The sequence below is a fragment of the Podarcis erhardii genome (assembly GCF_964252035.2).
Source record: "Podarcis erhardii genome assembly, chromosome: 1".
Classification (NCBI taxonomy): Eukaryota; Metazoa; Chordata; class Lepidosauria; order Squamata; family Lacertidae; genus Podarcis; species Podarcis erhardii.
The window spans coordinates 135,517,424-135,639,217 of NC_138497.1; the positions used below are offsets into that span (position 1 = coordinate 135,517,424).

The following is a 121,794-nucleotide window of genomic DNA, read 5'->3' on the forward strand; positions in this document are numbered from 1 at the left end:
CCTGATATGTTGTCTAACCTCCCTGCAAACACATCAAGCAATTGTCTCAAACTTTACAGTGCATTTTCATGTCACTTTCCTTGCTACAAAAGTCTGGGGTTTTGTTTTGTTTTTTGTCGGAAGGTGGTTTGTAGCTCAAGAGCTCCAAATTCAATTGAACTGTGCAACCTGAATTTGCCAGTGGGATTGAATCCCACCCACAAAATAGGAACAGTCTCGAAGTACCATGAGTTACAGGGAGCTTACTCCCAAAGTAAAAACACAATTTACCAAAGCTGTTTTTAACCAAAATGAAAACTAAGGGCCGTGTCAAACATGAAAATAATTTCACTACTTGGAAAGCAGGAAAAGGTGGGCAAACCACATGTACTTCAGCACCTGTGATGATCAAGGCACATCAGTTATGCTGTGTGTACACATGATATACATGTACAGCTTGTATACAGGCAGAAAACAGACACATACCAACATTATGCATGGTGCGTGGTATCTTCATGCTTCTCCCTACACCTAAGGATTTTGAGGAAGCCCTGTTTGTTTTTAAAGCCACATTTTGCAAAACTGGGAAAAGAAGTGTGCAACTGCACAGCTGAATTTTTTTTAAAAAATTACCTCTACCACCACCTACTGGACATAGTAAATAGTGTAGCATTATTCTTCAACGACAAATGTATCCACCAGAGCAACTTTTTCATTTTCCACATAGATTTCTCTCTCTCTCTCTCTCTCTCTCTCTCTCTCTCTCACACACACACACACACACACACACACACACGGTCTTGGTCCGTGGGAGTGATCCGGCTCATGGCCAGTAAACCTTGCTGACCCCTGGTCTAGCTCCTACAATTGAAGGGCAATCAATTCCTTGTCCTTTTCAAGGGACTAGTAGTTAACTGCAGGAAACTCCAGAGAAGCTCTGGAGCCAAGTGAGGATTAGCAATTAAGATCCACCCTCTATTGTGTGGGCAGGTAATCCCTCCCCTTACCTGGCCTGGTTTCCCTGGCAACGCTTCCCCCAGGTGGGATTGGACAACTCACTGGGGTAGGCGGGGACCTCCAGGTATCCCACCTGAGGGAAGGCAAAGCCTATGCTGATGGGGCCACTCCAGATCCAGGGCTGCACGCGTCCACGCAAAAGGCGCCCCCCGTTTTAAGTGGGGAGCGGTCATTCCTTGTCCTTTTCAAGGGACTAGTAGTTAACTGCAGGAAATGGAGAATGACTGTTCATACTGGGGGAAGGGGCTATAATACTGGATCGGGGTGCATAGTATATAACCAAATAAAGAAAGGAAAAGGTAAACTTTAAAAATGTTCTTTTCCCGCAACAGATGAATTAGTGGAAGTAATAGCATTTGTGCTCCCTGCAACAATTGAAAAAGATACACATTCATTATAGAAGCTGTTCCTTTGGCAATCTGTGCTTCTATTGTGTTCTGATTGGATATCAGATCTGTCACTACCTATCCATACATGTCCCCAGTCACCATATTTCAAGCATTCAACATGAATGATCTGTCATGCACGCTTCAACTTAAGGAAAGAAGAACTACACAATATTATTTGAGATTTATTTGCAGAACAGCAGTCACAGAGATCAGCAGAGTTTAATTAATTAGCATGGCACAGTGATTTCAAATGGGGGAGAAACTCTCACTTTGAAGGTATGTTAAATACAGTTAGGAGACTGATTTATCTGAATAATACTTGCATTTGGTCATTTTTCTTCCAGGTGACTGAGCCAAGGTGCAACTGCTGGCCTAATTAGAGTTTCACCTGGCTTGCCAGTAGTATATATGAAAAGGATCTTGGGGTCTTAGAGGACCACAAGCTTAACATGAGTCAACAGTGTGATACAGCAGGGGGAAAAGCTAGTGCCATTCAAGGCTGCATCAACAGAAGTACAGTGTTCAAATCAAGGGAAGTAATAGTCCCACTCTATTCTGCCTTGGTCAGACCACACCTGTGCCACAATTTAAGAAGGATATTGACAAGCTGGAACATGTGCAGAGGAGGACAACCAAGATGATCAAGGGTCTGGAAACCAAGTCTTATGAGAAACGGTTGAAGGAGTTGGGTATGTTCAGCTTAGTAAAGAGGAGACTGAGAGGAGATATGATAGCCATCTTCAAATATCAAGAGCTGTCACATGGAAGATGGAGCAAGCTTGTTTTCTCCTGATCCAGAGAGTAGGACTCAAACCTTCAGGACACAATAAAGGAGATTCCAACTAAACATCATAGATTCTTAGAGTTGGAAGGGACCCCAAAGGGTAATCTAATCTAACCTCCTGCAATGCAAGAATCTCACAAAATTATTGTTCCATGTTTCTGAATATCTGTCTCTGTCTCATAAGACTAGACATAATGGACACCTAACGAAGCCAAATACTGGAAGATTCAGGACAGATAAAGTATTTGTTCACACAGCTCATAGTTAAACTGTGGAATGCCCTCCCCCAAGAGGCAGTGCGGCCACCAACCTGGATGGCTTTAGAAGAGGATCAAACATGTTCATGGAGGAGACTCCCAATGGCCACTAGCCATAATGGCCGTGCTCTGTCTCCATGGGTGGAAGCTGTAATAATTCTGAATACCAGTTGCTGGAACCCACAGGAGGGGAGAGGGCTCTTGGGCTTGGGTCCTGGCTTGCCAGTTTCCCACAGGTATCCAAAGTGACCACCATGAAAACAGGGTGCTGGATTAAACGGACCACTGCCCTTATGTTTCCATGTACAGGATGTACATGGCCCCTTATAGACAGCCAAACCGGCAGTATTAGTATGGCGTTCACAAGGATGTTCAACCAAACCGGCAGTGTTAGTAAGGTGCTCACTGTCTTCTTAATATTACAGGAGATGCTGTCACAACAACATTTCTGAAGTAGGAGGGGAAACAGGAGTTTGTTCTAATGTTCTAATTAACACTTGCAGCCAACAAACACGGCTGTGCTGCCATTTCAAAGGGAGAGGGTCATCTGTGATGGCATTTATGTTTTGAAATTGCTTGGACTTGGATTGACTTTAGACACCAGTAGCCCACTCAACTAACATGGGAATGGCTCATGTATACCATTAATAGCCAACCTTCTCAGGTCCACCAGCAAAGCAGGTTCCAAAAAATATATTGCATATGGCTGTCCTCCTTCTCCTTATATTTATTGGCATTATAAGGCCATACCTCGTTCTTCTCTTTCCAGGCTGAAGGGGCAGGGGGTTCCTATGGAAGGCGGCATTCCCATAAGCAGCTTTTATCAACCCTGTGCAATGGGCTCCACTTGTCAGAGTCCACTCTCTCACTCAATTGTTAAAGGTAGCCCAGCTTCCTTTCTCTGCTATCTGAACATTACCATTGTGTTTTCCATCTCTTTCTTCCTGTTAAAATATACCTCCCTCCAAAACACTGGTGGCACCACTGACCCCATTTGTGGGCCTCGACCCATCAGTTCAAGATAAGTTATGCAAACAATTGATTCCCCAACAGATCAATTGACTACAGAACTGTGGGATCTGTATGGAAGTTCACAAGTCCCTTGGCTATCAGATTGCTTGTTCATTGACTAAAATAGTTTGAATTCATATATAGGCATGGAAGTGACCTTGCAAATCATCATGTATGTGTTTTTAAGAGCTCCTGCAAATTGGGAGGGGTAGACAACATAGTGCCCGCCAGATATTTTGTACCACAGCTCCTGCCATCTCTGACCATGCTAGCTAGGTCTGATGGGAGTTGTAATCCAAAACCTCTGGAGGACTTCATGTTGGCTACCTCTGCCTTCTGAACCCCAAGAGCAGGACCCAGTTTCTTCTGTTCCTCTTCATCTTACATGCCCCACCCCATTTCAGTGTGATTTTGATTTGCTTTTCTTGCTCATCCTTCCACTTTTACAGCAACACTTTCTGCAGCAAAACAGGCAGCACTTCAGTGAGATAAATAGGGCAAGGAGTACAACAGCCAGGAGGAAGGCAATGACGTCAAGAGAGTGATACTGGATCCAGTTGAGGTCATGTGCTGCCGGCCTCAAGTGGGGAGCCCCCTTGTGCTTCATCACAAACTCCACCCAATGCACCGCAAGGTCAAGAGGTTCAATGGGCCTGTCCAGGTGGAGAGCTGAGAGACGCTGGATGTTCTCTTTATACCTAAAAGAAAAGAACCTCTTTAGGAAATAAATAATACAGGGAAATAAAACACACAGCATAGAAGCAGATTTTCAAAGCGTTTGAAATCCAAGTGGAGTTGATACTGTTCTGAGAGACTGTGGACATGGGATGCAAACCCCTCCCCTGTTCCTGTGTGTGCTGATGCACACACTTTGGGATACTCTGTATACAGCTTATACAGGGTGACTGAGGCCAGAGTTCTGGTGCTTTTAGTAGCTGAACCCTAATTTTTCTCTGGTGGATCTTTCACATAGCTGATCTGTCTCCTATGTGACAGCTGCTGCTAATCACAGGTCCTTGGAGATAAAAATGGAGAATGATGCAGTGTCCAGGAACTTCTGTGGGGCAACTGATGATACTGGTGACCACCAGCAGTTGGAGGAGGGATGATCTCAGTCAGTGTCTCTTAAACACAGAATGTGGCCTGCTGAGGGAAGAACAGGGCCACTCCCCAATGTGGAGGGAGATGCCCCCTGCCTTCACTGCTGCTTCCTGACAGTTCCTCCAAGGACGTCCTTTTCCATTCCCTTCAGTTGCCCCGCAGTGACTGCGTAAACTGGAAGTAGGATGTTATGAATCAGCAGAGGGTATAATAACAAACAGCAGATTTGCTGGCTACCCTTGGCAGAAACAGCAGAAACAGGAGCAGAGATGGAATATTGTGCAGGACAGTGGTTTGTGATGGTTATGGAATGCTTTCCAGATCAACCTGTCTGTGAAGGAACCCCTGGAAACATTATGGAGCATTATGGGGGATTTGGGAGAATACTCCAGGGCACTTGGCTCACCTGGAGCACTGGCGCGGCTTCTTGGCCCTCCCCCCTGCCCCCACTTATTGTCCCCTTGGGGGAGCTAGCACTACACATTAGAAGATACTCCAAACTCTCTTGCAGCTGCTCATTGTAGGGAAAGCTTTCTTTTACGGAACGTTGCCATTACTTAACTTTTATTTGATAATGCTCTGATTAGCTTCTGAAAATGCCACGGTCTGATAGAACAGTGTTTCCCAACCGGTGTTCCGCGGCACACTAGTGTGCCGCAAGACGTTGCCTGGTGTGCCGTGGGAGGGAGGCGGGCGAGTCCGGCGGCGAGAGGCGGGGCGGCGGCGAGCACACGCGGGGCGGCGAGCGAGCTCCCTCCCAAATCCCATCGCCGCTCGCTTCGGCCGGCCGCCCCGTGCCGCCGCTCCAAGCCTCGCGCGCCCAGCGGGAGCTCCTGCCGGGCGCGCAAGGCTTGCAGACACTCGCCCGAAGCACGGGGAGCCCTCCGGAGGGCTCCGCGTGCTTCGGGCAACAGGCTGCCGCCCCAAGCCTTGCGCGCCTGGCGGGAGCTCCTGCCGGGTGCGCAAGGCTTGCAAACACTCGCCCGAAGCACGGGGAGCCCTCCGGAGGGCTCTGCGTGCTTCGGGCAACAGGCTGCCGCCCCAAGCCTTGCGCGCCTGGCGGGAGCTCCTGCCGGGCGCGCAAGGCTTGCGGACAGCTTCCTGAAGCCTGGAGAGCAAGAGGGGTCAGTGCGCACCGATGCCTCTTGCTCTCCAGGCTTCAGCGAAAGCCTGCATTCGCCCCATAGGACGCACACACATTTCCCCTTTATTTTTGGAGGGGAATAAGTGCGTCCTATGGGGCAAAAAATACGGTACTTTCTTTGTGTTTATTTGATGCCTATTAAAGAGAGTTACTTTATATATAGTCAATATAGGCACAGAGTTAATTTTTTAAACATTTTCTAATGGTGGTGTGCCTCGAGATTTTTTTCATGAAACAAGTGTGCCTTTGCCCAAAAAAGGTTGGGAAACACTGTGATAGAAGACATTTTTAAAATCACTACTGCAGAGGACCCAGAGTCCCGATAAAGAATCAAAGCAGTAAAAACAGAGGGGTTGTTTAGAAGAGACTTTCTTCTTCACCTGTCACCAGCAGCCATGTAGCAACCCCCGCTGATTTCAATGACAAGCAGTGGCTCTGCCCCCTTGCAGGGCCTGAATCACCAAGCAAACGCCGTGCTGCCCTCAAGCTCCCATCCCACCAGGAAGTCCACCCCCAGCAGCCCCCCTGCCACCCAACAGACCCCCGTGGCACCCTACAACCCCCCCACGCCCAGTGCAGAACACTCCCCCCGCCCCGTATATTTCCATGGTATACTTCCTTGCATATTCTGATTTTAAATGTACCATATTTTTAGCTCCATAAGACACACCTGGCCACAAGATGCACCTAGTTTTTATAGGAGGAAAACAAGAAAAAAAATATATTCTGAACGAAACAGTGGATGTATGATTTTTGTGGTTCATGCTGTGGCCACAGACATGATATGTGAATTGATGGTGAATTTGGGGTGACCCACTGCAAAAATCCTGAAGATCCACGTGGATCCGTGCTTTGTAACCATGTTTTTGTGCCATCGCGGCCCCACGAAACAGTGGATGCGTGATTTTTTGGTGCAGGCTATAACCATGGACACCCTATGTGATCTGATGGTGAATTTGGGGTGACCCAATGCAAAAATCCTGAGGATCCATGTGCTTTTACCTCCCCCTTCCCAGACAGCCTCCTTTATCTCTAGAGCCCTTATCTCCCTCCTGATTGGTTGCCGATCAGCTGCTCAGCGGCTTTGTTTCAACACCCCCTTCCCTTTTGTTTGCCTTGGTGTCTTTTCCTTAGCTGGAGCATTTTTTTGCTCCTCCTTTTCTTCTAATTTCTCTCCTCATTGCTTGTTTTAGTATTCCTGTCTCCTCTCCTTGCAAGTTCACTGTCTTTACCTCCCCCCTCCCAGACAACCTCCTTTATCGCTAGAGTCCCTTATCTCCCTCCCGATTGCTTGCCGATCAGCTGCTCAGCGGCTTTGTTTCAACACCCCCTTCCCTCTTTCTAAAAATAAAAGCACATCTGCTTTTTGCCCCTCAGCAATTTGGCTCCAGGGACCACGCATTCGCTCCACAAGATGCACAGACATTTCCCCTTACTTTTTAGGAGGAAAAAAGTACGTCTTATGGAGTGAAAAATACAGTACTTTGGGCCAACCCTAAAATGAGTTTTGTACCACTCATTTTGTACCACTCATTACTCACTTTTTATCATAAATAACAGCCTTCAGTGCATCAGATAAATCCTTGGAAGTCATTTCAACTACATTCAGAGTCACTCCTGCTCCTCGAGATTCCATCCGCTTTGCATTGTCCATCTGATCTCCAAAAAGTGGCATTAGCACCATTGGTACTGCATTGCAGATTCCCTCATAGACCCCATGGGAGCCAGCATGAGTGATAAAGGCTCTGGCTTTTGGATGAGCTGTTGAGGAAAGAGCAGGAGGTGGAGAAATACCAACAGGTTTATTATTCTGCTAACAACAACGTATCAAGGCCAAGTTTTAAAATTGCATTTTTATGGAAGCAGCCAATTGAAGTTCAAATTAAACAGCTATATGATTAAGCTGATCTCCTTGGACTGTTATGTACAGTCTAGCAAAATGTCTTTCAGAAGGATGGTACAGAACTGTGGGAGGAGAGAAGTGGCCCCCTTCTAGGCCATCTAGGCCAGGGGTGGGGACCCTCTGTCAGCCAAAGGGTCACATTCCTTCATGGACAGCCTTCTAGGACTCCAGACCAGTGGTGGGTCCTGCCACACTCCACCCAGGCAGTTCAAGGTCACAGCCCAGGCAGGTAGGGTGCAGAGTAGGGCCAGTGAAGTATGTGGCCTGGGGGCATGGCCGGTGTTGAGTCCTGAAGGCCAGATAAAGAGGCTTGGGTTCTCCATCCCTGATCCCTCAATTTAATACAAAGGGTGGAGACCCTTTGGCCTGAGAGCCAGATTTGACCCACCAGATTTGGCCTGTGAGGCTGTTTTCTTCAAACCACACCCACCTGCCCCATATTTGATACCACATGTAATGTCAGATGTGGGACACTGAACATCAAGTGATGGGCAGGGAGTCCTATCCTCTTGGGACCAAGCGTGCACCTGTAGAAAGCAGGATATCAGCTGCCTCCAGTATCCTGTCTTGTTTGGTGCTAAATTCCATTAAAGCCAATGGTACTTTGGTCAGTCATTGTTTTCCACAGAACTGAATGCAATTTTCACTCCAGCAAGTAGTTAAGGGTAAGGATGAGCAAATCAGTCAGTTTTGGTTTCTCCCAGTTTCTCATCTTACCAGTCTTATGTTCAGTTCTCCATACCTCTATGCCAGTTTGCAATTATTATTATTATTATTATTAGTTACCATGAAAACTCGCCAAAGTTTTAGTGTGAATTTCTCCTAATATAATGGATTCCAGTAGGTTATTTTTACTACTTTCAGCATTTTTATGCATGCCTCACCATAGTATATACATTTTGTACATTACCTGCATTGCGGAATACAGAGCCATGTGAATTTTGAAGGACGGCTGTGATTCAGTTCACAGATTGTTTTGGATAGTGCGAATGAAGTAAGCTTGCCTTTAAATGGGAACTGAATGAAATTTTCCCCTCACCCCTATTTCATGGCTCACATTTTGGCATCTGTGCCCACTGTCCTTTCAACCATTTCCTTGGTTTTTTATGCACACTATGAGCATAAAGCGCCAGGCAGGGTTTTCTTTTCCTAGTCCAGCTTTTACAGCTACAGGGCTTTGCTCTGAGTGTACATGACCAAGAGCAATGTGGGAGCATGTCCATCCAACATCACATTACTTTACACTTTGCTAAACAGTATTTAGATACACTCTCTCATGGTATTGTTAAGAGGCTGATGGCATTGAAGCAGCATTAAGGGCTGGTTATAGACAACAACATAATTCCTGTCCCAGACATACCAAGCAGATCATTTTGTGGTAGCCACTTCACAAGCTTTGTGTTCTTTGCAAGATTCGGGGGTGTTTCTCCTGTATATCTCCATAGCACCTTCATGAGGAAGGAAATACATAGATTAGGAAATGTATCTTTTCACTTCAAACACTTAAAAAAACTTCAAATTGCACTTGAACAAGCATTCTCTCATATCTCTTACGTAGGGTGCAATGCCTCTTCAAAGAGCCCCATTAGTTGGAAAGGTGGGATATCGGTTAACAACAAATAAATAAGGTACTGCCTGTATATAAAAGAATGAAAGTGCACTTGTATATAAATTCATCAGCTTACCCAAGGTGCTGGAGGGAATGTTCAGAAGTTGGGTCATACATCCACCTATGGTGGGGTTGTGTTAGAGTGCAAGAATTTTCAGCAACAGCATTCAGAGAAATGGATAAGATCTTAAGCCACCACATTATCCTAGCATCTCAATTAGCCCTTTTATTTTTACCCTCATATTTGAGGGTAATAAAAATTTGCACCATTTGCACAAAGTGCTGATAGTACAGCTGCTTATTGCCGCTAGAATGACCATCACAGTTTTGGGGGGAAATAGATGGGGCCAATCTTTCTGTGTGATATTGCCCTGCTAGAAAAAACTAACTAACAAGCTGAGAGTCCTTAGGGGCCAAAGAAAGAAGGAAGATTTTGTATTTGTTTAGTTTGACTTCATTTCAGTTGTAAGCAAAGAGAAACATAGCCCAGGACACCCTCAGCCTACAAATGAATATGGCTCAGTGACTCAGGGCGCTTGAATACTTTAATCACTTTCCCTTGGTATAACAGGCTCTACGTTTTGTCACTTTCTCTTGTTTAACCATTATGTCTGTGCTATAAATAGCTCCAGTCACTACCTCCCACACATTCACTTACCTGCAATCTATTTATTTTGGTTTTATTTTATGTCCGTTTTTGTCCAACAGGGATCTATGATTTTATAAAGAATTTGTATATTTTCACCAGATCCTGTTTGGTACCACTGTATCTTGTAGAATTTTGTAAACCATTTCTTTCCTTTTCTTTTGAAACGTAACAAAAAATTATTTTAAAAATAAATAAATAAATAATAATCCAGGCACTGAGGGAGCCTATTTTTATATTACCACGGCAACATGGTTTCTTCCACACCACCGTGATGCCCTCCAGTTGTTCTGAGCTACAACTCCCATCTTCCCTGACCACTGGCCATGCTGGCTGGGGCAGATGGGATCTGTAGTCAAAGGCATCTGGAAGGCACCAGGTTTAGGAAGTCTGACAAAGGGCAACAGGATGGAGGCCGCTAAAGCAGCTATTTCTTACTCCCAAGAAGGATGAGGCAAGTTTGGGAAATCCATTTATTATTGACTCCTTTCACTTCTTAGCAGCGAAGGAGCTGTATTCTCAGAGTAATGAGGAAAGAAGTCTCATGTTATGGTAGCAAAAAAATGCAGAGAAGGCAAGCTTTCACCAGTTTCTAGACTGGTAATTGATTAGCTGACATGGCTATACTACAATCTATCATCACTAAAACTTCTTCCAATAGATGTCTCTAGCCTCTGGATTTCAGGTGGTGTGCGTGGATAATCTTTTAGCCCACCCTCCCCAACTTAAGGAAACAAGGCCTAGTCCATATGATCTGAAATTTAGTTGCAGAATGTTGGTTATGAAGATCAGCAGGGTTTTCTGCATTGTTCCACTTGTGGTTGCTGTACAATTAGGGGAACCCGCCGAGGGCTCAGCTCTGGCAGCTTTATCTGGAATGCAGCCAAACGTGACAACTGTCAGGGAACTATTCACATCTTGTTCCCCTGTTGTCTTCTTGCAGCAATAGCAGCTGTAGCTGTGCGTAGCTTTTGAGCAGGGTCTGAGCCAGCAGCTGGCATCTAAATTACCATGGCAATATTTCTAAAGAGCTGTATGTGAACAGCTTCCCAGTTCATGCTGTGTCAAGCTGCAAGATTGCTTGTTGGACTGAGGCAAAGGGTTGTGTGTCAACTTCAGCTTCGGAGCCACTTTTAAAGCAGACAGCAAAACATGCATAATGAACCAAAATATTTAACATCCTACGTGAATACCATTTTTCCTTCTTACCGTCTGAGGTATTGTTCCAAACGCTTCAGCAATCTCCATAGCTTTTTTCATTGGAATTTCAGAAACCATTGAACCCAAGGAAAACACCACAATGCCATGTTCGCCAGAACTGTTTACCATGGCTTCAAATTCCTAGGCAAAACAAACAAAGAAACTTTTGGTCAGAATTCTGCATCACGTGGGAATATTTTCATCTCTCCCAAAAAGCTAAAAGAAGAAGTAACCTTTGTTGGGTAAGTGTGTGTGTGTGTGTGTGTGTGTGTGTGTGTGTGTGTGTGTGTGTGTAAACATTAGACCATTTCTAGGACCAGATCTGTTGGGGGGGGGGCAGTGTCGGATCCAGAACAAATCCTTCTGTGTAGGCCCTCCTGTTGCCCCCATCTCTCCTCTGCCCTCCCCAGCAGGGACTCTTCCTCTCCCCTCCACTTACTTTGCTGTTGTTGTTTTGCCACTACTGTAATAGTGGCAGCCTCTCCTCTTCTTCTTCCTCTTCCTCGTCCTCCTCTTCCTCCTCCTCCTCCTCCTCCTCCTCCTCCTCCTCCTCCTCCTCCTCTCTTCCCTGCCCTGGCTTATATTTTTCTTTTGCCCCTGAGAAGAATTGCCCTAGACCAGCCTAATGGTCTACCTGCCCTCACATTCAGTCTTAGACATTGGTCAGGATATTGAATTTCAGGAATCTCTGTTACAACATATCATATGAGTTCATTCATTTAGGATATTTCTAAATTGCTCTTCATCCCAGAAGTCATCACAGAGCAGGTTACAACAGAAAACACAAATGCAATAAGTACAGCAACCAATAAAAATAATAAATAATAATCATACACAATAAATCAGTTACAGATAGGTAGCCGTGTTGGTCTGCCATAGTCAAAACAAAACAAATTCCTTCCAGTAGCACCTTAAAGACCAACTAAGTCAGTTCTTGGTATGAGCTTTCGTGTGCATGCACACTTCAGTGTATCTGAAGAAGTGTGCATGCACACGAAAGCTCATACCAAGAACTGACTTAGTTGGTCTTTAAGGTGCTACTGGAAGGAATTTGTTTTATACACAATAAAGTTTTCCACATCAGCAAAGCAAGTTAGCAGGCTGACATAAATATGATATAATAAGGCGGTTTGCTAAGCTCAGCTAAGGTATTAGGCATTAGGATTTATAAGCCCAGGGCCTCTGTGCATATTATTTTAAATCTGCTCCTTGGTAATTGCATTGTGCCTCTTGATTCCAATATTAAGTCTCCCTTCCAAGTACTAACCAGGTCTGACCCTGCTTAGCTTCCGAGACCAGACAAGATCGGGCATGTTCAGGGTAGTATGGCTGCAGACATTCTGATATTATGTCAAAAGGGAGATGGCACCATGCTATTAACTTTTCCAATCTACTGAAATATCTCAGTCCTAATCCCTTTCTCAGCCTCCATTTTTAAACTGAAGCTTTGAACCGTCTCAGTAAGGGTGAGTGGAGAGGTGGATTCCAACCTGAGTTAGTGGATTTTCCTTTGCACAGTTTATACCCCCAATGAAGACCATGTTGGGCATGATAGGCCTGGGATATTCAAAAACAAAGTCATAGCGCAGAAGCCAAATTGATGCTTGACTATAAAGGTCTGCCACTGTCATATCTTGGTGCAGGAATTCCTTGTTCAGTGTTTCATAGGGTGAATAAAGAAAATAGCATATCATGAATTCCAGCGAGCCGATTAAAAAATTCTTCACTCTCTGTTTAAAGTTCATGTGATCTGTATTGCCCGAGAAAAATTTTGGGACATAAGAATGTGGGTTTGGACACTGTGTTGCCACAAAGTCTAAACCACATGGAATTCCCCGCAAGTAGTAAATAGAAGGAAGGGATAAATACTCAGCCAAGATCTGCCCACATGGAAACACTGGATCCATAACTACAATGTTGAATTTGGTTTCTTTAAGGTAAGAAATCAGCTCTTTGTTGTATAAAAGCTGCTTGCAATTATTATATAGAAGCATTGTAATATTTCTTATTCTTGAAAATGTCCCAGTCATTCTTTCCAGGAAAGGCTGACGTGCAAAAATCCTGTGACCAAGCTTTTGGAATTCTGCTTTCAAGTATTCCTTTGAGTAAGGCACGGCAAATGTTTTCAATGTATAATGTACAGATGACTTTATCCATAAGTTCATCTCAGGAGCAACGACAACTACTTGGTGTCCTCTCTGCTGAAGATGTTCCAAAACTGGACGGATACTGAGCCAGTGACTGCCATCATGGGGTATTACCAACACCTTTCCTCCATCCGTGAGGTTCCAGAAAAAGAGAGTAAGCAAAACACAAATGCCTTGACGCATAGAAATCTTCTTGCTGGTTGCATTGTGGCATAATTCTAACCCAAAATGAAATGAATGTAAAAAAACCATGGCGAACAGCACAGGAAACAAAGCCTCTTGTGAGCCTTTAGCCCTATCTTCTTCTGCAAATATTTATTTTCTGTGACACATTTATTAAGGCAGTGTGGAATGTTTAAATCTTGGTCAAAGGTCGGTTCTGCAAACCAACCTGGATTGGGTGATAAGGAGTCTGCAGGCTAGCCTGTTGCATAAGTGTCTCTACTACCACTTCTGTACTCAGCCAGTGACTTCCATCCTGTAGCTTCACAAACAGCTTCCCACTTCCAGCACAACGCATCAAGATTCTAAGCATCAAGTAAATCTTTAATTTGTTGCCTCTGCTGAACCTCTTGTCAGGACAAATAGCCCATACAGTGGTACCTCGGGTTAAGTACTTAATTTGTTCCAGAGGTGCGTTCTTAACCTGAAACTGTTCTTAACCTGAAGCACCACTTTAGCTAATGAGGCCTCTATTGAAGCACTATTTCTGGGTTAGTGGAGTCTGTAACCTGAAGCATATGTAACCTGAAGCGTATGTAACCTGAGGTACTACTGTATATCCAATTATAAGAGCAATGTCAACTGAGTTAATGTTTTAAATGGTTAAGTGGCTCAGGACCACAGTACCTCAAGGACTGTCTATCTCAGTATGAACCGACTCAGATCCTGCAACCATCCTCTGAGGCCCTTCTTCGTGTGCCTCCTCCACAAGAGACCAGGAGGGTGGCAGCATGAGAATGGGTCTTTTCTGTAGTGGTTCCCTGTTTGTGGAATGTCATCTGGTGTCTTCATTATACATTTTTAGGGGCCAGGCAAAAACATTCTTTATCAATGAGGACTTTGGCTAATTAACAGTCTACGTCCTTTTGTGGAATCAGGGTTATTGGTTTGTTTGGGTTTTGTTCTTGTCTTGTTATGTATTTTGTGGTATTGTTCTGTATTTTTATGCTGTGAACCCCCATGAAGTCTTCAGAAGAAGGGTGGTATACACATTGAATAAATAAAATAAAACAAAATAAACCCCCAAAACCCTTTAGCCAGCAAATAAAACTATTATTTTTAAAAATCAAATACAGTACAGTGGTACCTCGGGTTACACACGCTTCAGGTTACATACGCTTCAGGTTACAGACTCCGCTAACCCAGAAATAGTGCTTCAGGTTAAGAACTTTGCTTCAGGATGAGAACAGAAATTGTGCTCCGGCGGTGCAGCGGCAGCAGGAGGCCCCATTAGCTAAAGTGGTGCTTCAGGTTAAGAACAGTTTCAGGTTAAGAATGGACCTCTGGAATGAATTAAATACTTAACCCGAGGTACCACTGTACTCAAACTAAAAAAATATTAAGAATAAGCAGTACAATCCAGAGATCACTTGGGAAGCTTGGGAAGCTTCACAAATACTCAAACAATGGACTGCTCCACACAGGAGTTTACTGTCAATTTTCTGTTAGTCATGTGTATTAGTAGAGTTTTTCGCAATCTCCATTTGACATCATTCTGAGCAAAAAGCCAGCACCATCCCCCCAATTTCCATTTAATCTAGATTTCCCACTTCCTAAATAATTGGATAAGTAAAAATGACCAAGTACAAAACCACAGTTGCTGACGGTGTGGAAGCTCCTTAGTGACTTGGGGTGGGTGGGTGTGGGTGTGTGTGCCACACATGGGTGGTTTCCTTATCACTGCATCCCCTACATTTTGCTGCTCACCTGAACAATTCTTGGGTTTCAAATAATGGTGACTACGGTTCTTGAAGGTAGATTAGCAAAGATACCATACATATGTTTCTCCTCTTGCAGATTGGATGACCTTCCTCACTATCTGCTCAGTTGCATACAGTAAGCCCACAGTTTACGCAGGGGGAAAGAAAGAAAGAAAGAAAGAAAGAAAGAAAGAAAGAAAGAAAGAAAGAAAGAAAATACCTGCATCACTGTAAGCAATGCTAGGCTAGCATTTCTGCTTCTACCTTTGCATCTAAGCAACAGCTCAAAACTCCTTCTAGCTATGTGGGGGACTGTTTCTCCTATCCAAACTCACTTTCTGTTTTTCTCACAGCAGATTTCATGAACCCTCAGCTTGCTGAATGGCATTTTCAGCAGATAGGTAGGTGATCAGTACAGCAAAGGACAGTACCATAGCTCAGGGCAGAACATTTCCCAGGTGGGGAACATGTCTCCGACTCAGTCCGTGGCGGTTAGGGGGTAGAGCTCAGCCATAAAAGTACCAGCCTAACCAGTTTCTTTCTTGGGCCTTTCAGGCGCAATTCCCTTCCCCTGCAGGTCTGAAGCAACATGGACACTCAAGAAAGCAGTAAAGGTAACAGGCTTTTCAGTTCTGAACAATTAATTGGAACAACAGAGTTTTTGGTGCATGAACGAACCGGAAAGTGCCTTAGCTCTTCTCTAAAATTATTATTGCTGGAATCTACCACTTCATTTGCACTAAAGAGTTGGTGGTAATGAAAAAAAAAGAGGCTTTGTTCCATCAATGGAGCAACTAGGATGTCTATGTGCTAACACTTAAGTAGATGCACAATAGGAAATATCATTCATGAAGGACAAGGCAAGTGCCAGAAGGTCACGAAAGGCGGCAAATAAACAACAATTTCACCATAAAGAATTGCAAACCTTGGATAATGGCTTCTTCTGGCCACAGTTAATCCCTCCACTGAAGACCATGTTGGGCATCACCGGTCTGGGGTAATCAAATGCAAAGTCTTGTCTAATTAGCCAAATAGATGTTTTACCAAAAAGTTCTAAGAGTGAAATTTTCCTTTGCAGAAATTCAGTTGCCAGATGTTCGTATTTTCCATAATATGAGTAACAATATAAAGAAGCTAACATCGACATTAAAACATTCTTCACACGCTCAGTAAATGTCATATGATCCGAGTAAGTTGTAAAACCCTCTGGGATGTAAGAAATGGGGCTTGGACACTGAGCAGCTTGGAAGTCCAAACGACATGGAAGTCCACGCAAGAAGTAGACTGTAGGCAAGGAAAGATATTCAGCAAGGATTGGAGCGCAAGGCAGCACAGGATCAGAAAACACAGCATCAAAGTTGCTCTGCTGGAGGAATGGGATGAGTTCTCTGTCGTATAAAAGATGGTGACAAGCAGAAACAAACATGGTAGTAACTTGAGATATGTTTATATACAACTGTACCATGTTCTCTAGGAAATTCAGATTCTTAAGAGCATGCTCAGTCATCGAACTCAGAAGTTCATTCAGCTTCTCCTGGGTGTAAGGCACGGAATGTGTTCTTACGGTGAAATGCTCAGAAGATGTTTGCATGACCAAAGTGTTTTCTGGCATCACAACCACAACCTCATGTCCTTTTTGCGCAAGCATCTCAACTACCACTTGCATGCTCAGCCAGTGACTTCCATCTTGAGGCAACACCAACAGCTTCCCACTTTTGGCACAATGCCACAAAGAGAACCAAAAGGCAAGTCCAGCAACCAGTTGAGACCTTGAATTCAGCCTTGCCATCGTGGTATCAAGAAGTCCTGACTTCCTTACATGCTCTGTGCGTATTATATGAAAGCAGATGTTGCAAGTATAACGTTGGTGCAACCAATGGACTCACTCATACTAAGCATCAAGTAAATGTTTAATGTGAGCCCTCCACTGACACTACTTTTATCAGGACCAAAGGCTGTGCATGAAATAATATTGAACAGATAAGAACAGGGCCAAGTTCATGTCGTACGTTAACAACAACAAAAAAGAAAACTATTCAGCCACAAGAGTTGTAGAAGATGATTTAGCACAATTATGTGGTGTGCTTCTGTAACCCTCAGATTTTAAAATGTTAACTAGAATAAGCAATGATGATCTACCAATCAAGTTGGAACATGTCCAGACAAATAAAGGGCTTCTCCCCATGTCCGTTTACTGTGCATTTGCTCTTAGTTATGTGAGCAAGGTTTTTCAATGTGTACACATCATCCTTAACAAAATGGCAGCCCCAAATTCCTACACATTTAATCCAGATTTTCCCAATCCATGGATAATCCACTGAGGAAAAATGGCCCAGTACAAAAATGTAGTCACTGCTGACAGGGAAGCTTCTTTGATGGAATCTGCACACATATAAAAACTGTTCTGAAAATGCTTTTTGAAAAGTGTTTTTAAAAAATACGTTGAATTTTCCATAAGGCTCACTATTGCCATCTAGTGTCACATTGTATATTACACTTAAAACACACGTAAACATTTTATTTGCAGCTGTGTAGCTGAGTCTTTGGTGCACTTTATTTTTTGGGGAAGGTAGTTTGTCATGTACCCCTCTGGGTAGGAGGGGCTTTTATTTTCATACCCTTTACCTGTATATGCTGCTCAGCTGAATACAAACTAGCCATTTCATTTCCAGTGACCAAAATGCTGCTGCACACTGAAGGCACAACAAAAACACATCTGAAGGCTGTAACTACTGTAACAATATTCAACAACAACAACAAGAGCACGGAGGTCTTGTGCAGGCCTGCTCTGGCACAGGAAGCCAGTGTTAATTCTGTTTAAAAATATACACCATGTCTCTGCAAAAAGAAAAGAAAAACACCCCACAAGCCTCTATTTTGCCCATCAGAAATTGGCTTGAGCTGGTATTTATCTGCCCCCCCCCCAGTTTAGTCATCTGTCCCCACCCCCCTTTGCAACCACCACAAATCAAGAGCTCTGTCACTTTGCTGCTGCCCCTCCCTGTTCCATCTCCATTCCGCTGAGCAGCAGCACGGCCACTGCTGGGAGGGCACTCCCCCCCCCACAACACAACACATACTGCAAAATAAAAAAATTCCTTCCAGTAGCACCTCAGAGACCAACTAAGTTTGTTATTCGTATTCTGAACCAGGTAACTACATTATCACTAATTTCAAAAGTTATAGCAACCAGTTAGTAGACATGTTTGTTGGAAAAAGTTGGATTTTCAGATTGTCAATTTGATGTAATTGTTTAAGCTGGTCCTTTCTGTGATTTTTTAAAAAATTGCTTTGATTTAAACCAGTCCCCTCTGCATTCAGGTCTGTAGTTCAAGTTTGTGAATAGTTATGTGAGAAGGAAGCAATCCTCCCCATCAAAAATATCCACCTATAAGCAATTGTCCTGAAGCAAAATATTTGGTTGATGAGTTCAAATAAATCTTTAATGCATGTCTTCCTGAGACTTCTGCCCAATTCTGTGGGTTTCCTGCAACATTTGCCTTTTGTATTCAAAAGGGATATTGAATCCTCCACTGATTCCACATCCTAGAGCTCCTGCTCCCTGGCTTCAGGAGCGCCACCTTGCCTCCCACATGGAGGGGGCCCAGTGTTTTGTGATGTCACGTCATGCCCCCCTCTGCGTGTCCCACAAGTGTTCGCCTGGAGGTGAAGCATAGAGGGCGCAGAGGGCAATCTTCACCCTCTGTGCGACTCGCCCCCACCCAGCACTGTTTTGTCTAGAAAAAAAGAACTGCATAGGAATCTTGATTTACTGAGTCAGACCTCAGTTCTGTGTAGTTCAGTATATTCTGCATGGATTGGAAGCTGCTTTCCTGGGCTTTAGAAAGGGGTCTAATCCTGCCCTACCTGGAGATGCTCCAGGGGACCCGGAATCTTCTGATGGAAAGCTGTACCACTGAGCTACAATAAATTGCTATAGTGGACATACAGAAAGACAGAGGGCATAACACTAATAAAATAACTACAAATGTCATGATAAAGTGTTACAAACCTTGGATAATGGCTTCTTCAGGGCACAATTAATCCCTCCAATAAAGACCATGTTGGGCATCACAGGTTTGGGGTACTCAAATGCAAAGTCATACCTCAGCAACCAAAGGGATGTTTTACTAAAAAGTTCCAAGGCTGTAATCTTCCTCTGCAGAAACTGAGTAGCAAGCTGTTCATATTTTTCATAAAATAAGTAGCAAACTAAAGAATTGAACTGAGTCATTAAAACATTCTTCACACGCTCAGTAAATGTCATATGATCCGAGTAAGTTGTAAAACCCTCTGGGATGTAAGAAATGGGGCTTGGACACTGAGCAGCTTGGAAGTCCAAACGACATGGAAGTCCACGCAAGAAGTAGACTCTAGGCAAGGAAAGATATTCAGCAAGGATTGATGCGCAAGGCAGCACAGGATCAGAAAACACAGCATCAAAGTTGCTCTGCTGGAGGAATTGGATGAGTTCTCTGTCGTATAAAAGATGGTGACAAGCAGAAACAAACATGGAAACACTATGAGATAAATTTCTATAGATTTGAACAACCTTCTCCAGGAGGTGAGGATTATTAAAAATATTCTCACCTATTGCCCTGTAAAATTCGTCCAACTGCTCCTGGGTGTAAGGCACGGAATGTGTTCTTACGGTGAAATGCTCAGAAGATGTTTGCATGACCAAAGTGTTTTCTGGCATCACAACCACAACCTCATGTCCTTTTTGCGCAAGCATCTCAACTACCACTTGCATGCTCAGCCAGTGACTTCCATCTAGAGGCAACACCAACAGCTTCCCACTTTCGGCACAATGCCACAAAGAGAACCAAAAGGCAAGTCCAGCAACCAGTTGAGACCTTGAATTCAGCCTTGCCATCGTGGTATCAAGGAGTCCTGACTTCCTTACACGCTTTGTGCGTATTATATGAAAGCAGATGTTGCAAGTATAACGTTGGTGCAGCCAATGGACTCACTCATACTAAGCATCAAGTAAATGTTTAATGTGTGCCCTCCACTGATGCTACTTTTATCAGGACCAAAGGCTGTGCATGAAATAATATTGAACAGATAAGAACAGGGCCAACCAAGTTCATGTCGTACTTTAACAACAACAAAAAAGAAAACTCTTCAGCAGCAAGAGTTGTAAAAGATGATTTAGCACAATTATGTGGTGTGCTTCTGTAACCCTCAGATTTTAAAATGTTAACTAGAACAAGCAACACAGAACAGAAAGGCAAGGCCAGTGGCTTGTTGAGACCTTGAATTCATCGTTCCTGTCATGGTAACAAGAAGCCCTGACTTTGATATACTGTATGCCTAATGCACAAAATCAGATGGTGCTGAGTATAATAATGGTGTAGCCCACAGCATCACTGATTCCAAGCATCAGGTAAATGTTTAATAAATGTCCTCCACTGATCTTATGACCGGGGCTACATTCAAACTTACTAAATAGATAAGAATAGGGCCAAATGAGTTTATGTTGTACATTAACGAAACAATATCAGTAGCAATATTTGCCTGCAGATGATTCAGCATAAGTTTGTAGTTTTATCCTGTAGTTCGCGGAGGTCAGGCAGTATAGTTACCATAATGTCATATATTGTACTCTTTTTTTGTGAGCTTCCTATGGAGCATCAACTTTATTGTTGCTAGAAAGGGGACCTCCCTAAACCCGATAAATTAATAAATGGTAGAATTCTGATTATTTGGGATATGAAGGCTAAATACAAGCTGCAGAAGTATTTCTGGGCTAGCTTATGCAAAATAACCTGGCAATGTAGGGCCATTAAAAACAACACAGGGCCATTGGCAAGGCAAGAGTCCGTTCCTCTGCCCTGAGGTGTAAACAGATATGGGGAGATGGGGTTGGAAGGTTGACAGGGTAACTGGATGTCAAAGGAGCCAGCCTCTGCAGAGGATTGGGGGGCAATGCAACATTGTGCAATGTGCTGATGTCCCATGTGCAACATCATCTGAATATTGAGGGTGGCTGCCCCTCAAAAAAAAATAAAAATATTTAGGGGGCTGAAACTGCCTTGGCCCCTAGAAGTTGGTGCCTATGCTGGGTGTGATGTCACAGAAGAGTTTGGGGCCTTTGGCACAAGGCTTGGAATAGCTGAGAACAAAGGACAGAACCATTTGGGCAGGTTGGCTGAAGGGAGGCTGGGAGAGAGGCCTTGGACTCCAGGGCTGTGCTGCTGTGGGGAACAAGCCTCTTTGGACATGACCATACTATAAGATCTGGACTCCCTCCAGGCAGACTGAAGGTGTAAATAGGTGAATAAACCATATTTCTTAAAGCTACGACAGTGCGTCTTTAATTCCCCAAAGGAGCACAGACCCTGGTTTACGGCCAAGACCTCTGGAATCCTGTGCACGGCTCAGCAGGAATTGGGGTGGCCAGTAACAATATTAAAGAAAACATAATCTCTTGTACATATTTCTATGTAAAAGAGAGGACAAGTGGAGCCGGAATATCTTATTTCTGATATCAAGCATTACAGCTAGCAACTCATTATTGTGAGTTTCCTCATAGAGAGGAAAGGCAGAAATTAAAGGTATTATACAGCCTACCCCCATGACCACCCAGAGCGAGGCAGACTGCAGAGGCGGCAGCAAATAGGCCTAGCATCAGCACCAGGAGTAGCCAGTGCCGACTGCGGCATCATCCTCTCTTGTTACTTAAAAAAAAAAAAATTCTTAGTCAGATGGCAGCAAGCCAGTGTAGCATATGGTAACAGACATTCATTTTAATATTTTTATTTTAAATATATATTGAGATGTATTCAATTCTCCCTCTGTTTGCTTCGTGCAATGAGTGCAATGGGACTCCTCTTTCCTCTGCTTCCCACATCCATCTCCAGAATATGCAACGGAGGGACTTCCAACCACCTGGAGTTGATTTTGAGGGGTTTTTTTGGGGTGGGGGTGGGCTGGAAGGGAATAGGAAAGGACAGAGTTCCACTGCCTGCACAAAGTCAATTGCACTGGTGAAGCTTCAGCACTGGGTATCACCCCCTATCCTTTTTTTACATGAAAATAGTGCTTAGCTCCAGACAAAAATGTTTGGAATCAGTGGAGTAGAAACAAAAGCAAATCAGTTTGTCAACACTAGTCAAGGATCCTTAATAACACTAGTCAAGGCACAGATCATAGCATAATGCAGGTGACGGAGGTCCTGTAAAATTGAAGATATATAGTAATTTCATGAGAAAGTGTTTCAAACCTTGGATAATGCCTTCTCTGTTCAGAGTTTATCTCTCCAATTAAAACCATGTCTGAGGTAATCAAATGCAAATTCATACCTCAGCAACCAAAGGGATGTTTTACCTTTAAAAGAATCCAAGATTGTAATCTTCCTCTGCAGAGATTCAGAAGCAAGATACACATATTTACAAAAAAAATAAAGTGCAAAATAAAGAATTTAAAACCATCATTAAAATGTTTGTTTTTTTAAAAAAATAATATATATTGAGGTTTTAAAGGTTACACATGAAACAGAAAAACACCAAATTAAACAGAAAACAAAACAATGTATCACAATAAAAAAAGAATACAATAAAAATAAAAAAATAAAAATTAAGAAAAAACTAAAAACAAAAGCAAAAAACACATCAAACCTTCACATAATTTATCTTTCATTTGCTTGTTTCCTTGACCTCCTCCCACCTCCTTTTTTTGTATTCTAATTCAGTTAGATATTTCAGCAAATCCTTTCCCTCTTTATTTTGTCCTTATAATCTATCTTAATGTACTGTAATTTTACATTCTCTTCTTTCACGAATTAACAATCCGTTTTTACATTTTTAAATCTTATTTATCATTAAAACTAATATATCTATTTGAACTTAATCTCTTAGAACATTTCCACTAGGGTCATAAAAATTTCATTCCACGATTTTTCTCTCCCTCATTAAATTTTTACAAAATTTCCAAATATAAACTTTAAATTCCCAATCTTCTTCCACCGTCTCCTCTCCCTGGTCTCGGCCTCTGCTGTCCCTTCTGTCAACTCCAGACAGTCCATCAACCTGGAGATCTTATATCTGAGGCTCTTAACTCTTCTTCATGTCCCTTCTGCCGATCTTCTTCATAGTCTTTAGTGCTAAAAAGCAGATCTCGGGGGAGCTCCATCCCAACAATGCCTTTATTCCTTCTTAACAGGACAGCCAGATTTCCATAGTTAAAGCTAGGATCCATAAAGCATTCCAAATCTTGTTTCATAGTTCCTCCAAATCCAAAGGCCCCAAAAGCTCCAATCTCCTCCTGACCCAAATCCATATCCCAGAAGTCAGTTGATCCCTGCATTGGGGAATCTCTCCAACTTTCCTTTTCCAGACCAGACCAGGCCAGGCTCCAATCTTCAAGATCTGGCTTTTTCTAGTTTCAAAGGCCTCAACTTGTAATCCTCAATTTGCATCTGTAAGGTTAAGGCTCCCCCTTGTATTACTTTAGGTTCAACCACAGCAACTTTCTCCTTCTCCTTTTCAACGATTTGTTCAGTCATGATAGATTCCTGTGCCGGATCCTGGACAACTTCTGTGTTGATACCCACTTTTGATCCCAAGATGTCAATTTTAGTAGCCATAGCATCTATCTGTTTATGAAGCTTTTCCAACAAATAGTTTGTCTTATAAAATGCAGACACTAAATCTTCCCTAACCGACATTCTTGGGATGTTCAAGGTCAAACTCTGGTTTCTCACAGTCCTTATCTTACAGCTGGATTCCTCAGCTCCACTCTTGTAACAGTTTCAAAGACTCAGTCCTTTCCAACACAATTCCAAAGATGAAAAATAGTATCAATTTTCAGTTACTTTTTCTTCTTTTAAAACGCAGAAGCGGACAATGGAAACAGTATCTTTCTCTTATAGCTAGTTGTCAAATATGTACTGTTCACCGTCAATGGACTTTTTCCTCTTTTTTTTCTTTTTGCAGCCCGTTCCCAGGTTCAGAGACGTGGTAATTTAGTTTTTCACTCTCTCCTGCAGGCACGCTTGGTCAAAATTTTCCCCCTCTTCCCCTGCTTCCAAGGGGGGTTTAATAGTTTCAATCAATGGAAGTTTGATCCTTTACATGGAGCTTTCCAAAACCTTAGCTTACGACTACTTTGCTTCAGTCTATTTACAAAAAGGGGAGGCGGACTTCCTGTCTTGAGCCTTCCCCGTTCGATGCCGAATTAAGGTATTTAGAAATCCAATTTTCCGTTCTACTCACGGGTTGTTGTTTAAAATCCAATTGTCCACAGGAAAAAGTCAGCGCTCTCTGACAGCAGCAATGCGGCTTCACTCCGTGAAAGAAGCGGTCGATTCAAAGCACCACGCCGCTCACCCCACGTCGCTCCGGATTCCCGATACCAGGTCTCCCTGTGAGTAGGGGGGCGCAAAAGGTGCCAGCCGAATCCCAAGTTCACAGGCTTCTTCCACCTGTGATTTCCAAGGGTCTCCGCCTTCGCCGTGGCGGTTCAGACCCTGCTTTCCACGGAGCAAGTTCCTCCTGATCGGAGGAGCTCCGCCATTGCCGGAGGCGCTAACCCAGAAGTCCATTAAAATGTTTGTTACATGCTCAGTAAATGTCATATGATCTGAATAAGCTGTATAAGTTCCTTGATAAACTAACGGGAAGGATCCGAAACCGGCGGGACCAGAAGTGTGATAGCCTGGGATTCCGATTCAGAGGCTGAACCAGAGGAATCCCAGCCTGCACAGGAGTCCCCGCCTCCAGGGCCGGCTGAACTGGGGCAAGGCCTAGATTCTGAGGAGCCTGCACCTGTGTCAGATCCTCAGGAGCAGGCACCAGGTGAAACCCTTCTGGCCCCAGAGGTGCTTGAGGACTCAGTGGCTACAGGTGAGCCTCCTCCGGGGCCCAGTAACCCTTCGGCCTCTCCTGAACTACAGAGGCTTAGGGCAGAGAGGCGAAGGGAACTGGTTGCTCCCAGGAGGAGTGCTCGCCTTAAGGCCAGAGGAGGTGGGGCTCCTGGGGACCGGGACCGCCCCTGGCCTTAGAAGAAGATAAAGGTCAGTCAGCCCGGTCCCAGGTTGCGGGAGCAACGTCGTTGTTGGCTTCAGATCTTCCAGTGTTCCTGTTCCCTGCCCGGCCTCCTGCTCCTGACCTTCCAGCGTTCCTGTTCCCTGCCCGGCCTGCTGCTTCTGACCTTCCAGCGTTCCTGTTCCCGCCCGGCTCCCAGTTTCGGACCTCGCCTCTCATCTTGTGAACTCTGACTACGATCACGGTACCTTCCCCCCGGGGCCAGCACAAGAAGTTTATCAAGGACTGGAGTAAATTTACGGATTATTTGAAAAGTATTTGTGACAACCAGATGACGTTTGTAGGTTTGCAGGAAGTTCTGTGAGGAATAATATTAGAAATATTGCAAAAATGGAGAAGGAGATGTGATATGTTAAGAGATGTAAAGACAATAGTAAGTTAGGAAATGCATAAGAAGTGATTAAGACAGAGGATTATCAGAGGTGCTGATGGAAGTCCAATAAGAATGTATTTGTGATAAATTGTGTGGTATGTTTTAATTTTGTATGTTAAAAACCAATAAAAATATTTTTTAAAAATAAAATAAATAAAAAAGAATAAGCTGTGTAAGTTCCTGAGATATAAGGCAGGGGGCTTGGATTCTGGGCTGCTTCAGAATTCAAACCATATGGAAGTCTATGCAAGAAGTAGATTATAGTCAAGGAAAGATATTCAGCCCAAGGAGCATGGGATCCTAAGATATGGCATCAAAGTTGCTCTGCTAGCTCTCTGTCATACAAGTAGAAGCAAACATGGAAATAATCTGAGATATGTTTTTAAATACTTGAACAACCTTTTCCAGAAGTGAGAATTATTTAAAACATTCTCACCTACTGCACAGTAAAATTCACCTAAGTAGGCAGGGGCATGGTGTGTGCCCTGGGGGCATGACACGTTGCCTCCAGGGGCATGGCGCGCATCCCGGGGGTGTGGTATGCCGCCCGCGAGGGCATGGTGCACCGCCCGCAGGGGCGTGGCACATGTTCTGGGGGTGTGGCGCGCCACCTGGGGGGCGTGGCACCTGGCGCACACGTGGGGATGTACGGCGCGTGTCCAGGGGGCAGTCTGCTCCCTCTGCACTCCCGTTCCTCTGCCAGTGGCCCTGAACTCATCAAGTAAATGTTTAACGTGTTGACTCTGCTGAACCTGTAGCCACCAGCATTAGACCATTATCTAATCATAAGAATTCCAGTTGAGTTATTTACATTAATGAAATCTTAAGTTACTACAGTTATAGAAGATGATTCATCACAGTTAAACACTTTGGTTTTGTAACAAGCGGAGGTCATAAAAGTTCATAACTACTTGTTGAAGATGTTAGAGGTTACTACATTCCAGCAAGATGAATATTTTGTTCTTTTTTTCTTTAAAGTTTATTAAATTTCTCGTTCCTAAATTTTTCGTCATGTACATGGTGATGTCTAGGTGGTGCTTTTTATCACCACACACCTTCTGTGCGCTGCTCACCTAAATACAATCTAGCAACAACTCAACTCAAATGATCTTAATTCATCTATTGCAGGGGTCAGTAACTATTTTCAGCCGTGGGCCGGTCCACCATCCCTCACAGACCATGTGGTGTGCAGGACTATAATGAACAAATAAAATAATGAACGAATTCCTATGCCCCACAAATAACCCAGAGATGCATTTTAAATAAAAGCACACATTCTACTCATGTAAAAACATGTTGATTCTCGGACTGTCCGCGGGCCGGATTGAGAAGGCGATTGGGCCTCATCCAGCCCACGGGCCTTACGTTGCCTACCCCTTGTCTATTGCCACTGACTGATGCTCACTGAAGGCATGCCCAAAAGATCTTGGGGGACTGTAACTGCAATATATATGTACAACCCTTAAATAATGTTTTTAACACAGAGGTCATCTACAAGACTGTTTTTGCACAAGTCCTTTGTATTATTTTTATTCTAAAAATATAGATGCCATTGCAAAAGTTGCAAGCTTCTGTTTTGCCCATTAGCTATTAGCTTGATTTGGTATTTATTTCATCTTCTTTTTTACCTACAGTTTAGACTTAGTGGAGCACATGCTCCTTTTTCTGTTGCTGTTAAAATAAACAACAAAAACAGAGAGAGGACTGGTCTCCCCATCAAATTGCTTCCTTGCAGAATCAAGAGTTTAAGCTTTTCTATCTGGCTTGCTTGGTTTTTTTGAGAAACAAATATAATGGATTCTGGTAGGTAGTCGTGTATATCTGAAGAAGTGTGCATGCACACAAAAGCTTATACCAAGAACAAACTTAGTTGGTCTCTAAGGTGCTACTTGGGAGGGACGCGGGTGGAGCTGTGGGTAAAACCTCAGCGCCTAAGACTTGCCGATCGCATGGTCAGTCGTTCGAATCCCCGCGGCGGGGTGCGCTCTTGTTGCTCGGTCCCAGCGCCTGCCAACCTAGCAGTTCAAAAGCACCCCCGGGTGCAAGTAGATAAATAGGGACTGCTTACTAGCGGGAAGGTAAATGGCGTTTCCGTGTGCTGCACTGGCTCGCCAGATGCAGCTTGTCACGCTGGCCACGTGACCCGGAAGTGTCTTTGGACAGCGCTGGCCCCCGGCCTCTTAAGCGAGATGGGCGCGCAACCCTAGAGTCTGGCAAGACTGGCCCGTACGGACAGGGGTACCTTTACCTTTAAGGTGCTACTTGACAATATAATTGAATGCTGTAAGGTTTTTTGTTCTTTTAATGCTTTAGTTTTAGTGACATGCATTGCAGGTTGGGAGCTCCAAAGCTTTTGTGTGGCCAAGTGCCCAGCGTCAGCACCATGGCCTCCACATACTGTAGCGCTAATTTTCAAACCATCTTCAAGGATAGCTTCCCACAGAGCACATTACATTCACCCGAGCCCATGTACACATTTGATCAGAAAGGGAATGTACGGTAATCACCTGGTGCCCATTACCGGATTTATATAAAGTCACTCAGATTCAGGAAGAGGTAGACTCCACCATGGGAGCAGGGCCAGGGCAGGAGAGTGCTAGAGTCCTGTCTAGTCAAGTTGCACGGGATCAATTTCAATCTGTTACCTCTGAGGATGTGGACAGGCTGCTTGGACGAGTGAAACCAACCACCTTGATCCTTGTCCATCCTGGGCGATGGGCTTTGCGGGGTGGTGAATGCTTCTCTCTGTGAGGGAGCCTTCCCAGACCCACTAAAAGAGGCGGTTATCAAACTGCTTCTTAAAAAAACAACTCTAGACCCGGCCAATATGGCCAACTATCGCCCATTCTCAAATCTTCCATTCTTGGGCAAGGTGATTGAGCGAGTGGTTGCTGAACAACTCCAGGCACGCCTGGAAGAAGCAGACCATTTGGATCCCTTCCAGTCAGGATTCAGACCTCATCATGGGACTGAAACTGCCTTGGTCGCGCTGGCCAACGATCTCCGGCGGGCTAGGGACAAAGGTGAGAGCTGTTTCCTAGTTCTGCTGGATCTCTCCGCGGCTTTTGATACCATCAACCATAACATTCTTCTGGACCGTCTAGAGGGCTGGGAGCTGGGGGCACTGTTATACAGTGGTTCCACTCCTTTCTCCTGGGCCGTGTTCAGAAAGTGGTGTTGGGGGGTGAGTGTTCAGACCCCTGGGCTCTCACTTGTGGGGTGCCTCACGGTTCTGTCCTCTCCTCCATGCTTTTCAACAACTATATGCAGCCACTGGGAGAGATCATCAGGGGGTTTGGGCTGGGTGTTCATCAATATGCGGATGATACCCAGCTCTACCTCTCTTTCAAATCAGAACCAGTGAAAGCTGTGAAGGTCCTATGTGAGTGCCTGGAGGCGGTTGGAGGCTGGATGGCGGCTAACAGATTGAGGTTGAATCCTGATAAGACAGAAGCACTGTTTTGGGGGGACAGGAGGCAGGCAGATGTGGAGGACTCCCTGGTCCTGAATGGGGTAACTGTGCCCCTGAAGGACCAGGTGCACAGCCTGGGAGTCATTCTGGACTCACAGCTGTCCATGGAGGCGCAGGTCAATTCTTTGTCCAGGGCAGCTGTTTACCATGTATACTTGGCTTCAGACACATGCTGAGCGCATGCTAGATGTCATACAGTCTATACACTCTATATAGACCCCGATCTTTCCACAAGTGGAATTGCTCATACCTCTTCCTCTCTGAAGGCTGGATGATTCCAATATGGAAAGAGCAGAGAGGTGCCCTGGGCCAGAGAACCTCTACACTTCCTCCACATTATCAATGCTCTCTTCAGAAAAAGATGAGATACATCCCTTAATATAGGTCTAGATATACTAAGAAACAGCAGCACACATATTGAAGGACTAGAGGGAATTAATTCATAGGGTCTCTTTGGCTATTTTAATTAGCTACTTTAGATGAAAAGCCTCATGATAGTGCTTGAGATCAGGCATTCTCAGTCCTTCCTTCATCCAAGGTTAGAGGGTCTTACTGGTCACATGACCACGCTTCCCCAAGCGATAAATCCATTAAGCAACAGTTGCCATTTAACAAAGATATTTGAGGAGATAGTTACAGGGAGGGTTGGAAACAAAAATGGGAATCTTAATTGCCAGAGGTCTTAATTGCCAGAGGTCTTAATTGCTGCAATCCAGTCCAGGCAACTAAGCCATAGGTGTTTCCAAGACTTCAGCTCGGCATCAATTGAATTATGCCATTTCCCCAAATTCCTTGGCCAAAGTTGCTTGAGATCGTTCATGATAATCATTGTTGCAATCTGGCTCATGGAGAAAATTGGAACATAATTTTTGAGCCATTCATGACTTGATTGAGAATGAGAATACCGATATTTGCTCATGTTCCTGAAACCTGGGTGGATGAGCTGGGATGAGCTGTTCTGACTCAGCTGTGGCTGCCCAGAAACTAGACACAGCATCAGCACACGCTGCAGGCATGGATGGGGAAAGGGGGCTTGCCGTTGGCCTCATCAAGAAGCGCTGCCTGGTGCCATTGTTCTCCTTTAGGCACCAGGGGAAATCTCATTCAGGCAAGCATTTTCAGTTCAGTAATGAGGTGTTATTAGGAGAGTTCTTACCACTTATAGATATTTTGTATATATTTTATAGACTATTTATAGATTAGGTATTTAGTGAACTCATTGCATGTTTTCTATTGAGTTTTTGTTTTGTTTTTGTTGTTGTTTTTTTTGCTGGGGTGGTTGGAATTAATATCAAACTGTACCACAAAAGAAAAAATAGCACTGGTTGCACCAAACTGGTGATTGACTAGAAAGTCTAAAAATCATGCTTCTACTCATAAAAGAAATTCTACAGAATTCAGAATCCTGTCATAATAAATTTAACAACAACGAAAATAAAATAATCATAATAATAAGCAGCAGCAGCATTACCAACCTGAGATAACGGCTTCTTCCAGGCACAGTTTACCCCTCCAATTATAATCATATTTGGCATTAGTGGCCTTGGATATTCAGCCACAAAGTCCATTCTCATCAGCCAAATGGATCCATGACTTAGAAGTTCTGTGAGACTCAGATCTCTCTGCAGAAACTCTGAAGCAAGACTTGCATAAGGAGAGTAGACAAAACTGCAGAGGAAGTATTCTGCCAGGTGGAACAGCATATTTTTCACACGCTGGGCAAACGTCATATGATCTGAGTTTCCTGTCATACCTCTTGGGACATAAGAAGGAGGCCTCGGACACTGCGCAGCTTCAAAGTCAAAACCACATGGTATTCCTCGTAAGAAAAAGACAGAAGGGATGCCAAAGTAGTCAGCAACTATCTGGCCACAAGGCATCATAGGATCTGTAAAGAGAGCATCAAATTTGCTCTCCTTTATATAGCTCATCAGTTCTTGGTTGTATAGTAAATGTGTGCAAGCAGCTAAGAACATAGCATTTGTCTGTTTCATTCTCTCAATTGCTCTAAAAAACCTGACCAAAAAAGGAAGCTCTTGAAAATTGTCATTTCCAAATTCTTTAATAGAGATATTCATTTCTTCTTGGGTGAAGGGCACTGGATAACTTTTCAAAGTATAAACATCATCTGACGCTTTTATGTGCATATTGATTTCAGGTGCAACGACGACTATCTCGTGTCCATTCTTCTTGAGTTGGTTCAGGATAGATTGCATGCTGAGCCAGTGGCTTCCATCCATGGGTACCACCAGGAGTTTCCCACCAGAAACAAAACTCAAAGAATATAGAAGCAGCATGAGGATGGAAACGTATGCCTGGGAGCAGGCCATGGGAGCCATTTTTTGGTCTGTCTGCTTGCTTCTCTCTCAGAAAGTATCAGCTGTATGCTCCAAACCAGCCCCTTATATACTAGAGTGCAAAGTCTGACCTTGTGTGCTCTCTTGAAGTAAACATTTAACTAAAAGCCAAGGCTTCTAGTTAAACATTTACTTTGGGAGGTGCTAAAGCTTATAAAAGGTACTACTGGAATTATACAAAATGTTTAGCCATCCTTCATTTTCTTGTTATTGCTTGCATTGTTACAGAGAATACTTTTGCAGTTGTTATGTTTGAAAACAATAAAAACTTTCCATTGTAATTATAATAAAAGAAGTGAGCGAATGAGTAGTGGTTAGAGCCTGCTCAGCTAAGGAACAGGCACAGAGTCAATGCAGTATTTAATCCCATCCTTGCATCCATCAGATGCCATTGTCATAAATGATGTCAGCCAATGGGCAAGTACAGCTGGTGGGCATCTGAGAGATTCAGGAAGGGGTTGCACTGAAATCCATGCTAAAATGAAGGGGGAATACTTGTTTTACCAGCTTCTTGCAAGGTGTTTTTAAGTCTCAACTTCAGGACTTCAAAGCACCTTGCCCACAGGGTCAACCCTGAGAAGGATCAGGCCAGTGGAAGCAAGATATTTCTCCAACCCTGCTAGGAATTTATCAGTGTGGACTTGATAGTTCTTGTTTTTACATAATGAATCCTATTTATTCTTCAACTGAAAACATCATTGCTCTATAGGATTGTATTTGTGTGACACGTTATTTAATTTAAATGTTCATATTAAATAAACTTCTTACACAATTTCATCACCACCTAATATAACACTGTGCTCTGCAGGAGTCTTTCAGCTTCTGAGCTGACTCATCATTATCTGAGCAGTGATAATGTGAGATTTTATCACCAATAGCCTCAGATTTACCCATAATTCCCCTTCCTACTCCTCACAAAGTCTGATACATTTCTTTTAATTGTGTGGTGCCAGGGGAGCATGTTTGGGATGCAGTTATGACAGCGACACCGCCATTGCCAGCCTTATCATGAGCCATGCTGAGCTACATCTCTCTTCTCCACATTTGCTCCTATCACTCCCTGCTCTTGCTTTCCTAGCCAGCTGCCAGCCTGACACCAGGGATGTGGGAGCTCCTGTTTTCACCCAGAGGAAGGGAATGCTGGACTTTTTAAAAGAACCCATTTATCTTAGCCAAATGGAGCTGTAACACAAACATCGGAGATATGTTAGGTGTGAGTTTGTGTGCTAGTAAGGAAAACAAGTAATAATTCAGGTTCTGTTGAATCAAAGTCAGGCAACACAGAGGTCAGATAAGGCAAAATTCAAAGAAAACATAGTATCAGCATCAAATTTTATTTCAGTCACAGACCAGCAAAGACAGCACCTTGGATAGCTCCATGTGACTCTCAGGCTGAGAGAGCAAAATCTCGGGCAGCAAGATCCACAGGGGGAGCAGATTCAGCCTCCAAGAAATGCATTGCTGGCTGCTACTTGGGGGCAGACCTACCGCCTCCTTGGCAGCCCACCCCCAGGCCACCTCTACAGAGGTCTCTCTGCAAAAAGGAGGCACTGCTCGTCTCCCACCCATAGCAAGAAAATGGTGAGGGCTGCCTTCTGGGGTCTCCTGGGTTCTGCACCCACCCAACGTGATGCAGAACAGCCCCCCCCCCAACACAAAATAGTCTTTGACTATTTTCAAACATTGGGTAAGGTTGATTTGATTCCCCCCACCCCGCTCTTGATGTAGATCTTTACTTCCTCCTTGTTCTCTATGAGGATCTTTATTACCCCTCTGTTCTTGATTTTCACTGGTGGATTGGGGGGGGGAGCCATTTTGTGGTTCACCTCGGGTGACAAAATGTCTTGGGCCAGCCCTGGCTCTAACTTACTTCAGGAGCAGCTGAGTGATGGTGCTGGGAAGACCACTGTTTGGCTGGGGCTTCCAGACTGGAGTCCAAGGATGGCAAGGTGGTCTGCTGGGGTTTCAAAGGTGCTGGCAAAAAGGCTCCTCCTGTACTGGAGTCTCCAGGACACAGGAAGTGCTTGCAGCCAGTTCAGATCCTCAAGCAGTGAGAGTGATGTTCTCACCTGATGAGGTTTTGCCTTTCCACCCCTCCCAATGAGACAAGAGGATCTGAAACCAAGCTTATTGTACAAAACACCAAAGAGAAATGTGCATGTAATTGCAAATGCAAACAGCCAATACTGTAACTTCGAGCTTTGGCAATGTTAACATAAATATGGGGTATATTGTAAATAAATGTATAGATTCTGAGGGAGGATGAGAATGGCTAAGACCATCATTTGTTCCACAGAGACCCCTGACACTGAAGTGGAAGACTTTTTCCCAAGCAAAAGCTCCACTTTAACAAAAAGAGGATACTACACAAATATGCCTCCATAAGAACAGAACAATGGGAAGCCCTATATATTTACAAAACCACTGCCAAGATCTGTAGCCAGACTCTGCTGCCAGAATCTAGAGCATGGGCAGAGAACATTTTTTAAGTCACAGGTCACAATCCTTTCACAGGCAACTGCCTCATGCCAGTGGTGGGCAAGGCCAAAATCAAAATAAGTTCCAATTAACACACATTTATCCACACATACATGCTACTTTCAGAAAACTTTTACCCACCAGCATCCTCCATGCCTCCCTTCCAATCACAGCAATTTAAAACTCCCTTCCACCTCACTTATTCTTTGTTTATTTCTCTTTTCTTTCCCTTTCTCCCCCTGCAGTTAGTCTTTAAAAAAGGTCACATTTCCCCATTAGTCTAATTGTTCTGCAAGAAGGGTGTGATTTTGGAGGTAGCTGCCACTGTCTCATAATCCTGTGCCTCATCCTGGCGCAGCAATTTGGGGGAAATTCCTATGTACTGAGACTAATTGCCAAGTGGGGTGCAGTTAGGGGGAGATGGCAACAAATGGGGAGAAAGTTAATGCTTTTCTCCCCAGCTGCAGAAGACGGGGCCAGTAGACTAGGAGAAAATGTCCCATCCACACTTCTTTGGCTTTTGTGTTTCACTTTACACTTGCTTACATTGAATGCAATCTCTTTTTGTTTTCATCACACTGAAGATTTTGTATCATCAGCTAACTTGCCTATTTCACTGCTCCTTCAGTGACCCTCAAAGCACATGTTCTCCCACCTTGTGGGCTCTAAGTATGCACAGCATAAGTCAAGGGATATAGCCCCATTTGATTCTCCTGTATAGTAAGCCCACAACTTACTCACATTTAACTTGTGCGCATTCAGCTTTATGCACTTGGCAATGAATGAATAAATAGGGGGCAGAGGGAGGGAATAAAAAGGGGAGGGAAAAAGTACTTTGGCAATACCACCTGCCATTGTATATTGACTATTCATGGTTTTAGCTTTAGGCACAATCCCTGAAATGTACCCCTGTGTAAGTTGCAGGCCTACTGTATACTGGTGCGCTGTGACTGGGTGTCAAGTTGCACAATATCCTATCATCCATCATAGTAACACATGCAGGAATGTACTGGCAGGTAAGTGAGGGCTGTCACTCCTTATCAGGGCATTAAGTACTTGCTACCACAACTCTTTAAACCAGAGCGTTCCTTATCGGGTATTGCGACACGTTAGAGTCCACCTGATTCCTGAGTGATGTAACATGACTGGCTGACCCATAGTGGGGGCTGCAGGTCTGCAGTTAGGCTGCCAAAGTCTAAAATAAAAATTTGCCCCCATTTTCTGTTCCTTCTCACACTATCCCCTTGGTTCACAATTCTCTGTTTTATCTGGAAATGATCCCCGGCAAGAGCTAACAGGATGCATTTCTCAGTTCCAGCCAACACGCCCCCCCCCCCCACTGAAATGCAGAGGAGAATGCCCCAGACTTTTTCTGCTGACTTGACAGCTGAACTTGGAAGAGCTAAAGTCATGTGTTTCCTGTTTGATAATTCAATCAAAAACACACTGTATCACTTATCAGTTGGCTACTGAAACCTCTGTGACCTTCCAATAATTAAAGCTCCCCTCACAAAGAATCCTGGGAACTGTAGTTTGTTAATCACAGAGCTACAGCTCCCAGCACACTTAATCAATCACAGTTTCCAGGTTTATTTTTCCGGGGGGGGGGGGGTGCTTGAAATGTACGCATCCATCTAGAGTCAAGCATTCCCTGTTGTCAAGAACATCTCATTAATTCTTTCCTTTTCTGCACCTTGATACTTCATTGCAAATGCATTTAGTTCATTTGTTTTTTCTTTCTAAGACTATAACTGAGCTTAGACTTCTGAAACCAGTGTAATTTTAGGGGAGCAGTTAGTGGCATAAACCCAGGCAGGCTGACTCTCTTGAGTCTCCTTGCTTTGAGCCCCCATCCCTGTAGCTGCTCATCATGGGATCCTTGCCCAGTAAAACATTGTGCTCAAGGAATGAACTCTTGTTCCCCCTCCATTTTGACATGTTTTTCATATAGTTTGTAAAGAAGGCCAGGGATATAAATGCACACATACCCATTTCTTCTATTTCTCTCTCCTCCTTCTCCCCAGCTTCTACTACACTGCTCTTTTTAATCTGATCCAGTTCTCTGTGGGGGTGTTGGTTTGTATCGTACTCAAATAACACCTTTTTCATTCCCCCCCACCCTTAACCATCCCTCCTGAATAACAGTGTAGCTTGCATGGGGCCTATTAAAGAGGTTGCAACTAACTTGTGACATAAAAATATAATAACAGTTAAAAGTCACAAATGAAATGGAAAACAGTAGATATAGTTTATACACTATCCCTCAATATCAACAAGCACCAGAAATGCAATTTTGACAAACCCCTGCTGTAACAAGTCAATACGGCCATGTTTCTCAGATCAAATAATCACAGGATCAGGCAGTTTTCTTTAAGTAAAGGTTTATCTCCACAACTGCTGAGCTACAGCCACAAATGTCCCATCCCATGCCCCTACCGACCTTGTTTTCAAACAGGAGTACAGAAATCAACATCTCACTATGATAATTCATTCAAGTGTGGCTGTGTTCGTAGCAAAGAGCATGGTAGCAACACAGATCTAAGCTCAAAACCATTGATACATAGCACCTACCTGTGGCAGGATTTTGCCTTCTTCACAGTTAATTCCTCCAATGAAGACCATATTTGGCATCACAGGTCTGGGATACTCAAATACAAAGTCATATCGTAAAAGCCAGACAGAGCCATTTCTGTAAAGTGTTGGTAAGTGAACGTCTCTCTGAAAGAGTTCTGAAGCAAGCTCTTGGTAAGAAATGTACAGTCTCTTAAAAAGTGGTGTCTCTAAGAAGCTAATGAGCTGGTTCAACACTCGCTGGGCAAATGTCATGTGATCAGTGTGGCTGCTATAGCATCTTGGGACATAAGAAACTGGGTCTGGACATTTGCTGATAGCATTCTCTAAACCGCATGGGAATCCACGAAAGAAGTACACGGAAGGGATGGAGAGATGTTCAGCGAGGATGACTCCACATGGCAAAGCTGGATCTGTGAAAAGTGCATCAAACTGAGTCTCTTCCAGGTACTTCATGACTTCTCTGTTCCTCAGAAGGCTTTTGCAATTAATGAAAAACATCTCAACGAGATGCATTAAGCTCCTATATGCTCCTAAAATCATGGCAGGAAAAGAGACTTCATCAAAGGGCTGGTTGCCAAACGAACGGAAACGCTGGGAAAGATCATCTGCTGTATACGGCACAGCAAATGTTTTCCTTGTGTAATACTTGGATTCTTTCATGAGCAGATTAACTTCTGGAGCCACCACAACTATCTCATGCCCTCTTTCACTGAGCTTCTCCACTACAGCACGCATGCTGAGCCAGTGGCTTCCATCCTGCGGTATCACTAGCAGCCTCTTTGCCTCTCCAAAGCAGATGAGAACAAAGACAAAACAGACAGCGCTGCCATGAAAGCGAGGCATGGCGGAATCCATCTTCAATGACAGCCTATATTTGTTATGTAACCATGTAATGCTACCTTTTAAATCCTGAGCAGCGTGCCGTTAACCTTGGATTTACCTGCCCATATTGTTAATGATTGGTATAAAGCACAAGGTTGCTGATTAATGAGAGTCCCTTTCCCCAGTGACACTGGTGAAATACTTGCACTGGATCAGTTAGAAATTTGGCCTGATTTTGTAGCTCGCACAAAATCTTCTTCAGACATGGGTGCCCAAAAATAATGTACCAGACATCTTGTCTGGAAGTGACCTCCTTAATACAGCATGCACTTCTTCACATGTTTGTGGCGTGATCTGCTTGCTGTTCCAAATCAATCCCTGAGGGTCAAACTGCAGGCAGCACTACTCATACATATGCTTGCATCAGCTTGCTTTGTTTACCAAGTGATATTTGACAAGCGGTATGCCACATGATGTCAGTTACATGAATGATCAAACAGGAGTAATATGAACCAACTTTATTCAAACAAACTTGCTTTCAACTCCCCAACTCTCTCTATCCCTGGTCTGTTTCTGCTAACTCACTTCCTGGTAGCTGTTCCCTTACGTTTATCTCCCTGACTGCTGCCCTAAACCCTCTTTACTTAGTTCCATTATGCACTTGGAAGCTTTAAATCTGGAGCAGGAAGCTGCTCTCTCTACCCATCAAGAAGGAGCTCTTTTTTCTCTCCATGGAGTGAAAAGAAAGTTGTGGGTCATTTTGACTGGGAAAATGGCATTTTAGTATGGCCATGTTTTAACTCCAAGTAGCTGCATATCTATGGCTGCTTTGCACAAAAATCAAAAACCATTATGGAATTCTAACTGTCAGGTAATTTAACCTTAAAGCTGTACATTTCACTGTACTGGGCAGGGGTGGGAGAAAAGTGAGAATGAAAATTTACCGTCAGGACCTTGGAGCCTTTGCAAAGGAGCAGCTGTCGGAGGAACTGGCCATTCAAAACAGTTTCTTGTTTTCCCCCAAACTTAATTTCATCTAATTCTGGAAAAAAAAGTCATAGCCTTAAAAAAGAAGACCATAGAAAAGAGGGAAGTGTGATGCTCCAGTTTTCCCAAATCAAGAATCAGAATCTGACCCAAGCTGAACTCAGAACTTCTGAATTGGGCCAGGTCAAATTGGGCTATTTCAGAAGTGCTGAATCAATCAGGGTCAAACTGAATAATAAACTCCTAATTTATTTATAAATTCATCAAAACTGGCTTAGGATATATTTCATCCATCGGCAGTAAAATACCAACAATCCTCTATTATTTTTTAATTTATTAAATTTGTATACTGCTCTCAATCAGGGCGGTTCACAGCATTTACAAATGCAATAGTCATCTTTTGATGTCAGACTATGGATTACATCAGTTTTTAACCTGAATATGAAATACAGTGGTACCTCAGGTTACATACACTTCAGGTTACATACGCTTCAGGTTACACACTCCACTAACCTAGAAATAGTGCTTCAGGTTAAGAACTTTGCTTCAGGATAAGAACAGAAATTGGGCTCTGGCGGCAGGGTGGCATCAGGAGGCCCCATTAGCTAAAGTGGTGCTTCAGGTTAAGAACAGTTTCAAGTTAAGAACGGACCTCCGGAACGAATTAAGTACTTAACCCAAGGTACCACTGTAAAGGTTGTCTTCTTCAGTTAAAAATGCTGAAGTATGTGGTTTTCTTTTTTGTGCCCACAACTCCAGCCTAGGTAGAATAAGAAATCCATGTAGAATGAGAACGAAGCCCACTGAGTCATCAAGTCCAACTGTGAACGCCTGACCTACAGTAGGAATCCAACCTATACCTTATCAAAGGAATAAGTACCACAAAGGAATACAGGGCATACAACTGGAATCATTTTAGCATTTTTAAGTCAATCATATTTATTTATTTCACGTTTATTAGTTCAGAATGTCACTGCTGTTTAAATAGGCTGTATTTCCCCTGGGGCCAAAAACCCAGTTTGCACCCCCCCCCACCCAAGCATTTGTGTACACACACACACAGGCTGGGAGCCTCAGTGGTGCCCCTCTGGAGGCTTCACCTGGGGCAAAACACCTGTCTAACCCTGCTGCCCCCGCCATAGCTATGGCTTTAGGTACCTTTAGCATTACCATGCTTATCACAAGAGATCAGGATTGGCGTGCTCCACCTAAAAAACCCTCAAGCCCCATTAGCTAATTTAATTAAGATATTTATATTTGATCACTTTGACTGTAATTGGAGAAAGGGAGCCAGAGGTAACTGCAAAGTGGATAGATCAAGAAGTATTAGATCCTCTGTCCGTAACAAAGGAAATTGGTCCTTTAAAATGTGTGTTTGCAATGGAATTTGTATGTCAGTATAACTTGTATCTTCTTCATGGGAACCCTGTAGATGTATCTAATGGACATTAGACCTGCAGTTTATTAGGAATTCCAGAATGGGCACAGATTGTGCACAAATTTTAACTGTGCAAATGCATTTCTGGCCACCACAGAAACCTGGGTATGCAGACCCAGGGCTGAATCTACTCATACATCTGGGTCCACATGCTCAAGTCCAACCAGCTGCAACACATCCAACAAAACATACTCCAACAGCACAATATGTCTATTCAGAAGTAAGTCCCATTGACCTCTCCCAGCAAATACGCAACAATCTCCTAGCAGCTCTGATATAGTTTCTATGCAGCCAATCACCCATGCAACTATAAACCAGACTTTTACCTAGTTCACAAAGTGTAATCAGAACATTCTTTTATATAATGTGGTTAAGGGGTACATAAAAATGGATTGTTAACATGTAAAAATGTAAAGTTATAATATATTACGATAAAGTATCAAGATAAATGCAAAAAGGGTAAGGACTTGCTGAAACAACTATTGAACTAGAATACAAAAGAGGGAGGTGTGAGGAGGTCAGGGAAATAAGTAAATGAAAGACAAGACATGGAAAGATTGAAATGTTTTTAATCGCTTTTTTACTTTTTCTGTATTTTGTATTTTTTGTTTTCTTTTTCTTTTTTCATTTTTGTAGTTTTTTTTTTGAAGCTTTAATAAATATTATTATATAAAAAAAGAACATTCTTTTATAATATACCCCTAGCATCCTATGTGTGTTTACTTGGAAGTAAGTTTCACTGAATTAAATGTAACTTGCTCTTGAGTAGGTGTGCATAAGACTGCAACATTAGTTTTGGAGCCATGTCTTAAATTCTATCACTTGGTGTATTCTAAACGGTTTGATTTCATTTGCAATGTTATCTGGATGATGTTCCATTCATTATGGAAATAACGCAAATGTAACCCTCATGATTGACGTTCACAATGTGCAGTTCATATCCTTTACGTGTACTATTACATGCACAAGTACTTCTGACTTAAATGCAATTTTTATCCTTAAAGAATTTGTGAATAAAAGGTAATGGACGTACCTGTGGCAGGATTTTGCCTTCTTCACAATTTATCCCTCCAATGAAGACCATACCTGGCATCACAGGTCTGGGATACTCAAATACAAAGTCGTACCGTAAAAGCCAGATAGAGCTATTTCTGTAAAGTGTTGGCAAGTGAACATCTCTTTGTAGAAATTCTGAAGCAATATCTTCATACTTATTATACAGAGTTTTAAAAAGTGATGTTTCTACAGAATTGACAAACAGATTAATCACACGTTGGATGAAAGTCATTTGGTCTGTGTACCTGGTATAGCATCTTGGGATATAGGAAGTAGGGTTTGGAGATTTACAAATTGCATGCTCTAAACTGCATGGGAATCCACGAAAGAAGTACACGGAAGGGATGGAGAGATGTTCAGCGAGGATGACTCCACATGGCAAAGCTGGATCTGTGAAAAGTGCATCAAACTGAGTCTCTTCCAGGTACTTGATGATTTCTTTGTTCCTCAGAAGGCTGTCACAGTTGTAGAAAAACATATTTATTATATACATGTTGTTCTGATATTCTTGAAGAATTGTGTAAGGAAAAGAAACCTTACGGAAAAGGTTGGAAGCAAACTTTCGAAATCCAGCATCAAGATCTGCCTTTTTGTACGGCACTGGGTATGTTTTTTGTTTATAATGCTTCGATTCCTTTAAGAGCAAATTAATTTCTGGTGCCACCACTGTTACCTCATGACCCTTTTCACTGAGCTTCTTGACAACAGCATTCATGCTGAGCCAGTGGCTTCCATCTTGAGGTATCACCAGCAGCTTCCCAGTTTCAGTAAAGTTAATGATAGCAATCAAAAACAGAAGCCATGCAGTCAAGTGGATAGGCCGATGAAAAAGATAAGCCATCTCTTCACCCAGAAAAAGTCTGTCAATAAGAGGAAACCCTTGTGTATTTCTATATTGTGTACTTGTTTAGCACAGGAATAAAAAACTAATCTTGCTTTAGTCTATAAGCCAGATATTCTACCCGTCTGCATTAATCATTAGTCCAACATGATCTGCTGAAAGTTCATGGCCATGAAAGCCCTCCTGTTTGCCCTGAAAATGAAGTACCATAAGCAATGGTGCAATGCTACAGCTCATTTATGAAGTAACAAAAGGCCCTGACTAGGAAGGATCAGGAATGGAAGTGATAGGCTAATCTGAAGTGCAAAGTAGTAAAAACAGGTTTTGTAACAGCTAGAGAAAGCTGCTGATAAGAGACATGACAGTTCAGAGACCAGATCAAAATGTGATTATAAACTGTGGTTTCGTGAGAAGTCTGTAAAGGAAGGGGGGCTGGATGAGAGCCAACAACCTGAAGCTCAGTCTGGATAAGATTGAGGCGCTGTTAGTGGGTGATTCCCTAAACCAGATGGATAGGAGGCTGCCTGCTATAGATGGGCCGCCTTCCATCAGCTTCAGCTGGTAGCCCAGCTGTGCCCCTGTCTGGACAGAGACAGCCGAACTCCTGTCGTCTGTACTCTAGTTAGTGTCTTCTTCATTAGATTATTACATGTTATACGTAGGGCTGCCTCTGAAGACGGTTCAGAAACTTCAGAATTTGGCGGCTAGATTGCTCACCAGGGCAAGATGGCTTGAGCATATTACGCCAATCCTGGTCCGACTGCACTGCCTGCCACTTAGTTTCCAGGCCTAATTCAAAGCGCAGCTTTTGGCCTATAAAGCCTTAAACGGCTCAGGACTCCAATTCCTCAAGGACCACGTCTCCCCATATGAACCAACCCAGACCCTGAAATCCTCATTTGAGGCCCATTTTTGTGTGCCCCCTCCATGAGATTTGTGGAATCTTTAGGCACCAGCCAAAAACGCTACTCATTAACCAGGCCTTTGGCTGCTTAACATTCTATGCCCTTTTAAGTGTGGGATGGGAGTTATTGGTTTGTTTTTCTTATGTATTTTATGCTCTCATTTTGTATTTCTATGTTCTGAATCGCCCTGTGATCTTCCGATAAAGGACGGTATACAAATTTAATAAATAATAATTAAAACATAGCTTATGATCATCAGTAGCAGAAACAGTGATTTTGAATGCGGGTTTAAACCATGTTTTGTGCTTACTTTGGTCGGGTGAAATATCAGAGTCATAGCTGTCAACTTTCAGATTTGAAAATAAGGGATCAGCAGCCTCACCTGTCCCAGAGACAGTGTACAGGATTTCTAACAATCCGGGATAGCAGCGGAAAACGACGCTGAAATAAGGGAATTTCCCGCAAAAAAGGGGAACGTTGACAGCTATGATCAGAGTTGATAAGCCATAGTTTCGTCTGTTGGTCTGCCTCTATGCTAAGAAACTGGAGTGCTTCACAGACCAAAAGCTGTTAACTATGGACACGCTCAGAGGTTAGCTTAAACTAAATTCTGCTGCAAAATCAGCTCAGCCCAAGAGCTAAACTACACATGACAATGGGAGATTTGACACACTGGAGATGAGGTGTGTGTGTAAAACCTAAGCTATACTTCTCAAAGTTTGGTAATCTAAACTGGATTTTGAGGGCTCAGGCCTCACTTCAGAGTAGTTGACTGGGCTTGGTGTGCTTATGTAAAAGGAAGTAGCTCCCCAGAATAAATTAGATTACCAGTATGGAGCACCTATACACATACAGCTAACTTGTCACTGAATGTGTATGTGTTATATATGAGCAGTGGAGGCAGCAGGGCACATAATCTCAGGGGCTATATCTTTTTTCATGTGTAGTAAACACGTGGAAGCAAAGCTTAAAAAGATCTATATAAAAGTTAAGCAGTCTTCAATTTGAGTTAATGAAATTTCATGGAGTCTAGTGTGTTTTGCGTGCCATGAAAGTAGAGAGATTTCTGACTCCTGCCTTTTCGCTCTTAAAATGGATCTTCTGCATGATATTAAAGGGGAACTACCTACCAATTATACTAGCTAATAGGGCTGTGCATAAATAATAAAATAAAGATATTCACCTTCGAACTCACTTTTGTTTGCTCAGATAACAGGTTGCTGAGATGACAGGTTGCCTCAGCATGATTTGACATTATGTGGTTTGCATCTGAGGTGAAATGTCACCTCATTTTCTGAAGCTCCTGATTACTTCCTCCTGGACTATAATTGGAAAATTAATAAATATCTATAAACTTACATTTCTGATAGAATTGGATGAAATTTGGAGCCTGTCAAATTTCATATTAATAGGTAGGTTTTTGTTGCTGTCCAGGGCATCTTTAACATTTGTGTGTTACTTAAAGGGAAAAAGCAATTAATTCCTATAACATTTTTATTTCTTGACAAAATTATTAGAAATAAATAGAAGTTTTTGTGGTGGGTTAGGTGCCTTTAACATTTTTAAAGGGAAGTGACTTCCCCCCCTGTGGTCAATGTTATGTGACTGCTACATCAACATGCAGTGTTTTAGGGTACACAATAAAAATTAAAAATAACCCTCCTCACTTCTAAGCCTGAAAGCCCCATCTACCTACTCTTCATGATAAAGGTGTTTTGGTCTTCATTTCTTAGCCAAGATGGCTGGCTCATCACTTTGGCTTTATTTCAAAAGCAGGTTATTTTGAGCTATTTCTAGTACGCTAGCAGGTGTCTCTCTCTCTTATGATCCCACTTTCTGCCCTTACCTGCCTGATAGGTCCAGAGGTACTGAACACAGGATTAATGCATTCAAGCTTACCTCTGGAACGTCATAGTGCATCAGTTACTACAGGACAGTATTTTGTTTTTCCCATTACCATCATCTACTCCCTCTTTTCTGCATTTACTGTCCATGCACACAAGTAGTACAAGGGATACTTCCCAGTATAATTGCAATCCTAGTCATTGCTTTCCAATGTCTTCTTTCCAAGTAAATATGCACAGGATTGGGCTACCATGTTTTAAATACTGTCAAGCAGATAAAGAACAATACAACTTTTAGAAAACATCTGAAGGCAGCCCTGTGTTGGGAAGTTTTTAATGTTTGATGTTTTATTTTGTTTTATATATTCTGTAAGCCTCCCAGAGTGGGGAAACCACTCTTGGGCAGGATATTGTTGTTGTTGTTGTTGTTGTTGTTGTTGTTGTTGTTGTCTTTCTAATCCTGCCTGTCTTCTGCTGGCCAGCAATGATGAAGAGGACAAGTCTTAAAAATAAAGCAACTTAAAACAAACTGTGCATTAGGTAAGACTAAATTCTTGAAGTGACTATTTTGCAAAAGAAGAAAAAGTTTCTGTATCTGATTAATTAATATCAATTGTTCATACAAATGGGAGCACATGGCTGGTCCAGAACATTTTGCTGCCTGAATCAAAGGGCAAAATGGCACTCTCTTCATTCATGCTGCAGAATAGGCACAAAAGTTATAGTTCCTTTAAGGTGAGCATATTTCAAAGGAACGGATTAAGATAAAAGGTACAAGAGTCCTGTCCTCTATTTACCTCTGACTGTACTAATATCTGACTAGCAATTAAACATTGGTTAGATATCACACTGTTGCCTTGCATCAGGACTTTAGTACATATATCCCTGAAATTGGATCAAATGTTAAAACAACAGACTTTGAACTGATTACCTCCCTATGGATAGGAAGAAATGCATTTAAAATTCAAGCTGATTGTGTTGATTCACGCTAGGTTAATCTGTTAACTCAATTTTAAAGTGGCTATTGTCAAGCTATATTAACTAGAACTTGTTCTTTCATCATCCTGTTCTTTATTGTTTTAAACAGCTTTTGTAAAATGTGCTAAAGTACCTTCACCTCTAAACTGGGTAAACAAGCTAGCTCCAGAGCTATATTTTATATCCAACGCCCCCCTAACTGGAGATTGTTAAGCAGTAAGAAACTGTACCAGAGTTCTGAGAAAATTTTTAAAAAAGTTGCTGAATGTTTTATATACTGTATAGAAAAAGAGATGTCCAAGTCTCAATGCTATCTAGAAACAATGTGTTCTGATCTGAAAGTCCTGGATGACTTCACTGCCATGCAATAAGTACAGCCAAGAGCACCAAGTAGGGTGCCTCCCCCCCATATTTTCAATGAAGGGGCTAGGCCCTCTCAAATTTATGCGGTGACAGAGCAAGGCAGCATGCATGGGTACAGCCAGGGCTTTGGGGACGGGGCATAACTTGCCAGATCTCAGTTCCAGCACTTCTCAGCTGAGTGCCATTGCCATTCTAATTACTTTACAGTAATTACTTTTTACATTTTTTAATATTAAAGATTTCTGGGTTTACAAAGGTATGCCTAATGTCTCTTTTTTCAAGTTACATTTAGAACAAGGGTGAATCCATGGTGAGTTCTGGCACCTCTCTTTCTAGAAAAATTGTTATGTACTGTACTGAAGTTCTCACCCTGGGCCAGCAGGGGGATACTGTAGATAGTTTTCACTCAGGTCCACATATGCAAATAAGGGATTGAAAGTGACGTTCAGTGATTGGATAGTTACAGAAAGTGGTTACTGTTGCGTTGTAGTGGAGCTCTATATAAGCAGGCTGGCTGAACCCTTCAGTTCAGTTCTGTTCTGGCCTGTGAATAAACAAGAGCTGTTTGAAGAATCGCTGTGTCGTCTGATATGTTCACCCACAACTTAACAAAAATAGCACTGGATACAGCTATATGATCTAGTGTGTGTCTGAACAGCTTCAAACGGAGTTTTTCACTTGTGCTCTAGCTTTAAATCAAGCATCACTCAAGCAGAATGTAAAATGCTGGTTCTATCCCGTGTCTTTTTGCACATGAAAAATGTGTTTGTTTTTTAATTTGAAAGGGAAGAAACAGTATCCTACTATGACAACCTTGTAATGTAATCCACTACTAATACTGCGGGTAGGAGGTGGTCTGGGGTTAAGAGGGAGAGGTTTTCATCTACCCTGTAATGTGTTTCAGGGTGATTTTGTACCTTCAAACACACAGCTACACTTTCCCACAACAGAGTTGTCCTCCATTTACCCACTCATGGGAAACATGTGTGTGAGGGGCGGAGTAAGGTAACATGCAGTCTTGTACTGGCCAATTCAAGGTAGCCTCTTCATGGATATTGAAGTGTCAGCCCCAGACCCATCTCCAACCGGCAGTATTTACATTACAAGGTAGTCAGTCTCTCTTTCAAAATAAAAGTACATTTTTTTCATGTGCAAAAAGACATTAATTAGAAACAGCATTTTAAATACTGCTTCTTAGTCGAAACGCTACCCCAAACTCTTTCTATAATGTTACAAGTTTGTGGGTTCTAGACTCCCCATAGAAGTTAATCAATGCTTGGAGTGTTAAAAACTGGCTGCTAGACACTGGATTTAGCAGTGTTCAAAGACAGCCCAAACCAGCTTCCCATGTGCAGAAAATCTCCTGAGGTGATGGGTCATTAGATAGAAGACAAAGAAAGGTGAGGAGCCCTTAGGAAAGACAAAAAGAAGGGACTCTGGGCCAGATGACAAATGGGAACTAACTCCGAGTTAGTTTGAAAGACAAAGAGCAGAGTTTGAAGCAGAATTGAGTTTAGGATTGGAGTTTGCAGGGTGTGTGACGTAGGGAAAAAATGCCACAAGCTGGAGAGAGGGTCAGAGTCCTGTTTTTGGAGCATGTTTGATTTCTGTTTGAACCCAGGGCTGCAGCTATAGGAGAATCAAGATCCTCTTGGAGTTTTCATGCTGTGAACCTCTCCATCATAGGCTCAGGTTGCATATACAGTGGTACCTCGGGTTACATACGCTTCAGGTTACATACTCTGCTAACCCAGAAATAGTGCTTCAGGTTAAGAACTTTGCTTCAGGATGAGAACAGAAATCGTGCTCCGGTGGCGCGGCAGAAGCAGGAGGCCCCATTAGCTAAAGTGGTGCTTCAGGTTAAGAACAGATTCAGGTTAAGAACGGACCTCCGGAATGCATTCTGGGAAATGATTTATAATGAAATTAAGAAAGTCCTTAAATGGACATTTACTAAGAAACCAGAGGCTTTTCTCCTGGGCATGGTTGGCCAATTGGTGCCAAAGAAGGATAGGATTTTCTTTATGTATGCTACTACTGCAGCAAGAATTCTTCTGGCAAAGTATTGGAAGATGCAAGAACTACCTACTCTGGAAGAATGGCAGACAAAGGTGATTGACTTCATGGGACTGGCAGAGATGACCGGCAGAATTCGTGACCAGGGGAAAGAGGCAGTGGAAGAAGACTGGAAGAAATTTAAAATATATCTTAAAAACTGTTGTAAAATTGAGGAGTGTTAAGATGTCAAGGGGTAAGAAGCAGAGAATTACAGCTGTAACCAACAAATTTATGGGAATTTAATGAAGGGAACTAAATGGATAAATTGACTAAAGGGTTGCTAAAAAAATTCTTTCTAAAATAAGGATGCAGCGAAAGGGAGGTATGGGGAAGTCGATTGAAAGAAGTTACAAGAAAATAAGATTATGAATTTATTTATGTTTGATTTGTTTATGTTTGTTTGTATTTTGTGATGTGTTTGTTTTTTTAATTATGTGTTTTAAAAATTGAATAAAAATTATTATTAAAAACAAAACAAAAAAAAACGGACCTCCGGAATGAATTAAGTACTTACCCAAGGTACCACTGTATGTGTAAATAAACCATGAATCATGAAGACAACACATTTTCCGCTGTTTCATTCCCCCCAAAGAAACCTGGACTCTGGGTAAGCATGCCTGGAATCTTGCACCACTTGGAAATTTGGGTTCTGTATAACAATATGATATGACATTTCTTTATTATTTACACAAGCAACCTCAACATTCTCAAGAATAGTGTGTGTGTGTGTGTGTGTGTGTGTGTTTGTACACACACACACACACACACAAACACTTATTTTTCTGAATCTGGACTCTGACACTCAATCCATGGACAAATGTACTTATTTTAAATACCTAGATATTTGTTTTGTTTTTCTGTTCTGTTTTTGATAGTCTGTTCCAGCTGTTTCTCTAATTTTTAGATCCACTAATTTTTGCAAACCAATAACATGCAAGTCTTGATAACCAATGCAGTAACCAAAATTGTTCAGCAATAAAAGTAAAATATATCAGAGACAGCTAGTATCAATATAACATCCTTTGTCAAGTGAACACCATACATCCATTACAAATTTGCTCTCCCCGCCCCCCCACTTTATTTGCACCTCTACACACAAACACACACCATGTTTAGCTATACCTGGAATAGCTGGAGAAAAGAAAAATAAGGAGCGAAACTTGGGGGGGGGGGGAGGAGGGAAGAAAGCATCCTTACCCCACCAGAAACCTGAACTAGCTTCGTGCCACTTACTAATTTTTTTGCTTCTAGAAATGTATACACCGCTTGATTGTAAAAATAAAACCCTCAGAGCGGCTTGCAAAAAAGCAAAGCAAGGAAATCGAGAAAAAATCACAGCCATACTTTGAAACACACAAAAGTTAAAATACTGAACCAGATAGAATTCCAGTACGTGAACCGGCTAAGCACTTGAAAGAACTACAACTCCCACAAGCCATTGCGGCCGGCTCGGCGGCGCTCGGGCTAGAAGCCCGGTGGAGACTACAGTTCCCAGCAACCTCTGCTGCAGGTTAGAGGAAGCCCAGCGGCCTTGCGGCGGCTTTCGGGCTTCTTCCTCAAGGCGCCGTCGGCTCAAGGCGCCGCGAGAGGGAGGCGGCCGGGCTGGGCCGGTGGCGCTGCCGCCGCCGCTGCTGCTGCTGAGGTGCGCGGCTGCCGCCCCCCCCCTCAAGCGCCCCTGGGCTGCGGGCGGGGGGTGGGCCGGGGGGAGCAGTGCCTTTCGGCCTTTGGGAGGCTGGCCTTGCAGGCCTCGCCACGGGCCTAGTCCTCAGTGAGGTGCTTGCGCCGGGGGCCTGGGCCCCACTTCTTCGGGCGGTGTCTTGTTTGCTTGTCGCTTTTCACGTGACCGAGCATTCGCACGGAGAGGAAACGCGTCCGGGAGCAGAAGAGTCCCGGCCGGGTCCTCCTCCTCCTCCTCCTCCTCCTCCCGGCCCCTTTGCCAACGGGACTAGCTCGCTCCCACAGGCAGCCGGGAATCGGGGCCCTGGCGTCGCCTCTTGCCTTGCCCGGGGAGAGGAGGCGCCTCGGTTTCGCGCAGGGCGGGATGGGGACAGCCCAGCAGGGCAGGGGCGCCAGGGGCGAGGGGGTCAGAGGCAGCTTTCTTCCCCAGTGTTTTGGGGCCTGATACTTGCACGGGGGCCAAAACTGACTCGCGCATGTTGCGCGTGTGAGTAACCCACCTCCAGGCCGCAGAGGGCAGCTGGGCTGGGCGTTAGGCGGGTCCCGATGTGGGGCCTGGAGTGTTTTCACAGGCAGGTGCTGCCCTGGCTTTTCCTTCCCTTCCACCTATGCTGCCTCCCCCCTGCTTCTGTTTCCTGATGGAAAGCTCCAAAACATGTCTTCTCCCACGGAAATCTCCAAAACATGTCTTCTCCCACGGAAATCTCCAAAACATGTCTTCTCCCACTTGGAGCTGCTTGAGTAATAGTGCCACTGTATTCTGCTCTGGTCAGACCTCACCTGGAGTACTGTGTCCAGTTCTGGGCACCACAGTTCAAGAAGGACACGGACAAACTGGAACGTGTCCAGAGGAGGGCAACCAAAATGGTCCAAGGCCTGGAAACGATGCCTTATGAGGAACGGCTAAGGGAGCTGGGCATGTTTAGCCTGGAGAAGAGGAGGTTAAGGGGTGATATGATAGCCATGTTCAAATATATAAAAGGATGTCACATAGAGGAAGGAGAAAGGTTGTTTTCTGCTGCTCCAGAGAAGCGGACACGGAGCAATGGATCCAAACTACAAGAAAGAAGATTCCACCTAAACATTAGGAAGAACTTCCTGACAGTAAGAGCTGTTTGACAGTGGAATTTGCTGCCAAGGAGTGTGGTGGAGTCTCCTTCTTTGGAGGTCTTTAAGCAGAGGCTTGACAACCATATGTCAGGAGTGCTCTGATGGTGTTTCCTGCTTGGCAGGGGGTTGGACTCAATGGCCCTTGTGGTCTCTTCCAACTCTATGATTCTATGAGTTGCTTCACAGTGTGGGTATAAAGGTCTTTCCAGGTACAGTGGACGCTCGGGTTGCGAACGTGATCCAGGCGGGAGGCATGTTCGCAACCCACAGTGTTCACAACCCGCCGTGCCGCGTCTGTGCACTCGCGAGTCATGATTCAGTGTTTCTGCGCATGCGCAAAGCATGATTTAGCACATCTGCACATGTGTGCGCACCGAAACCCAGAAGTAACCCGTTTTGGTACTTCTGGGTTCGGCACGGTGTGCAACTCGAAAACGCGCAACCTGAAGCGTCTGTAACCCGAGGTAGTCCTAAATGGCATATGTAATGTCCTGACAATATATATGCTGGAGGAACCATAGCCAGCTCCCATAGTGGTTCCTCTCTCCTCCCCACAACTGCCACCGAGGGGGCAAATCTAAATAGCCACCATGTCCTGAGGGGGAATGAAAAAGATGCAGTAACAGCTTTTTCTAAACAAGTTAATCCCACCCTGCCATTTCTGTTATAACCTTTTAAAGCAATGCTTATCATTGTAATCACTTTTTGAGGTCTGCCTGAAAAGTACATGAAATAAGTAAATAAAATAAATGGATTTGGATAAATCTGCACTTTAAGTAAAAATAGGTTGGTTAGTGGAGCAGTAAACTTCCTCTTGCCATATGTCAAGATATTACAGATCATCAGTTTACCAGGTATTTCCATATATGCCTTGATAAGTTACTGCTTAGTAAAAATACCAATACATTTATTTCCATATGGGGTGGGCCCATCATATGTAACAAGAGATATGTTGTGTAAACTGGACTAACCACTTTCCTTGACCAGTCATTCTGTCCACTGTTTCTTGATTTTCATTCCATACTTATATCTTTGAAATCTATGCATAATTGTAATTTATCCCCCCCCCCCCATGTTGTGAATGGAGTCATGTCAGAAGGATAGGAGTCTGAAGACTTCCAGCCATGTAAATGGCAATAATTTCCTCCAGTCATTAGCAAACCTCAACAACCTCAACCTCAACCTCAACAAAGACATTCATTCAGTGCTATCGTTGGCTATTTTCAAAGGACAAATATTATCTAAGCATCTTTCTCATGGTTTTAATTGTACTTTAAAATATGGATATTTTTTCAGATAACACCAGTGTAACATAATTGATGAAAATAGAAAGTTCTGTAGTAAAAGATTATTTTATCTTCTTCTTTAAAGGTCTGTGTTATAATTTCACAATGTTTGGAAATTTATTTGATGAAGACTTCTCCTTTTTGTCAAACAATCAATGTGGGAAGCAAAAATCAAAACACAAAGATGCTGAGCTGCTTGTTCCTAGAGAAAGCACCAATTTAAGTGGAATAAAAAATCAGGGTGGAACCTGTTACCTTAATTCACTTCTTCAGACTCTACTATTCACACCAGAATTTAGAGGTACTGTACAGTATTTTTACATTTTAAAATAGCTTTTTCTGAATGCCGTATTTTGTGTTATTTCACACAAAGTAGTTTACCTTACTTTTCTTACTATATAACCTAGGAATGAATGAATAAAAAACTTCCTAAATGTATTTCTAAATGTTGTATTGGATTATAGACCAGAGTATCTAAGGATTGAGTAAAATTCACAATGAAAGATACAAAGGTTGAAAGTAACAAAACAGGCTTGTGTGGCATAATGAAAGTTAACAAATGTATACTCTGAAAAAGTATACAGTAGTTCCTTGGGTTACATACGCTTCAGGTTACAGACTCCGCTAACCCAGAAATAGTGCTTCAGGTTAAGAACTTTGCTTCAGGATAAGAACAGAAATCGGTCAGCAGCAGGAGGCCCCATTAGCTAGAGTGGTGCTTCAGGTTAAGAACAGTTTCAGGTTAAGAATGGCCCTCCGGAATGAATTATGTAAGTACTTAACCCGAGGTACCACTGTATTTGGGTAAGACTGTTGATATTTTTCCAGCATCAAATATTAGGCTAGATGGCTAATTGTTGATCCAGAGCTGTAGCATAGACTTATTTTATTCAGAATTGATTTGAGGTTTTGCCTGTTATTGTAAGTTGGTCATCACCACAGTGCCTGATCCTGAATCCGAATAATATTTCTGTTTCATGCCTGTGTGCCTCAGACTTAGCTTTTCCTTATTAGATCATCTCATCTTTCTGTGGATGAATGGGCAGGGCTCGCTTGCTTCCCACTGTATTAAAATGGTCCTTTTTGTCTGCTTTCTTTGAACAGACATTAAACTCTGCAAGCTCACTATTTTTTTGAAAAGCCAAATTGTGCAAGGACCAACACTGACAACTTCCTCAGAATAAATAAACCTTTTGTCCCATGGGGAATGGACAAAAGCAAAATGGTCATGCTAGCTGGTGCCTATGGAAATTGTGATACAAACCCATTTGGAGGGCAAAGGAGCAAAATGAAGTCTGATTTCTATTTGCACACTTCTTTATAATTGTGGTGTTGGTAGGAGATTTGTTCTCATATTGGTATTTTTCATTTTTGTTGTAGAAGCACTGTTTTCTATAGGCCCTGAAGAACTTGGTTCTTTGGAAGACAACAGTAAGCCTGAATCAAAGGTATTCAATTCTATACTTCAATCAGCTCAAAGGTTTATGACGTTCACTATGTTAGCTTGGGCCACTCATTCGCAGCCTAAACTACATCACAGGATCATCATGAGGATAAAATGGGGAGAAGTCTGTATGCCACCTTGATCTCTTTGGAGGAAAAATGGGGTATAAACGCAATCAATAAATAAAATATTTATGAAGATGACGGATAATGTATTTATAATGCAAAACTGGGGATGCACGCATTACTTCATGTGCTCATTTAATCTGCAAAGCAGGGATTTTCCTGCATAGGTTCTGGTGCAGTGCTTTCAGAATACACGCAGGTCCTGTTGTGCAAACACTCATTACACAAACCTTTAGTTATTTGCACATGAAGAATTTCTACACTAACATCACTACATGAACACCTACTTTAGATATCTGAGCATGTTAAACAGTGAGCAGTTCAGTGTCTAAAAAGATTCTCTGACCAAGTGCATTCTCTGTAGTTGGAGTGACTAATCAATATAAATAATATCAAATCTGTCTTAGCTCTGTGCACTTAAAAGCTGTGAGGCATTATTACCATGCACAGGGGAAAGCCTGGACTGTCCCTTGATATATTCTTAAGAAAAGTAGTTAGGTGAAATTGGGTTTAAGCAAAATTATTTTTATATAGGTGTTTCACATGGAAGAGAGAGCAAGTTTGTTTTCTCCTGCTCTGGAGGGTAGGACTCAAACCAAGGCTTCAAGTTACAAGAAAGGAAGTTACATTAGGAAGAACTTTCTGGTGGTAATAGCTGATCAACAGTGGAACAGAGTCCCTCATGAGGACTCTCCTTCCTTTTAAAGCAGAGGTTGGTTGGATGGCTGTCTGTCATGGGTGCTTTGGTTGAGATTCCTGCATTGCAGGGGGTGGACTAGATGACTCTTGGGGTCCCTTCCAACTCTACAATTCTGTAGTAATGACTTGTAATTGGATACCTCATTTATATTTGTTTGGTTATGTTTGTTACAGGTTATAACAAGTTCTTTACTGATTAGCCAAACCTTTTCTTCATTGAAATGAAAACATTTAAAAAACACTTTGGGGCTAAAAGTTTTCATATGGCTATTGAATAGAGATGGGGAATCTGTGGCGCTCCATATGTTAGGCTTCAACTCCCGTCATACCTGATCACTGGCCAGACTGATGGAAGTTGTAATCCTAACATCTGGAGGACTACAGGTTTCTCACCCTACTATATAATATTCAACTAAACAGATGTAGTAGTTTGCTAAATGCATGATCCAGCCAAAGCTAAGCAGACTTCAGCCTAATTGATATAAATGGAAGAACTGAACTGTACTTAATTCTTTCCCACTGAAATCAGTGTAAGTTAGAAATCTGGTTGAATCATGCCCTAATATTTCTTGAGGGAGCACAGTTAGTTATACCGTAGCCTGCAGAGGTTCATCTTGAAGCAACTTGGAGGAGGGCATTCTTTGTTGTGGCTTCCAGGCTGTGGAGTGAGCTTTCCACTGAAATAGCGCAGGTATCTACTGTGGTGAGCTTCTAATGGGCTGCTTAAAATATATCCATTTACTCAATTTTTGCCTCATCTTTGATTACAGCTGGAAGATTTCTAGCTACTGTAAATGTGATGTTTTGTTTTTATTAGACTTTTTTATTGTACATTGAATTGTTTGGATTGAATTGTGTTTTTGTATACTGACTTGGTATTTAATGAAAGGCAGTACAGTGGTACCTTGGGTTACAAACACTTCGGGTTACAGACTCCGCTAACCCAGAAGTTGTACCTCAGGTTAAGAACTTTGCTTCAGGATGAGAACAAAAATCGCGCACTGGCAGCAGCGGGAGGCCCCATTAGCCAAAATGGCACCTCAGGTTAAGAACGGACCTCCGGAATGAATTAAGTTCATAACCAGAGGTACCACTGTATGTAATTTTTTTAATTTAATAAATATGTTCCTTGAAGGTTAATGGAAAGTCAGCTTCTTAAAGTTTATGATCATTTCTGTTTAGGTTCGAATAATCCCATTACAGCTCCAACGGTTGTTTGCACAACTTCTGCTCCTAGATCAACATGCTGCATCTACAACAGACCTCACTGACAGCTTTGGATGGAATAGTAATGAGGTACAATATAGTATTCATTGATAGCATCACTCGCCCTGAAGGTGGTTTTCCCCGTGTTTCCTTTTCCTTCCAGAAAAAATGGAAATAAAAACGGTATATTTTGTCAAACTACTTTTGTTCAGAGCTTCACTGAAGGTAAATATCAGTTTCCTTCATAAAGGAAGGGAATATGAATATTTATATGGTATCACTACATTTGCCAAATAATTTATTAATAATGTTGACAATTTTTAAAACCTTTAACATTTGCATGAAATCCCTCCGAAGTATTTTACTAGCCTGGCTGACTATATTGTCAGCCATATATTAGCCTACGGTAGGGATGGTCCACAGCTCTGCTTCTCAACCCACACCCCTATAAATCCACCCCGTTCATTATAGTCTCCTGACCCTCAGGAGAGGCTCGGGGTGGCAAGATACTGGGAAGGATCCAACCCTTTGAGGTGGTTCCTCCCTCCTTCCTGGTTAATATTTCATAGGTCTTCAAACTTTAATTTCATTGGTACAGTGGTGCCTCGCAAGACGAAATTAATCCGTTCCGTGAGGCTCTTCGTATAGCGTTTTTTTCGTCTTGCGAAGCCCATTGACAGCTTAGCGGATTAGCGCTATTAGCGACTTTTAGCGGATCAGCTGATAAGCGGCTCAGGGCTTAGGAAAAGGGGGGGGGAAGGGGACAAACCCCGCAGGAACTCGCAAGACATTTTCGTCTTGCGAAGCAAGCCCATAGGGAAATTCGTTTTGCGAAGCGCCTCGAAACAGAAAACCCTTTCGTCTAGCGGGTTTTCCGTCTTGCGAGGCGTTCGTCTTGCGGGGCACCACTGTAGTTTATTAATTTTAATTGGTAGGCATACAAGTTAAGGGCATAATTATTTTTGAAGATTCTTTTGTTTCGGGTATGTTTTTGTAATAGGAAATGAAAGGCAAAATATTAAAATTGTATAATTTCCCAACAATTAGTGGTAGTTCATGACATGTTTGCGCTTTTAAAATGCTTTCATATGTTGCTTTCAATATAGCTTCATCTCGCCTTTGGAACGCATGAAAGGTGCTCAGACAGTTAAAATGGGAATTGTGCTTTAGGCCACAGTTCCATTGCAGACCATACTCTAAGCATAGGAATGGCTAATGTGATGTTCTCCAAATGTTACTAGATTTCACCTCTCATCAGCCCCAACCAGCAAGGCTAATGGCCAAAAGCCAGTGGGAATTGTAGTCCAGCAACACCTGCAAGTCACCACATTGGCTGTCCCTCCTCTAGTAGATATGAGGACATCCCATAATGGGAGTTCATGTTATATAGCTATCAGTTGGAAAGACCACAAAGATTCCAATTTAGTGGGTGTCCCTGACACCAGAAGAACAAACTAAAATGACAGATAAGCAACCACAAAAAAGACACTGCTGGGTTAACATGACATCTGTTGAGCACTGCTGTGGCAAGAGCTTTAGGGACGTTGTAAATTAGGTTAATTTGCATAATTGGATCTTAATTGAAATGAAGAGGAAAACTCTTTTCAAGCAATGTCAATTCTTTTTTAAAAATAATCTCTTATCTTGCAGGAAATGAGACAACATGATGTGCAGGAGTTAAATCGGATTCTATTCAGTGCTTTAGAAACCTCCCTTGTTGGGACCTCTGGTCATAATCTAATAAACCAGCTATACCATGGGACTGTTGTTAATCACATTGTCTGTAAAGAGTGCAAGAATGTCAGTGAGAGACAGGTAATTCCATGGGCAAGTTTCAGAACAGTATTCTGTGCGCTCTCTTGTGTTTACAGTGACAAATTTTTAACCGGGAGTCCTCTGCAGCTTCACATTTAGCAATGCACTCCTGTTAGAAATGTGCAGGTCAAATTTTAGTCAAGTTAAAATTTCTCAATACAGCTATCTATTGTTCAGAACTCAATGTGATTATTAGAATTAGTAATGTTTTTAAAATAAACGTTATGGTACAAATGTAATCTTAGAAACTAGTCCAGTTCTCAACCTTTGCCCAAAATTTCAAAGATCTTTGGGATTGCAATGCAAATCGCAATTGTATATTTTTAACTTTTGCTATGCATAATTGACACAGCTTTTGAGCCAAAATAACCTTACAATAAGCCAAGGTATGAACAAGTCTTTCACCCCACACAGCCCTAGCAAGCAGAAAAACAGGAAAATTTCCATTTAATAGTAGTTTCCCATTTTATCGACACCAGGAAACTGGTTGCCATATTCAGAACAGGCCAGGATAGTAAATCAAGGTTTGAAGTTAGCTTGACTTGTTCTGAACCTGTTAACCATTGTTTCCTGGCATTGGTGGACTCAGGTTGTAGTTTTCTTATGAGCTATACAAATAAGTCCATAATGTCTTTAAAATACATTTTTAAAGGAGGGCTTTCCTCTCTGCTCGGTTCGTAGGAGGATTTCTTGGACCTAACAGTTGCTGTCAAAGATGTATCTGGCTTGGAGGAAGCCTTGTGGAATATGTATGTGGAAGAAGAACATTTTGAGAAAGATAACTTGTATCGATGTGGAGCATGCAATAAATTAGTTGAAGCCACAAAGGTAGTATTTTACAAGTATTGTTTACTCAGATGTTGAGTATATAACATCCTAAAATAAGGCTAATTATCTTCTGCGCAAAATTCATTTAAATGTAAAATCTATTCATTGTGTCATGTGCTTGGATGGTTGCACTCTAGATGATGGAAACTTACTCTTGTTGTAATTGGGAGAAATGGCCAGTGAAATGTTTTGTAATCATGTGCAGAGCTATGGTAATTCTTCCAAGATGCTCAAGTCACCCCTCTTCAAAATGGTGCCCTGGATATGTTTTGGAGGGCTTCAGGTTGGGGAAGGCTGACATAGATCGTGGGAAGGGCAAGTATTCTATTGCATTTCTGAAAGTCCTACTTCCCTTGAAATTTAAAGGAGCTTCATGAAATAAATATATTGCAGAACTATGATCCTCCTGCAAATGTAGGGACTTGGTGCAGACCTGCTTTCAGTTCTTATTGTCGAATATGGATTACTAGAGTGTGAAAATATGAGATGATTTTAACTTTTCCAGAATGTTTAAAATATATTCTCTTGTTAAGTACTTTTAATGATTATGAATAAAATCTGTATGTTTTAATTTATATATATTTGCTTGTATAATTTTACCTTGCAAAATTAGGCTAAGCTGTCTTCTCTTTGGATCCCCCCTGTGTATTTTGTCTTATTCATGGACTATCATTATATTTGTAAAATTTACATTCCACCTTTCCACCCAATTGTACTAGTAGCAATAAGATACAAATAAAAAATGCATTAAAATGGGAATAAAATAAAATAAAAAATAGTAAAACATAGCTTTGGTCACCAAAATATGATCACTTTCCTAAAAACGTTTTACTTATTTTACAGTCTGCTAAACTACGCAAGTTGCCTCCGTTTCTCACAATCTCCCTCTTGAGATTTAACTTCAATTTCGAGAAGTGTGAACGATACAAGGAAATAAGCAGCTATGCATTTCCAATCCGGATAAACCTCAAGCCTTTTTGTGAGCAGGTTGAACTATTTTTATGTGTCTAAATTTTCATCACTTTGAATCATTAATGTTTTATGCTGGGTGATTTGGAGATAATTGCAGAAGCTGTGCTCTTGTTTACTGGTACAATCTTCACTTTATTCTATGTCCAGTTTCTTACTGTAAAGGTTAGAAGAGGTAAATATCTTACTATTGTATCCCTTAGGGCTGCTTGGTCAAACATTTATTTATTGCACTTACACCCCACTCTTTTCTTTAAGGAGCTCAGGGTGTCATACGTGGTTCTCTGTATTTAATCCCTACCACAACTGTCTGAGGTAAAGGTAAAGGGACCCCTGACCATTAGGTCCAGTTGCGGACGACTCTGGGGTTGCAGCGCTCATCTCGCTTTATTGGCCGAGGGAGCTGACGTCATGTGGCCAGCATGACTAAGCCGCTTCTGGCGAACCAGAGCAGCGCACGGAAAAGCCTTTTACCTTCCCACCAGAGTGGTACCTATTTATCTACTTGCACTTCGTGCTTATGAACTGCTAGGTGGGCAGGAGCAGGGACGGAGGAGCAGGAGCTCACCCCGTCGCGGGGATTCAAACCGCCGACCTTTTGATCGGCAAGCCCTAGGCTCTGTGGTTTAACTCACAGTGCCACCCGCATCCCTGTCTGAGATATGTTAGGCAAAAAGACAGTGACTGTGCACAACCGTGCAGGAGTCTAACCTGGAGTAAGTAGGTTGTCCACACCATGGAGGAATGGATGAAAAGAGTTCCTGATGGTGGCTATTTATATTATAAATGTTCAAGTGCCCCAAAACACTCAGCTGTATTGGAATATCCATGTAATGGCCTGTACTTTGATATTTCCAGTTCAATGCATTCTGTTTTTCTTGCTCTGTCTTTGATTGTTTTTACCTCAGTTGTGGAAATAGCTTTTGATTATTGTTGTCTTTTTTTTTAAGACTGAAGTGGATGATTTCAAATACATGTATGAGCTCTTTTCTGTTATAATACACAAAGGTGGCTGTTATGGAGGACATTATCATGTTTACATCAGAGATATTGATGAACTAGGAAACTGGCAGGTGCTAGTAAGTTGATTTCTATATGTGTATACTTTGCAAATAAAGAATTAAGGCATTTTTATATGAACACATACTGGAGTAAATCATCATTCCTCCAAGGAGCTGATGACCACATATATGGGAGTTATCCCATTGTATCTTCATGCCTAAGACTGTTAAATGCAGTTCCTGTCGCAGTGTATAGATGAGTTTCCCCTTTGTTATTTTCTCAGTTACTCTATATAAAGAGACGAGATCATATAAGTTTAGATTTGATTATTTACTTCCCTCCTAAAGCATCTTATGTAATTATTTAGATAAGTATAAATGATTTCTAGTATTTAAAGGTTCTGAGTTCTCTGTATCAGATTTTACATGATTTCAGGACCGAAACTTCATCTCTGAGGCCAGGAATCACATATATGTTGCATTGTAGAGCACAATTTTACATGAAGGTTCAATAGTGAGAATTGGTATTGATATACATTAATAATACATTTAATAAAAAGCATGAAATAATGACAGTTGAGTACTACATGATAATCAGTGGAAGGCAGATAGACTTTTTAAAAATGCTAGCCTTCCTTTGGCATAACAGAATGCACAGCTCTGTCTTTCTAGTTCTTTTTTCTTTTTTGAAGTTATTTTTGATCTCTTGGAGGAGGAAAGCAACATGAATGATGAAGATAAGGATTTGAAAGATATTGAAAATGCAAAAGAGAAGGAAAATCCATTACGAATTTTAAGAAACATCTTATTGGAGGTAGGGTACGCCAGAATACCTTTCATGCTCCTTAATTATATTTAAGCTGATATGTATTTAAACTGTACATTTCAACACTGCTGTTTTAAGTTCAGCTCTGAGACTGAACATTTCAGATTTTTCTTTTTAAATACTGAAGTTCAAGATCTGCTGGAACTTTATGTGTGTTAAAATAATTTTCTTTTTGTGTGTAAAAAAAATATTCTGTGTTACACAAGTTAGCAAAACTGAGAAGCAAACACAAGATTTGTCTTTGAAACAATTTCCCACTTATGTCCTTCAGCCGCTGACTCTTATACATGAACCAAGACAGTCATGGAGTCAGTAGTTGGTACATAAAGAGGAACTTTTTAAAAAGCCACTTTGGTGCTCACAGTTCAGAGGGTGTGTTAAAGGATCTGTTTGTGTTTGGGAGTGATTAGGTGAGCTGTATTATAATGGGGGAAGGGACCATGTCTGGGACCCGATTTGGCCCCTCTGCTAGCACTTGCCTGTCCCATTTTGAGTAATAATTAATTTTAGTGTTTGCAGATCAGTCAACAGTTATCTAATCTTGTAGGAAGAGTCTAAGGAAATTGCTGTGGATCGGTTGGCACAGAAACTTTTGGAGAAAAAAAGTGTGTCCTGGAACAAGAAATACCGTAAACAGCATGGACCAATACGGAAGGTATTTGAAGATAATTCTGTTTTATCTCTGTTGGCTTTAATCCTTTTGCACTTTACAATATGTCTTACACAGTTCAACATAGAAAGTGATACTACCTGAGTTAGTGGTGATTTTCCTGTGGCATGAGTGGCCATCCTGTTGTTTTCCACTTCCCAGCAGGTCTTGCTCCTACGGAGCAGTTGCCAGGACTGAAGGTCCCTGCCTCCCACCCTTTCTCAGGCTCCTCCTCTCCCAGATGTTTCCCAAGCAGACTCAAATTGTGTCTGCACACCTCTGGTTTCTGTTCTGCTCTCCTCATTATTCTCTGTGTTCTTGAAGATCAGGGAGGAGGGGAGTTTGTTGCAGCGGGAAAGTCCCTGGATTCTTCAGCAGCCTCTTGACCCCGCAGCCTCGGTGTCAGCCTCAGTGTCTGAACTGCTCCCTGTCGCCGGCTCTTCCTGCTCACTGAACCCTGTTGCTCCTTCAGCATCCAGCCCCTCCTCCCAATCCTCTCCCTCTGTGTCCCACTACCAATCCTCTGGCTCTGAGCTTTTGTACTTTGGGCTTTCCCTTGGTTCCCCAGCTGGTGCTTCCCACCACCCCTCTGTCTAGCCATTCCCTGACAAATAGGTATGCCAGAAGCATTGATTTTGATTTTTATATAGGGTGGTGTGGTCAAACCAGGAGCATATGCTGCAACACTGAACAAAGATTGTTAGCTCTTAACTTTGCTACCTTTGTTCCTGTGAAGCTGTGATCTATTTTTATATTTTGTTTTTTCTTTAATGGTTGGTTGACCATATTGAGTATTTGATTGACTGATTCTATCAAAGCCTTTCCTCAGATTATGGAAAAGAGACTAAGTACAAACTAATATAACAATGAAGTATACAGAAAATCTCCAAGTTTCCAATGGATCTTACATATGCTTCCCTACATATAAAGAGAAAAAATATATTAAACACATTATCTTCCATTAGTAATGATAGGTAAATAAAAGTTGGGGAAGGCCAATATATGTTAACAGCCCTTTTCTTTGCACCTCATAAATCTTAGGAATTGTTGGGAGATGGAAACTTTGCCTTTGGTTTTGACTAACTAAAAGTTAGCATTAACATCCAAACATGAACAAACTAGGCATAACTATGATTTTTTAAAAAAATTTTTAAAGCCAGCTTCAAATTTGGCTTATGATACTGACTTGTTTTAGTTACTTTAAGCTGCAGCTAATTTTAGATATGGTTAAGGGTGTAACACCAAATACAGTAGCAGAAAACAGAAGAGTGAACTTCTGAAGATACAATGTGAGAGAATAGGTGGGAGCAGCTCATGCAGCCAAATTCAGAAAAATACAGTTCATATCTGAAGGATGTTAATTGATAGTAAGTATAATTAATTGATAGTTGTAACATTTTAAACTGGATTTTAATAAGACCTTTTGTCACCCCCTTTCTCTTTTACCCTTTAGTTTTTGCAGAGTCATTATCCAACATTTCTTCTAAGTTCTGATGAAAGCAAAGTTAAGCTGAATGATCGTCAACTCCATTTTGGATCAGCATCCCAAAGCATCCCTCAGAACCATGAGGTAAAGATGTCATCAGAAAAAGCAACAACAGGTTTACGGGAATATTCATCCGAATCCCATTGGTTTGATTTGAATGACTCCAAAGTCCAGCCAATCAGAGAGCAAGAGATTGAGAAACAGTTTCAGGGGAATGAGAGTGCCTACATGTTGTTCTATCGACAATCCCAAATGACAAGACCATCTGAAGGTACAAAAAGTATAGTGTGTGCTTTGTGTCTTCATATTGCTTTTGGTTATTTCCTCTTTATTAAACAGTCATGAAGTACCAGTTTGTACAAGGCTTAAAAAGACAAAATTTTAGAGACAAATGTTGAAATAACATAGATCAGAATGTTTCACTGACTTCAGTAGCAAAACTTGTTATTAAGTGTTGTGAGGATTGTAGTCTTACCAAAACAGTTGTTGTGTTCTGAACACAACATATCTGAAGAATCTGAAGAAGTGTGCATGCACACGAAAGCTCATACCTAGAACTAACTCAGTTGGTCTTTAAGGTGCTACTGGAAGGAATTTTTTTATTGTGTTCTGAACAGTTAGCTTTAGGGATTTCCATGATCCTTCAGCATCTTTTTTGAGGAATGGAAGTTTTTGAGTGACTTTCTCTTAGTTTGTAGTTTAATAAACTGTAAGCCAGAGGAAGAGTACCCTAGTGATGTAAAAAGGATATGCATGAAAATCTGAATTTCAGCACTTCCTAGCCCTTTTAATATGTGTTTTCAGTTATTCAATTAATCAGTTTATTTTGACACAGCTCGAGGAAACCCAAGATACCGGGTCCCCATCCATCTCTTGAATGAAATGGATGCCGCTAATATCAAACTGCAGAAGAAGAGGTAAGTCAGCTCTGATGACAAACGTGTGGTGTGTAAACAAAATAAAAAATTCCTTCCAGTAGCACCTTAAAGACCAACTAAGTTAGTTCTTGGTATGAGCTTTCGTGTGCATGCGCACTTTCGTGTGCATGCACACGAAAGCTCATACCAAGAACTAACTTAGTTGGTCTTTAAGGTGCTACTGGAAGGAATTTTTTTATTTTGTTTTGACTATGGCAGACCAACACGGCTACCTATCTGTGTGGTGTGTAGTTCATGCAGGGCTTCTGATCAGGATTGCAAAGATCATACAATCATCTTGCAGTCTTGGAAGCTTTTTGTTCCGGTGCTGGCTTCTATGAACAGAACGGGAAGGGAAGGGAGGTGATAGTTGCAAAAACAAGCCACCCACAGCTTTCTTCTTCAAGCCCCCCACATCCCTTGCCACTTTCCATGTTGTTCCAGAATCTCCCCCAATGTTCTTGAGCAATTGGATATCTGTGCAGGGGTGCAGAAGGAATGGGGAATCAACCAACTTACCTTTCTCCATTGTAATCACAGAAGTCTTCACTGGATCGGAGAGCCTTCTCTGATCAGAGAATCAATTACACTTTTTGAAAATATTAAATTCCTTATAAAATTCCAGCACAGTGCAACATGCATAATTAGTAAAAAATACATGAGACTTTTAGAATGACATTTTATGAAGTAAGATACAAATTAAAGAACTTGTCTTTACTGTGGGAAGTTTCTGAAGGTATGATTGGTAAGAAAATTAAGTTTTTTGTTCAATTTTGCTCAGATTTTTCACTGAACATACTTTTCTGTTAATATTTCTTAAAGGGCAGAATATGACCTGGCAAACAACAATATTGATTTACATCTCCATATATTTTCTCACTATAAATTTTACAATGGAGCTCTGCACCCAGCAGTTTCTCAGAAGGAAAGTGTTCTAGATCTTACGATTGATAAGAGAAAAACACTGGGAGAACTTCAGCAATTGGTATTTCAGGTATTTGCTGTTATTCTATTTCCCCAAACTTTCACCGAGTTTAAGTTTCTTTAGTAATAATAGGCTTGTAGAACAAACAAGATTGTTTGCCTACATACTTTGATATGTACTTTAGTAACTTGTAGAGTGGATTACTATAAGATGACCCTTATGTATTATAAATTATTTAGTACTATGGCATCCTTCAGGAGATCCACAGCTACTTGTGTGAATTGTTTATAAACAACATGATTTACATAGCCATATCTGCATTTCTGAAATATATTCACTTTTTGTGAATAGTTGTTGGAATTTTGGGAAGGAAACCTTGTTCTCAGCCTTGCAAAGCCTCTTCCAGCTGGACTGCATATATACCAAACACTTGAAGGTAAGATATCTTTAAAATTACATACATGTAATTGTAAAAACAATCCCCCACTCCAAATACTTTTAAGGAGATTATATGTATTTATTGGATTATGCTGGAGTGACCAGTTAATCCTTTCTTCAAAGATACGTATGCATCTAAAAGCATCTTGATTGCTATGGTAGACATCTTCACTAATATCAGTTACCATAGAATTAAAATTTTATGTATGCCACATTTCTAATATGCACGATTACCTTCCTCTTTTAAACATGTCATTGACACAGCATTGAGTCAATGAGGCATAGCAATAGTGGGGAACCTTTCTCAGCCCAGGTGGCAGTAGTGGGTATTTGTGCAAGAAGCCAAAAGTGGGTGGTGCAATGGACACGACTTGCCTTTGATAGAGTAGATTACATCCAAAAGTCAGAAGGTTTCTACACACACACAATCTCTTTTCCCCATCTGCAGAACAAGGATGCATTCCAGCTACGGAAAAACAGCTTGAGGAAGGCATGGAGCAGCAGGGCTGATGAGTGGTTTGGCCTGCCCTGGGGAGAGAGGGGGTGACCTATGAAGAGTCCCAAGGGCTGGAAAGAAAACTGAAGGGCAATAGCAACTGGTCCATCAGGGCAAATGGGGCACTACCCAACCAAACTCAGCCTGTCCTTAGTCAGCCCCCTCTTGCCTTCCTCCCATAGCTGTCAACGTTTCCCTTTTTAAAAGGGAAATTCCCTTATTCTGAATAGAAGAAGAAGAGGAGGAGTTTGGATTTGATATCCCGCCTTTCACTCCCTTTAAGGAGTCTCAAAGCGGCTAACATTCTCCTTTCCCTTCCTCCCCCACAATAAACCCTCTGTGAGGTGAGTGGGGCTGAGAGACTTCAGAGAAGTGAGCCTAGCCCAAGGTCACCCAGCAGCTGCAGGTGGAGGAGCGGGGAAGCGAACCCGGTTCCCAAGATTATGAGACTACCGCTCTTAACCACTACACCACACTGGCTCAATAGGATTCCTCGCAAGAAAAGGGAAAAGTTGACAGCTATGCTTCCTCCTTACTTAGAACCAGCCCAAAGGATGGCACTGGCTCCTCCTTAGTCTCAGTGCTGCCTTCATAGAATTCAGCAGGGTATAAGAGGGGAATAAAGCCAGAAGTGGTTGGCTCTGGCTTAGCCTACTGCCTCCTTGCCTTCCACCCTACCCTGTGGCACCATGCTCCACAAAAGGCTGCATCTGGCCCCTGGGCTTGAGGCATAGGCATGTTGCCTTGTTGACATAAATTGTGGTTCCTGACCACATGGTTGGATGTTTTTCTTTAAAATTCTTTGGTGTTCCAAACGTCGTATCATAATGGGAGGGAGGGTGAGCTAAACTTACTCTCTCTGACTATTTTTCTATGTGCAATTATTGATCTGGAGGAGCATTCAGTCATACGATTCCCTCACTTAGAATGGGATTGCTTAGAATGGGATTGGGAGAACTGAGTGACAGAAGAAGAGCCCCCAGATGGAGATGCACTCATTTCATTGCATGGAGCCACATGATCTACATAAGGCTAAATTCATCCTGCTGCATCTAGTAATCGAGTTTGTGCAAAGATACAATGTGAGGATACCCTTGTGATGCAGCTTTGCCCCTATATGGTACGAGTAGATAAATGCTCACAAATCTGTTTCCTCAAACTTCTTATGCTTGGCAGATTGGGGCTCCTATCTGCAGTGATTTCTGTGCACATGAAGTAGAAGTCTCTGGAGAGGGGAAATTAGCTGATGAGCAAAGATCTGTTAGTAGTAATAATAATAATAATAATAATAATAATAATAATAATAATTTTTTATTTATACCCCGCCCTCCCCAGGCAAGGCTGGGCTCAGAGCGGCTTACAAGCAATAATAAAAACAAGATGAATGATTACAACTTAAAAACAAAAATAAAATACAACATTAAAATAATGGAACATTAAAATATTAAAATGTAGCCTCTTCGCAGGAGGAGAAGGAAAAGAAAAAAGAAAAAAGAAAAAGAAAGAGAGGGAGGGAGGGAATCAAATTGGCTCCAAGCCAAAGGCCAGGCGGAACAACTCTGTCTTACAGGCCCTGCGGAAAGAAATCAGATCCTGCAGGGCCCTGGTCTCATGAGGCAGAGCGTTCCACCAGGCCGGAGCCAGAGTTGAAAAGGCCCTGGCTCTGCTTGAGGCTAATCTAACTTCCTTAGGGCCCGGGACCTCTAGGGTGTTGTTATTTATGGACCTTGAGGCTCTCTGTGGGGCATACCAGGAGAGGCGGTCCCATAGGTACGAGGGACCTAGGCCGTGAAGGGCTTTAAAGGGCTTTTTTAATAGAAGAGAGGTGGTAGCTTTTATTAGTTTGTTGAGCCATGGGAGAAAGGTGGCATTCCTACTATTCAGACTTGTAAAATAATAAATTTTAACACGAGACATTTCAGAAGCAAATTTAAATAATTGTTATAGCACTGTACTTGACATTGGCAAATACTTCTGGGCGTAATGTTTCCTGGGCAGGTTAAGTGGTTACACTTGACGTAAGTGTTGCCACAAAGCTCTCTTACCCCATTGCTGCATCTGTTGGGCTGGATGAGGATCAGCTACATAGTTGCAGCTGGAAAGGCATACAAGCAGTAGGTTTTTTTATATATGTGATCCTGTTGCAACCTTCCAACAGTTTGACTTCATCCCCAAAGGCGCAGTTCTCCGTACTGTCTCCTGAGACAGACGTATGTCAACAACAACATACACATACATGAAACACATCAAGGAAATACATTTTCAAATATTCTTGTGTGGTGCTGATGAAAAATACCGTAGATTTGTCCTGCCTATGTGGCAGAAGTATTAGACTGGCAAAAAGATACAAATTCTTTCACAATAAATAACTTAGAACAAGCCTAACTAAAGAATACAGATTAATTAACTTAATGCTGTAAATTGGCTTTTGGGCTGCATAGTTTGAGGGTTTCCTCCGTTTCAGAAGGAGAAAGCATTTAGCTAATAAAGTTACACTTTACAGTGAAACGAAGTCAAATGTTGGAGATTCTTTAGACATAATTGGCTTATATAATTTTAAAGGGCCTTTTTACTTTTCAGTGTGTCTTTTTGGAGTTAAAAAACTATTTTGTTTGTTAGGGGATGATTCTACGTTGAGTGGCATTGGACTTTCTGATGGAGCCAATATATTCGTGTGGAATGGAAAAGAGGTACAAAACTATCTACCTTGTGAATGGGACAAACACATTTTGTTGTTTTTAAAGTTTATTTTCACTTTAAAGCTTATTATTTGTTGAATTGCATGCCATATCTTAATTAATGGCTAGAGTCTGTTTATGCCTAGAAGAAACATTGGTTTCATTTCCTTGTGTCAGGATCTTGTTGTTCTGCTATCATTCTTATGTCATTTGCTTTTCTTGTTAGGAGTTTGCTTACCTGTGCCAACTGTGTGCATATTATTTCAATTTTCACAAAGCTCAAAAATTAAATGATAGCCACAATAGTTTCCTACACAAGGGCGCAAGCACACACAACTGGATATCCCTATCAACCCTGTTGTCCCCCCCCCCCCGGCAATTTTACTATTGTATAACTAACACTCTTTCTCATCTAGTGGCCAAATGCATTTTTTATGAGCGTTCTGTGTGGTTTTTTTTATTTGTGGTTGAAATGGGCTTTGTTGTTGGGTGTTCATGCTATGCATTTTAAACATTTGTGGTGTGATAATGTATTATGTTTTTACCTGTCAGTTACCTAGAGGCATTTCACCCCCTTCTGAATAGTTGCATATGAATGGATACTAACATCTATTTGGATGCTTTAGTTAAGATTCCTGCTTTGCAGGGGGTTGGACTAAATGACTCTTGGGCTCCTTTCCAACTCTACAATTTTATGATTCTAAGATCTGGCTTGAATGATTTACTACTTTGTATGTTCTATGAACGTATAGTGATTTAATAAGAATACAGTAAAATTACCTGCCTTTGAAATCAATTAAATATTTCAACACAGAAGCTTGCCAACTCCCTGATTGAAGCCTTCACATTTTATTACACCTTAACAAATTTTTGTATTAATTAAGGATATTGCTCAAAGTATACTGCTTGTGGCATACAAGGAAGATCATGGTTTTACAGAAACCTGCACTTGCAGCATTAACTAAATGTTCTCTCAGCTCATTATCTGTGCTCAAATAATTCTGCTTTGTTTCTATAGGTTGATGGAGTGGAAGTTCTGACTGGCATTGACCATGAACCTGTTCTTATAAACGTTCTTCGTTTAGCTGGACATAACGAAGGACGAGTGGGACAGCAATTTATGGAATCCCAGCATGTATTTCCATGTAGTTCAAACCTGAGAGCTATTTGTGATGCTTTAATGTCCCCCGAAGGGATTGTCTTAAAGAACCATTCAGGGTCTGAGAAAGACTCTGAAAACTGGAAAATCATTCCTGAAGAAGATATGAAACAGACGCTCAGAAATATTGGGCTCAAGAATGGAAGCTCAATCCTAGTTTTAGACAGCCATGACCAAAGGTAAATCCTGTGAATTGAATTGAGATTAAGTGTTTATTCTCCTTTTATGTTTCATTGTGTAATTCAGTTGTGGAAAGCTATATGACAAGCCAGTTACGTGTTTGGTGATTTAAAAAAGACCTCTAGGACCCATGCAGTATTGAGGGCAGTTTATGAGGAAAGAATGGGAAATGGCCATCTCACGGCCCACTCATACAGGTGTCTCTTGAGTGTGATCCAAGTGAGACTCAGCAGAGGTCCTAATTTTCCTGTGAGGCAGTTTTCCCTAAGCCACACCCACCTGCCCTATATTTTACCTAATATGTAACATTAAGTGTGGGACAGGTGTTGATGTGACGGCAAAGAAACTTCCTATAGTTTCTTGGCAAACTGGGTTTGTTATTGGTGCGTTTTAAATTTGGCACCAAATGCAAGCCGTACTGGGACTGGTTCCACTTGGGAGCTCCTGATCAAAATTCCCAAGTGCAGCCAATCCCTGCCAGAAGCAAGGTTTGTAGGGATTTGTTGGTGATACCTGCAATCCCCATTTTGATAGGGATGTTCCTTTGCAGCCTGACTGGAGTTTAAGTCAGACTGCAAAGGAAGAAAGGAAAAAATTAGGGTGCACATAAAATGCCATCCCAATTCTTTCCTTTGAAGATTGGCCACCTGAAGCCATGGTGGCACCAGGTGATTGACAGGTAGGCACCCCACCCACCTGTCAAAATGGCCCACAAGGGGTGGAGGAGCCTTACTTAATCCTGTTTAGCCCTGAAGAGGCTGTTAGGGTTGGGGGCTGTGCCTTGCATTGTACCCTGCATTGCACAAGGAGGCTTCAGCAGTGGGAGAGGACACTTTTTTCCTTTCTTGTTCTCTAGAAATGTCTCGCTCCATCCTGCTAAGGCTTTCAGGTTCAAGCTGACAGTGACAGGTTGTCTCAGAAGAGTGAGAAATGAAATATTTCAACCCAGTTTTTTCTCGCCTCCCCCTCACCCCATGTGCCCTGAACAGTGCTGCAAGGCACCTAATCCAGGTTACCAGGGACCATGAACAGGAATTCTGTAATGCTTTTTTTTTTTTTTTTTGCACATGCTACCACTTTATAAACATCTTTGATATAATTCAAGTGGGATTCTGCTGTCCTACTTCTACCGCCACCTCTTTCCACCATCTCAAGGACTCACAGCTGGTAACAATGTTTTTGCAACCAGAAGCATAAATATATTGAGCAAGGTCCATCAGTCTGTAGCTGCAGCCTGGTGTAAAGCTCAGTGGAGCCCCCTTTCTTTCCTTCCTATTTTACACGATTTAGGGCAAAGAACATGTAGGCAAGAGATTTGTTCTCTATTTAAGAGTATTTGCTAAAAGTCATGCCAGCTGAGAAGTTTTGTATGAAAAAGATTTATCACGGTAAATAATTCTGAATGTGACTGGGATGTGTATTTCAGAATCTGCTTTCCTTTTCAACATTTCCTTCTAATCCTTTTGTGCTAGAGCTCTTTTTCAAGATGCCTAAATTACACCGCCGCCTTCTTTTCTGTCTCTTTCCATAGATCCACTTCTGTGAGAGACCCTAAATTTAATTAGTTTCATTCCCACATTTATTACCTAAACCCACCAATATAGAGAGTTCGTGTGTCTTTTTGTATAGTTTCATTTCTGTTGATGTGGGAATGCATATTTCCAGTGTACTTTGTTAGAGATTCTGTGTTGGCCCCATTCACAGTAGTACCCATATACATGATGTCAGCAGGCTTTGACTCGATCTAGGTCCTGGATTATGTACAGTCAAACTGGAATTTTAAGGCACCTGAAGGATTTCTGTGGGAATAGGATTCATAGGGCATACTTTAAGAAATATTTGGGTGGATGTTCCAGTATAGGAAATTAACATATAGACAACGTTGAAGTGTTTTATCAGCTGTGGTCTGAGCTGGCCATAAAAATGCCAGCATTGCATCCTGAGGTATAGCAATCCATCAGATTATCCAAAACTAGTGTTGTTGTTAGTTACGCAGTTGGCTCAATCAGCAGCAATATGGCTAAAAATCCCCACCAGCAGATTTAAACCACAGCTACCATGGATGGGCTCCAAAGCTTCTGCAGGTTCACTATGCCGTATCAAAAACTGCTTTTGAAAGTCTCGCTGATTTCAAAAGATGATTGCTCTGCACCATACTTTTCAAGCAGTCAGAAGCCCCCAAACCCTTTGGACCCAGAATTCTAAGGGATCTGTAGCCCATGGGTTGAAAGGTTTGAACGGATTTGCACTAAGTATATGTATGTGCAACTGCATTCATCTTGATATGCAGCTGGTTATATTTTTTCTTTGGGCTAAACTCTAGGTTGAAATCTGCTTGGAGCAGACATTAAGGCACTAAGATTACTTAACTTAGAAGATTACTTAACTTAGAAGTGTGCCATACGTATTCATTGCAGTGTTTGAATAATTAATAAATAACCAAAAGAGGAGAAGGATAAAGAACAAGAAATCTAGTAGGCACATGATACTGACTAAAATCAAATTTACCACCTGGTGTTGTGACTTCTGACACTTGCATGTCTAGTACTGCCCACCACAGTGTCTCCTTGATGACAATGGGGGATTGGGGTTGTGCTGTGACTGATATTTGCAATATTAGTTTATTACATAAGAACGAGACCCTACCTTGCTGGGTCATTTAGTTGCTTAGATTAGTACCATTGTTTAGAATTCATTTCCCTGCATTTTGTCTTACATGTGGTGCACAATTATGCATTCTAAGCATGTGTTGTTTGCAGCATGGTGAATGTGGCAGGCGGCAATTTGACTGCTTTTACGCATGATATCAGCTGGTTACAAGTAAAAAATTTCTGTAGATTGGAGGCTGAAGAGATACAAGTTAAAATTACTGCAACTATTGAAACAGTAAGTAAAGCAACTGTGATTGCACGGCTCTGAGAGATTTCATCTCCACTGATTCATTTCCTTCCATTCAATTCAGCTCATCTACTTTGTTTTGCTTTTCAAATTGTCCAAGTCCAGAAAGCTGTTTACCTTGTTACTTTTGCCTGCTTGTGTTTTAGATGCTTATAGGAAAGTAGGAAGATGTGCATATATTTGTAACACCCCTAGTGTCAGCTGAGAATGTGAGGACTGATTCACACATTGCTTTTTAAACTAGGGCACAGAAACACACGTTGAAAGTGCTAAACACATATGGTAGATATACATTTAAATAGCTTTGCTTGTCTTCAATAAATGGGTTGTACTCAGTACAGTGTTAAGCAGATAGTACATCAGCACAAGAATTTCTCCTTGCACGGCGGAGCAGTCACCCCCTCTCCTCCCTGTGCACCCCCTAAATCTGCTGTGGGGTTTCCTCCACCCTCTGGAGCAGTTCAGGGGATCATGCAGGGGCATACGCAAGGGAAGGAAGGGGGAAACCGCATTGTGCTAGCACTTTGTGCTGCTTAGTTTCATACAACCTGAAGTATTTATGTATTTACTGTTTGTACTTGGGCACATATGTTTGGTATTTGCAGCTGACTCCTTGCATAATTCCAATACATGTGTTACTGGACATCTTGTCCTTTACCTGCATGCATCTTAAGAACACAAGTTGGGAAATGTGATGTAGGAAGTAGTCTATTACAAAAAAAAAGACTGAAATTCAATTAAAATAAACAAGTTACATATTATACACTTTTTGTGTCAAGGAAGTTAAAAATGTTTTAGTAATAGCTCATTAGGTTATGGAGAAACATAATTGTTGCAAGTTGGGGAGATTCTTTTAAAATGCAAATAGCTGCATTTTATGGCTCAATAATACATTTAAGTGTATATTCATAGTCAACATATCTTATTGACTTTTCTATATAAGGTTTTTCCTCTTCAGCTTATTCATCTGAAAATATACAAGGTTTTATAGGAGTAAAAGAAATGCAGTAAAATGAAATTTTTGGTTGCTAATAAAAATGTTTCAGCCATCAGCTGTTAAGGGGGCTAAGTACTAAAACATAAACATTTATGAAATCTGCATTCCTTTGCTGAATCACATTTGCATTTAATTAATGGTTTTTATTTTAGGTGATGGCAGACATCAGGATTAAAGCAATAGAAGAAATGCAGTTGGACAAGGAGCTAGGTAAAATAGTTTTACAAAATTTAATTTTGTTCACTTGGTTATTTCAGAGTTGGTGTTGAAGATATCAAGTGGTATCAGATCCAACAAAAGCTGCTACTGGAGGAATTTTCCTCCATTTCTTCCTTACCTCTGTGGCAGCTTTTAAGAGGATATAGGCGGCTGCAGGAGGAAGGATGACTAGGTGAAAACAGCCTCCATTCACCCTGAACTGCACTTCCTCCAGCAGGAGCAACCTTGGGAGCAGAATTATATGCATGGGACATGCTAATCCAACCCATATATTCTTTTGTTTAAATCGTAGATAAAATAATAGGCATGTGGGTTTCTATCAGTTCTAACAGAAACTGCTAACAAAATGTATTTGTGTACATACAAAAGCTATTAAGGGAAGATGTTTGGTATGGACAGAAGAAATAGTAATTGCATATAATAGTAAATAGTAATATTTAAAAATAGAAATAGTAAATGCATACAGGCATGAGAGCACCTGTGTGATTAAGGTAGAGGGATCAAACACTTTCTACTACAGTAAGTCCACAACATACACGGGTTACATTCTGAGGATCACATCTAAAGCCAAAATCACAGAGAGACAAAACTCATTAGATTCAGTGGCAGGTGGGATTGCCAAAGTCATCTTTCCCAGAACCCTGCCCACTTTCCATTTATATTTTTGCCACAAACATAAAGCTGAATGCGCATGAGTTAAATGCACATAAGTTGTGTTTCAAAGACTGAACATTATAATCATTCTAAAAATAAGACAATTTGCCCCAACCACACAGTTCATTTTCTGGAAATTTTTACACATGTCCTTGAACATCACATGTATCTATTTTTGTAAATGTTTCTAATCTCAAATTAATTTAATCTCATTGTGTGAAATTTGTTTCTCTATTTTGATATGCATATAAATGAGCAGAAACTCTGGCTTGGAAGGGATAGCTCAGTCAGTAGAGCATGAGATTCTTAATCTCTAGGTTGTGGGTTTGAGCCCCACACTGGGCAAAAAGATTCCTACATTGCAGGTGGTTGGACTAGATAACCCTTGTGGTCCTTTCCAACTGCATTCCAACCTGGAGGAGCAATTGTCCATTCAATTAAATTGTCTTTCTATTAATGAGGTGAAGAAAAATTCAGGCAAATGAAACTTCATAGATTTGTATTGATTCCATCTTTATTCTCTTTTTTCATGCTGCAGTTAACAATAGCTGTCTCAGGCCCATTAGCAGAAATGGAAAACTTCTTTGTCCAGGTAAGCTCACATATCAATCCTCCAAATACAGCTTAATGCAGCTGTATGTTTGTGGTTGTGCTATCGTTTTTTTAAACAGAAGAAGTAGGGTTTATGATCAGGCAACCATTTGTTTTGTCTTTGTTATTTGCAGCTTTTTAAAATTAGACATCAGATTCAGCTATACAGCAGCAAATAAAAAGTTTAAAGCAGGGGTCAGCAGACTTTTTCAGCTGGGGGCCGGTCCACTGTCCCTCAGACCTTGTGGGGGGCTTTACTATATTTTTTGGGGGGGAATGAACGAATTCCTATGCCCCACAAATAACACAGAGATGCATTTTAAATAAAAGGACACATTCTACTCATGTAAAAACACGCTGATTCCCAGTCTGTCTGCAGGCCGGATTTAGAAGGCAATTGGGCCGGATCCGGCCCCCGGGCCTTAGTTTGCCTACCCATGGTTTAAAGTGTGTTTTGGGTACAATATACAGTGTGACACTAGATGATGATGGTGAGCCTTATGGAAAATTCAATGTATTTTTTTTAAAATGCTGTTAAAAAAAGCATTTTCAGAACAGTTTATATGTGTGTAGATTCCCCCTTATGGTTGCATTGCATATTATATCATAGAATTGTATAGTTGGAAGGGACCCCAGAGGCCATCTAAGCCGACCCCTTGCACTTCCCTTCCCTTTGTCAAGCTACATAGACATTAGTTTATTCTTGTTGGTAAATAGGAGAAAGGGTGTTTTGATTTTTAAACTTTTAACATTTGCAAAGGAATAACGACTACCCCCCCCCACATGGCACTGGGTAAGAAAGAGGGGATTAGTGTTGTTTTTTACTGAAGCCAGGAGACTAAGCATAAGAACAGGAGCCGGGGGGGGGGGGAGAGAAGCAAGAACTGCAGAATGTTTTAGCTGGAGGATCAGCATAAAAGGAATCTTTGAACTGTTGTGAACTGCTTTCACAGAAAGAGGAAATGAATTAAATCTGGAGAAAAGGATCAAAGGATTTGCCAACAACAATAAAACACAGTGGTGCCCCGCAAGACGAATGCCTTGCAAGACGAAAAACCCGCTAGACGAAAGGGTTTTCCGTTTTGGAGGCGCTTCGCAAAACAAATTTCCCTATGGGCTTGCTTCGCAAGACGAAAATGTCTTGCGAGTTTTTCCGACTTTTCTTCCCTCCCCCCCCTTTTTCTAAGCCGCTTATCCGTTAAGCCGCTAAAAGCTGCTAAACCGCTAATAGCGCTAATCCGCTAAGCCGTCAATGGGCTTGCTTCGCAAGATGAAAAAACCGCTAGACGAAGAGAATCGCGGAACGGATTCTTTTCGTCTTGCGAGGCACCACTGCAATTGGAACTTTGCATTTGCATATTACCAGGGGATGAAGTTCTTTGAAAGAATAATTATTTTAAACTAACATCTATGTAGGTTGGCAAAGTGAAGAGTAGTTATATTGGATTTATCAAAAATACCTTATAATTAAATAATAGTACAAGCACTAACTGAAATATGAACAGCCAATGGAAAAGAATAAAGGAAAAAATAATTAATGATAAAATGTTAAACTATTTTGAGTAAAGGACTGGGAAGCAGAGGTTCCTGGGTGTATCAGTGCCAACTTCCATGGTGTTATTAGGTATCATCTATAGCAGGCATGTCCAACAGGTAGATCGTGGTCTACTGGTATATCACTGGACGTCTGCGGTAGGTCACTGGCAGATCATTGGCTCCCCCCAAAGAAGCTGAACAATTGTGACTCCCCTAAAAACAGCTCAACATTTTACCTCCTCCCTGAAAAAAGCTCAACAACTTTGACTGCCAGTTTTTAACTCTGTGAGTAGATCGCAGTCTCTTGGGGGTTGCCCCCCCCCCAACTATAGATAGCTTTCAAGGTGAGTTCCCTTCTTTTGGCTGAGATGGATTTAAAGGGAGGTTTAGACTACAGTTTGGCCGTTGGGTAGGGTCATGCTAAACTCAGCGCCTTGCACCCCTGCCTTCGGTGAAGTTTTCCACCTCCATTGACGGCAGAAGCTGGCTGCAGACGGCATCCAGGCTCACATCGTCCCTCCCCTCCAAATTCCGGGGGGGGGGGGAGGGGGACCGGATAAGCCTCCTCTGGCCCCCCTCCCTCCCTCAGGCTTTGGAGAGCCTATGGGGAACTACTTCCACGTTTGTGGCCAGAAACAGAAGTCTAAACCCAGTCTTTCTAACTTGTATGAGGTGCAGTGCGTTTTGGAGTTTCCTGATTAATTTTTACATTACCGCTTTAAAAAACAAAACATGATTCTTTGTTCCTGTTTTGGGCTACTTAAGTGCCTGAGGATTATACTGTTAAAGAAGCAGAGCTGAAAATGGGAACCCTTCTAGGACTGTGCTCTGGGAAAGCTCCAACAGCCACTGAGGTAAGACAAACTGTAAAAGAAGGTTTTACAAGGGCTTTTGGAAACATTTGTCACTATTTTGATTCTTGTCATTTTGTTGTTGGCACTGTTAGTGGCAGAATGAGGTAAGTGTACCTTTGGGTGAAACCTACACCTTGCTGAAGTTTAATCCAATGGCTTGTTCCCATTGATTCCTCCACTAAAGCTGAGTGGAGGCAATTTTCTTTCATTTCCCCCTCCCAGATTCAGTTTCTTTACCACCTTCCATTTTGTTGTAGAGGGTCTCCAGCTCTCTGGAGCAGTTTTGCAGAGGGCTGCAGTGGGTAGGGTGAAAACCACCTAGCTTCCTCTTACGTAAGCAGAAGCTTGTGTTGGATGAAAAGCAGTCATGCAAGCAGAATGGTAGTGTTAGATTCCACCCACAGTGTGTTTAAGGCATGTCACTGCATTGTTCACAGCTAGTGTACTGGATATTAGTAGTTTCCTTTGAAATTCCACATAACAGTGTCTTGTTTATAAATTGTTTCCTTAAATCCCAGTGCTGGGTCAATATTTTATTAGCAATCAACATAACCTTTGGTTTGTTTGGGTTCAGAAAAACTGTGATCTTATAAGAGGTAACAGTAATGTATTGAACCATTGCTCCCTAGTTATTGAACATAGAACTAAATGAAACTTATACTGTCAGGGTTCAAAATAGTAGCCTGAATAACTAGCATCAGCTCCCAATAATGTCTGGAGGGGGAAAAGTAACTCTTAACCTTCTGCTTTAGATCCTTTAACTGAAGATACCAGAGAATGAACCATAATCTTTTGTATATGTGCTCTGCCATTAACTTATGCCCCTCCCAAACAAAAAATACAGTTGAAAAAAGGAGTTTACAGAGCAATCCTATTGACTTCGGGAGAGGGAGGATCAATGGTGGATGAGCAGTCATACACTAAGCTTTGGTGGGCTCAGGCTGGCAGGGTGGAAGGTAAGGGGAAGGCATATTTTCTTTTTGGTCCAGTGGGAGTGAAAATAAATGTACCGTATTTTTTGTTCTATAAGACTCACTTTTTCCCTCCTAAAAAGTAAGGGGAAATGTGTGTGCGTCTTATGGAGTGAATGCAGGCTGTGCAGCTATCCCAGAAGCCAGAACAGCAAGAGGGATTGCTGCTTTCGCTACGCAGCGATCCCTCTTGCTGTTCTGGCTTCTGAGATTTAGAATATAATTTTTCTTGTCTTCCTCCTCCAAAAACTAGGTGCGTCTTGTGGTCTGGTGCGTCTTATAGAGCGAAAAATACGGGTACTTTCTTCCAGCAGTGTGTTTGGCGTATGTGAGAGCTTTGGATCTAGTGGATTTGATCTAACCCTTGGGAATGCCTCCATTGTGCCCTCTGTGCTATTGGAGCATTAATGGCAGGGAAATACAGATGGTGGTTCCCTCCCTCTCCCATACTGTATGAGAAAGGGCTTACAAGGGCAGATCATCCAGTCTGCAAGTGGATCTCCTCCTCCACCTCCACCACCTGTGGAGAGAGAGATCCACTAAATTCTGTAGCCCCTGGGACGCCATCCCAAGGAACATAGGATTGTGCACTTACTCTTGTTTTCAGCCACATACTTTCATTTTAAATTCAGAACACATTATGGATGCTTACATTCAGATATTCATATTTCAGACATAGAAATATTTCCCCAATCTCCTGTGATAAGCAACATTCTTCCCCAGAGGATTAAACAGGGGAGCTTTTGTTAATTGAAAGACTGTTTTGTTACTGTTTTAGGTCATTGATATGTCACTAAATGCCAAACTTTACAAAAATTACAAACTGATTTGATGACTTATTTTCATGGCTGCCATATTCCATATTGGATTATGTGTCCATAAAATGCCTTAATCTTAAAATGTGAAGTATGCTAAGCTTAACTGTATATGAAGCAAGAAACCTGATTAATCATCTTTCTTCTAGCTTTTTCTGTATTATATTGTGGGCCATGAGCTTCAGTCTAGTCCAGAGATGGAGATAGTGGTGGAGGAGACTACAACTGTAAGAGAGGTAAATACAGGAGCTATAAATTCTGTGTAAACACATTGCTGTAGAGATATTTCAAAATTCTGGTATGGCCACTTTGTACTCTAGTACTACCACTATAGCACTGTAGTGCTGTTGTAGACAGTGGTTCAGAATTGAATGTTCCTCTGGAGAAACTAATCAATCTTAAAATGCAAAAATGAATTGGCTTTTTAGGTTTACATAATTTGATCAGTCTAATCAAAGATTAGCAAACAACAATAATAAATAAATAAATAAAATGAGGCTATGAGCAAATGACATATCTATTTTGTTCTGTGTGGTGTAATAGGGAATGAAAAACAAAATCTTAAACATGGCCTTTTTAAGGTTGAAGTGGTAGTTTTTAATTTAAATTGTATGTTTGCTGTTAGATTTATGCAGACAATTAAGAATACATCTTCCCACAATACTGACCTAATTCCTGGTTTTAACATTTTATGTGTGTGTGTTTTTGTATGGTTCTATGTTCTGTTTCCTAGTTCTTCTGGATCTCTCAGTGGCGTTTGATACCATCGACCCTGACATCCTTCTGGACTGTCTAAAGGGGCTGGGAGCTGGGGGCACTGTTATACAATGGTTCCGCTTCTTCCTCCTGGGCCGTGTCCAGAAAGTGGTGTTGGGGGATGAGTGTTCGGACCTCTGGGCTCTCACTTGTGGGGTGCCTCAGGGTTCCGTCCTCTCCCCAATGCTTTTTAATATCTATATGAAGCCGCTGGGAGAGATCATCAGGGGTTTGGGCTGGGTGTTCATCAGTATGCAGATGACACCCAGCTCTACCTCTCTTTTAAATGAGAACCAGTGAAGGTGGTGAATGTCCTGTGTGAGTGTCTGGAGGCGGTTGGAGGATGGATGGCGGCTAACAGATTGAGGTTGAATCCTGACAAGACAAGTACTTGTCCATGGTGGCACAGGTCAATTCTTTGTCCAGGACAGCTGTCTACCCTTTCCATCTTGTACACAGGCTGAGACCCTACCTGCCCACGGACTGTCTTGCTTGGACTACTGCAATGCGCTCTATGTGGGGCTACCTTTGAAGGTGACCCGGAAACTACAATTAATGCAGAATGCGGCAACTAGACTGGTGACGGGGTGTGGACGCTGAGACTATTTAACACTGGTCCTGAAAGACCTACAGTGGCTCCCAGTACGTTTCCGAGCACAATTCAAAGTGTTGGTGCTGGCCTTTAAACACCCTAAACGGTCTCAGCCCAGTATACCTGAAGGAGCGCCTCCACCCCCATCGTTCTGCCCAGACACTGAGGTCCAGCTCTGAGGGCCTTCTGGCAGTTCCCTCATTACAAGAAGTGAGGTTACAGGGAAGCAGGCAGAGGGCCTTCTCGGTAGTGGGACCCACCCTGTGGAACACCCTCCCATCAGATGTCAAGGAAATAGACAACTCTCTGACTTTTAGAAGTCATCTGAAGACAGCCCTGTTTAGAGAAGTTTTTAATGTTTGAGGTTTTATCAGGGGTTTTTAATAGTTGGGAGCTGCCCAGAGTGGCCGTGGAAATACTTAGTTTAGAAATATTTTTATAAATAAAATAAATTGTCATGATGTACCAGAGTGAGTGCTGTTCATCAGTATTTAAATTTTACTAACTTTGGTTATGGTGTATTTTTCTTTCAGTGTTTAAATTTAATGCTGAAGAAGTCTGGCTTAACTGGTTAGTATAAATTTATTATAAAAGTTATTATCTTTGTTTTAGTTCTTTATTGGTATTAAATATTACTGCTGTGAAAATTTTGAAGCCAACAACAAGAATTGTGCCATAAAGCGGTCTTTACAGTGGCAAAATATTGTTTGTGATTTTAGTGCGCTTTGGCAGGAATCTAAAAGTCACCTAGTCTAAGGAAAAATCTCCCACATCTAATTATTTGCTAAGTTGGTATAATTGAAATACAATATTCTCAAAATGGCATCTCTCTTGCTACACCACCTCAGACCTCTATATTGAGTGATAACCCCACGTTAGTCATACTCTGAGTAGATTAATTACATTCGATAGACTTAAGTAACTTAAGTGTTGATTATCAACAGCTGCTCTCTTGAGTGTGGCTTATGAGGCAGTGCAAGCCCAGCTGGTGGGGTTTCACATAGCAGCAGCAGGGCCACCCCTACACCTGCAGCCCTGCTCTGTACAGCAACCAGGGATGAAAGAGGCGGGCAGGATTACCCAAGCTGGAATAGTGAGGAGGTCTCCAGATGCCAGCTCAGACCTTCCCTGCCTCTGGAACACTGTTTTTATTCAGTGGGCAGAAGGGGAAGCTCTGCACATGTGACTCTGGAGCTACTCTGGTGGTGGCAGCCTGCAAGATGCCAGCTGAACAGAGTGAAAGGACATCTGCTCAATCTCAGTGCCCCCCAGCCCACACAAGGAGGATATGGATGGCTCTGCCCATTGTATATGGCCCGCTGTATTTAATAAAATGATAAATATGCAGGAACAATATTCGTGATGTGACTCTTGTAATTTTTTATGTTTCACTTTCATGATTTCCTGGTTTCTTTTGCAGGGGACAACTGGCACTTGAGAAAGATTGACTGGTGCTATGAAGCTGGGGATGCGTTAAGTGAGGAAGTAAAAAAGCTAATTTTATACCTTCATTTTTTACATTCATTTACATAAGTATTCCTTTTGATATTACTTCTATAAGACTTTGTAAATACTGTATAAAGGTTATAGCTCCTGTGAACATACTTGTTAGTCCAAAATACATGTGCAACTGTAGCACCATTATTTAACCCATTACTACTTCAGTACTTTTAGTGCCCTTTACAAATTGGAAATCAGTTATTTAAAAATGGCACTGAGATTCTGCTCTAGGCAGATGGGGTATACTGCTTACATTCCCCTCCATTTTTATTTATTTTTTCTTGTGTGAGCTTTGGTTAGGTGCCCTCCTTTCTTTTGTACACAGCTGGGTAACACCGTTACTAGGACAACCAGAGGGTCACCAAAAATGTGGCAAACGTTCAGGCTTTCTAGAGCTCTATGTCAGGCAAAATATTACATAGAGCAGGATGTAGTGCAAGAAGGAAAACTGAAATGAAAATTAAAGTCGGAAATGTAAGTCACCGTGTATCTTGTAACCATGAAATCAGCATGTAGACTTGGTTCCAAGATGGAAATTGCAGGTTAAGTTAGCCCCTCTCAAAAGTAATGAGTAGTATTAACCATTAAGTAATACTACCATAGGGACGCGGGTGGCGCTGTGGGTTAAACCACAGAGCCTAGGACTTGCCAATCAGAAGGTTGGCAGTTCGAATCCCGCGACAGGGTGAGCTCCCGTTGCTCGGTCCCTGCTCCTGCCAACCTAGAAGTTCGAAAGTACTTCAAAGTGCAAGTAGATAAATAGGTACCACTCCGGTGGGAAGGTAAACGGCGTTTCCGTGCGCTGCTCTGGTTCGCCAGAAGCAGCTTAGTCATGCTGGCCACATAACCCGGAAGCTGTACGCCGGCTCCCTCGGCCAATAAAGCGAGATGAGCGCCGCAACCCCAGAGTCAGCCACGACTCGACCTAATAGTCAGGGGTCCCTTTACCTTTACCTAATACTACCATATATGACTTCAATTGACTATTTTACCTAATACAGCAGACTTCCTCAACCTCAGCCCTCCAGATGTTTTTGGCCTACAACTCCCATGATCCCTAGCTAGCAGGACCAGTGGTCAGGGATGATGGGAATTGTAGCCTCACAACACCTGGAGGGCCGAGGTTGAGGAAGCCTGTAATACAGCATCCAAAATCAACCCCTGGCTTTGCCAAGATAAAGTCTACAATCTTTCTCATTACTTCTGAAATCTTACCCAGGAATCTGTGTATTTTCTTTAAGATGTGGGTCAGATCTGGACTACAAATCAGACTGTGTTTTCTCAGACCGTGGGAAAGGGTTTATTCCAGAACCATAGGATGGCTGTGTGGGACCTAGCCTGCAATTTCCATCGTGGAACTGAGTACATGTTGACCTCACAGCAACAGCATCTAGTCAGTGGGTGGGGAACAGAACCTGGCAGTGACCTGGATTCTCAGCTTTCTCACCTCCAGCAGGCCCACCTGTTAATCACCTAACACCACCCTGAGTCAGGTGGCCCAGTCTACCTTCGCAAGGCAGCTTGAGTTGAAGCCACTCTGTAAAGAGAAATCCTAGCCAATCCAAGCAGGACTTGAAGTCCCTGATAATCAGCTGGTTGGCACTGACTTTGAAACCTCACTTTTGACAAGAATCAGCTCCACTCAGGATCTCGGATTGGAATTTCCTGAGTGGAACTAATCCCAGAGGGGTTTGCATTTGGTGCCCTTTTTTCTCATAGGTGTATTGTTCTAACCAAAGACTTGTAGCAATAGTATTAATAAAATAATACAGAACTTACACCTGTAATATAAGCCAACATCTATTTTGGAAGAGAGAGAAGATACCAGACACCCCAACAAGCACTATAAATCAGGAACACATTTTAGGGTTCCCAGTTGTTCCTTTGCAGCCATGTTGGTACCCACTCCACACCTGAGTCGTCAGGGGGGTGGGGGGCAAGCTTGGGGCAGAGGATTTCCCATTGCTGAAACAAACTTTGGAGGGTTTTCCCCGTTATGGATAAAACATTGCTATCTTTTGCGTTTTCTGTATTCTCTTACATGTTTACTTTTGTTTCCTCAGGCTGCCACACTAAAAGAACTAAATATCTGCAGTGGGGATATACTGAATGTTGCTGAGGGGAAGCTTCCGCCAAAGGTGAAATAACATTTTTTGTATTAAAAGTGTAGTATTTAGGAAGCTGGCCTTTCAGTTTCAGCATAGCAGTGACAACAGCAAGCTGAAGTAATGTAATCAGTTTTCCCAGAGAAAACCTGGTAGTTAAATCTGAAAAAATATGCTTATTTTCAATAAAGGCTGGGGGAGAGACGACTCTGTGGCATCCTAACACTCCATCCTTCAACCTGGGGCAGGGCATTGGGATTTATCTGCAAATCATAGACTACTGAGCACTCTGCATTGTTTTTGTTTAATCCTTTATTCAGAAGTATTACAATTAGTATCTGTTCTAAAGCCCACATAGAACGTTTTTCATTAATTCCCAAAGGGGTTCCTGAAAGTGTCTGTCTGGTGGTACAAAGCCTTCTCTCAGTCAAGGCACAAAAGGAACAGGCAAGACCAAGGAAACTCTGTCTGCAAAAAAATGGAAGCTCTGGAACTGTCCACATCTGGAGGTAAGTTATAAGTCTCCAAGCAATACACAGAAACAAACAAAAACAAAAACTAAATATATTTTCATCCCTGGAAGTAGCTATTTAGCCATCCCCGTATCACCATGTCAGCAAGAGTTTGTATTTGAATTATTATTATTATTAATAATAATAATAAAATTTTGAAGTTCAATGTAAATAATTATTTCTTGGACCAGACACTTGCTTAAAAAGAAACAGGGGAAGCCCTTGTAAGGCACTGAGGGCTATTTATTTCTCTTTTAATTAGGTTAGGGAGAGCACAGAGCTTGGAGCTCCATTTTAGTTTAGTTATTGTTAACACAATTCATGTTTTACTAATTTTGTAACTGAAGAACTCTAAATTTCATTAAACTCTGACTCTTGATGTTCTTTAAAGATACACCAACATTTCTACAAAGTGAAGTTGACCTATGTTATGTGGGTGATATAGAAATCTCAGGAGACGCTTTCCTGGAAGACCTAAAGATGCAGGTTAGATATTACATTTTGTTAAGCGAAGACAAATCTACTCATTAAGTAAGATCTATTAATATATATTTTTTATTTCCTTTCCTCTGTCTCCAGTATGTTCTGATATGGCATTTGCTTAGATGCCATTTTCAGTGGTAAGTACAACCAGGGACTTTTGAGACACTTCCTAATATCCACTCCTAGCAGTTTGTCATCTGTTTCATGTGTCCTTAGCTGCAAGACTCATGTTAGACTTTCATCAGAATTACAATTTCTGTATGTGAATGCAGAACATGCAGTATCACAAGAACCACTCTGCATTTTGAGACAAGTTCCTTTATTAATGGTTTTTGTGTATGTGTCCTTCCTGTGTAGGGTGTAAGAGGTTGGGGGTAATATTTGTGAAATAGTCAGTTTTAATTAACGGGAAACTTTTAGGTGAGGTGAAATATGAGCATAAATAGTTGCTTCATAATGAATCAGGCCATTGCTCCATCTAGTCCAGAACTGCCTTCTGCAACTGACAGCAGCTTTCTAAGATCTCAGACAGTGCTTTTTCTCAGTTTTGCTATCTGAAACCCTTTTTAATAGGTTTAATCCTGGACACCTTCCCAAGGTCTTTTGCGTGCTCTACCACTAAGTTCCTGAACAGTAATTGAATTTTTAAGGGGGAAAAACCCAAGACATAGAACTTTCATTGAGATTTCACTGCATTGACATGGAAAATTGGCTGTAGTCCAGTTAAGACATAGTTTAATACAAACTATGTTTTAATATGAATGAGTTTTTCTCCAATCAAATCATAAATGTTAAAAAGTTCTGATCTTGGCTTATCACTATAAATTGTTTGGAGAACAGAAACCATAAGGCCCGTTTGGATAACAGATTCTGGCTTGTGGCATGGCAGGAGGGGGGTTGCCCATACCCCAGTTTGTGATTAGTTTCATCCAAACAAACAAAGCCATGTTTGGATGAAACAAGCCATGAGCCAGTTTTAGGCAACACAACAAGTCAAGACTCCGGTTTCTTTTTCTGCAGTGTAGCAGGAGCAGGGGGGAAATGCTGTAGAAACTTTTGAGCAGCCTGCAATGGCCTGCTACTCATTTACATTAAACTACAGTATCATGTAATGTGATGGGTGAACCAGGCCTATGTTACATCCCAGAGACAAGAGTTCTTTGGGGAGACTAGTGTGGATAGTAAAGGAGCCTCGATGAGCCTCTACACACTGAGATGATTGGAGGAGAGTTTTGGACTAGTACACCTTCCTCTGCCTTTCCTTGTAACTAGAATGTAACATGAAAGCCAGTTGTGTACCAAAGTTTCCGTGCTCAAATAAGCATTGTTCCACCTGATTCTGGTGTTAAGCTTTATGCATAAAAATAGAGTGGGTATAAGTCTGAGATCTGCTCCCAGTAGCACTGCATATAGAGGTTGCAGTGTGGGGAATTATCCTTTGAAGATTTTATGTGATGTAGATTTTAACAGAAAATTTAAAAATCCCTAGGACCCTCCGCAACATTGCATTTCAATAATATTGGGGAAAATAGTAAAGTTCTTAAAAGAAATGTGATGTGGTGGTTAAAAATTATGCTTACATTTGTAGTCCTGCAAGTTAGAAAATTACTAGTTTTCTGAGCTTAAACTAACATTTTATTCTAAAATTGCTAGCAAAGTACTTTTCTTTTCAGGTGATGACTTTGCAGTTCTCTGAAGAGCTTAGTATTCCACTACCTGAGTTTCTCCGAGTTTGGACAATGGAAAATAAGTGCCCTTGCAGGCTTTTACGAAACAATAAGCAGCAACTCCAGTATGTTTCTATGTATAACATTCAGTTAAATAAACGTTAATGCAATATATTTTTACCATTATTTTTAAGTAACACTGCAATCCTACACACTTAACTAAGAGTAAGTCGCTTTGAATTTGGTGGGATTGTGGTTCACGTACTTTGAGGCTGAAATCCAGTTTCATAAAAGAAAGTTTTCAGTGGGTTTTGCTTTTCAGTAGGCATGTGTATGGTTGTCCTGCAAGCATTCTTTCAGTTGTTCTTTACTATCGTAAGCAATTAAAACAAACTAAGCATCATCGATTGTGGCCTAGACCTCTTTTTGATTAATTCTTTTCAGGAAGGTAATCTGTTCTGTCTGTATAAATTAGGCGGAGGATTTCTAACTACCTTGTGTAGTTCTGGCAACAGTTAAATTGACAGTCTATGATATTTCAAAATCCAACTTCTAAATGTGGAACTTGTATTTTTAAAAAATTATTTATATCCTGCCTTTCCTATTCTGAATTTAAAATATTTACTATGTTTCTTTTTCAGTAAATTCAAACTAGGAAACAGAGTGGAAATTTGTATAGAGCCTTTACACAAGGAAGAGAATCTTGGGTAAGATATTCAGCCACAATTCATCAAAACAGGTTTTAGAAAACCTTGTAAAATATTTATTTCAAATCCCAATTATTCTGAATTTTCCTTCTATAGTACCTTTTTTTTTAAAGAGTAGGGAATCTATGGAGTCTCTGTGACATTAATGTAGACATATATTTTGAGAATAATAATAATAATAATAATAATAATAATAATAATAATAATAATAATAATAATAATTTATTATTTATACCCCGCCCATCTGGCTGAGTTTCCCCAGCCACTCTGGGCGGCTCCCAATCAGTATTAAAAACAATACAGCATGTATTGTTAATTGCATTGTTAATGTTAATTGCATTGTGTATGTTTCTTACTACAGACCAAAGGATTTGCTTCTGCGAGTGCAGATGGGCATACCAGGGGAAAGAGATTATTACCATCCTGTGGATTTGGTATGGGATATCTCCAAAGAGTGTACAGCATGTGCATTGAGACAAAGAATTGCTTCATACTATTCATTACCAGCGGAGCAAATTGAAATTGCTAAATATTCTCCTGAGAAGTTTGAATGGATACCAATATGTAGTTGGGTAAGCTAAGAGATGCCAGAGACATGGAACAATATTGTCAACAATTCTTTGAATTGACATTTCACATTATCTAAATAAACGATGCCTGTGTAACAATGACATTTAACACAGGAAGGGTTGAAAGAGAGAGAAACGGGATAAATTCTTTTAATATTGTTCTTACCTGTTCTTTTTGCTGACTGACACTACTGTACTTACTTAAATGTAATGTTCCATTGAATTTAATGTGCACCCTAAATTTCTCAACGTAATTTGTCAAAAACAGGTGCACATTATATTCTTTCTTCCATCTGATTAGGTGATGGGAACAGCCAAGGAAAATTAACCTACTGTATTTATTCGAATGTAATGTGCCATTGATTCTAATGTGCACCCTAATTTTCATAACGTAATTTGGCAAAAAAAGGGCACCTTACATTCAAGTAAATATGGTAATTCACTGCCTTTTCTCTTTCCCTGGTTTACAGCTGTGGCACCACTTCTTTAAAAAAAAAAAACAACCAAAAAAGCCCTGGCTTTCTTCTTGAGGTAGTCTCATCCCGTCAGTCATAAGTGGTGGTGCTGTGGTCTAAACCACAGTGGTGCTGTGGTCTAAACCACTGAGCCTCTTGGGCTTGCCGATCAGAAGGTTGGCGGTTCAAATCCCCGCAACGGGGTGAGCTCCTGCAGTTCGAAAGCACGTCAAAGTGCAAGTACAGTGGTACCTTGGGTTAAGAACTTAATTTGTTCTGGAGGTCTGTTCTTAACCTGAAACTGTTCTTAACCTGAGGTACCACTTTAGCTAATGTGGCCTCCCGCTGCTTCCGCACCGCCACCACATGATTTCTGTTCTCATCCTGAAGCAAAGTTCTTTACCCAAGGTACTATTTCTGGGTTAGCGGAGTCTGTAACCTGAAGCATCTGTAACCTGAAGCGTCTGTAACCCGAGGTACCACTGTAGATAAATAGGTACCACTGCAGCAGGAAGGCAACCGGCGTTTTCATGCGCTCTGGTTTCTATCAAGGTGTTCCGTTGCACCAGAACTGGTTTAGTCATGCTGGCCACATGACCTGGAAAGCTGTCTGTTGACAAACGCTGGCTCCCTCGGCCTGAAAAGTGAGATGAGCACCACACCCCATAGTCCCCTTTGTCTGGACTTAATTGTCCAGGGGTCGTTTACCTTTTACCTTATATTTTATTACATTTATGTTCTGCCCTTTTTCCAAGGAGCTTGAGGCGGAGAACGTGTTTTCTTCTCAAAAGAAAACTGTGTGGCAGGATAAAGACAGTGACTAGCCCAGTGTCCCCCTGTGAGCTTCAAGGCTAAATGGTATCTCCCTGAGTCTCATCAGTCCTAGTCTTAACAATCTAACTGCTACACTACACTGGCTTTTAATGTGATGCTGTCATCATCATCCTCAGGCAGCCAATCATATTTGTGTATGTGATAAGATTACAAGCCAAATGGGAAAACCCTGAAAAACCCCACTAAAATGGGAAGTGGCACATTTTACATGGGGGCAAAATGTATCTCCTCTCCCCCATTTATATGTGTTAAAAAATACCTCTCTCTCTCTCTCTCTCTCTCTCCCTCTCCCTCTCCCTCTCCCCCCTCCCTCCCCCCCCTCTCTCTCTCTCACACACACACACACAAACACATACACGAACCTGTTCTGGAGGGTTGGGCACCCCTCTGAAGCAGATTTTGGGGTGCCCAGTGGGCTGGAGATGTGGAATAGAGAAACAAAATCCCATTGCACAAGCATTTTTGTTTTGCAAAAGCTCAAGATGGAGAACGTAATCTATTTCTAGTGCTCCTAAGCAGGGAAGCATTTTCACTTAGCAATAAATATTAATATTTATCCTCAGAAGTTTATTGAGGACTTTTTTTTTTTTTAGCAAATCCATATATCTTCACCCCTAATCAGTTTTTGTTTTTAAAATTTTAAATTACCTTTCAGTTGTAAAAACATGTTTTATTTTTTACCTGGAAATATAGGGAATATAAAATATTCGCACTCTCTGCACCAAAATCACAAGTAACCTCTGTTAGTTTATGATGCTTTTTTCATGTTAGTTCTCATTTGCATTCAGACACAGCAAGTTTCAAAGCGAAAAAAGAAGAAGAAAGGTGACAGTTTACAATTAAGCCCCTACAACCTGAAGGATGGAGATATTATTGGTGTGAAGGTAAATAAACTGATTTATCAACAAAATTCCTCTGCTTAATTCCAAGTGATTTCTCCACCACTGCATCCCCAGATAACAGAGCCCACAAGTTTTAGCAGGTTTTCATGAACCACTGAAAGAGGCTTTTCAGGGAGTACAAGTTGCTGCAGGCAAAGTTGGAAAAGAGAAATCTTCACAATGTTGAATCTCAATACAACCCAGATTTAATAAGCTGTGAATTACAAAATCTAGGTTGTGTGCAGAAGTGTACAATGCTTTTGAGGCCCTAAATTATGTGCTTTTAAATTGTGTTTTAGTGTATCTTGCAGCCGTAGATAATGAGGCCAGTTCATTTATGGTAGCCTATCTTTTGTTTTACTTACGATTTGTGATTTTTCTCTTGGGAGATCTGGTTTTCCATCACTCCCCATTTCTGTCAGGGGCATTCCTATTCTGCTTATAACTTCTAGCTGTGTTAAGAGGTTTTGATCTGATAAAGCAGGATAGAAGTTTTATAAATAAGCATTGTGGGGTAGCTTTGTCCTTCTTTCCAACTGAGGAAAGTGCTTTCGCAAGAATTTTTTTGCATGAAGGTCATGTATTTCTACAAACAAAAGAAAAAAGAATAGTGAAGAACTTTAATTCTTAATAACATTACTTAATGCCGTTTAATGTCATTAGTAAAAAATACCACTTGTAAAAATGTATCTGCCTTTATAAGGAGAATACTTTTAGGAATTGTTTTCACAATTATTTCATTAATTTGCACAACAGAATCTCCTACTTGATGACAGTAAAGACTTCAGTACCATGAAAGATGATATTGGAAAACAAATGCAGAAGCAACTTGCTATGGAAAAAACAAGGTATATCTTAGTTTTTTATAGACTTTATACCATGCCTTTCTCTCAGCAAGAAGCCCATATAAATTGTCTAACCATAGAAAGCAGTAAAATGAATCCAGTTGTGTCCTCAAATGTGGTGATTGGATTATTTTATGTAGAAATTGAATTTGAATAGGCAATTGGAAAAGAGGGCTGTTAACAAAACGAAGAAGCCGTTGTTATATAGAAAGGTTTCACATTTCTGTTGACTGCACATACATCTGTTCTAAAACAATGTAACTCTGGTTGTTGTCTCACTCTCTCCAAAACATGTGTTATTCAAGACAACAGCATGGTCTAGAAAAGATGTTAGGGTTACAAATGATTATTGTAAAGCATCTACTTGCTTGCATTGTTGGGCAATGACCAGTTTGGCATCAGGGAATATGCAGGGCTAGAAAACAACTCAGCGCTATTTCCATATGATGTTCAATGAGTCAAATGAAAGATTTAATTACAACAAAGTATTTTCTCAAAAGTTAGTAGGATGAATTATGATTTAGATTTTAATGCCATAAATTCAAGGGCTATTCAGTTGCACTTGTTTGTACGTTTGGTCTGCTGCAAGGTAATAAAATTGATTTTGAAAGAATGTGAATAATTGAAAAATGAAATTTTAAACCACCGTATTATAGGATCTGATCTAGTTAAAGTTAAGCATAGCCAGCATTAACTAACACCACATGAATGTGCTGGTCTGTTTTTGTTTGAACTCTGGGTTTGAAGGAATGCTTCTATGGCATCAACCGAAGAGCAGAACAGGCTGTTTTTATCCCACCCATTGATCTGTAGTGACCTTGCCTTTTTGGAAATGAACTCATTTATCCACTATGATATGCTGGGATTCTGCCCAATTTTCTAATACAGGATTCAAGTTTATGTGTTTTACAGCACATTTTGGACACTAATTATATACACTTCAGGGTTTGCATATTACAAATGTGCAATAAAGAAAAATCCTGCGGAAAGAATTTATTTGCAATGGATTTCTATGATTCACCTCCCAGAGCAGTTCATCAAGATACTATGCCACATTTCTCCTCAGTAGAAATGCCCATCAAAATAGCCTGCAATTGCTGGGAGAGCTCAAGCTGTGGCCTGCCAGCCAGATCCTGTTACTCACCCCTGTTTTAAGGAGCTTTGTGTTCCAGACTCAAGTCTGCCTTGCCTATATTTCTAATACTTGATTGACTAACTTTAATAGTGTATCTGCTTTTTGTTTTCCAGTAGCCAGAAGCCTGACTGTCTGCAGAATGATCATTACTCTGAAAAAAAGATGGCTAAGAATCGTAAACCTGAAGCGTCACTCTCCATCAGTGTAGGGGTTTTCAGCTGACTCCCTGGGTCTAAACAAACCTTGTATCTTACTGAATAGAGTGGAGTTGCGTCAGTTTGGCTAGCCAAGGAACAGTCTTCCTTGAGACAAGCGCTCTATCCTATTGTGGAAAAGTGCTTTAATTCTATTATAGTTCAAGCACTTACTATCAGGGTGGGTATCTGCACTTTAATAATGAGAACATATACAAATATCTTAATCTTTCAGTGGTTGGTTATAATAACCATGTGCTTTAATCTGATCATATGCAGTATTATCACTGCAGTGATTGATTTTCCCCTCGTGGATTTATGTACGTGAAAATATTTATGAAAATGTAGCCTGAAACGTTAACATGCACAGTTAATTCAGAAGGAAACTTTTGTCACCCATGGGAGTGACTCTTCAGACAAAATGTGAGAACTATTAGTTGAATTTAATGCATCCCCCTTTTCACACCATTGATTATGGCTGGAAAATCTGTGAGCCGCAAAGCAGCCTATGGCAAAACAATTACGTGCTTAGAGAAATGCTAAATTTAAAATTTCAAAACACACTTTTCTGTGCTGTAATTTGGCCATTAAGTATTAACTCCAAACTTGATTAGCTCCCAAGTAATTAGATCCAAGTTTATTTTGGGGGGATGCCAAAATTTACAGGGTTAGTCTAAAAAACAATATAACACGCAAAAAGAAATAGCTGTAGCCTATGGCTTGGATCCAAAGTTCCTACTGTTCAAGTGGAAGACACGTTTGTGTGTGTGTGTGTGCGCGTGCGCGCATGTGCGTGCGCTTGCATGCATGTGTGCACATATGTGTATTGCATATTCCCCTGCCCCTTTGTTCTTGTTTACCATATATTTTGGCCTGGTTCAAAATACACCAGCCCAAACGTCTCTCTATGCACATTGGGTGAAGTGAGATTATGCCTTTTTAACCCAACTCAGAAGGAATTCCTGTCCCACCTGATAACCACATGTGGGAGAAATGTTTGCCTATGGCTTAAATGCATACAGTGTAACATGGCATAATCTGGGACATTCTTCTTCTTTCATACACCTTCCTGAAACATTGCCCACATATATCGACAGCTGGTATCCTAAAGGGTGGAATCGGTGTGTTGGGTGGACTGTGAGGACAATATACTCTTGCTCTTCTCCACGTATGAGAGAGAGAATGGAGGAAAATATGATCTAAACCAGGCCTTTGTGGAAATAGATTTTTCTGCCAACATTCTGTGCAATCCTATATAAACAATGTGGAGTTCAGAAATGTGGTGTACTACTGAAGTAAACAGAGATTTAAATAAATGGGGAAAGCGTACAAGTAAATATCAGGATATTTGCTGACCTTTTTTGTATATCATTTCCTAAGAGGCAGCCTGTATTTCTCATGTCAATGTATGTCTTTTGTTCATATAATTTCTGAAATGCTTGTTGGGAACCATATATCGTGAATGAACAGAATCCACCAGGATATAGGTGCATAGCATATTTAACATTATAGAAACATTTCTCCAAGAGTCCCCCAGAATCATTTTTTAAATGATTAAGGAAAAAGCGAAGTGTTCCAAAAATGTTTTTGTCAATAGTCCTCCATAACTTATTTCCACAAAGTATTTGTCCCAATGTACACTGTACATTTTCACCCCAGTATGAACTCTAGCAAATAATGGTCTAGTCTTAAAAATTGGTATTTGAATACATATTTTGGAGAACAGAGTGAAAATTGAAATTGAGTTAGAGGTAACTGGGATCGGGCAGGAAGAGGCAGGTGTTTGTGTAAGCAGACTTTGTTGTCATGGTTTCAGTTTACTAACTGATAGAACTATTAGCAAGTTATTCCTGTTCATTGGGTTTTCACATTTTGAAGACCATTTTGCTGTTTGCATTCTTAACTGAAGTATAGATTTAAATTTATCACCTATCCAGACACTGTACTGACATAGGATTCTCCAGAACCAAGTATCTTAACTGACATATTAAAAGATCTAGTGTGTCGCAAGGCGGAAACACAAGTCATAGCATGCTGTATCAGAGGGTATAAATAAGTTTAATAAAGCTTGTACAATCACACCTGGGGGTGGGGAGGATCCTCCTTAATCCTTCATGTAGTGATCACTTGGGATTTGAGCAAATGCTGAATGTTCAGCATTTGTCTACCTACAATGGAACCCCGATCTCATAACAAAGAGGCACCGAAGATGTAGAAAAAGGCTGCTAGTTGAGGAATCTGGGAATACTGCCTCATAAAGCAATCCCCTGGGAGGAACTATGTGCCTTTAATAAACTGTAATGCAGTCATGGCTGCAGGAAGCCAATACCAAGTTGCTTGTGATGTTGGCTTGATTATTTTGTTATAAAATTATGGGACGTTCCACAATCGAACATTTTGTGAAAAGTGATACCTTTATAATGGAATGTCCAGGATTCCGCGGTTCTGGTTGTATTACAATGCAAGTAATTTTTTATAGTTAATTTTTAATAAGTCTGATTTTTCTTGTACTTGCAAAAGAAATAAAGAGTTTAAATGTTTTGTTTGTACTGTATTTATAATAAGGTATTTTATTTTTTATATTTTTTAGCTGTTATGTGAAATCAAACACTACAAACAATAAACACAAATAAATATCAAAAACAAACATAGACAAAACCCCCCCGACATACCTTTACCGCAACTAATATTTCACCCACGTGACTTCCCTCTACCACAACTTTACATCCTTAAGCCGGTATTTTTATTTTATTTTTATCATCATCATTCCCCAGCCAGCCACTCTGGGCATCTTCCAGTACATATGAAAACATACTAAACATACTAAAACATCAGACATAGTTATTTATCTCCTGGACATCTGATAGGAGGGCGTTCCACAGGGAGGGTGCCACTGCAGAGAAGGCCCTCTGCCTGGTTCCCTGTAACTTCTTCTCTCAGTGAGGAAACAATCCCAGTTGGAAGGGATCTAAATGGTTCACATCCTCTAGGCGTGCCTGGAGTTGATTAGTAATCATGTAATCGCCTTGCCCAGGAATGGAAGATTTGAGACTGGTCGATAGTTGGCCATAGTGGCCAGGTCCAAAGAGGTTTTTTTAAGAAACAGTTTGATAACTACTTCTTTAAGCAGGTCAGAAAAAACTACCTCACAGATGGAAGGATTCACCACCCCACAGAGCCCATTGCCCAACCCTGTCCAAGCCACTTTTTATGAGCCAGGTGCTTTGTTTCAATAGACCTTCTGCCTCTGCACCGGCTTGCAACACTCCTCACATTTCCCCCTACTTCACGAGGAGCAAGACACAACCCGCTCCGCTCAGGAGGTCCAGCAGGCACAAGGTGCCGCGATTGCCGAATCTCACCGACCCCAAGTATTTAAGATCGGTCATTGGCAGCGTTGGCCGGAAGAGAGCCCGCAGGCCTGGCAAGCCAAAGAAGGCTCCAGCGGGAACAGGAAAAGGGGAAGCGGCCTACTGGAGTCGCCACTAACATACACTCTCAGCCAGAGCCAGTTTGCCAAGCAGAAAAACTCCTGGCCGGCCCTGAACACGGCAACGACAACATCCACGGCCAGGCCAAGAACCAGCCAGCAGCCCAACTTGGAGGAAGGGAGATGGCCCTCCGGGGAGCGGGGCCAGGTCACAGCGGCGCCTGCGCAGTGAGGGGGCAAGCGGGCTTCCCTGACGAGCTCGAGGGAGCTTACAGAGAAAAACAAGCTCAAAACACAGGAGGAAAACAATTTTTAAAATAATAAGAATTGAATATGGGTCGACTTTATAGGCTGTGAACCGCCCCGAGGCCTCCAGATGAAGAGCTGTATATAATAAATAGTAATTGCATACATAAATAATTACAATAAAAACGACACTAGCAAAAATATATATTCCGTGTTTTGTTTTATATTTTTATCTGCCGGCCTTTTCCTTGACAGGAACTCAAAGTCAGCGCCTCCGGGGGAAGCAGTCCGGCGGCACACAGAGACCTCCGCCTTCCAAGAATTTAAGATCTGTCATTGGCAGCGTTGGCCGGAAGAGAGCCCGCAGGCCTGGCAAGCCAAAGAAGACTCTGAGACTTCTGGTTTAACCGCGGACATCGTAGAAGCGCGGGAAAACCTCTCTGAGGCTTTCTGAGCGGCGCGGGGGCTCTGAGGGTGGCGCAAGGGCACTGCGCACCTCCAAACCTCAAGGGGATCATCCTTGGGGGACTGGGGCACCCAGCGGCGCCACAGCTGCTCCCCTGTTTTCTCAGTGTTTTTTTTAAAGGCCCGAGAGCGGGACAGAGTGGCAGGTGCTGTCTCTAGAAATGTATAGAAATGAAGAAGAAACTGTAAGAGAAGATGTATATTAAGAAAACCGCAACTTGGAAGGAAGGGAGTCGAGGCATGATTTTACGCAATGTAAATAAGATGATATTAAGAATGATTGTAAAGACTGTTTTGTTTGTGGGAAAATTCAATAAAAAGTATTATAAAAACAAAACAAAAGAAGACTCCAGCGGGAACAGGAAAAGGGGTGAGGGCTAGGCTAGAGGCATGGAGGCTCCAAAGCTATTTGCGGGGTGGGATTGCTTTGGAAGATGCCTTCTCACAATCTCTACCCTTGAACTACGTAAGGACATAAGAAGTGCCTGCTGGATGAGGCCACATTGGCCTGTCTAGTCCAGCATCCTGTTCTCACAGTGGCCAACCAGAGGCCTGTGGAAACAAGAGCATTCTGTATTCCTATAATTTCCATCAACTACTATTCACAAACATTACTGCCACTGACTGAGGAGGTAGAGCATAGCCATTGTGCCTAGTGGCCGTTGATAGCCTTCTCCTGCATAAAACCATCCAAGTTGGTGGCCGTCACAGCTTTCTGTGGGATTGAGCTTCCAGAGGGGTAGCTGAGCATGCCTGCTGCAGCAAAAACAGGCATTAAAAGCACATTTCTCCCAAAGAATCCTGGGAATTGCAGTTTGTAAAGGGTGCTACAAATTGCAGCTATGCAGTAGAAGGGTAATCTACAGTTGCCAGGATTCTTACAGGGGAGAAGCGATGCAAGCCATGTAGTCTGGAATAAACTCAGTCACCTCTCCCATCATTAATTGTAGTCAGAGGAGTTCCTACATGCAAATGGAGTTCATTAATAATAACTAATAACGACTTGGAAAAGAACCTCCTGAAGCTTTGGAAAGACCAGAAAGGTTAGTTGTTATGCTGCAGGGACGGCCTCTAAAGGTGTGTGTGTCTACTGAACTTAATTACCCAGCAGGTGCCCTTTTGCAAAGTCTCTTTTTGTTCTTTTGAACAACAGCCATGGGAAAGTTGCGAGTTTAAGAAGAAAGACGGGTGAGAGGAGGGGTTGCTTGACCCTGCGCCCTCCTGGCATTTTTCTGATTCAAAACCTCCCACCAACACCGCAGGCTGCTTTTCTTCTAGGGTGGGGAGGGGTGTTTCAACTTCTCCCCTGCCTTGAAGAAAGGCGCAGGTCAGATGTGTGCCCAGACCTGGCCACGCTTCGCATGAGAGGTGTGTTGGTTCAAGGTGGCCACGCTGCCTGCAACTTCCACTCCTTCCTGACATGTCTTCCCCAAAACCCTTCTTCCAGAGGCTGTGCTGAAGATTTCCATCACGTGGAACACAAACTCGCAGAACTACCTCGAGGTTCAGGCAGTGGTGGAAACCCTCCTCAAGCATGAGACGCCAGAGAGCCTCTTGCAATACGAAGGGAGTGGAGTCTCTCCTACCATACACGGCACTTCCAGAGGCTGGGCCGGTTACTGCAGGCCTCCATGTTCCTCGATTTCATGTGGCAAAACAGGAAGCTGCCTGACGCCGCCAAGTGGGACGAGGAGATGGACACCTGATGAGCTTTGGGTGCCAGCGGCATGCGGGGCGGAAGAGCTGGACACTCCTGCCAAGTTGGCACTGCTCTCACCTGTGGAATATGTTGAATTGGTTTGTTAAAAAAACTCCCACAAATGCACGTTTTTCATTTTGTAAAGGCATAAATCTCCCGAGAGTGTCTTCCTACATAAATCCCTTCCCCATCCCTGTTAAAAATGAAATAAAATTATTTAGCATTTTTTTAAAAAACAATTTTTATTAATTTTTCAGTTTATACATCTCAAGATAAACATTTTACATAATATGATGTAACAATTGACTTCCATCCTTACCCTTTCATGGTTCATTCTGCTTATCTACATTCCTGCATATTTTACTATAGCAAATCTAATCATTTCTCCATTTGACATCCTTCAAATATTTACCATACTGTTGAATTTATCTAAACACTACCAGCATTTTCAATTGTACACAATTGTTTTCTAAATATTCAGTAAAACTTTTCCACTCCTCTTTGAATAAAGATTCTTCTTGCCCTCTTATTCTATGTTAAACCTGCTGCTTCTGCAAATTCTATCATCTTAAGTTGCCAGTCTTCCTTACCAGGGATCTCGCTCATTTTCCATCTTTGGGCTAGTGTGGAGGTGGGGGTGGGTGTATATGCATGCACTTTGTTTGATTAAAAAGCCTCTCATCACTGCCTTACTGGCATCCCAAACCATATTTAGATCTGTTCCTTTATTAAGGTTGAGGTTGAAAAATTCTGGTAGGGAACATATTCCCTTATTAACAATTTCTATATGATGTAGTATCGCATCATTTAGCCTGCCATGGTCATAAGAATACCATTGTGATCTGATAACGTCCTAGGTTATATCTCAACCTTTTTTACTCTAGTTGTCAGGTCTTTCAAAGCCCATTACAAGTCTTTTCTACTTGAAGAATTGTTGCGTTTGAGAAAAAAAAGTGGATTCCCGGACCAGTGGGTGTCTGAGACACCAAAGATCAGTTAGATCCATGTTGGCCACCATGTTGAAGAAAGCATTAGGTAGTTTCCCTTCTTTAGAGTCTGATTTTTTTTTTATAGATCAGTCGAAATCTAGGGACACCACACCATTAAAGTCACCCATCATTATTAATTTGCCATCAAATATCAAACAGTTTCTCTTCTATAGTTTTGAAGAATTCAGCTTTCTGCTTGTTAGGAGCATATACCATATTTTTCGCTCTATAAGACGCACCAGACCATAAGACACACCTAGTTTTTGGAGGAGGAAAACAAGAAAAAAAATATTCTGAATCCCAGAAGCCAGAACAGCAAGAGGGATCGCTGCGCAGCGAAAGCAGCAATCCCTCTTGCTGTTCTGGCTTCTGGGATAGCTGCGCAGCCTGCATTTGCTCCATAAGACGCACACACATTTCCCCTTACTTTTTAGGAGGGAAAAAGTGAGTCTTATAGAGCAAAAAATACGGTAATAGCCATGGTGGGTTTTGGCTGGAATTGGGATTCCTTCCTTTGGTTGGAATCCATCTGTCTTGGGAAACTGGAAGAGTGCACTTTTGGGGATGAAGTCAAACTGTTTGAGATTTACAGCGTCGGCTGCGTCTCTAGAGACTGATATCACCCATCTCCCTTCTGCGCTATCTGAGTATAAGACAAGCCCCAATTTTGAACACTGTTTTCCAGTTAAAAAGCTAGTCTTCTACATGGAAAAGTATGGTATGTCTCTCTCCACACACACACACACACACACACACACACACACACACCATTCCCTTGACCCTCACAACTGTAGGCCATACCAAGAAACAAAGCAAGTGGCCTCTAATTGCTCATCTAATTCCAGCACTCCAGCTCATTAACCCCTCATTTGCTGAATCTTCAGCAGACAGCGCATTTCCATTAAACCAGCTCTTTTCAAACTGTGTGTCACAACACATTCGTGTGTCAGCAGCGGTGTGTAGGTATGCTGTACAAATGCTCCCCGCGCTCCTCTTGGGGCTAGAAATTGAGGATTCTCAGGCAATCTAAACCTAAGGCTGACCCAATGCCCAACCGCCTTACCAGTTTGCCAGTTGTTGCCCCGACAACGTCCACAGCCAGGCCAAGAACCAGCCAGCAGCCCATCTTGGAGGAAGGGAGAGGCCTGCGCAGGAGCCCGCCTGCCATCGGCCCACTTGCACGGGGGCTGCAGCCCACTGCGGGACTGCGACGGGGTGGGGAGCGGGGCCAGGTCACAGCGGCACCTGCGCAGTGAGGGGGCAAGCGAGCTTCCCTGATGAGCTCGAGGGAACTTTAAGGGTTCTTGTGGGGCCAGGCCAGCTCCAGGATCTGACGGTCCTCTCAGGCAGTGGAGCCATCAGGGCAGGAATCTGGGGCAAATGTCCATGAGCCCCACTTGGCACAATGACCAGGAACTCCCCCCCCCCAAAGTTAACTAGGCTGGCGTGCCACATTTTAAATTTCATTCTGAAAACTCAGTACGCTAAAGACTTTTATTTCATTTTTAAAGGGGATGAGGAAGGGATAGTTATAGGAAGACACTCTTGGGAAATTTCCCAATGCTCCAGATATTTCGGATGTGTTAGACTAGGACCTGCCAAAGCAGGGTTCAAATCCCAACTCAGCCATGAAGTCCACTGGGTGAGCTTGGGCCAGTTCCCCTCTTTCTCTCAGCCCAACACACAGTAACACATGAAACCGGTCCATTCAGTTCCGTATTGTCTACACCACCGGTCTTCATCTGGTGGGTTGGCACCCACTAACATGCTGCAGCCCCATCCAAGGTGGGTTGCAACAAGAGAGCTACCACCCTGCCAATATATGGGGGGGGGGAATTAAGAAATGGGTCCCCAAATGCATGTATGATTCAAAGTAGGTCCTGGGTCTTCAAAGGCTGAAGATATTTGGTTTGCGCTGATTGGCAGCAGCCCTCCAAGATTTCAGGCAGGATCTCTCCCAGTCCCACCAGGAGATGCTGTTGCCTGAACCTGATGCCTTCTGCATGCTAAGCAGTTGTTCTACCACTGAGCTATGGCCCTAGCTCACAAGATTGCTGTCAGGATAAAATGGAGAAGGTGGAGGCTGAAGTGTGTATGCTCTGTGGAGGAAAGGTGGGATAGAAGTGTAAGAAGGAATAAAGTATGTAAACTAGCCTAGAAGTGAATCAACTACAGTATATTTTTATCTTACTCTCCTAATAATTTGTATATAAATTATAAAAGTGGTATATAAATTTTGTTAAATAAAAAAAGAGGAAATGTTCAGACTTTCAAACAATGTGTTATGCCTGAGGCTTCATTGCTGAAACTCCCAACAGCATTTTCGTGCTCACAAACACCTGATGAAGGAACCATTGTGACATAACCCATTCAAGCAGATATAAGGGGCAACAGGCTGTCAACAGTGGCAGTAAATGTGCAAAATGTGCAAAAGTGAAGTATGTGCAAAAGAAACCATGAAAGGTTGGCAAAACCCAATTTTGAAGAAAATGTTTTTGTTTTGTTTTTTAATCTTTTTTTATTAAGTTTCATTTTCGGTACAACACAAAACAAAGACAGTTAAACAAAGAATACTCCAAGAAAAAGAGAAAAGAAACAAAACAAACAAAAAAACAAAAAACAACAACAACAAACTAATACATACACCAAAATACACCGACTGACTTCCTTCCCTGCTGATTTCGGATTTCTAATTTTAAATAAACCTTCATTTTTAACAGCTGGTATTGGTTATTAGTTTATACATCGAAAGATTTACAACATACCTGCTATAGTTGGTAAGTTTCTATAAATGCCTCCAATGTAGATCATAAATTTACTCCAATCATTCTTTGACTTTGTATTTTTCTGGTTCCTAATTCTCTGCGTCATTTTTGCCAGTTCGACAAATAATTTAGTTTGCCAGTCCCTCACTGTTGGTATATTTGTACTTTTCCAACTCTGCGCGATTAACATTCTGGCCGCTGCTGTTGCATATTGGAATAGAGTTTTATCTTCTTTTTTAATTTCTTCTCCAATAATACCTAATAAGAAGGCCTCTGGTTTTTTGGGGAATGTGTATCTAAGAATTTTTTAAAATTCGTTATATATCAAATTCCAAAACTTTTTGACTTCCTCACATCCCCACCACATATGTATAAAATTGCCTTCTTTTAATTTGCATTTCCAGCAGGCCTTATTTCCAGTCTTATACATCTTACTTAGTTTTTCTGGTGTAATATACCACCTATATATCATCTTCGCTAGGTTTTCTCTAATTGCGACGCTTGCTGTAAAGTTTAGTCCCTCCTTCCATAGTTTTGACCATTTTTCATATTCTATATTATGCCCCAGATCAATCGCCCATTTGACCATAGCCTCTTTGATTTCTTCGTCTTTTGTTTCCCATTCTAGTAAAATATCGTACATTTTAGATAGTAACTTAGTTTTACTTTCGATTATTTCGATCTGGAACTTGGATTTCTTTTCATTCATTCCGATTTTTTTATCTCTTGTCCATATTGCATTTATTTGATGGTATTGGATCCAACCTGTTAATCTTCCTCTCAGCTCCTCATACGGTCTTAGTTTCCAGCTGTCTTCAGATCTTATCAGTAAATCCTCATATGTCAATCTTTCCTCTTCCATATTTATCTTTTTGATTATTAGGATATCGGTTGGGGATAGCCACCAAGGTGTTCTCCATTCTAACAGCTTTTTATTTTTTCCCCAAACTTCAAGCAATGGGCCCCTAATGATATGACTTGAGAACCCTTTATGGGCCCTCTCTTTGTTTGACCACAGGTAGGCATGCCATCCAAACCTGTTGTCTGCCCCTTCCAAATCTAGTAGGTCTGTATTCTCTAGGGTTATCCAGTCCTTAATCCAACATAGGCAGGCCGCCTCGTAATATAATCTTAAATTTGGGACTCCAAAGCCTCCTCTCTCTTTTTTGTCCGTTAATAATTTGAATCTAATCCTCGGCCTTCTCCCCTGCCATATGAATCTTGAGAGGGTTCTCTGCCAATCCCTAAATATTTTAAGCCCTCTGATTACTGGGATGTTCTGGAATAAAAACAACATTTTTGGGAGAACAATCATTTTTATTGCCTCCATCCTACCCATCCATGAAATTTAAATTCTGTCCCAAACCTCTAAATTTTTTTTAATTTCTTTCCATGTTACCGAGTAATTGTCCTGGATTAAATTTATATTTTTTGGTGTAAGCCATATTCCTAAGTATTTTTTTTTCCCCGCCTTGATTCCAAATTGTCTCTCTAATTCTTCTTTTTCATCATTGCCCATATTCTTTATCAGCATTTTTGTCTTTAATCTGTTCAATTTAAAGCCGGATAGCCTGCCGAAATCCTCTATTATCTCCAGCGCTTTGCTAATGCTATCCTTTGGGTCTTCTAGGGATAAGACCAAATCATCTGCGTAGGCTTTAAGTTTGTATTCTTTTCTTCCTACTTTGATCCCTTGGATCTCTGGAATCGATCTTATTTTATTCGCTAGTACTTCTAATACCATGATGAATAAAAGCGGGGAGAGAGGGCATCCCTGCCTTGTTCCTTTTTCGATTTTAAAAGTAGATGTTAAATTATTATTTATTACCAATTTAGCGGATTGAGCTGAATATATTGCCTCTATTCCTTTCATAAATTTGCCTTCTATCCCTGCCTTCTCTAAGGATTTTAGTAAAAACATCCAAGAGACATTATCGAACGCCTTTTCCGCGTCTATGAAAATCAATACTGCTGGTACATCATTATTAACCTCTAAATATTCAATTATATTTAAAATATGTCTCACGTTGTCTTTCAAGAATCTGTTTGGGAGAAATCCCGCCTGGTCTTTATGGACTAGATTTATTAAACACTTTTTCAATCTATCGGCCATGATGTCAGCAAAAATTTTGTAATCATTATTTAACAGGGATATCGGCCTGTAGTTCTTTATATTCAATCTGTCCGTGTCTGATTTAGGGATTAATGTTATATGTGCCTCCCTCCAAGACTCAGGTATAATCCCTCCTCCTAAGATGTTATTCATGGTAGCACAAAGCGTTGGTAGCAATTGATCTCCTAAAACTTTATAGTATTTAGCCGAAAGGCCGTCCGGTCCCGGTGCCTTACCCAATTTCATTTTTTTTATCGCTTTCTGTATTTCTTCTATTGTTATGGGTTTGTTTAATTGAGATCTTTCTTCTTCTGTTACGGTCTTCCCTTTGCATTTCTCAAGATATTTTTCTATTTGAATTGGGTTTTCTTCTCCTTTCTTATATAACTCCTCATAGAATTTTAGGAAACTTTTTTGTATTCTTTTTGGGTCTTCTATCAATTCTTCATCTACCTTTATTCTATTTATCACGTTTTGCTTTTGTCTTCTTCTCAGTTGCCAGGCCAATAATTTACCCGATTTGTTTGCTGATTCAAAATATTTTTGCTTCATTAGTTTAATTTTCCATTCTATCTCTTGATTTGTGACCATCAAGTATTGTGTTTGTAATATTTTTATTGTTTGTAAGCTTTGTTCATCTTTCGGGTTTTCTATTAATTTTTTCTCAGACTCCCTTAGTTGTCTGAGAATTTCATCTTTCCTTTGCTCTCTTTTCTTCTTCTTATAGTTATTTTGATGTATGAAAAAACCTCTTAGGACCGCCTTACTGGCATCCCATACTACTTCTATGTTTGTTCCTACATTGAGGTTCAGATCAAAATATTTTTTTAGGGTAACTTTGGCTTTTTCAATCACCTCATCACTGTCTAGTAAATATTCGTTCAACCTCCATCTAAAACCCCCCTGTGTTACACCCTTTATTTCCAATGATACTGAGTTATGGTCAGAGAGGGTTCTTGGATGGATTTCACACTTCGTGACTCTTAAAGTGAGTTCTCTCGAGGTCCAAATCTGATCTATTCTACCCCAGCTTTTATGTACCTCTGAGAAGAATATAAACTGCTTTTCTATTGGATGTTTGTGTCTCCACATGTCTATTAAATCCATGTTTTCTTCCAGGTCCTGAAATGATTTTGGTAACTTTCCTTGGTTTCGTTTTCCCTTTTCTGTTTGTCTATCCATTTCTGGTATCGGGACTGCATTAAAGTCTCCCAATAAAATCGTCCTGTTACTTTCTAGTTCTGTTAAGACTTGTTCTAATTTCTTAAAGAATTCTGGTTTGTTTGAGTTTGGGGCATATATATTTATCACATTTATCTTTTCCCCCTGGAAGCTGATTTGTACTCCCAAAATCCTCCCTTCTTCATCCTTATAGATCAATTTAGGTTCCCATTTTTCATTGACATATGTTGCTACACCTCTTTTTTTCACTGCCGCAGAGTTTATAAATTCTATTCCTAAATTTTTATTTACCAAAACATGTTTATGCTTTTTGACCACATGGGTCTCTTGTATACATATAACATCAAGTTTTTTCTTTTTCAAAACATTTACAATTTTATTTCTTTTGGTTTTTTCATTCAGACCATTTACATTCCATGTTAAAATTTTTAAATTCATTTTTACATTTATCTACAACTAAGCCGGTAATTTACCAATTTAGATTCGGGTGGTTTTACCTTCTGTTTCTTCCTCTTCCTCTCTTACTCCCTCTTCCCCTACTTCTTCCCCCTCCGCCTCCTCCTCCCCTTCCGCTCCTCTCCCTCCCTCTCTCACTCCTCTCTCTTCCGTACCACCCTTCTCTTCCATAACTATGGCCCTAGCTCACAAGATTGCTGTCAGGATAAAATGGAGAAGGTGGAGGTTGAAGTGTGTATGCTCTGTGGAGGAAAGGTGGGATAGAAGTGCTCACAAACACCTGATGAAGGAACCATTGTGACATAACCCATTCAAGCAGATATAAGGGGCAACAGGCTGTCAACAGTGGCAGTAAATGTGCAAAATGTGCAAAAGTGAAGTATGTGCAAAAGAAACCATGAAAGGTTGGCAAAACCCAATTTTGAAGAAAATGTTAAAGTGCAAATGCACAATGTTAATATTACGTTGTGGTAAACAGTACCCCAGCATCTCCTTGGAAGAGCCAGTGGCTCGTGAAGAGTGGCTTCACGCTCTGTTCTAAAACAGAGGTGCCAACCCAACATTGCATGATAAACTGCTTTGTGGAATGGAAAGGGGTTTTAAAAGCAGCTTGATATGGCACATGGGTATGCTCAAAGATAATGAAAGCATGTTCAAAGAAAAGGAAAACATTCCAGTTAAGTTAGTGAAGACCCTCATATAACCAAGAGCAGCCATGTTAAGTCAACGTTATTGCATCTATCTTGGGCTTCTGTCGTCTCCAGAATGTTTAGAATAACTGGTTCCTGCATTGCAGAGAGCTGGACTAGATGTCCCCTTGAGCACTTCCAACTTTACAATTCGATGATGTACAGTTTTTGTACTGAGCCTAAAAAATTGAGTGCATGCACATTGATAACAGATTAATACAGTCATACCTTGATTTTTGAACAGAATGCATTCTGGAAGTCCGTTCCAACTTTCGAAACGTTCAGAAACCAAGGTGCAGACGCACCAGAAACAATAGCGGAAGCTGCATTGGACATTCAGCTACCAATTTTTTTCCCGAAAACTGGAAAACTTCCAGGTTTTGATCTTTTGGGAGCCGAAACGTATGAGTACCAAGGCATTTGACAACCAAGCTCTTTCTGCATCAACCAATAACATGGCCATATTTTTACTTGGTTTCATTTCCACATACTCCAAAAGGTCAATTATTATTCTTGTATATGTCTTTTATATGTCTATCCGGTAAGAAGTCCGCCGGGTCTCTGCTGATTATTATTTTTAGAGTCTTTTTAAATCTATTAGCCATCACTCCAGCATAGATTTTATAGTCTGCATTCAACAGGGAGATTGGTCTATAATTTTTCATGTCTGTCAACTCCACTCCCTGTTTTGGGATTAGAGTGATCAGTGCTTCTTTCCATGATTGTGGTATATCTTTCCCTCCCAGTATATTATTCATTATTCTTTGTAATATAGGGAGGATTACTTCTTCCAGGTTCTTATAGTACATTAATGTGATTCCGTCAAGACCTGGTGATTTGCCACTCTTCTTTTTTTTTATTACTTGTGCTATTTCATCTATTTCTATATTGGAGTTTAGGGCCTCAACTTCTTCTTTTTCAATTCTTGGTAATTTATTTTGTTGTAAATACTCTTCCATTTTATTAACCTCTAATTGTTCTTGTTTATACAAATCTTTATAAAAGTTTAAGAATTTTATTTTTAGTTTTACTGGATTGGTTATTTCCTCCCCTTGGTCCAATATATATATATATATATATTTGCTTTTCCTTTATCATCCATGCTAACAACTTACCAGGCTTATTGGTGGACTCAAAATACATTTCTTTTGCCCATTTAATTTTATTTTCTACTTCCTAGAAATGGGATTGCAATATCTATTTTTTTGTACTATTTCATGACTTTTTGGATTTTTTATCAACTCTTTTTCATTAATTCTTATCTGTTTAGTTAGCTCTTGGATATTATTGTCTTTTATCTTCTTCAGCCTAGCCATTTGTTGTATTCCAAGACCCCTCATGTACGCTTTACTTGCGTCCCAAACTACATTTATATCTGTATTTTGTTTCCCATTTATCTTGAAAAATTCCGCTAACTTGATAAATGGTAAATGGTGTTTCTGTGCGCTGCTCTGGTTCGCCAAAAGCGGCTTAGTCATGCTGGCCACATGACCCGGAAGCTGTACGCTGGTTCCCTTGGCCAATAAAGCGAGATGAGCGCTGCAACCCCAGAGTTGGTCCCGACTGGACCTAATAATCAGGGGTCCCTTTACCTTTTAACCGATATATATTTCTTAACAGATATGGTTAAAAATGTTCAGCAGAATTCACAATTATTCTTCACTAGTCTATTTTATGTCTTTTTTACTTGCAAATGGTGTCCTGCACAATACTTTCCACCAGGTATTGTGGTGCTGTTGTTTTAAAAAAACAATTTTTATGGAGGCATCATGGTGGCTGCAACGGCACAAAACAGCTCCTGAAGCCAGACAGAGTAAACGGCTCTGTCTGGCTGACTCCCGGGCTCCCAGGACTGCTGCCGCCAGCACCGCAGGCGGAGAGGAATTGGGGGTGCCTGATCCGTCTATCAGAGGAGCCAAAACACCCCCATGACCTTGATTGAGCCGGGAAGGCACCCGGCCACCCACCCAACAGCCCAGAGGATCTCACCCAGTCCCACCAGGAGATGCTGGGGCCTGAACCTGATGCCTTCTGCATGCTAAGCAGCTGTTCTACCACTGAGCTATGGTCCTAGCTCACAAGATTGCTGTCAGGATAAAATGGAGATGGTGGAGGCTGAAGTGTGTATGCTCTGTGGAGGAAAGGTGGGATAGAAGTGTAAGAAGGAATAAAGTATGTAAACTAGCCTAGAAGTGAATCAACTACGGTATATTTTTAACTTACTCTCCTAATAATTTGTATATAAATTATAAAAGTGGTATATAAATTTTGTTAAATAAAAAAGAGGAAATGTTCAGACTTTCAAACAGTGTGTTATGCCTGAGCTTTCATTGCTGAAACTCCCAACAGCATTTTCGTGCTCACAAACACCTGATGAAGGAACCATTGTGACATAACCCATTCAAGCAGATATAAGGGGCAACAGGCTGTCAACAGTGGCAGTAGTTGGGAGCTCCCAGCCACAGGAAGTCTTTTCGTACTGCCTGAGGAATTAATCCCTTAACGTTCAGAATTGCTGGATCGATTTAACAGGACTGGAGCTAACATTTGCTTGGATTTGGCACCATTGATAGGGAACTGCCTGCTGCGTCCTCCGCTTTGAAGTCACCCTGGTCTTTGGGCCTCCAGCAGCTTCTTCAGCATGTCCAACCCATCTAAGAGGCGTATGATAATGGTGTTCTACTGGGTTAAGAAGAAGCCCCAGACAGAGAAGCCGTGCTCTACCATCTCGGCCAGACCTTCTGCCTCTGCACCGGCTTGCAACACTCCTCACATTTCCCCCTACTTCACGAGGAGCAAGGCACAACCCGCTCCGCTCAGGAGGTCCAGCAGGCACAAGGTGCCGCGATTGCCAAATCTCACCGACCCCAAGTATTTAAGATCGGTCATTGGCAGCGTTGGCCGGAAGAGAGCCCGCAGGCCTGGCAAGCCAAAGAAGGCTACAGCGGGAACAGGAAAAGGGGAAGCGGCCTACTGGAGTCGCCACTAACATACACTCTCAGCCAGAGCCAGTTTGCCAAGCAGAAAAACTCCTGGCCGGCCCTGAACACGGCAACGACAACATCCACAGCCAGGCCAAGAACCAGCCAGCAGCCCAACTTGGAGGAAGGGAGATCGCCCTCCGGGGAGCGGGGCCAGGTCACAGCGGCGCCTGCGCAGTGAGGGGGCAAGCGGGCTTCCCTGACGAGCTCGAGGGAGCTTACAGAGAAAAACAAGCTCAAAACATAGGAGGAAAACAATTTTTAAAATAATAAGAATTGAATATGGATAGACTTTATAGGCTGTGAACCGCCCCGAGGCCTCCAGATGAAGAGCTGTATATAATAAATAGTAATAACATACATAAATAATTACAATAAAAACATAAGGACACCAGCAAAAAGTACGTTCCCTGTTTTGTTTTATATTTTTATCTGCCGGCCTTTTCCTTGACAGGAACTCAAAGTCAGCGCCTCAGCGCCTCCGGGGGAAGCGGTCCAGCGGCACAAAATTCCTCCGCCTTCCGGCCGGGCTCCCGGAGGGGCCTCCCGACGTCACCTTCCCGCATCGCCCAATGCGGGCGCCGAATGCAGAGGGGCGGGGCAAGCAGGCCCCGCCCAGGAGCAGCCTTCTGTTGCTAGGGCCGGAGAGTTGGGTAGCAACGGCGAGGAGAGGCTGAAATCATACTGTTTGAGATTTACAGCTACATGACCTGACTATCTGTCTGCAAGGGATTTCCACATGGCAGGGTTTCTGTTGCTAGCCTTCCTGTTACGTTTGCAGACATAGTTGTAAGAGAGTTGGTCTGCCAACGGGTCTGGTGCCTGAAGCCAGCTCCCCAAAGAGCACATCCTTGGGGATCATGTTGTGGACATGATCAAGCCCATGTAGATGTGTGAACATGCTGGGAATGTGGGCTTGCGAGAGCACATCTTGGATATTCTGTCCTACCATGTGATGCCCCAAAAGTTCCTGATGCAGCACATGTGGAAGTCATGGAGGCGTTGCTCCTGGGGGTGTAAGTTGCCCACGACTCCCAAACTACTATTTTTACAAGGCATGTCCTCCTAAAATGCATGCATATTAAGAGCAAACAGAGTATGCCTTTTTCATTGCAGCCCTTATGGAAATGTATGCAGATTTAAAACTTCTAACCATTCAATGAAGATTTGAGTGACTGCCCTCCTTTTGTTTTCTTTACTCTGCTCATTAAGATGATGTTCCATTTTGAAGCTCTCTACATCAATGTACAATTTTCTCACATAGAAGCAGGTCAGAGGATGACAAGAAAGGGAAGGTGGAAGAAGACAAGCTGGGAGTTATGTAGAAAGGGGTGGAAAATCCTACCCATTCTTTCTTTTATTCCATTTACCATATTTTCCCGTGTAGAAGACGCCCCCATGTATAAGACGCCCCCTATTTTGGGGGACTCCTATTTCAGACAATGGGGGGAGATGGCCCAGAGTTGTTGAGCTTTTTGGGAGGAGGGAATGCCCCAAATCACTCACCACAATGTCACAAAAGCAGCAAACCGACGGCCCGATCGCCACCACTAGCCGGCAAGCGCACGCACAATTGACGCATCAGAAGCCAATCAACAGCAGCCCTTGATGCATCCAAAAATCAACAACCCTATTTCCGCCGCAGCAGCCAATCCAAACCAGCCATTGCCACAGCCACCAAACACCCACCGCATCGTGTAAATATTTTATAGTCTATATTTAATAAAGATATTGGCCTGTAGTTTTTTATAAATCTCAGATCTGTGCCTTGCTTTGGGATAAGAGTTATTAATGCTTCTTGCCACGAATTGGGTATTTCTCCTTTATCTAGAATTTCATTCATGATTGATTGTAATTTGGGTGTTATTATTTCCTCTAGGATGTTACTGAGATTCCGTCTGGTCCCGGCGATTTCCCATCCTTCATATTTTTAATCACTTTTTTAATCTCTTCAAGTTCAATATTTGAATTTAAATTTGCATATTCTTCTTCTATGTCTGGTAGTCTATTTTCTAATAGGTATTTTCTCTTCTCCCTCACCAAGTAATGCATTGCGCAAAGTACCCTTGTCATGTCTCTGACCTTGAAAAGGAAACACTGAAATTAAAGAAATTCCCCCAAACAAACAGGTAAGTACGGCAATATTGCAAAGTCAGTATTATTTCCTTGAGATGGCCAGAAGACAATGCTGATGGACAAGTGCTGTTAATTATTAAGGGGTTGAAGCATGTTGTTGCAACACATTGGGGTGGGGGTGGGGACTGATGAATGGACAGAGCATCAGGAAGTGGTACAAACGGTGAGGAAAAGTTTGAATAATTCTTTACTGGGCAAAGAGAGCAGGTTACAGTGGGATCTGCTCACGAAATAGGTCTATCTGGGAAGGATAAAATGCTGACTTGGCTCCACCAACGCTCTGCCTTTAAGGGTTCTTGTGGGGCCAGGCCAGCTCCAGGATCTGACGGTCCTCTCAGGCAGTGGAGCCATCAGGGCAGGAATCTGGGGCAAATGTCCATGGGCCCCACTTGGCACAATGACCAGGAACTCCCCCCCACCCCAAGTTAACTAGGCTGGCGTACCACATTTTAAATTTCATTCTGAAAAATTAGCTACGCCAGCTCTTTAATACTAAAGCAAAGATGATAATGCATATTGTTGTTGTTGTTGTTGTACTTTTATACATATTATAAAACCCATTCCTGCAAGCCATGTAGTCTGGAATAAACTCAGTCACCTCTCCCATCATTAATTGTAGTCAGAGGAGTTCCTACATGCAAATGGAGTTCATTAATAATAACTAATAACGACTTGGAAAAGAACCTCCTGAAGCTTTGGAAAGACCAGAAAGGTTAGTTGGTATGCTGCAGGGACGACCTCTAAAGGTGTGTGTGTGTACTGAACTTAATTACCCAGCAGGTGCCCTTTTGCAAAGTCTTTTTTTGTTCTTTTGAACAACAGCCATGGGAAAGTTGCGAGTTTAAGAAGAAAGATGGGTGAGAGGAGAGGTTGCTTGACCCTGCGCCCTCCTGGCATTTTTCTGATTCAAAACCTCCCACCAACACCGCAGGCTGCTTTTCTTCTAGGGTGGGGAGGGGTGTTTCAACTTCTCCCCTGCCTTGAAGAAAGGCACAGGTCAGATGTGTGCCCAGACCTGGCCACGCTTCGCATGAGAGGTGTGTTGGTTCAAGGTGGCCACGCTGCCTGCAACTTCCACTCCTTCCTGACATGTCTTCCCCAAAACCCTTCTTCCAGAGGCTGTGCTGAAGATTTCCATCACGTGGAACACAAACTCGCGGAACTACCTCGAGGTTCAGGCAGTGGTGGAAACCATCCTCAAGCATGAGACGCCAGAGAGCCTCTTGCAATACGAAGGGAGTGGAGTCTCTCCTACCATACACGGCACTTCCAGAGGCTGGGCCGGTTACTGCAGGCCTCCATGTTCCTCGATTTCATGTGGCAAAACAGGAAGCTGCCTGACGCCGCCAAGTGGGACGAGGAGATGGACACCTGATGAGCTTTGGGTGCCAGCGGCATGCGGGGCGGAAGAGCTGGACACTCCTGCCAAGTTGGCACTGCTCTCACCTGTGGAATATGTTGAATTGGTTTGTTAAAAAAACTCCCACAAATGCACGTTTTTCATTTTGTAAAGGCATAAATCTCCCGAGAGTGTCTTCCTACATAAATCCCTTCCCCATCCCTGTTAAAAATGAAATAAAATTATTTAGCATTTTTTTAAAAAACAATTTTTATTAATTTTTCAGTTTATACATCTCAAGATAAACATTTTACATAATATGATGTAACAATTGACTTCCATCCTTACCCTTTCATGGTTCATTCTGCTTATCTACATTCCTGCATATTTTACTATAGCAAATCTAATCATTTCTCCATTTGACATCCTTCAAATATTTACCATACTGTTGAATTTATCTAAACACTACCAGCATTTTCAATTGTACACAATTGTTTTCTAAATATTCAGTAAAACTTTTCCACTCCTCTTTGAATAAAGATTCTTCTTGCCCTCTTATTCTATGTTAAACCTGCTGCTTCTGCAAATTCTATCATCTTAAGTTGCCAGTCTTCCTTACCAGGGATCTCGCTCATTTTCCATCTTTGGGCTAGTGTGGAGGTGGGGGTGGGTGTATATGCATGCACTTTGTTTGATTAAAAAGCCTCTCATCACTGCCTTACTGGCATCCCAAACCATATTTAGATCTGTTCCTTTATTAAGGTTGAGGTTGAAAAATTCTGGTAGGGAACATATTCCCTTATTAACAATTTCTATATGATGTAGTATCGCATCATTTAGCCTGCCATGGTCATAAGAATACCATTGTGATCTGATAACGATCTGATAAAGGTTATATCTCAACCTTTTTTACTCTAGTTGTCAGGTCTTTCAAAGCCCATTACAAGTCTTTTCTACTTGAAGAATTGTTGCGTTTGAGAAAAAAAAGTGGATTCCCGGACCAGTGGGTGTCTGAGACACCAAAGATCAGTTAGATCCATGTTGGCCACCATGTTGAAGAAAGCATTAGGTAGTTTCCCTTCTTTAGAGTCTGATATTTTTTTTATAGATCAGTCTAAATCTAGGGACACCACACCATTAAAGTCACCCATCATTATTAATTTGCCATCAAATATCAAACAGTTTCTCTTCTATAGTTTTGAAGAATTCAGCTTTCTGCTTGTTAGGAGCATATACCATATTTTTCGCTCTATAAGACGCACCAGACCATAAGACACACCTAGTTTTTGGAGGAGGAAAACAAGAAAAAAAATATTCTGAATCCCAGAAGCCAGAACAGCAAGAGGGATCGCTGCGCAGCGAAAGCAGCAATCCCTCTTGCTGTTCTGGCTTCTGGGATAGCTGCGCAGCCTGCATTCGCTCCATAAGACGCACACACATTTCCCCTTACTTTTTAGGAGGGAAAAAGTGAGTCTTATAGAGCAAAAAATACGGTAATAGCCATGGTGGGTTCTGGTTGGAATTGGGATTCCTTCCTTTGGTTGGAATCCATCTGTCTTGGGAAACTGGAAGAGTGCACTTTTGGGGATGAAGTCAAACTGTTTGAGATTTACAGCGTCGGCTGCATCTCTAGAGACTGATATCACCCATCTCCCTTCTGCGCTATCTGAGTATAAGACAAGCCCCAATTTTGAACACTGTTTTCCAGTTAAAAAGCTAGTCTTCTACATGGAAAAGTATGGTATGTCTCTCTCCACACACACACACACACACACACACACACACACACACACCATTCCCTTGACCCTCACAACTGTAGGACAGACCAAGAAACAAAGCAAGTGGCCTCTAATTGCTCATCTAATTCCAGCACTCCAGCTCATTAACCCCTCATTTGCTGAATCTTCAGCAGACAGCGCATCTCCATTAAACCAGCGCTTTTCAAACTGTGTGTCACAACACATTCGTGTGTCAGCAGCGGTGTGTAGGTATGCTGTACAAATGCTCCCCGCGCTCCTCTTGGGGCTAGAAATTGAGGATTCTCAGGCAATCTAAACCTCACTGAATTGCAGGTCCTGGTGCATGCACAATAGGGTCAAAACGCGTGTGATCCATTTAACCTGTTGGCTAATTCTCAGGGGGCAGCAGTGCTATTGTTCTTTTTTAATACTCCCTTGCATGCCAGGCCCCCTCACCCCCAATAGAGGGGAACAACCAGACAGGACAAGGAGTGTAAGTGAAGAGTGGGCCAAATAGGCCACAACTTTATTGATTGCAGAAGTGAAGGTTTTGCCTTAGGTCGTTGGGCATAACATTTGAATTCCAGTCCGACTGCTGGGTGTGTATTCTTGGGTAAACCCAACGGGGGCGGGGGGGGGGGCGAGTGTCCAATGACCCACATCAAATAGAGGTATCCCTTCCCCCCAAAGTGTCCCTGTTTTAGGTGTGCTATGGCTCTAGGCCCCACCGGGGCATCCAAAGAAGCAACTGCTCACAGATCCCTTGAATGGGATACCCTTAACCAAGTAGGGGCAGGCGGAGGCTACAACCTGCCCTCCGTTTAAAGACTAAGGCTGACCCAATGCCCAACCGCCTTACCAGTTTGCCAGTTGTTGCCAGTTGTTGCCCCGACAACGTCCACGGCCAGGCCAAGAACCAGCCAGCAGCCCATTTTGGAGGAAGGGAGAGGGCTGCGCAGGAGCCCGCCTGCCATCGGCCCACTTGCACGGGGGCTGCAGCCCACTGCGGGACTGCAACGGGGTGGGGAGCGGGGCCAGGTCACAGCGGCGCCTGCGCAGTGAGGGGGCAAGCGGGCTTCCCTGACGAGCTCGAGGGAGCTTACAGAGAAAAACAAGCTCAAAACATAGGAGGAAGACAATTTTTAAAATAATAAGAATTGAATATGGGTCGACTTTATAGGCTGTGAACCGCCCCGAGGCCTCCAGAGGAAGAGCTGTATATAACAAATAGTAATTGCATACATAAATAATTACAATAAAAACGACACTAGCAAAAATATATATTCCATGTTTTGTTTTATATTTTTATATGCCGCCCTTTTCCTTGACAGGAACTCAAAGTCAGCGCCTCAGCGCCTCCGGGGGAAGCGGTCCAGCGGCACACAGAGACCTCCGCCTTCCAAGAATTTAAGATCGGTCATTGGCAGCGTTGGCCGGAAGAGAGCCCGCAGGCCTGGCAAGCCAAAGAAGGCTACAGCGGGAACAGGAAAAGGGGAAGCGGCCTACTGGAGTCGCCATTGACATACACTCTCAGCCAGAGCCAGTGTGCCAAGCAGAAAAACTCCTGGCCGGCCCTCAACACGGCAACGACAACATCCACGGCCAGGCCAAGAACCAGCCAGCAGCCCATCTTGGAGGAAGGGGATCATCCTTGGGGGACTGGGGCACCCAGCGGCCCACAGCTGCTCCCCTGTTTTCTCAGTTGTTTTTTTAAAAAACTGGGGGACGGAGTGGGAGGTGCGAAAGGGAAAACACCACCACCCCCGCGCTATGCTGTCTCTAGAAATGTATAGAATTGAAGAAGAAACTGTAAGAGAAGATGTATATTAAGAAAACGGCAACTGGGAAGGGAGTCGGGGCATGATTTTATGCAATGTAAATAAGATGATATTAAGAATGATTGTAAAGACTGTTTTATTTTGTTTGTGGGAAAATTCAATAAAAAGTATTATAAAAACAAAACAAAAGAAGACTCCAACGGGAACAGGAAAAGGGGTGAGGGCTAGGCTAGAGGCATGGAGGCTCCAAAGCTATTTGCGGGGTGGGATTGCTTTGGAAGATGCCTTCTCACAATCTCTACCCTTGAACCACGTAAGGACATAAGAAGTGCCTGCTGGATGAGGCCACATTGGCCTGTCTAGTCCAGCATCCTGTTCTCACAGTGGCCAACCAGAGGCCTGTGGAAACAAGAGCATTCTGTATTCCTATAATTTCCATCAACTATTCACAAATATTACTGCCACTGACTTAGGAGGTAGAGCATAGCCATTGTGCCTAGTGGCCGTTGATAGCCTTCTCCTGCATAAAACCATCCAAGTTGGTGGCTGTCACAGCTTTCTGTGGGATTGAGCTTCCAGAGGGGTAGCTGAGCATGCCTGCTGCAGCAAAAACAGGAATTAAAAGCACATTTCTCCCAAAGAATCCTGGGAATTGCAGTTTGTAAAGGGTGCTACAAATTGCAGCTATGCGGTAGAAGGGTAATCTACAGTTCCCAGGATTCTTACAGGGGACAAGCGATGCTGCTTTTAATGTATGGTGTGTACACAGCCTCAAATTAGCTACGCCAGCTCTGTAATACTAGAGCAAAGATTATAATGCATATTGTTGTTGTACTTTTATAAATATTATAAAACCCATTCCTTCAAGCAATGTAGTCTGGAATACACTCAGTCACCTCTCCCATCATTAATTGTAGTCATAGGAGTTCCTACATGCAAATGGAGTTCATTAATAATAACTAATAACAACTTGGAAAAGAACCTCCTGAAGCTTTGGAAAGACCAGAAAGGTTAGTTGGTATGCTGCAGGGACGACCTCTAAAGGTGTGTGTGTGTACTGAACTTAATTACCCAGCAGGTGCCCTTTCGCAAAGTCTTTTTTTGTTCTTTTGAACAACAGCCATGGGAAAGTTGCGACTTTAAGAAGAAAGACGGGTGAGGGTGAGAGGAGAGGTTGCTTGACCCTGCGCCCTCCTGGCATTTTTCTGATTCAAAACCTCCCACCAACACCGCAGGCTGCTTTTCTTCTAGGGTGGGGAGGGGTGTTTCAACTTCTCCCCTGCCTTGAAGAAAGGCACAGGTCAGATGTGTGCCCAGACCTGGCCACGCTTCGCATGAGAGGTGTGTTGGTTCAAGGTGGCCACGCTGCCTGCAACTTCCACTCCTTCCTGACATGTCTTCCCCAAACCCCTTCTTCCAGAGGCTGTGCTGAAGATTTCCATCACGTGGAACACAAACTCGCGGAACTACCTCGAGGCTCAGGCAGTGGTGGAAACCCTCCTCAAGCATGAGATGCCAGAGAGCCTCTTGCAATACGAAGGGATCAAAGCAGCTGTGGAGTCTCTCCTACCATACACGGCACTTCCAGAGGCTGGGCCGGTTACTGCAGGCCTCCATGTTCCTCGATTTCATATGGCAAAACATGAAGCTGTCTGACGCCGCCAAGTGGGACGAGGAGATGGACACCTGATGAGCTTTGGGTGCCAGCGGCATGAGGGGCAGAAGAGCTGGACACTCCTGCCAAGTTGGCACTGCTCTCACCTGTGGAATATGTTGAATTGGTTTGTTAAAAAACCTCCCACAAATGCATGTTTTTCATTTTGTAAAGGCATAAATCTCCCGAGAGTGTCTTCCTACATAAACCCCTTCCACATCCCCATTAAAAATGAAATAAAATTGTTTAGCATTTTTTAACAAAACAATTTTTATTAATTTTTCAGTTTATACATCTCAAAATAATTTTTTTGCATAATATGATGTAACAATTGACTTCCCTCCTTCCCCTTTCATGGTTCATTTTACTTATCAACATTCCTGCATATTTTACTATAGCAAATCTTATCATTTCTCCATTTGATATCCTTCAGATATTTACCATACTGTTGAATTTATCTAAACACTACCAGCGTTTTCAATTGTACACAATTGTTTTCTAAATATTCAGTAAATTTTTTCTACTCCTCTTTGAATAAATATTCTTCTGCCCTCTTATTCTATGTTAAACCTGCTGCTTCTGCAAATTCTATCATCTTAAGTTGTCAGTCTTCCTTACCAGGGATCTCGCTCATTTTCCATCTTTGGGCTGGCAAAATTCGAGCTTCCGGGGTGTGTGGAGGTGGGGGTGGGTGTATATGCATGCACTTTGTTTGATTAAAAAGCCTCTCATCACTGCCTTAATGGCATCCCAAACCATATTTAGATCTGTTCCTTTGTTAAGGTTGAGGTTGAAAAATTCTTGTAGGGAACATATTCCCTTATTAACAATTTCTTTATGATGTAAGTATTGCATCATTTAGCCTGCCATGGTCATAAGAATACCATTGTGATCTGATAACGTGCTTGGTTGGATCTCAGCCTTATTACTCTAGTTGTCAGGTCTTTCAAAGCCCATAACAATTCTTTTCTACTTGAAGAATTGTTGCGTTTGAGGAAAATAAGTAGATTCCCGGAGCAGAGGGTGCCTGAGACACCAAAGATCAGTTAGATCCATGTTGGCCACCATGTTGAAGAAAGCATTAGGTAGTTTCCCTTATTTAGAGTCTGATTTTTTTATAGATCAGTCGAAATCTAGGGACACCACACCATTAAAGTCACCCATCATTATTAATTTGCCATCAAATATCAAACAGTTTCTCTTCTATAGTTTTGAAGAATTCAGCTTTCTGCTTGTTAGGAGCATATACCATATTTTTCGGTCTATAAGACGCACCAGACCATAAGACGCACCTAGTTTTTGGAGGAGGAAAACAAGAAAAAAAATATTCTGAATCCCAGAAGCCAGAACAGCAAGAGGGATCGCTGCGCAGCGAAAGCAGCAATCCCTCTTGCTGTTCTGGCTTCTGGGATAGCTGCGCAGCCTGCATTCGCTCCATAAGACGCACACACATTTCCCCTTACTTTTTAGGAGGGGAAAAAGTGAGTCTTATAGAGCAAAAAATACGGTAATAGCCATGGTGGGTTTTGGCTGGAATTGGGATTCCTTCCTTTGGTTGGAATCCATCTGTCTTGGGAAACTGGAAGAGTGCACTTTTGGGGATGAAGTCAAACTGTTTGAGATTTACAGCGTCGGCTGCGTCTCTAGAGACTGATATCACCCATCTCCCTTCTGCGCTATCTGAGTATAAGACAAGCCCCAATTTTGAACACTGTTTTCCAGTTAAAAAGCTAGTCTTCTACATGGAAAAGTATGGTATGTCTCTCTCCACACACACACACACACACACACACACACCATTCCCTTGACCCTCACAACTGTAGGGCAGACCAAGAAACAAAGCAAGTGGCCTCTAATTGCTCATCTAATTCCAGCACTCCAGCTCATTAACCCCTCATTTGCTGAATCTTCAGCAGACAGCGCATTTCCATTAAACCAGCTCTTTTCAAACTGTGTGTCACAACACATTCGTGTGTCAGCAGCGGTGTGTAGGTATGCTGTACAAATGCTCCCCGCGCTCCTCTTGGGGCTAGAAATTGAGGATTCTCAGGCAATCTAAACCTCACTGAATTGCAGGTCCTGGTGCATGCACAATAGGGTCAAAACGCGTGTGATCCATTTAACCTGTTGGCTAATTCTCAGGGGGCAGCAGTGCTATTGTTCTTTTTTAATACTCCCTTGCATGCCAGGCCCCCTCACCCCCAATAGAGGGGAACAACCAGACAGGACAAGGAGTGTAAGTGAAGAGTGGGCCAAATAGGCCACAACTTTATTGATTGCAGAAGTGAAGGTTTTGCCTTAGGTCGTTGGGCATAACATTTGAATTCCAGTCCGACTGCTGGGTGTGTATTCTTGGGTAAACCCAACGGGGGCGGGGGGGGGGCGAGTGTCCAATGACCCACATCAAATAGAGGTATCCCTTCCCCCCAAAGTGTCCCTGTTTTAGGTGTGCTATGGCTCTAGGCCCCACCGGGGCATCCAAAGAAGCAACTGCTCACAGATCCCTTGAATGGGATACCCTTAACCAAGTAGGGGCAGGCGGAGGCTACAACCTGCCCTCCGTTTAAAGACTAAGGCTGACCCAATGCCCAACCGCCTTACCAGTTTGCCAGTTGTTGCCAGTTGTTGCCCCGACAACGTCCACGGCCAGGCCAAGAACCAGCCAGCAGCCCATTTTGGAGGAAGGGAGAGGGCTGCGCAGGAGCCCGCCTGCCATCGGCCCACTTGCACGGGGGCTGCAGCCCACTGCGGGACTGCAACGGGGTGGGGAGCGGGGCCAGGTCACAGCGGCGCCTGCGCAGTGAGGGGGCAAGCGGGCTTCCCTGACGAGCTCGAGGGAGCTTACAGAGAAAAACAAGCTCAAAACATAGGAGGAAGACAATTTTTAAAATAATAAGAATTGAATATGGGTCGACTTTATAGGCTGTGAACCGCCCCGAGGCCTCCAGAGGAAGAGCTGTATATAACAAATAGTAATTGCATACATAAATAATTACAATAAAAACGACACTAGCAAAAATATATATTCCATGTTTTGTTTTATATTTTTATATGCCGCCCTTTTCCTTGACAGGAACTCAAAGTCAGCGCCTCAGCGCCTCCGGGGGAAGCGGTCCAGCGGCACACAGAGACCTCCGCCTTCCAAGAATTTAAGATCGGTCATTGGCAGCGTTGGCCGGAAGAGAGCCCGCAGGCCTGGCAAGCCAAAGAAGGCTACAGCGGGAACAGGAAAAGGGGAAGCGGCCTACTGGAGTCGCCATTGACATACACTCTCAGCCAGAGCCAGTGTGCCAAGCAGAAAAACTCCTGGCCGGCCCTCAACACGGCAACGACAACATCCACGGCCAGGCCAAGAACCAGCCAGCAGCCCATCTTGGAGGAAGGGGATCATCCTTGGGGGACTGGGGCACCCAGCGGCCCACAGCTGCTCCCCTGTTTTCTCAGTTGTTTTTTTAAAAAACTGGGGGACGGAGTGGGAGGTGCGAAAGGGAAAACACCACCACCCCCGCGCTATGCTGTCTCTAGAAATGTATAGAATTGAAGAAGAAACTGTAAGAGAAGATGTATATTAAGAAAACGGCAACTGGGAAGGGAGTCGGGGCATGATTTTATGCAATGTAAATAAGATGATATTAAGAATGATTGTAAAGACTGTTTTATTTTGTTTGTGGGAAAATTCAATAAAAAGTATTATAAAAACAAAACAAAAGAAGACTCCAACGGGAACAGGAAAAGGGGTGAGGGC

At 42.1% G+C, this 121,794-nt stretch overlaps 3 protein-coding genes and 2 long non-coding RNA genes across 16 annotated transcripts; 2 read left to right on the top strand and 3 right to left on the bottom strand.

Annotated features, from left to right (window-relative positions):
• Window positions 1-3,837: 3,837 nt before the first annotated feature.
• On the bottom strand, window positions 3,838-37,282 carry LOC309353038 (UDP-glucuronosyltransferase 1A6-like; the record flags this gene model as incomplete). Of its 5 annotated transcripts, none has more annotated exons than XM_081881986.1 (5): window positions 36,410-37,282; window positions 11,050-11,181; window positions 8,946-9,033; window positions 7,224-7,443; window positions 3,838-4,135 (listed from the first exon to the last, which is right to left on the bottom strand). In XM_081881986.1, the coding sequence occupies exons 1-5, from the start codon at window positions 37,265-37,267 to the stop codon at window positions 3,838-3,840; spliced, it is 1,596 nt and encodes a 531-aa protein (XP_081738112.1). In that variant the 5' UTR covers window positions 37,268-37,282. The 5 variants fall into 5 exon arrangements, with proteins under 5 accessions (XP_081738112.1, XP_081738109.1, XP_081738111.1 ...); XM_081881983.1 differs by lacking the exon at window positions 36,410-37,282 and adding an exon at window positions 30,479-31,357; XM_081881985.1 differs by lacking the exon at window positions 36,410-37,282 and adding an exon at window positions 19,122-20,000.
• Window positions 37,283-38,918: 1,636 nt separating this feature from the next.
• On the bottom strand, window positions 38,919-42,743 carry LOC309334713 (UDP-glucuronosyltransferase 1A6-like). 3 transcript variants are annotated; one of them, XM_081849307.1, is made up of 2 exons: window positions 40,693-42,743; window positions 38,919-39,057 (listed from the first exon to the last, which is right to left on the bottom strand). In XM_081849307.1, exons 1-2 carry the CDS (start codon window positions 41,554-41,556, stop codon window positions 38,932-38,934), a joined length of 990 nt encoding a protein of 329 aa, XP_081705433.1. In that variant the 5' UTR covers window positions 41,557-42,743; the 3' UTR covers window positions 38,919-38,931. The 3 variants fall into 3 exon arrangements, with proteins under 3 accessions (XP_081705433.1, XP_081705434.1, XP_081705435.1); XM_081849308.1 differs by having other exon boundaries at window positions 38,924-39,075; window positions 40,693-42,736; XM_081849309.1 differs by having other exon boundaries at window positions 38,927-39,081; window positions 40,693-42,731.
• Window positions 42,744-49,284: 6,541 nt separating this feature from the next.
• Window positions 49,285-92,493, top strand: USP40 (ubiquitin specific peptidase 40). 6 transcript variants are annotated; one of them, XM_081858022.1, is made up of 32 exons: window positions 49,326-49,346; window positions 51,863-52,078; window positions 53,158-53,225; window positions 55,228-55,341; window positions 56,902-57,066; window positions 57,748-57,894; window positions 58,738-58,881; window positions 59,814-59,942; window positions 60,574-60,678; window positions 61,238-61,345; window positions 62,793-63,096; window positions 63,661-63,742; window positions 64,565-64,736; window positions 65,019-65,103; window positions 68,221-68,291; window positions 69,298-69,617; window positions 72,378-72,504; window positions 73,666-73,723; window positions 74,925-74,978; window positions 77,279-77,367; window positions 79,303-79,389; window positions 81,035-81,071; window positions 81,922-81,986; window positions 84,065-84,139; window positions 84,489-84,615; window positions 85,010-85,104; window positions 86,775-86,893; window positions 87,410-87,475; window positions 87,837-88,047; window positions 90,122-90,217; window positions 90,971-91,062; window positions 92,308-92,493. In XM_081858022.1, exons 2-32 carry the CDS (start codon window positions 51,883-51,885, stop codon window positions 92,414-92,416), a joined length of 3,717 nt encoding a protein of 1,238 aa, XP_081714148.1. In that variant the 5' UTR covers window positions 49,326-49,346; window positions 51,863-51,882; the 3' UTR covers window positions 92,417-92,493. The 6 variants fall into 6 exon arrangements, with proteins under 6 accessions (XP_081714152.1, XP_081714148.1, XP_081714150.1 ...); XM_081858024.1 differs by having other exon boundaries at window positions 92,311-92,493; XM_081858023.1 differs by having other exon boundaries at window positions 60,577-60,678.
• Window positions 64,066-90,115, bottom strand: LOC309336019. The gene is made up of 2 exons (XR_014153860.1): window positions 89,690-90,115; window positions 64,066-64,161 (listed from the first exon to the last, which is right to left on the bottom strand). It is a non-coding gene; the product is annotated as an uncharacterized lncRNA (long non-coding RNA).
• A 3,892-nt stretch (window positions 92,494-96,385) lies between the features above and the next one.
• Window positions 96,386-118,257, top strand: LOC309335681. Its single transcript, XR_014153629.1, has 2 exons — window positions 96,386-96,675; window positions 116,355-118,257. It is a non-coding gene; the product is annotated as an uncharacterized lncRNA (long non-coding RNA).
• Window positions 118,258-121,794: the final 3,537 nt, after the last annotated feature.

Coding starts and splice junctions, on each gene's coding strand:
- USP40 (XM_081858022.1), top strand. CDS start 51,883: ATGTTTGGAAATTTATTTGATGAAGACTTCTCCTTTTTGTCAAACAAT. Junction 63,097..63,660: donor AATGACAAGACCATCTGAAG/GTACAAAAAGTA, acceptor ATTTTGACACAG/CTCGAGGAAACCCAAGATAC. Junction 77,368..79,302: donor AAGCTCCAACAGCCACTGAG/GTAAGACAAACT, acceptor TCTTTCTTCTAG/CTTTTTCTGTATTATATTGT.
- LOC309334713 (XM_081849307.1), bottom strand. CDS start 41,556: ATGGCTTATCTTTTTCATCGGCCTATCCACTTGACTGCATGGCTTCTG. Junction 39,058..40,692: donor AAGGCAAAATCCTGCCACAG/GTACGTCCATTA, acceptor TTCCTACTGTAG/GTCAGGCGTTCACAGTTGGA.